We start from the raw sequence: 144,179 nt of genomic DNA on the forward strand, positions 1-144,179 counted from the left end.
TTTTTATTTAACTTTAAAAAATAGCATTAGAACCAATATAACTGGAAAAAAATTTATAACACATTGACAAAAAAATATGTAAGGATCCATTCATTTAACTTTAATAAATAATATTAAAACCAATATAACTGGAAAAAAATTATATTTATATTTAATAGATATAATAAATTAACTTACAAAATATTCCAACGAAAATAAATTATATAACGATAAAAAATATGTAAGGATCCATTCAAATTCCATTCATTTAACTTTAATAAATAGCATTAAAATCAATATAACTAAAAAAAATTATAACATATTTAATTTTTCGTTATAATAATCAGCACAATATTAAAACCTCCATAAACTAAATAAATTTAACAAAGAAAAACATACTTATTTCAAATTCATGGATTTATCAAAGATTTTAGATAGCACGAGAATTTTTTTTTTTAGAAAATTGCAAGATTATATAGAAAAATTATTATACAAGAACGGAAAGGAATGACCCTTGCAAACATATCAACATGGTCAATAGATTATAACTTCAACAATTTCCAAAAACTATTATCAAGTAATTATAATGGGTTGTTTGTTAATTAATTTACAATTTGTAAATTTAAATTATTTTAAAAGAAAATATTAGTATCACTATAGGTAAATGATATAAAATTTTAAAAATATTAAAATGTTAAATTTATGTACAAAAACTTTATCACCCGCGCAACGCGCGGGCATAATACTAGTCATTTATGAAAAACAAATATAAGATTTTAATGGGCAAGAATACTAATTAATTGTATTATAATAAATAAGAATATATAGAACTAAATAAAAAGATAACATATAAAGTTAATAGGGAAAGAATATAATATGATTAATTTAATTGTGACGTTTAGCTTAAATTCGATATATTTTATAAACGTTAAGCTTAAATTCGTATTATTTTGTTAACGCTAAGCCTATATTGGTGCTATTTTATACGCGATGCCTAAATTGATGCTATATTGTAAATGTTAAGCCTAAATTGATATTATGTTGTAAACTTTAAGCCTATATTGGTGCTATTTTGAACGTTGAGTCTAAAATTGGTACTTTCCCAAAAACCTTAGGCCTATTTTGGTACCTTATCCCATTTTAATTCAATTGGTTTCGTGACATGGTATCAAAGCTTCTTCGACCAAACGGTCGAGAGTTTGAGTCCTGACAACCTCATTAATTTGTGGAATTAAAAACACATGGTGAGATGGCCCCTGCTAGAGATTTAGTTTTGTTGCTATTTTAAGGATTTTAGGTTTATTAGTTGCATATTGATTGATTAAATGTTTTAAAGTAGCTTTAGAATAGGGTTTTGTTTGTCTATTATGCACTAGAGTAGGTGGAATTAGGATTTTTTCTTGCCATTTTTCTAGTTTTCATAAGTAACATTTCTACTACGTTGCATGGAAATTAAGACGGGAAGAAATACTGAAAAACGTTATTTCTAAAAAATTATATTAAGAAATGAAAACGGATATGAAACATGGAATCGCTAGTGGAGCAGAATTTCCATATAACACAATGTGTTTGATGTTACCGATTTTGATGCTTTGGTTAGTAGATGTGTGATGGATGAAGGCTTAAAGGAGAGATGGATAAGATACAAATTGTAAATGATGAGGATATAATGGTCAATGTGAAAGGTAGTATTAAAGCTCTTATAAGAGGTACGAGACGAAAATTGGTTACGAGAGTTGTTTTTTCAAAACCTCTAAACTTAAAATCTCTAATGCTTTCTCGTCTATCTGGAAAATGAATTGCGAATTTAGGGTTAATGAATATGGTAAAATAATCGATAGAATTTCAGTTTGTAATTGACATAAAAAAAAGGGTGGTGAAAGGATTCTCCGTGGCATTATGATCTATATGTCGTTGTTTTGACGAATGTGGAGTGATATAACTATCAAAACGTAATATGAATCTTTGCGATTTCTAGTTTGCGAATGAGATTTGTGTAGTTATTACCATTAATGAAGCAAGTTTAGGTAACTGGGCAACACATATTAAGGTGAGATTTGAGAATAAAATTGGCTTAAAACTCCATTTAAAGCTGTTGAAACTCAACTATAATTTTATGAAATTTGGAATAAAATGTTTTAGAATAAGTTTCGATCGGTTTTACATGAGATTGAATGAAATTCATGAAATACTGCATTTAAACGTGTGATGCTGGGTAAACCGCGACTGGCGCTTCTGGTGGAATTGCATCTTTTGCTCGGTGAATAGAATAAACCCCATTTGAATCCCGGTTCGGGACACCTTTTTTTCCTCAAAGGTTACTTTCTCTCACCCGAGCCGATTATAAACTCAGGTGTAATTTGTTGAAATCTTAGAGTTTATGTTGAAGCTCGAACTCAGAAAATAGGAACAGACCGAACAAAATTAAATGGGCAGAGTCGCGGACAATGTCGCTTTCTTTAAGACGTTCGCGGAACTGCCGGAATTTAGCAAACAATATGAACTCCGGTCGCCTCCAGGATAAAACAACCCTTTTAAATACGATTTTTGTATTGCACCGTACGAAAATCGTTCTGTATACACTCTCTGTTTACTTGCTCAGTTTCGAAAAAATACAGAATGAATGAAAGTAAATTGTATTTGAAGGCAGTCTCTCATCACCTATTTATACAAGAAAAAAGAGCTGTTTGAACTCTGATTTCATGGAGAAAGAGAAGGAGGAAAACCAGGAAGGTGGAGGAGACTGAAGACACGTTTAGAAAAATGGACGTTGTGAACAACGTTCACAAAGACTAAATCAGAGCATAAATAATTAAATAAGAAAGGATTTCCGAAATTAAAAATAATAATAAAAAATATTATTAATAAAAAATTAATCATTTTACACCACACCACACCGGTCCGGCCCGGTTCGGTTCAGTCGGATGGACGGCGCGCGCGCGCGTGTGTGGTGGTCAACCAAAGAGATAGGTCCTCACCATTTCACAAAAGTGGGTACCCCTTGGGGCACACCCCAAGCATGTGAGGACCTTCTTTATAAACATCTCCACTTAGTGCTTTGAAAGCAATGTGGGATGTTTTTCACTTGAAAAAACATAAAGACACTTGAAAGGGCTTTATTTCATAAATTTTACTTGGGCTAAGCCCAACAATCCCCCACTAAAATTTTTGAAAGCGTTTTACTGAGCAGTTACATAAGGTCAGACATAAGCAGAGGTATCTTTCGATTTGAACCTTTGCGTAGTGAGTATAGTTCAGATTTTACTAGAGTGACTCGTAGTCTTGAACTCTATCTCTGACGTATATCACGCCATAACCTTTTCAGAGTGTAGTTCTAGTAGCCCGTGCATTTATGGCCTTGCACGTCTATCCCGGTTTAATGAATGCTCTAGAGTTTTGTCCTAAACTCATAGGAAGCGGCCTCACTTCCACATTCATATAGGTGAGTCTATCAAAAGTACTCCTGTAACTAAGTACTTCACTCCAAATGGAGTATAGACTTCATTAAGAGTTTCTATTATCTCAACCTCAAATCGCTTCAGGATATTCATGCTTCTAATTGCATGATCTGACTCATATTACCACACAACTTGTTATTACCCTTTGAACCTATTTCTTGGGATCTCCAGTCTATAGGTTGGGTTACCATTGTGTGTAACTCATCACTGTAGGGGCATAAGTCCCATACTCCTTGCCGTATTATGGACTTTCTCTCTAGCTAATCCTTTCGTCAAAGGATCGGCTAAATTCTCTTCTGAGCGTATGTGATCCACTCTAACAGCTCCTTTAGTGAGTAGCCCTCTCACAGTGTTGTGCTTACGACGTATCTGTCGTTTCTTATCGTTGTAATAACGATTCTGAATCTTAGCAATAGCCGCGGTACTATCGCAGTGGATCAATACAGCTGGAATCGATTTTTCCCATAGGGGAATCTCAACTGACAGACTTCTCAACCAACCTGCTTCTTCACTAGCCACAGCTAGTGCAATCAGTTCTGATTCCATGGTTGATTGAGCTAGAATAGTCTGTTTCTTAGACTTCCATGAAATAGCACCACCAGCTATATTGAAAATATAGCCACTAGTAGCCTTAGAATCATCTGATAAGGTATTCCAGTCAGCATCACTATATCCTTCAAGGACTACTGGAAACCTTTGATAATGTAATCCAAGTTTCATGGTTCTTTTAAGGTATCTCATGACCCTTTCTATAGCATTCCAATGCTCCTCACTAGGTCTACTATAGCAGTCCTACGACATACGCGATGTCGGGTCTAGTACAATCAGTGGCATAACGAAGACTGCCAATTATGCTAGCATACTTTGATTGTCTTACACTGTCTCCAGTGTTCTTAAAAAGTTTATACTAGGGTCATAAGGTGTACATGCAGGTTTACAGTCAAAGTAGTTATATTTCTTTAGTATCTTCTCAACGTAGTGAGATTGATCTAAAGAAATTCCAGTTTCAGACCTAGTTATCTTTATGCCAAGAATGACGTTCGCTTCTCCTAGATCTTTCATGTCAAAGTTCTCACACAACATTGACTTAACAGCATTTACAACATGAATATTAGATCCAAAAATAAGCAAGTCATCAACATATAAGCAAATAATGGTGCAAAGACCATTTTCATATTTGTAGTAGATACACTTATCACTTTCATTCACCTTATAGCCATTTGAAATAATCAAGTTGTCAAATTTTGCATGCCATTGCTTAGGTGCTTGTTTTAGCCCATATAAAGACTTATCTAACTTACATACCTTATGGGTTTGACCAAAGACTACAAAGCCCTCAGGTTGATCCATATAAACCTCTTATTCTAGTTCACCATTCAAAAACGCAGTTTTAACATCCATTTGGTGCACTACTAGATTGTGCATAGAAGCAATAGCAATCAAAACACGTATAGACGTAATCCTAGTGACAGGTGAATAAGTATCAAAGAAATCAACATTTTCTCTTTGTCTAAAGCCTTTAGCTACAAGGCGAGCCTTAAACTTATCTACTGAACCATCAGGTTTCAGTTTCTTCTTAAGGATCCATTTACAACCTATTGGTTTACAACCTAGTGGTAAGTCTACTAAGTGCCAAGTTTGGTTTGACTCAAGTGAGTCCATTTCATCATTAATGGCTTCTTGCCATAAGTCAGCATCTAATGATGTTAAGGCTTCTTGTATGGTAAGTGGATCCTCTTCTACTGTGAAAGCATAAAAGTCAGAACCAAAGTCTTTAGATACTCTAGGTCTCTTACTTCTCCTAGGTTCAGATTCCTCAATCTCTTTTTGCACTATAGGTCTAGTAGCAGGTATGCTACTAGATGATGCACCCCCACTATTTCTCAACTTAAAAGGAAATCTATCTTCATAAAAGTCAGCACCGTTCGACTCCAATATGACTTTCGCATTCAAATCATAGAACCTATATGCTTTGCTATTCACAGCATATCCAATAAACACACATTCATAAGCCCTACTAGCAAGTTTGACTCTCTTAGGGTCAGGAATCCTAACATAAGCCAAACAACCCCAAGTTCTAAAATATGATAGACTAGGTGTTTTATTTTTCAAGATCTCATAAGGAGAGATTTTGCTTCTGGATTTAGGGACCCTATTTAGCACATAGCAAACAGTCAAAATGATTTCTCCCCACCAATGTGAGGCGGCACCTGAACTAAGCATAATAGCTACTACAGATTCGGTAAGTGTCCTATTTTTCCTTTCAGCCTTTCCGTTCATTTCTGGTGAATAAGGTGCTGTGGTTTCATGTATAATACCATGTGTTTTATAGAAATCAATAAACAGGCTAGAACCATATTCTGTGCCTCTATCGCTACGAAGTCTCTTGACTTTCCTATTGTATTGATTTTCTATTTCAACTATGAACAACTTAAACATGTCAAACGCTTCACTTTTATTTTTCATAAGATAAACAAAAGTAAAGTCAGAACAATCATCAATAAAGGTTATAAAGTACCGTTTGTCATTTCTAGTCAACTTTCCATCTAATTCACATATATCTGAATGAATTAAATCTAGAGGTTCAGAATCCCTAACAACAGATTTATGAGGTGTTTTTGTGATTTTTGCCTGACTACAATAATCACATTTAAGAAATTCATTCAAATTCAATTTTGGAATTAACCCTAAGTTACTCATATTTTTAATGATTCGCTTATTAACATGACAAAAACGAGCATGCCAAACATTAAAAGTACACAAGGAGTAAACAGAAGCATTCACTTTATTAATCTCAACATTCAACTTAAACATGCTTTCAGTAGCATAACCTTTTCCTACAAATACATTGTTCTTAGTCAAAGTAAATAAATCTGCTCCTATAGTCTGAGTAAAACCAGCCTTGTTGAGAAGATAGCCCGAAACCAAATTTTTCCTCATTTCTGGAGTATGCATCACATCCTTCAAAGTTAAGGTTTTTCCAGATGTGAAGTTCAATTCCACACTACCAATTCTAGCAACAATAGTGGTATGGGAATCACCCAATAACACTTTCTTATCTTCGGTCACAGCACTGTATGTTTTGAACATACTTCTATCATAGCAAACATGGCGAGAAGCACCAGTGTCTACCCACCACCCATCTGATCCACCTATGAGGTTGATCTCAGAAATCATAGCAACAAAGTTGTGTTGCTCTTCAGTCAGGTTAACACTAGGAGTAGTGTTTGGCCTGTTCCTTCACTTACGTGCCATATGACCTGGTTTTCCACAATTAAAGCATAGGAAAGCAGCATCATTTCTAGGTGGTTGTTGTTGTGGCCTATTTTGGTTCCTTTGAAGGTTCCAATTCAAATTAACTCGGGTGTTGCGGTTTTGGATTGGTTTGCGGTTCTGATTTTTAAAATTCTTTTGAGTGGGTTTCAGAACCGCAGTGGACCTTTTAGTGTTATTAGAAACAATAAGCACTTCCTCTTTTAAATCTTGTTTTCGAGCTTCCTCCTCAATTCGGAGGCGAGTAATCAAACTTTCCATCAAAAATTCTTTTGTTTTGTGCCTCAAAATATTTTTAAAATCTTTACACGAAGGAGGCAATTTGTCAATTATGACAGCAACTTGAAATTGATCGTTTAAAGGCATACCTTCTGAGATAATTTCATGTGCTATCTTCTGTAATTCATGAGATTGAATTTCCACTGACTTGTCATCAGTCATCTGGAATTTGAGGTAGCGACTTACAGCGTATTTTTTCGATCCGGCCTCCTCAGTGTCATACTTCCTCTGCAGAGCTTCCCAAATTTCTTTTGCTGTTTTTTCTTCAGCAGTGTAGTAATCATACAGATCGTCAGTCAGTCCATTGAGTATATAATTTTTGCACAGAAAATCATTTTCTGTCCATCTCTCAGTAGCACGAACAGCAGCACGAACATCTGCCTCGTCACCATCTTCAGGAACAATTGGTTTTTCCGAAGTCAGAACAGAAGCTACCTTCTTTGTTGTGAGGTAGAACAGCATCTTCTGTCTCCATCTTCGGAAATGAGCTCCTTCAAACCGGAATGGTTTGTTAATCTCAGCAATCCCATTTGATTGTTCGGTAGCCATCAGCAGTAATTGAAGCGTCTTAAAATTATTGAAGCTCGAACTCAGAAAATAGGAACAGACCGAACAAAATTAAATGGGCAGAGTCGCGGACAATGTCGCTTTCTTTAAGACGTTCGCGGAACTGCCAGAATTTAGCAAACAGTATGAACTTCGGTCACCTCCAGGATAAAACAGCCCTCTTAAATACGATTTTCGTACGAAAATCGTTCTGTATACACTCTCTGTTTACTTGCTCAGTTTCGAAAAAATACAGAATGAATGAAAGTAAATTGTATTTGAAGGCAGTCTCTCATCACCTATTTATACAAGAAAAAAGAGCTGTTTGAACTCTGATTTCATGGAGAAAAAGAAGGAGGAAAACCAGGAAGGTGGAGGAGACTGAAGACACGTTCAGAAAAATGGACGTTGTGAACAACGTTCACAAAGACTAAATCAGAGCATAAATAATTAAATAAGAAAGGATTTCCGAAATTAAAAATAATAATAAATAAAAATAATATTATTAATAATAATTTTTTTTTAATAAAAAATTAATCATTTTACACCACGCCCGGCCCGGACGGACGGACGGTGCGCGCGCGCGCGCGTGTGTGGTGGTCAACCAAAGAGATAGGTCCTCACCCTTTCACAAAAGTGGGTACCCCTTGGGGCACACCCCAAGCATGTGAGGACCTTCTTTATAAACATCTCCACTTAGTGCTTTGAAAGCAATGTGGGATGTTTTTCACTTGAAAAAACATAAAGACACTTGAAAGGGCTTTATTTCATAAATTTTACTTAGGCTAAGCCCAACAGTTTATATATTATATAATAATTTCAATCAATTTTATATGTATTTCAATCACGTCACATTAGGTGAAACACATATGAAACTGTATTGAAACTCATGAAACTAGGTGAAACACATATGAAACTACATTGAATCTTACATGAGGTGAAACTAGGCGAAACTGCGTTTAATTTGATGAAGATGTAATGTTTAAAGTTGCCTCTATCATTTTTGTAGAAATGCATATTTACTTGTAACATACAAAATATTAAAATTTTACCCTTGATGTTTCCAAACATGATCGATTTGCCCCCTGTCTAACAGAAAATTTAAAAAATTAGTTTATCATTATTTGACATGTTATTTAACTATCAAATTAGATCTTACAAATATTAATTATATCTAAAATGTTTACTGTATTACTATTAAAATTACAAATAACCAAATTACAACAATTAAGTTTGACACATATAAATCAATTACAAAAAATTGATTAAATTATTTATTATATTATTAACATAATTCTAACCTGTTAAAAAATATAAAATTATTATAAACTAATTTGAAATGTGTAATAATAAAATAATAGTTAGACTATTTCGTTCAAATTTTTCGTTAAATAGAATAAAATTGAATTGATCTTGTTTTCAAGAAGTTTGATAAAATTTTATCATTTTAGGAATAAATTTGGATCTTTAATCAAACAAGAATTAATAATTTCAAGGGTAAAGTCTTTAAAAAAAACCCTTGAACTTTCATTTTTTATCAAACTGATACCTGAAAAAAAAAATTATCCACATGGGAACTACACTTTTTCAATCTAAAAATAATTTCTTTTAGTTTGATACTATAAAAACGGTCATTAACGACCTTAAAATGGAAAATTTTAAGAATTAAAATTGTTTAGTACCACATTTACTATGGAACGAATTTTTTTATTTTTTATAAAATCATCATTTTCGGAGCTTTCGCTCTCTAAAACATTCGTTCTCTCTCATCACCTAACAACACCTAAATAACCTCAAAATAAAAAAGGTTGAAGAATTAAAATTACTTAAAAATAAATGTTTGAAGTTTTCAATTTTGAGGTCGTCAAGGTGAAAGAATTAAAATTACTTAAAATATTATCAAGTGTTTGAATTTTTCAATTTTAAGGCCATCAATGTTCATTTTAATTTTGAGATCCTTGTTTTTAGTAAAATGAAAAACCTCAGTCATCTCATTGTCACAAATAAAAACCTCAACGTTAAGGATAAAATTACACCATTTTAGACGTTAGGGGTAAAATTGCTCCAGACCCAAAACGTTAAGGGTATTTTTGCACCTTAACCCTTTTAAAAAAAAATAGATACCAATTTCACATAACATAAAGTAAATTTAACCTAATTTCAATTAGTTTTATTCGTTTTGGACAACCATGAGCTATATCAATTGAGTTAAGTTTCTTTTTCTTTTTATTTTTATTTTTTTGACAATTTAATTTAATTGGAACACGTATTAATTAATTAGATCAAATAGAATGGTCAGTGAAGGACACGTATTGGATCAAATTATTTGAGAAGTTGGTAAAAAAACAACAATAATTTATTTCTGGAATTATTGGTGACAAGATACAAATTCTCAATCATTTAGAGAGAGAGTTTGCATCATTGCATGAATGGATTAGTTTTAAATATAATAGTAATAATAATTATTATTATTATTAGGGGAAATTTCAAATAAAACTCCTGTGGTTTCACTAATTTTCAGATAAAGGACTGTGGTTTATTTTTTGTCAAAACGAGGACTGAGGTTTCGCACTTTTAATAATGCTATTAAAACTATCTTTAACGACCTGAAAATGAAAATTTTCAAGAATTAAAGTTGTTCAATGTCATATTTTCTATGTAACTACATTTTCGATTTTAGAAAATCATCTTTTTTGGAATTTTCTCTCTCTAAATATTAACTTTCTCTCTCTTTACCAAACATCATCTAAATAATCTCGAAATAAAAAAGTTGAAGAATTAAAGTTACTTAGAATATTAGTGGTTCTTAAAATATGTCATTTTTGAAGTTGTTCAGGGTGATTTTAATAGTATCAATCGAAAAAGTCCTTATTTTGCTAAAGTTGAAAACCTCAGTCCTCGTTTTGACAAAAAGTAAACCACAGTCCTTTATCTGAAAATTAGTGAAACCACAGAGGTTTTATTTGAACTTTCCCCTTATTATTATTATTATGTGATTAATTACTTTAGACATATATATTAGTACTTAAATCATCAAATCAAATAATTAAAATTATATTTTATAAAATAATTATGTAAAAATTAAATTTTTTAGGAGATGATCTCAAAAAAATTAATTCAACAAATTTGAGAAAAAGATGTTTAAATTAAATTTTAAACAAAAAAAAATCATAATTAGTTATAAATATCACAATTAAAACGTACTATAAAATTCTAATTATCAATATCTCAAGATAAATCTATTTTTTATGTGTAATAAATCAAATATATTTTTATACCATAATTTATAAATTCCGGACCCCAATTTAGATATCCTACACCTAAAAAAATATATTCTAAAACTCTAATTTATAAACACTAAACATAATTCAAATTATTACTTGACATAATTATAATAATTTTTAAAAATTGCATTTCCTTATAAATTTCTCTAAATTTTATCCTCAACATTTCCAATATGAAATAATTTTGGACTCATATAATGGCGAAATCAAGATTTAAATGCTTAAGGCGTGATAAAGAATATGCGTCTGAGACAGACATCCAACCCAACATAAAGATCCTGGCCTTTAGTCTAAAAAATGTAGGCACAATGTACTAAAAACTTATCAACAAAATGTTCACCCAACACATCAGGAAACCCATATAGGTACATGTCAATGATAATACCATCTCAAGCTCAATCTAGATAAATGCATTTTTGGCATCTGATCGGGTAAATTTTTGAGATACGTGGTCTTCGAGCGCGATATCGAGCCCAACCCTATCAAAGTCCATGTTATGCTAAATATGCAACCATCCTCCAACCTGCAAGGGATTTAAAAGCTTAACGATAAACTCGTCGTTTTAGGATGTTCATCTCATGCTCCGCACAACGATGTCTCCCCTTTAACAAACTGCTAAAAAACACCATCCCTTTAAATGGAACATAGATTGCCAAAGGGCATTCGAAGTCATAAAAGAATTCTTCACTTCCTTATCACTACTCACAACCCCTCATAACCGAGAAACCTTGCATCTATATTTCACAGTTGTCGAGGAGCCCGTCGCCATTGTCATCACTTAGACCGAAGACACTGAAACTCTACTAGTATACTACCTAAGTCGTGTACTCAAAGGTGTTGGGTTACACTACAATGAAGTGGAAAAAGCTCTATTCACCATCACACACATCATAGATCGACTCTTATCATACTTCTAGGCCCATTTAGTCGTTATTAATCAAGAAAGTTATACAACGCCTAGAGGTCTCTAGACGAATAACGAATTGGTCCATCTGTCTCTTCCAACTTGACATCTCCTTTGAGCCATGCCCCTCCGTTAAGACACAGGGATCGACAAACTTCCTTGTCAAATTTACCAGGTCGAGTCATATTGTATCCACCATCACAGACCTTCCTAATCCCAACATCCCGAAACGGAACATAAGCGTCACTTAATTATAAAATTATACTACTATATTCTATACGAATTGGACAACCAAATTTAAAAATCCAAATATTTTATCAAATTGGAAAATATATTAATTTCTAATTTTATTATTAAATTATAAACCATACAGAATACAAAATAAAATGTCTATATTATTTAAAAATGTCTGAAATTAACTCAATTTAAAAGTAAAAGTGTTATTAGCTACCAATATTAAAAGTAACATCATCTTAGATGTTAAGAATATAACTGTTCCTAACTCTAAATATTAAAAAATATATATATTTTTATAATTTCCTACATATTTAATCATTTCTTACGAGCAAATTTGGATATTATAAAAAAAAAATCCAAATATTACATAATTATAAATTAATCTCGGAAAATAAAATATCTAAAAAAGAAAAGTAGAAACAGTGAGCCGTACTCTCCCCTTCCCCACCACCACCAAAGAATGCTAGGTGGCTTAATTCAGTCAATCTCTCAGAAAATCCAAACTCCATAAAACTACAAAATCAAAATCAAAGCACAGCTGAGTCGACTCGACTCGAGCAACTCACTCGCTCCCTCCCTCCCTCCCTCTCTCTTAATGCCCAAAAACCCTCCGACTTTTCATCCACCATGAATCTATCTACTTCTCTAATCGGAACTACTCCTAATTCCTTCATCAGAACTCTCCCAAATTTCACTGGCTTTTATCCTCGTTATGGACTTAAATACCCTCTCACCATCACTAAGTGTTCTACGAGTACTAATTTTCCTTTACAGACTGAAACTATCAAATCGGCATCGTCTTCATCTTCACCTTCTTCTTCTTCTTCTGCTATTTCTGCTGCTGCTGTGATTGGATCTAAGATCGGTGTGTTGCAGAGTTTAGAGGAGGATATAGAGAAGGTGATTTGATGTTTACTTTTATAGATGAAGAGTAATGGATTTTTGTTTTGAAATTGATTATTGTAATTTGATTTTTTTTTCTTGTATTGAATGAGTGCAGGTTATATATCGATGTCGGTTCTTGGCTATTCTTGGAGTTTTTGGCTCTTTGATTGGATCAATTATTTGTTTCATCCAGGTAGGCTTCTCTGAATTTTGATACAATTTGCTTTTTTGGTATTATCTTTCTCAATGATGAATTTACATGATTAACACACAATTAAGTCTTATACGGAGTCCATATGGTCCTCTAAATTTCAAGTGTCTCGATATTCTCTGAATTTACTTAAATTGGGTGGCACAACAATAAGAGATTTGGACAACTTAAAACGTGTATCACTCAAGCAAATTAAAAGGGGCTGATAAATTATTGTAACAAATTCAGAGAACCAATATGCTAATTTAAGTAAGATTTGGGGCTGATATGTCATCCTATTTAGGACTAACGAACTAACGAGACACTCTTAAAAGTACATTAGGCCAATTAGGATCGGTTTTTCTAGTCGAGGAGGCAAATTAGGATCGGTTTTTCTAGTCAAATTCAGTGGACTTGAAAGCCTACAATTAATCATACCCAACCACAATATGAATACCTCTTAAATTGTCTCATGAGCCCCCCTAAAGTTCACATGGCAGAATAACGTGACATTTAGATTCAGATAAGTTAAAACGTGCATTACTTTAAATTGTCTTACGAGTCCCTAAGGCTCATGTGACAGAATAATGAGATTTGAATAAGTTAAAACGTGTATTATTTTAAGTAAGTTCACGGGCTAATAAATCACTGTAACAACTTTAGGGAGCCATTATATTATTTTAAATAAGTTTTGGAAGTCAATATGTCATTATATAAGCAAGTTTAGAAGCTAATAAGACACTTTTAAAAGTACAACAGACCATCGGGTTTTTTTGGTCAAATTCAGGCCCTGATATATTCACCCTACAATTAATCATACCCAAAAACAACATGAATACCTCTTGCAAAATTCCCAAGCATCAGTTTAAATTGTCTTACAAGCCCCTCCTGTCTCCGCCTCTGTGTATAGTAACACACCTTACTAATATAGTCCGATCAACTCTTTTTTAATATGGGATCTAGTTCATTCCTATCTCTATTGTAACCTTTTAGGGTCGCTTCGTCTTGCCCAAACCTTTCATCTCGGACCAGTAACACCCTCAGATTCGGATTATTACAACAAGTGTTTAGAAAAATATCAAAATCCTCGAGGATAAGTTGAATTGAAATCCAAAATGTGTAAAAGTGAAGAGGGGTTATTCATTTATGAGCATTCAATGATTATTCATATGCAGGGATGCAGTTTTGTGATGACTTCTTTCATGGAATACTTTGTGACTCGTGGCAAAGTCATTATACTGTTGGTAGAGGCTATAGGTGAGTCATGTTTTCTATTCTATCCTACTCTGCTCCGGAGATGAAGGTTCCGTTTTATTGGATTGTTTATATCTACTGTTTGTTGTTAGTTGTTCAACGTTTGTTATTGCTCGTATATGTTAGCTAAATAACTCTAAGAAGTTTCTCAATCTTAAAAAGTATACGAAAAGGAAAAGGTGAACCAAACGGGCATTTAATGATATAATTTTGTTGGACTTGCAGATGTATATCTTTTAGGGACAGTGATGTTGGTGTTTGGAATGGGTTTGTATGAGTTGTTTGTTAGCAATCTTGACACCAAAACTGGGGAAGGAGTCGATCATAGATCTAACTTATTGGGATTGTTCACCTTAAAGGTATGCTATGTCTCAATCTTTCTTTTCACTTGTATGCTTAGAATAATGTATTAGATGGTGCAATTTCGAGCGCCATTAACAGAAAATATGTTTTTTTTTTTGTGTATAATTCATGTTTTGACCCAATACGGTTTGAAATTACACCTCTTCTCTTAGTGAAAATAACTCATTTTGCCTTAATGAGGCTTGAAATTGCACCGTCGGGTAAACATTGGACTTAAAAGTGAGTACGTAGATGTTAAATCGGCTAAATTTGTACTTCATCCCTATTTAATAAAAGGAGAGAGAGAGGGTTAAATTAAAAGTAGGGTTGTAAATGAGTATGAGTCGAGCCGTTCATGAGCAGCTCGACGTTCAGTTCGATTTATAAACGAGTCAAGGTTGTACGATTTTGAGGTTCGATTCGTTTCAACATGCGGCTCAAAAGCTCGCAAGCAGGCTCGATTATTAGGTTTGTGAACAAGCTCATTAACAAGTTCAATTATAATGTTCATGAATAGGTTCGTGAGCAAGCTCGGTTCGGTTCGATTCGATTATTTTTTTAATAATAATATTTCTATAAAGGGGAAAATGTAAAACTACTTAGTTTTGTGGGAAATTTTAGTTTTATTGACGAGCTTGCTCGTGAGCTAATTTATGAACATAATTAATGAGTTGTTCGCGAGTAAAATTCATGAACGTAATAATAATTAACAAGAGCAGCTCGATAAAAACTCAATCGTGTTCGGCTCGATTCATAAATGAGCCGAGCTTAAGCACGATTTTGAGATTCGATTTGTAAAAGAGCCAAGGTTCAGCACACAGAACTCAACTCGAAAGCTTGCGAACAGGCTCGGTTGTAGGTTCGTGAACAGACTCGTGAGCAAACTCGTTTCGATTTTTTAATAATAGTATTTCTATAGAAGTGAACTATAAAACTGTGTAGTTTTGTGTGGAACTTTAATTTTCTTTGCAATGAGTTATTCGCGATCAAAGTTCATAAACATAATTAAGGCTTAATACATCACCAGCTCCCTTAACTTTGTTAATGTCTCACCAGCTCCCTAAACTTGCTTACTTCGTATCAACTAAATACAAAAACTTATTAAACCTAAATTCTAAATATACATCTTCATCTATGAGTAGATGAAGAGTTAATTTTTTTCTTTTCCCCTACCTTTCAACCTATTATAAGAGTTAGTGCTGCAGGTTTTAGAGATCGAATGGATGAGGATCGAGAGTTAATATTATGGTTTTTATATTTAGTTGTTACGGAATAAGCAAGTTCAGTGAGTTGATGAAACACTTTCAAAGTTCAGAGAGCTAATCTACTTTTATGGACAAGTTTAGGGAGCTGGTGAGACACTAACAAAGTTCAGGGAGCCAATCTACTCTTATAAACAAGTTCATGGAGCTGATGATGTATTAGGCCCATGACTAATGATTAACGAGTTGCTCATAAGAAGCTCACAAACAGATAACTTTCTTAATAAATCGAGCTCGACATGATATTGAGCTCGAACCGAGCTCATTTTCTATCGAGCATTGACCGACTAAAGCTCGGCTCGATTACGGTCCTAATTAAAAAGCAATGATATAACATATATGATTGAATCAAGTGCAGGAAAGGCCAAGATGGTTGGAAGTGAAAACAGTGAATCAGCTGAAAACAAAGCTAGGACATGTGATAGTAATGCTTCTTTTGATTGGTTTCTTTGAAAAAAGTAAGACAGCAGCTATACATACTGCCACTGATTTACTTTGCTTCGCTACTTCTGTTCTCCTCTGCTCTCTTTCCCTTTTCTTATTAGCTAAGCTCTCTGAATCTAAGTCATGAATAACTTCTCTATCTCCCACACTCTTACTCTTACTATGTAATTAGACATATTTTTAGTGAAATATATTGTTAATACTAATTTCTGCAATCTTTATGTTGTTAATATGTCCTGAAATTCAAAGATAAGAAAGTGGTATATGTATCAAGATTATTAGAGATGTTAATGAGTCAGGGTAGCTAGTCGTACACTATTCTAGCTAGGGATGTAAATGAGCTGAGCCGCCTGTTAGGGGGTGTTAATGAGTTAGAGCTAGGCGGTGTTAATGAGTCAGAGCTACTCGTACACTATTCTAGCTAGGGGTGTAACTGAGCCGAGCTGCCTATTAGGGGTGTTAATCAGTCAGGGCACTCGTACACTATTTTTAGCTAGGAGTGTAAATGAGCCGAGCTGCCTATAAGGGGCATTAATGAGTCACAGCTACTTGTACATTGTTCTAGCTAGGGTGTAAATGAGCCGAGACGCCTATTAGGGGTGTTAATGAATGAGAGCTACTCAGTACATTATTCTAGCTAGGGGTGTAATGAATCGAGCAGTCCATTAGAGGTGTTAATGAGTCAGAGCTACTCATGAGCGGCTCGTTGTTCGGCTCGATAAAAGCTCGTGAATAAGCTCGGTTACAGGTACATAAAAGCAAGCTAGGACATGTGATAATAGTAATGCTTCTTCTGATTGTTTTTTTCGAAAAAAGTAAGACAGCAGCTATACATACTGCCTCTGATTACTTTGCTTCGCTACTTCTGTTCTCCTCTGCTCTCTTTCCCTTTTCTTATTAGCTAAGCTCTCTGAATCTAAGTCATGAATAACTTCTCTATCTTCCACACTTACTCTTACTATGTAATTAGACATATTTTAGTGTAATATATTGTTAATACTAATTTCTGCAATCTTTATGTTGTTAATATGTCCTGAAAATTCAAATATAAGAAAGTGGTATATGTATTATCAAGACTATTTAGAGGTGTTAAGGTAGCTTGTACACTATTCTGGCTCGATAAAGCTTGATCGTGTTTGGCTTGATATATAAACGAATCGAGCTTGAGCACGGCGAAACTCAGTAAGCACGAGTAGGTTATATAAGCTCAATTATAATGTTTATGTACAAAGCTCTTGAGCAAACGTGGTTGATTATTTTCTTAGGGCAAAACGTATTATTAGGTCTGTGATCTTTCATTTTTTGGTTCATTAAACCCTTGGTTTTTTATTTAGATACCTTTTAGCCCCTGGTCGTTTAAGCCCTTGATGGCCAAATTAGTAAACTGTGAACATAAAATTCAGTTAACGGACTGTTATTCATTGCACTTGCATTCGAAATTTTGTATTTTTTCACGGTTTGAAAGCAGTTTTTGGATGTGTAATGTGGTTATAGAAAAACTGTAAAAACCTTAATTCAAACTGTAAAAAATAATTTTTTAATAATTTCAAATACAAATAAAGTTAATAATGTATTTTTAACAGAATTAGATGTTCACAACTTACTAATTTGGTCATCAATGTTTAATGAGATAAAAAAATAAATAATAAAGGGCATAATGTATCCAAATAAAAGATCAAAGGCTTATTAAAAATGGAAGATTACGGATCTAATGGTGTTTTTTGCCTTTTCTTAATAATGGTATTTCTATAAGAGATGTAAAATAATTGAGATTATGTAAACTTTAGTTTTGTAGGTTTAGAAACTATGTAATTTTATGTTAAAAAAAATTCAAATGAACCTAATTAATAAGTTGTTCGTGAGTAAAATTTATAATAGAATTAACAAACTGTTCGCGCTCGTGAACCGCTCACAAATAAAATGTTGAGATCGAACTTGTTAATTTTTTACAAGACGAGCAGGTTAAAGCTTGATTATAGCTCTAATTCTAGCTTAGGATCGACTTGTGACATTAACCTCGTTTATATAATAAATTCTTTCGGTCCCGATTTGGACCAATGAATTAAAATAATAACCTCGTTAAATGCATTAAGTAATAAAAATATTTAAATCCTTAAGAGCCCAATGAAAATATAAATTAATAATTATTAAATTACATACAATATATATATATATATATATATATATATATATATATAGTAAAATCTTTATATAGGAATCTCGATCCCAACTTGGTAATAACATCTATTACCAAACTCTATTTAGTATAACCTTCCAATTGTTATACAAATAGTCATAGACCAAAACCTTTCAATCAATCAACTAGAAGTCATTTCTTCGGAAAAAAATGCATCTATAGTTGATTGTTTTTTCTTTCCACCTAAACCAAAATGAACACTATCCTTAACTTTTTGTAGTGCAAACACAACTTCTGGTATATTTTGCTCATGTTGTAGCAAGTAGTTGTTTAAGATGGTCATTGCTTGAAAAACCTCTTTTGACGATACATTTACGACAACGCAACTATCATCTAGCTCGAGATCATTTCCATCATCATTGCTCATTATTGACTGGATAATTTCTTCGTCATCATCATCATTGTTCATTATTGACGATACAATGTATACATTTTACAATGAAAAATTATCTATAAAATAATAATTATTGATTTATCGATAAATTAATAATTTATTCATTTATCGATAAATAAATAATCTCGCTTAATGAATATTTTTTTTTCGGTTCCAAGGATATACATTTATCGAGGTTTTCCTGTAAGTGGTTTCAGAGTTCAAATTCTAGTAACTCCATATATTAATGAAATTTCAACATATTATAAGATAAGTCGGTATTATGTACGCTTTAAATCAAAAGATCATTTGTATGGAGAAGTGTACCAGATATAATAATAATAATAATAAAATGCTATTTTTAGAACTTATTTATCAATTTACCATTTCCATGCAAAGTGTATCAGATGTAAAGGGTTGTAATCGAGCCGAGCTTTGACCTGCTCAAACTCGGCTCGCTACAAAATTAACGAGCTCGAACACGAGACGAGCTTTGGCTTGTTCAACGAGCTCGAGCCGAGTTTCGAGCTTGTTTCGAGCCCAAAACCCTCTTTGGACTTAGTTCATTAAGAAAATTATCTAACCATGAAATGTTTGTTAGTAAATCGTTAATTATATTTGTGAAGTTTGCTCACAAATAACTCTTTAATTGTGTACATAAACAAGCTCACAAGCAAAGTTCGTAAATAAATAAACAAGATGCTTACAAATAGTTCGTCTATTACTCATTTATTATGTTTGTGAACGAACTCATCTAGCAGCAAATGAAATAATATTAAGTTTAAATATTTGTGAACCAACACAAAACTATATAGTTTTCTACGAAACTAATTTTTCTTTTATAAATGTTCTAATCGAGCCTGCTCGCGAGCTTCCGAGCCGAATTTTGGCGTGCTCAAGCTCGGCTCGTTTACGAACCGAGCCAGTAAATCGTACTCATGAGCGGCTCGTTTACAAATCGAGCCGAGCCGAGCTTTTATCGAGCCGACCACCGAGCCGCTCATGAGCGGCTCGGCTCATTTACAGCCCTAGATGTAATGATAATAAAAGTTATTTTTATACTCTGAAAGAAAGTTAAATAAATTCAATGATCAATGTTACAATTTTCCTATTCGTGGTTTTTAAGAATAAAAAAGGACAAGATTACAATTTAAGGGAATGAAATGAGGAAAATAGAGACGGAAAGTAATTACTGATTTTTGGATTACAGTTAACTAAAGATTAATAAATAAAACGTTTTAGCACTAATTTTAATTTGTTTGAGGAAAATGAAATTATTAATAGAAACAATAGTACCTTTTACTTTCAGATGACCCAAAAAACCTCGGATAAAGTCACTGTTGACACGCCACTTTCACCGGTTTTTATTGCAAGCACCCGGTACTTAGAGGACCACCCCATAGGTTGGGAAGAACACGTGTCGTGTTTCTAATGGCCGGGTTCTTGCAATAATTTCTCCATTTCACATCTCTTTAAAGAGAAAAAAATAACTATTTTGGCATGTGGATCACTGACCGTAAACATTTCCCGTCTCTCATGAGATCGAAAGCTTTGTTGATATCATCAAACGGTAGATTGTGTGTGATGAATTCATCAATTTGGATTTCCTGAATTAGAAACGAAAAATTTGATTCATTTAGATTTTAGAGTTACATAATTAATTACATCTTCACCAAAAAAAAAAAAACAATAGTTTATGTTGATGAAGCACATTCCTAACCAGTTCTGAAAAGGAGCATCCCCGCTTAGTAATCCATCCAGAAAATTTCTCCAGACCCGGACCTTTGATAATTGGGGACAATACTCCGGATATTATAAATGGTAAAAGATGGGGCTCCACCCATCTGGAATTGCCCGTAAGCAAATTGGCCCAAACATTGGCACAACTCCAAGGAGGTTTCAGCAAGGAGTGTTCAATGGAACATATCAATGGTGGTTCCTCCAGACCCCAAGTTGGTACAAGAACTACAAGACTGTTTGGTGTTGTTCCTCCCAGACCCCAAGTTGGTACAAGGACTACAAGACTGTTTGGTGTTGTTCCACCAATGAATAAGCACTTGGCTTAGGTGATTCACCCTAGTCCATCGGGGACTAGAAGGCGGGCATTCGGACTTGGGAAAGAGATGGATGTCTCTATAGAGAAGGAGCCCTATGAACACTATAGGGGCCGTTAGGCTCATTGTGCTGCTCCTACAAGGCTTGAGGTTTGATACACGGGGAATCTTGCAAGACGGTATTTGGAAGTGACTAATAAGTAGGGTTTAGATTCGGCTATACTCTCGGAAGTAGGACTGTGGAATGCCTAGAGAGGAAATCCCTCGGTATCGATTAGAGGACTGATGGTTTGGGGAAATCTCGGCATCACACGAAGACGACTAGAAGGCGGGCATTCGGACTTGGAAAGAGAGACGGATATCTCTATAGAGAAAGAGCCCTATGGACACTATAGGGCCGTCAGGCTCAGAGACGGTATTTGGAAGTGACTAACAAGTATTGGTTTAGATTCGGCTATACTCTCGGAAGTAGGACTTGGTGGCATGCCTATAGGGGAAATCCCCTCGGTATTGGTTAGATGACTGATGGTTTGGAGACACAGAGACTTTGGCGTAGCCCAGATCTATTACCGTGACACAATGGAGAATATGGCAGCCGAAATCAAGAATCGACTTCCACTTCAACTACAAATAGCTATATAGCTTACATGCTCCACTTCCAACTCAGTACAGGCTTATAAAAAAGAAAACAGTTTCACTTCCTATTCATTAGTTTATCTGTAAATTATGCAATTGCAAGTGGACCTTCTGGACTCTACCATGGTTATTTAAAACCTCCAGTATAGAAATTTATTGTAATGACAATTTACTCTCTGATAATTGCCATGAAACTGACATAGATTATATTGTAACACAATAGGCAAAATGCTCCTTTTTGGCCCCTGACTTTGTTAAGATTCGACCTTTGATCAACATTTGACTCCTGACCTTGGTAAATGTCTAGATTGGAACTCTATAGGACAGAACCTTGGCACACGATGTTCATGCGTCGTTTAAAAATCGCCATTTCATGATCTCGATACAACATTTTCAAACAGCGCTGAATATCTCGCACCGCACACCGCGCCTCCGTCCAACAAAGCCTAATGTAGTCATTTTACCAAGGCTACGGCTCAAAGTTATCAAATAAAAGGTATAGGGCCAATCCTTGCATTTTAGCCAAATGTAAATGCAGGGTAGTTTTCACTAATCATTATAGTCTAATCAAGGTTGGCTCAACCTAAGAATATAATGGCAGCACTCATAGCTCCTCTTCTACAACCTGCAAATCTTAATTCCTCTCTAGGCTACAACTACAAGTATATGTCATTCATAATTCATTGTCTAGCTACTCAAAGAAATGGGTAAATTACACCCATGGTCACTGAACTTGAAAACGGGGGATAAAAGTCCCTGAACTTTGCCTTTTACGAACATAAAAAATCTCTTAACCTTTGACCACTTCAATAGCAGATAACCCTCCATTGTAGAGTTGAAGGAAATGATAATCTAAGCAACTTTAGTTCTTGAAATCCTTGGGTTTGAAGTCATTTAGGCGTTGTTTGGTTAGGAGAGAGAAAGCTCCGAAGATGCTGATTTAGAAAATAAAAAACATGGTTCCATAAGAAATGTGGTTCTAAACAACTTTAATCTTGAACTTTTCCATTTTGAGTTTGTTTATTTTCCTAAGAGGCTTCTATATTAATACATTACAAATTTCAGGGACTTTTATGTCCGGCTTTGAAGCTCAGGGGCCATGGGTGAAATTTACCCCAAAGTCAGTTACGAAACAACAGAGTCAAGAATATAGCAAAATAATATAATGATGCGGTACTTACCTTCTTCATATACATGTCTACCAGTGAAGGAAGATCAGATTTAGGCTTCCATCCTCCAAACAAAGATCCTCTCAATGTTCTTCCACTAAGTAACAGTCCATAATGAGCAGATATTTCAGGTTTCACTTTTGGTACACCAAGAGTAACTGTTAAACCCCACCCCTAACAAAATAGCAGATTTCAAGTCAGCCAAAAATTGTTACCAAGTTCTTCAAATAAAAGTGCAAAAAGGTTGCATGAAAAAGCAATTACATCACAGCAAGATTGCAATGCTGTGGTTACTATTCCAGTTTCACCAACACATTCAAATGAGTAATCCGCCCCTCCACTAGTTAAACGCTTAATAACCTGAAACATGCAAGAAGGATTAAAAAAAATATATGTAGTTAACAAGATGAAGAAAGTATATATTAGCCTAGACCCCAATCTTGGCACAAGACTATCATAGGAAAACATCTATTAATTATTAATATAATTATTGTTTCAAACATCTATTAGGAGGAAATTCAATAAGCAAAATCGGTTGACATTTGTATAGCCTCTAAAATCATATTAGGTTTTAGCTATGTTGCACGGAAACTCCTCTTCAATAACGTTTCTGTGTTTCCTAGCTATGTTTTTTCAGAAATAACGTTTACTGGTGTCCACTTCATTCTGTTCCTGTTTCCACTAGGGTTTTAGTAAAGTATTTTGGGAGTGAGAATTTGGGGTTCTACATCACAGAAACATTTCTTCTGATGCTCTTCATGTATTGTGCCAAAGGTTATCATGTGTAATGGGTTCTCTAAAATAGATATCCCTAGTTACCTATGTCAAATCTCAAGTTTTGAAGTGTTTATTTTCATTCCCAAATGTCTAATCACTTTATTGTTGAACTCTGAGCTTGTTTTTCAAATTTGATAGCTATACAGTCTACGGTGTAATTGAATCATACCTGTTGAACAGGTTCATCGCAGTCATTTGGATTGATGAACTTTGTTATTCCAAAAGCCTTGGCTGGATAAGATAGAAACATTAGGAGGATCCAGAAGCATTACACACCTTGCAACACAGTTTAAAGGTGCAAATGCCAATTATACCTTTCTCAAGCTTTTCAGGGTTAGTGTCAACACCAATTATCTCGGATGCCCCTCTGAGTTTAGCACCTTGTGCAACCTGATCTCAAAATATCAAACATGGCAAAACTATAATAATATAGGTACTGGATTCGGAAACATAGTTTAGTAAAGTTATGTTAAATTTGATACTTACGGAGAGTCCCACAGTCCCAAGACCAAAAATAACAACTGTTGATCCTTTGGATATATCAGCGACATTCCAAGCTGCACCCAAGCCTAAAATTGAAAAGTAAATGTTGTCAATCTGATAAATTCTGCATTCAGTGTGACATAATGTACAGCTGATGCATACTCATAAATCATTGTAGTTTATGAAGAAACAATCATTAGGTGATAGTTACTACAGTGTCATGTAATGTGAAAATAATAATGGCCATTGGCCAGTGATTGCCTAATCCCAAGTATCTGTGCTCAGAATGGTGGGAATTCCAGGTAAACTTTATTACTGTGAAGATTAATAATATACCTGCAGCTACTCCACAACTAAGGAGGCATATTTTCTCCAAAGGAGCCGCTAAGCTAACTTTGACAGCACACCCTGAGTGCACTACTGTATATTCGCTGAAGCTTGAAACAGCACAATAATGATAAATGTGTTTCCCCTTGATTGAGAAGCGGGTCTTCTGATCACTATGCATTACACCTCTCCTTTCCAGACCCAGTACTTGGCACATGTTGCTTTTACCTGATGTACAGTGTCTGCAAGTACCGCATTCTCCTGTAAACACAGTAAGCACATGATCCCCATGTTCAAATTCAGTTACTTCTTTTCCAACACTCTCAACAATCCTGCAAATTTGATAATAAAAAGTTAACTCGAAGCATTACCCTCACGATACATCACAGTTTCATCTCCCTCCCCTCTATGAGCGCGTGTGTGTATATATTGCTCCCACGGCCAAATGTTGTCCATCTAAATGCTTAATAATTTGTTTATTTTAAATGATCAAACCTGAAGCAACTCAAATTGTGCTTCAAATATACCCATGGACTTGCATATTTAATAATATCAAATAAGGTTTTAGTTATTGTCTCTATGTTCTTACATATTTTCAGTCATACATGTGATAAAGACTCACGTTAAGATTAATCGAGAACTATAGCTGAACTGAAATTTTTGCCAACGAAAATTTAGAAGTTTGTTATGGTAATGAGATTAGAACAAGAAATGTCGATAATTTGGAACAGTTTCTAATCCCTGATTTGGCATGTGAAAAGTTCTAAGGGTACTGCATTGCTAATCTGAGTTTGTTTGTTACTCCGAATAGAAGTAAATCAGCATTTCAATAGACAGCTTTTAGACTTTCCTAGGTCGAAAACCCATGACAAATTTGTATGAAGTTAATTGGACATCAAAGAAAAGTACTAGACTCCAAGCTTCACATCTAGAACTTTTTGCATAAGACAAGATGGGTGCCATCTGCATTGGCTACAGCTAGTGACAAAATCACAAAGAAGCACAATATGTAGACCTATAAGGCTATGAAGAGGCTTTGATAGTAAGGTGGCTCCACTGTGACAGAGATTATAAATTTGAAACCATAATGAAGTCTCTCTAAGGACCCTCCCTAGAGTCTATAGCACCCGATGCCTTGAGCAATGGAACAACCTCAAACCTTTCTAACTATAACCACAAAATAAAAACTAAGCTCCATGAAGACAACTCCACCAAATAGTATAAAATTATAAATACGAAGACTGTAGGTTGCCTATGTCCTTAAAATTGGAATGTTGAAAATACACATGATTTGAACATCTATGAACTCTTCCATGTCAGTCCACTGTTATTTAATTCTAGCTCTGACTCATCAGGCTTTACTTGATGAAACTTAGAATCTACAAATACTGAGTTTCAAGTGGATTTCTAAGAAAACTGCTAATACATGGAGCATTTACAGATTGCATAAAACTTCTGAACAAGCATGTAGTGATCATTTGCATATATAGCAAAGTAAAACTGGAAACGTACCCTGATGCTTCATGGCCAAATATCCGAGGAAAAGGAGCCTGCACATAGAGGCGTGTTCTATTAGTTCAGTCTACTCATAAGATAACCTCATGAAGACAGAATCAGGGAATTAAAGAAGTAAGATGTAGATATCTCTATTGCATTTTGCTTATAAATTGTAATGAATGATGACTAGTAATTTAAGCTAATCTAATCAATTAATTTGATTGAGTTTAACATTTTCCTGTCGTTATAATTTGAATTATTTCATTTGATTTCTTTTTTGAAAAAAAAAAATCCCATATCCAGTCTAGAATTGACTTAGAATCAGTAGAATTATAACAACCAGTACAATGAAGATAAAAGAATGGAACGAACTAAGACCAATCAGATTCGTTGCTATATGCCCTGGAACCAAAATCGGCAGTTTCGCAGTCACAGTGAAATTGCAAACTAATTAGTTGAGAAGAACCAAACGAAGAAGAAGAAAGGAAAACCTGAGATTCCCAAGCAGTGAGATCGCTGCGGCAGAGAGAAGTGGAAACCACTTTGATCCTAATCTCGTGCGACTGCGGTGGACTGACTTCCACTTCCTCCATAACCAACGGCTGTCCAGGACCCCAAGCCACCGCAGCTGTCCAAGGAAATTGAAATGTAAATGCAAATGTCATGAAATCACGAACAAACTGAACAATTTTGAAAATGTATACAAATAATTAAATTAAATACATGCCTCTGCAGATTATGACATCATCGGGTCGTTTGATGGAAGAAGAAGAAGACATTGCGATTGTGAAAACTGGAAAGACGAAGAATGAATGGGTAGGTAGAAAGATGTCTGGAAGGTGATCATTTTTATGCTTTGGGGGTTGTTGAATTCCCAATCCCCCACCAACCTCAGCGTTATTTAATTATAATTGCAGCTAAGCATATTTATTTTTCCAGAAATGCTATCCATTTTATGATAAAATCAAATTTTACCCGGTATATATGTAGCTTTTTAATTAACAAATAATGTTATTTTTAGTAAAATTAATTTTAGCTATATCTCCCGGTGCATAGGTAGCTTTTTAAGGGTGTTGTTAAATCCAGCCCCAATTTTCCACCTCTAGCCCCGTGAAAGGACAAAAGTACCTTTTTAGGCTTTGAGGTGGGAAATTGGGGGAAAAAACCTCTCCCGACACGCGGGCGTGAGGTAATCACGCCTCATCCTGTGGTGAGGCGTGAGGTAATCACGCCTCACCACAAGGTGAGGCGTGGGACTATCACGTCCGCACCTACGGTGAGGTGTGATAGCCTCACGCCTAACCACAGGGTGAGGCGTGATTACCTCACGCCCGCGTGCCGAAATCACAAAAAAAATTGTTCATAATTGTGGTAACTTGAATTATCCGTTTAGAAATAAAATTACGGCATTTTAACTCGTATTACCCTTTAACAAATAAAATTTAAAAACATAAACATTAAAATAAAAATTAATAAACATAAAAGAGTAAATATAATATCAAAAGTGTTAAAATGTATGAAGTTCTACGAAAAATAATCTAGTTCGCCCGACGCCACGCATCCATAAACTCATCCATCTCCCTCTTAATGCGTGGAGCATTCTCGTCAGATCGGTGGGTAGCCGCTAGTTGGATGACACGCCACAACCAGCTAACCCACTGCAAAAAAAAAAATTAATAAATAAATATTAAAAAATAAACGCATATAAACTAATACTAAATAATAATATTAAATAATAATAAACTTACAAATTCGCTGTTGGCGCGAGCATTCTGTACCGGTCCAGCCTGTGGTGCATGAAGGAGATGAGGATGCGAATATTACATATACCAGTCCATATAAGTAGGATCACAAGCAGTGGGATCGTATCCAACTGGTCGGCATCTCCTCCGATCAATGCCCCGAGCCGATGGAAATCTCTGCCAGGTATCCTCAACTGTGACTAAGGAATGCGTGAGCTTATACGCTAAAGATCTCCATGGTCGTACTGCTTTATCAGGTCTAATACGCTCAACTGGGATGGGCTGAGTATATCCGACCTGTCGCAGCGCTCGATCGGGCATATACGGCTCGACGATGTCTCTATACCGTATCCAACCGGCGTAGGACACTCGAAGCCGATGATCATCGGGGACAGGACCATAAGGCAACCACGTCACCTGAAAAAAAAATACTCAATAAAAAATAATAATATACTATAAATAATACTTAAATTAAATCTAAAATTTTATAAAATACATCTGATGTCGTCATAGGTTCCAGCTGCCCGCGTATGGTATCTAGTCGGGCGGTCGTCTTGCCTGGTACCTGATAGGGGTCAAAAACCTCTATCTTTGGGTACAGTTTTAGGACGGTTTTTAGTGTTATTTCATGAATAAGCGAGCAATTCTCGCATTTATATGCTTTTGTGTGAGTTAGTTAGGAATCGGAAATGTTTTATTAACTTTTCGTTGTTTAGGCTTGTTTTCTGATCATTTTAGGCAAATAAGGCCAAAATGGCATGTATGTTATAATTCCGTTATCTTTTATAGCTAATTGATCCGCCAAAAGTCGCACCAAACGGAGCGTTTGCTCAAAATGAGCGATTGGCGGGTCAATTTAGCCTTGAGACTAATGCTATTTGGAGTTTTCGTGCATGCGCATGGATAAGTTCGGGCGAAAATTACATCATGGGACATCGAGCAATCGTGCGGAAGCGTGGAGGGCAAAACCGCTCGTCGGACTGGCCTTTTTAGGCCAGCTCGCCGAGCAGGCCTCCAGGGGCCTGCACAGGCGAGCTGGGGGCCTGCTCGCCGCGAGCTGGCCTGCAAGGGCTAGCTCGCCGAGCAGCGCGCCCTGCTCGGCGAGCTGACCTGCGGGAATTGGTCAAAATTAGCAGTTTTGACCCCACGAATCCACGACCAGTCCCACGACTTCCCACCTGCATAAGGACACGAAATAGGTCAAAAAGAGGGCCCGAGCTACAACTATAAATAGAACTTTTCCATTGTAAATTAGACATCTTTCATTATTGTAATTTACTTTAGCCTTTCCCCCTTGAGAAATCCTCTCCACCTCTTCCATCTTCTCCAACCTCCATTGAAGAAGCTCCGAAGCTCCGCATCTCCACCGAGGATTATTCAAGGTTCGTCCTTAAGACCTAGGAAGCCGGCTGCAGAGTAGACAGGTTCCCTGAAAGGGATTTTCGTATCTCCTTTTATCTTTCCTTGTTTGTACTCTTTGATACAGTCTATGAATCCTAGGCTAATTGTATCCTGTGACATTGTTCTTCGCCTTTAATAATATTTTAGCTCTTGTTTTGTTCTATGATTATTTGTCTAATCTTTGTCTTACGTTTTATTCAATTGGTTTAACTCATTCAAAAGCCCCAAAATCTAGTAGGCACATATTGTGAGTTGAATCTGACCTAGTCAGAGCCTAGGAGATTGACGACCTCTTAGTTGATTAAGCCCAAATTGCTGAGCCTTAGACCTAGTTTCGGCCTTACAAGGGAATCACGCACTAGGAACTTCAGGAGGGTAAGTAGGGTTAATCGCCTTGAATACAAGTGACTTAGATTAGGATTTTAATCAATAAACCTAATAATCTATCTTCATTATTATTGTTCATACCATGTTCCTTCGGGTAATTGCATTAGTGAAAGATCACCTAGGAGTAGTATAACGTAATTAGGAGTAGTTTAACTTAATTAGGCGTAGAATAACTTAGTTAGAATTAGTATAACTTAGCTAGGAGTAGCATAATTCAACCTAGGAGTAGATTAACTTAAACAAACAAACTCAAAACCCACAAAGCCTAGATAACACCTGAGACCAAGTAGCTCGATACTTGTGGTAAATAAGTTCTGTGGATTCGATACCTGGACTTTCCAGATTTTATTACTTGATAACGACGGGGTACACTTATCCCTTAGTGAGCCTTGCGGTACCGAACGCCGTGAGGCGCATCAAGTTTTTGGCGCCGTTGCCGGGGATTTATTTCTTCTGCAATATCGAACCAAAGGTCAATTTGTTAGTTTAGGCATTCCTTTGTGAATATCATCTATACTTGTTTATCTATACTTGTTTATAATCGTTTATACTTGTTTATATATAATCCTTTATACTTTTCTTTTTGTGAATATTTGTTTTTATTTTTTATTCTTATTTCTAATGATTCTTCTTTTTTGAGAAAATGGCTAGAAACAATGGAAATAAGGAGTTCGTTACGCATTTGCTTAACTTCCTATCTACTCACGAAGATCAAACTGACGATTTGTATGCCTCAATCAAAAATTTATGCATACAAAAAGGGATCCTAGTTGATTCAACCGCGGACGAATCAATTAAAGAACCCAATTTGGTAGGTCAGGTTGATCAGGTAATATCTTTTCCCATTAACAATGAAGAACTGATCCCTAATTATGAGAAACCAAAAGTTTTAATATTAATTAAAGAATCAGTTGAAATTGAGCCTCTAGAGAAGAATCCAAAAATAGAAGAGTTCGAATTTGCTCCATGTCCAGAAATTTTCATTCTCTTTGATCTACCTAGAGAATCAAAAAGGGAGCAAACTAAACTTTTTCATAATTTATTTAAATTTGATCCTTTGTTTTCATTAAAATTCTTTGAAACTGATAATCCGTTTTGCAGGTACGGATTATTTATTCAGGAATTTGAATTCCTAACGCGAATGTCAGCATACACCTAGGCGGGAATTCTATGTCGAGCTCACCGACTATAACATAACGTTTCTTGGGAGGCAACCCAAGTTTTAATAAAACTTTTCAGGTTTATTTTATTTAGATTATACATTGATCTTTTAGTTTAGTTGTTTAGTTTTCTTTTACATTTTTTTTAAGTGTTCGGGTTTAAAATAAAAAAATAATCGTAATTTCGCCCCAGGAAGCCCAGCTCACCGAGCTGGGCACCCCCTCTCGGGCGAGCTGGGCACTGTTGCCCAACAGCCCGCTGGGCAGTGCCGCGCAGCTCGCTGGGCACCCCAGCTCAGGCGAACTGGGCACTCGTCGAGCTGCTCGGCCGAGATAAGCAACATTTCGGGATTTTTTCCGAACGGAGCTAAATAAATAAATTAAAAAAAAAATGGCACCGCAAATCATCAAGTTTTTGGCGATTGCGATAAAATCAGTAAGTTGTCTTCTCCACCCTAACTTTTTTGCACATGCGCTTGATGGTTTTAGATGCAATGTTGGAACTTATTGCATGATTTAAGTGTGAGGAGGAGGGGTAGACAAACTTACAAAAATTTGTATAATTTTTTAATTTTTGTTGCGTCGTGTCTAGTTTAGTTTAGCGTTTTCAGGTTTTATTTATGTTTTTGCATGTTTAGGGCCTAAAACCGTGAACCTCCTTCGAATCTAAACTTCGTTATTTTTTCTTGAGGGCTAAGAACCGAATCTAAAATTGCATGACAACTAGTTTAGGTGTAGGACACAACCCTTGTATCTGTAAAAGCATGAGCTAAAGTTTGCATTTAGACCCTACTTTTGAAGAAATGCTAAAATCATTACTAATGTAGATAACTTAAGAATTGAAGGCATGTGATATTAAACTTGAGTTTGGAGAAAACTAGTAAGCACAAATTTGAAACCCAAGAACTATGAGTTGAATTTGAGCCCAAGAGCGAACATCAAAAAGCTCTTTTTCTTGACATTTTTGTGTGAATGCTTTGACTTGTGGAAAGATTACAGATTTTGCACCTAATACTGAGTTGAACCTACATGTAATGATTTGAGATGGTAAACGATGAATCAGCCTCATTAGAATTAACCCTTTTTCTTTACCTTATTTTATCTTTTTCATCTACTCTAGGAAGCCCCTTTGAGTCTATATTTTTGTAGTTTGTAGATTTTTCTTTCGTTCTAACCCAAATTTTTGCAAACCATCACTTGGTTTGTTGCTTAACCGGAGTTTTTGCAAAGCTCGCATTGAGTCTTTGTTTTCTTCTAGCGCTTTATCCTTGTTTATGGCACCATAGTAGCAAGCCAAAAGGCTAAGAAGTGAATGAGCATTACTATCCAAAAGAAAAAAGAAAAAAAAAGAAAAAGAAAAAAAACAGAAAAGAAAAAGAAAAGAGACGAACAAAAGAATGAGAACCATATCTCCCAAGTCTTAAAATTAGAACGTCTCAGAAAAATATGTAAATAAAAAGCTTAATCACTTCACAATTTGCTAAAGCCATTTTAAACTTTGTTTTCCTAGTGCTAGAACTCTTAACCCTTATTGTACCTTTAACCCTCTAACCACATTACAACCCCAATTCGAGGCTGTTTTTTGATATCATCGGAGTCATATAGCATAGTAGAGGAACTCAGATGAATGTGCAAAATCAACGTAATCCTAAGTAAGAACATAAGCCGAGAGTAAACACTTCAGCCACCAAAATTGTGTGAAATGAGTGAACTACCTATGGTGAGGTGTTTTACTTAGCTATCCCCTTAAGCTCGTTTAATTGAACATGTGTCCTTTTCTTAAAACATATGACCTATGATAATCGAAATGCGGCTTTTGGATATCGTGTCTCTACTTTGTATTTCCGAATGCATGTAATTACAGATGCTCGAAATTGTGTCAAGCATCTAGTCAAACCGGGAGGTTTTCTAGCTTACTTGTGATTGCGGGTTTAGTTTTTTAGTTTACTTGGGGACAAGTAAAGTTTTAAGTGCGAGGAGGTTTGATAGGGGTCAAAAAACCCTATCTTTGGGTACGGTTTTAGGACGGTTTTTAGTGTTATATCATGAATAAGCGAGCAATTCTCGCATTTATATGCTTTTGTGTGAGTTAGTTAGGAATCAGAAATGTTTTATTAACTTTTCGTTGTTTAGGCTCGTTTTCTGATCATTTTAGGCAAATAAGGCCAAAATGGCATATATGTTATAATTCCGTTATTTTTTATAGCTAATTGATCCGCCAAAAGTCACACCAAACAGAGCGTTTGCTCAAAATGAGCGATTGGCGGGTCAATTTAGCCTTGAGACTAATGCTATTTGGAGTTTTCGTGCATGCGCAGGGATAAGTTCGGGAGAAAATTACATCATGGGACATCGAGCAATCGTGCGGAAGCGTGCAGGGCAAAACCGCTCGTCGGACTGGCGTTTTTAGGCCAGCTCGCCGAGCAGGCCTCCAGGGGCCTGCTCGGACGAGCTGGGGGCCTGCTCGCCGCGAGCTGGCCTGCAAGGGCTAGCTCGCCGAGCAGCGCGCCCTGCTCGCCGAGCTGACCTGTGGGAATTGGTGAAAATTAGCAGTTTTGACCCCACGAATCCACAACCGGTCCCACGACTTCCCACCTGCATAAGGACACAAAATAGGTCAAAAAGAGGACCCGAGCTACAACTATAAATAGAACTTTTCCATTGTAAATTAGACATCTTTCATTATTGTAATTTACTTTAGCCTTTCCCCCTTGAGAAATCCTCTCCACCTCTTCCATCTTCTCCAACCTCCATTGAAGAAGCTCCGAAGCTCCGCATCTCCACCGAGGATTATTCAAGGTCCGTCCTTAAGACCTAGGAAGCCGGCTGCAGAGTAGACAGGTTCCCTGAAAGGGATTTTCGTATCTCCTTTTATCTTTCCTTGTTTGTACTCTTTGATACAACCTATGAATCCTAGGCTAATTGTATCATGTGACATTGTTCTTCGCCTTTAATAATATTTTAGCTCTTGTTTTGTTCTATGATTATTTGTCTAATCTTTGTCTTACGCTTTATTCAATTGGTTTAACTCATTCAAAAGCCCCAAAATCTAGTAGGCACATATTGTGAGCTGAATCTGACCTAGTCAGAGCCTAGGAGATTGACGACCTCTTAGTTGATTAAGCCCAAATTGCTGAGCCTTAGACCTAGTTTCGGCCTTACAAGGGAATCACGCACTAGGAACTTCAGGAGGGTAAGTAGGGTTAATCGCATTGAATACAAGTGACTTAGATTAGGGTTTTAATCAATAGACCTAATAATTTATCTTCATTATTATTGTTCATACCATGTTCCTTCAGGTAATTGCATTAGTGAAAGATCACCTAGGAGTAGTATAACGTAATTAGGAGTAGTTTAACTTAATTAGGCGTAGAATAACTTAGTTAGAATTAGTATAACTTAGCTAGGAGTAGCATAATTCAACCTAGGAGTAGATTAACTTAAACAAACAAACTCAAAACCCACAAAGCCTAGATAACACCTGAGACCAAGTAGCTCGATACTTGTGGTAAATAAGTCCTGTGGATTCGATACCTGGACTTTCCAGATTTTATTACTTGATAACGACGGGGTACACTTATCCCTTAGTGAGCCTTGCGGTACCGAACGCCGTGAGGTGCATCAGTACCCCGACCTCCTATCTCAGTGCACGGGCATGGTCAGTTGGGATCAAGTGAGCTCCTCTATGCGGCCGAAACACCGGAAAATACTCGTATATCTATGCCTGCAGTAGGGTCAAACATCCGCTTATACCTGAACAGTCTCCTCTGCTCGTTATCCCCAACTGCCGATACGACATGGCAAGTGTAGCAGACCCCCATGAAAGTCCAGCTGCCCCGCTGACACCACCGTAAACCTCAGCAAGATGGGCTGGCCTAATCCTATCTCCACTCTTGTCAACAAACAGAGTGGATCCAAGCATAAGCCACATCCACGCTGTGGCCCGAGTAGCGTTATCCCTACCCTGGATGATAATCCCGTGTACAGCCTGAACAAATACACCTCCACCACCCCATAAATGTCGGCCCGGCTACAAAAGCTGATCCCGATCCACCCCAAACATCATCATGCACATGGTATGAAGCCCATCAGTAGTGGGAGACTCGGACACCATCAGACCATCGACCGGGATCCGAAGAATCTGTCACACATCATGCAGCTGGATAGTCATCTCCCCGAATGGCATGTGGAAGGAGTTCGTATCGGGCTGCCACCGCTCCACGAACGCAGTCAACAACGGAGTGTCGAGGTTCTTAAATATGGCATGTGGAAGGTGAGACAAACTAGTCTTCTCGATCATCTCCTTTAGCTGTAAAATGACACATATACAATTTATACAATTACTGAATGTTTTTTATGTTTATAGTTAAAAATACAAATTACAATAAATGTTGACACACTATATTATTCTTACCTTGGGTGACGCACCAGAAAACCACTAACACAAATCTCAGCATGTTGATGATCTGTTGTAGCATGTCAAAAACGACCGAATCTCTCCTCCCAGAATCCGTGAGGCAACATGTCCTAGAAAACTAGGAATCACGGAACCATCAACGGGGCCACCATCCACCGGTCCACTAACGAGCCAGCTCTCGTCCTCACTAGCTTTGAGACGTTTGCTTGTCCCTGAAAGTTATAAAATTATACTAAAATACTAAAATTACACTAAAATTATACTAAAATTATAAAATTATACTAAAATACTAAAATTATACTAAAGTTATAAAATTATACAATTATACTAATGTTATACTAAATTATACTAAAATTATAAAATTATACTAAATTATACTAAAGTTATAAAATTATGCTAGAATTATACTAAAGTTATACTAAAATTATACTAAAGTTATACTAAAGTTATAAAATTATGCTAAAATTATACTAAAAGTATACTAAAATTATAAAATTATACTAAATTATACTAAAGTTATAAAATTATACTAAAATACTAAAATTATAAAATTATACTAAAAAATACCTGTACTCGCAAAGCGACCTCCTACGCGCTGGGTCGGCTGTCTCCCCGGGGTTGACTGCTATCGCTATCCTCAATCTCACGATCACGTGCAACTGCAGACTGTCGCACTGCCTGGGCTACCATATCCAGGTAGTCCTCCACAGTATCGCTATCAGGCTCTCTGTCATCAAAATCTGTGGCCCCCTCCGATCCATCAATATCGGGCTGCTCCACAATCGGTCCCCTCCTCAACTGGTCCGTCGCAGCCCCTCTCCGCCTACGACCGGATATATCAATACCACGCAATCTCGTATGGCGTGGTGTATCATCCTCGCCGTCCATATCTAGACGACGAGCAGATGACGGGATGGATTTTCCACCCCTAGTAGGCCACTCCGTCTACAAAAAAAATTACATCTAGTTAATAAAAAATGGTAACATATAAATTATAAATTACACTAAATTAATAAAATTATAAATAATGTAAATTATACTAAAGTTATAAAATTATGCTAAAATTATACTAAATTAATAAAATTATAAATAATTGTAATTATACTAAAATTATAAAATTATACTAAATTATACTAAAGTTATAAAATTATGCTAAAATTATACTAAAATTATACTAAAATTATACTAAAATTATAAAATTACACTAAATTAATAAAATTGTAAAAATTATGCTAAAATTATACTAAAATTATACAATTACACTAAATTAATAAAATTGTAAATAATGTAAATTTTTTTATAAAAAAAACACCTTGGGCGTAAGGGAATCACGCCCAGACCACTGGATAAGGGAATCACGCCCAGACCACTGGTCCGGCGTATGAACATCACGTCCGACCAGTGGTTCGGACGTAAGCGCATCACGCCCGACCTGTGGTTCGACGTTCGAGCATCACGCCCGACCAGTGGTGCGGGCATGTGGCTATCACGCCCGCACCACTGGTCGGGCGTGATTCCCTTACGCCGGAACCACAGGTCGGGCGTGATGTTCATACGCCCGACTACGATTCCGATGATTTTTTGAAATACCCCACAGATCACAAAACAGAGCGAAAATCAACGAAATAAAACCGTAAATCTTACCATTTTGTCTTTCTCTTTACGACCTCTTTCACGATCCATGATTTGGTTCACAAATGAGTCCGGATTTGATCGAAGAGTGTATAGGGTATTTGAGAGGTTTTGGTTTTTTTCAATTTTTGGGCAAAGGGTAGTTCGGTCAATTCCCGAGGCTAGAGGTAGGAATTTGTGGCTAGGTATAGTAAATCACCTTTTTAATTACTAACTAGTTTTTGGTCGGTGCGATGCACGGATTCATTTTTAACATATAAATATTAACAAAAATATATCTATTAATAATTACAATAAATGATATAAAGGTGTTATATAAATTAAATATTATTATTTATAGTACAGAGAATTAGAGAGATTTTAGGGATTAACTTAAATTCTGTAGGACTCTTAGATATAGTACGGATAAAATAATATTTTTATAGATAAATATAATAATTTAATTAAAATTAATATATTATATATTTTATCAGTAAAAAAGGAGGAAGTGACGCCTCAGCTCCATCGTTACTGTTTTATATTATATATATATATGGGGTTGTTTTCAATGGTGAGCACTAAATTATCTCCATATATGGTGAGTATTTAATAGCCATTGGATCAAGATCTAGTGGTCCATGATTTAAGTTGTGATTTAATATTAAAATTGGTTTTACCTGATGACATGTCAGTTGTAACTTGGAATATTGTGCTTTGAAAAACGTTTTCTCTTTCCTCGAGATATAACCAACTTCCAAGAAATAAATTTTTTTCCCGGATGTTTTTATTTTACATAAAAAGACGTCTTCTTCTAAGTAATTTTGTATCCGTCTAATCAATGTTATATGCATTAAATCTTAATAAATGATTGTTCATTGGGAACACGAAAAGCTTGACATTGAGAATGTACAGCATTTTTTATGATAACCAAATACAACATTAATGATGTTCTAATTAATAGTGTTGTCCCCCTATTTATTACCTTAGAATTGTAAGCTCAATTTATAAATTTCTAGGATTGTAAGTTCAATTTGTAAATCATTAGGATTCCAAGATCAATTTGTAAATCCTTAATTTTTTTTATTTCTTTAAACATTCATTTATTTATAAACAATCATTAAACTTACAATCTCTATAATTCATATATTCTAATGCCACACTAATGACAATAATAAATGTCTAATGCCATCCATTTAGATGTCGTATTAAATACTACTCCCTTCATGCAATTGATTTATATCCTCACACAAACGTCATGTAACGTAACGTAAATATCACTGAACAGACAACTTTACGAAACTCAAACATCACTGAAAATAAACATTACTGAACTGAAACATTATTGAACTGAAATATTACTGAACTGAAACATCACTGAACTAAAACATTACTGAACTGAAACATTACTGAACTAAAACATCACTGAACTGAAACATTACTGAACTGAAACATCACTAAACTGAAATATTACTGAACTCAAATATTACTGAACTGAAACATCACAAAACTGAAAACATCACTGAGCTGAAACATTACTGAACTAAAACATTACTGAACTGAAATGTTACTAAACTGAAACATTACTGAACTGAAACATCACTCAACTGAAACATTACTGAACTGAAATATCACTCAACTGAAACATTACTGAACTGAAATATTACTAAACTGAAACATTACTTAACTAAAACATCACTTAACTGAAATATTACTGAACTGAAACATTACTGAACTGAAACACCACAGAACTGAAATATTACTAAATTGAAACATTACTGAACTGAAATGTCACTAAAATGAAATATTACTAAATTGAATATCACCGAACGGAAACATCACTCAACTGAAATATTACTGAAATGAAACATTACTGAACTGAAACATTACTGAAATGAAACATTACTGAAATGAAACATCACTGAACTGAAATACTACTAAACTGAAACATTACTCATCTGAAACCTCACTAAACTGAAACATTATCGAATTGAAACATTACTAAACTGAAACATTACTGAACTGACATATTATTGAACTAAAACATCATTGAACTGAAATATTACTGAACTGAAACATCACTAAACTGAAACATCACTGAACTGAAATATTACTAAACTGGAACATTACTGAACTGAAACACCACTGAACTGAAATATTACTAAACTGAATATCACTGAACCAAAACATCACTGAACTAAAACATCACTAAACTTAAACATCACTTAACTTAAATATTATTAAACTGAAACCTTACTCAACTGAAACATTACTGAACCGAAACATCACTGAACTGAAATATCACTGAACTGAAACATCACTAAACTGAAACATTACTGAACTGAAATATTACTGAACTAAAATATTACTGAACTAAAACATCACTGAACTGAAATATTACTGAATTGAAACATCATTAAACTGAAACATCACTGAACTGAAATATCACTGAACTGAAATATTACTGAACTGAAGCATCACTTAATTGAAACATTACTGAATTAAAAGATTACTAAACTGAAACATTACTGAATTGAAACATCACTGAACTGAAACATTACTGAACTGAAATATTACTGAACTAAAACATCACTGAACTGAAATATTACTAAACTGAAATATCACTGAACTGAAACATCACTGAACTGAAATATTACTTAACTGAAACATCACAGAACCGAAACATTACTGAACTCAAAGATTACTAAACTGAAACATCACTAAACTGAAATATTACTGAATTGAAACATCACTAAACTAAAACATCTCAGAATCGAAACATCACTGAACCGAAACATCACTCAACTGAAACATTACTGAACTGAAACATTACTGAACTGAAATATCACTGAACTGAAATACTACTAAACTGAAACATTACTCAACTGAAACAATACCAAACTGAAACATTACTAAATTGAAACATTACTAAACTGGAACATCACTAAACTCAAACATCACTGACCTCAAACATTACAGAACTTAAACATTATCAAACTAATATATTACTAAACTGAAACATTAGTAAACTTAAACATTACTAACTTGAAATATTAATGAACCGAAACATTACTAAATTGGAACCTTATTTAACTGTAACATTACTGAACTGCAATATTACTGAACTGAAACATCACTGACTGAAACATTACTTAACTAAAACATCACTGAATGAAACATTACTGAACTGAGACATCACTGAACTGAAACATAACTCAACTGAAACATTACTGAACTGAAACATTACTGAATTGAGACATCACTAAACTGAAATATTACTGAACTCAAACATTATTGTACTGAAATATTACTAAACTAAATATCATTGAACCAAAACATCACTGAACCGAAACATCACTGAACAAAAATATCACTTAACTGAAACATCACTGAACTGAAATATTACTAAACTAAAACCTTACTCAACTGAAACATTACTGAATTGAAACATCACTGAACTGAAACATTACCGAATTGAAACATTACTAAACTGAAATATTACTGAACTAAAACATCACTGAACTGAAATATTACTGAACTGAAACATCACTAAACTGAAACATTAATTAACGGAAACATTATTGAACGGAAACATTTCTGAATTGAAACATTACTAAACTAAAACATTAGTGAACTGAAAAATTATTGAACTAAAACATCACTAAACTGAAATATTACTGAACTGAAGAACTGAAAAATTATTGAACTAAAACATCACTGAACTGAAATATCTATATATAATATAAAACAGTAACGATGGAGCTGAGGTGTCACTTCCTCCTTTTTTACTGATAAAAAATATAATATAATATATAATATATTAACTTTAGTTATATTATTATATTTATTTATAAAAAGAGTATTTTATCCGTATTATATCTAAGAGTTCTACAGAATTTAAATTAATCCCTAAAATCTCTCTAATTCTTTACATGTCTATATCTAAAAGTTCTACAGAATTTAAATTAATCCCTAAAATCTCTCTAATTCTCTGCATATCTATCTATATATAATATAAAACAGTAACGATAGAGCTGATGTGTCACTTCCTCCTTTTTTACTGATAAAAAATATAATATATTAACTTTGGTTATATTATTATATTTATTTATAAAAAAAAGTATTTTATCCGTATTATATCTAAGAGTTCTACAGAATTTAAATTAATCCCTAAAATCTCTCTAATTCTCTACATATCTATATATAATATAAAACAGTAACGATGGAGCTGGGGTGTCACTTCCTCCTTTTTTACTGATAAAAAATATAATAAAAAATATAATATATTAACTTTAGTTATATTATTATATTTATTTATAAAAAAAGATTATTTTATCTGTACTATATCTAAGAGTTCTACAGAATTTAAATTAATCCCTAAAATCTCTCTAATTCTCTGCATATCTATACATAATATAAAACAGTAACGATGGAGCTGATGTGTCACTTCCTCCTTTTTTACTGATAAAAAATATAATATAAAATATAATATATTAACTTTAGTTATATTATTATATTTATTTATAAAAAGAGTATTTTATCCGTATTGTATCTAAGAGTTCTACAGAATTTAAATTAATCCCTAAAATCTCTCTAATTCTCTACATATCTATATCTAAAAGTTCTACATAATTTAAATTAATCCCTAAAATCTCTCTAATTCTCTACATATCTATATATAATATAAAACAGTAACGATGGAGCTGAGTTGTCACTTCCTCCTTTTTTACTGATAAAAAATATAATATAAAATATAATATATTAACTTTAGTTATATTATTATATTTATTTATAAAAAAGATTATTTTATCCGTAATATATCTAAGACTTCTACAGAATTTAAATTAATCCATAAAATCTCTCTAATTCTCTGCATATCTATATCTAAAAGTTCTACAGAATTTAAATTAATCCTTAAAATCTCTGTAATTCTCTACATATCTATATATAATATAAAACAGTAACGATGGAGCTGAGCTGTCACTTCCTCCTTTTTTACTGATAAAAAATATAATATAAAATATAATATATTAACTTTAGTTATATTATTATATTTATTTATAAAAAGAGTATTTTATCCGTATTATATCTAAGAGTTCTATAGAATTTAAATTAATCCATAAAATCTCTCTAATTCTCTACATATCTATATCTAAAAGTTCTACAGAATTTAAATTAATCCCTAAAATCTCTCTAATTCTCTGCATATCTATCTATATATAATATAAAACAGTAACGATTGAGCTGATGTGTCACTTCCTCCTTTTTTACTGATAAAAAATATAATAAAAAATATAATATATTAACTTTAGTTATATTATTATATTTATTTATAAAAAGAGTATTTTATCCGTATTATATCTAAGAGTTCTACAGAACTTAAATTAATCCCTAAAATCTCTCTAATTCTCTACATATCTATATCTAAAAGTTCTACATAATTTAAATTAATCCCTAAAATCTCTCTAATTCTCTACATATCTATATATAATATAAAACAGTAACGATGGAGCTGAGGTGTCACTTCCTCCTTTTTTACTGATAAAAAATATAATAAAAAATATAATATATTAACTTTAGTTATATTATTATATTTATTTATAAAAAAAATTATTTTATCCGTACTATATCTAAGACTTCTACAGAATTTAAATTAATCCCTAAAATCTCTCTAATTCTTTGCATATCTATATCTATATATAATATAAAACAGTAACGATGGAGCTGATGTGTCACTTCCTCCTTTTTTACTGATAAAAAATATAATATAAAATATAATATATTAACTTTAGTTATATTATTATATTTATTTATAAAAAGTGTATTTTATCCGTATTATATCTAAGAGTTCTACAGAACTTAAATTAATCCCTAAAATCTCTCTAATTCTCTACATATCTATATCTAAAAGTTCTACATAATTTAAATTAATCCCTAAAATCTCTCTAATTCTCTACATATCTATATATAATATAAAACAGTAACGATGGAGCTGATGTGTCACTTCCTCCTTTTTTACTGATAAAAAATATAATAAAAAATATAATATATTAACTTTAGTTATATTATTATATTTATTTATAAAAAGATTATTTTATCCGTACTATATCTAAGACTTCTACAGAATTTAAATTAATCCCTAAAATCTCTCTAATTCTCTGCATATCTATATCTAAGAGTTCTACATAATTTAAATTAATCCCTAAAATCTCTCTAATTCTCTCCATATATATATATAATATAAAATAGTAACGATGGAGCTGATGTGTCACTTCCTTCTTTTTTACTCATAAAAAACATAATATAATATATAATATATTAATTTTAATTAAATTATTAGATTTATCTATTAAAAAACATTATTTAAGGTAAATGTGAAAATAAAATAATAATATTTAAGTTATATAGCACCTTTATATCATTAATTGTAATTATTAGATTATATTTTTGTTAATATTTATATGTTAAGATGAATCTGTGCATCGCACGGGTCAAAAACTAGTTACTGAACTGAAACATCACTCAATAGAAACATCAATGAACTGAAACATCACTGAACTGAAATATTACTGAACTGAAACATCACTGATCTAAAACATTACTGAACTTAAAGATTACTAAACTGAAACATTACTGGACTGAAACATTACTAAACTCAAACATTACACTAAACTCAAACATTATTAAACCGAAACATTACTGAACTGAAACATTACTGAACTAAAACATCACTCAACTGAAACATTACTGAACTGAAACATTACTAAACTGAAACATTATTTAACTGAAACATTACTCAACTGAAATATTACTGAACTGAGACATTACTTAACTAGAATAACATAATGTAACGTAACGTAATGTGAAGAAACATAACGTATCGTAATGTGACGTAAATGTAACTTAGAATAACATAATATAACATAACTTAGAATAACGTAACATAATGTAACTTAGAATAACGTAACATAATGTAACTTAGAATAACATAATGTAATGTAATGTAACATAATGTAACGTAACATAATACTTATAAGCTCAATTTGTCAATAGTCATTGAGCTTACAATCCCTAACGTAATGTAATGTAGCGTGGCGTAACGTAACGTAACATAATAAGTATAAGCTCAATTTATAAATGTTTAGGATTGTAAGCTCAATTTATAAATCCTTAGAATTGTAAGCTCAACTTATAAATCCTCAAGAATGTAAGCTCATGATGGGCTATTAGCTCAATGGTAGAGTGAGCCCCAATTTTTTTTATTTCTTTAAGCTTTCATTTATTTATAAACCGTCATTGGGCTTACCATCCCCAACCAAACATAACGTAACTTAGTGTAACATAACATAATGTAACGTGGTGTGATGCGACATAACATAATGTGACATAACGTAACTTATTATAACGTAACATAATGTAACGTGACGTGATGCGACGTAACGTAACGTAACGTAACGTAATGTAATGTAATACAAACTTAATGTAACGTAATAATTATAAGCTCAAGTTATAAACGGTCATTTAGCTTACAATCCCTAACATAATGTAACGTGATATGATGAAAGTTAACGTAACGTAATAATTATAAGTAGGGCTGTAATCGAGCCGAGCCGAGCTTTGGCCTGTTCAAGCTCGGCTCGCTATAAAATTAACGAGCTCGAGCTCGAGCCCGAGCCGAGCTTGCTATAAAATCAATGAGCCGAGCCCGAGCCGAGCTTTGGCCTGCTCAACGAGCTTGAGCCGAGCTTTGAGCTTGTTTCGAGCCCAAAATCCTCTTTTGGATTTGGTTCATTAAGAAAATTATCTAACCATGAATTGTTTGTGAGTAAATTGTTAGTTATATTTGTGAAGTTTGCTCGCAAATAACTCCTTAATTGTATACAAAACAAGCTCACAAGTAAAGTTCGTGAATAAATAAACAAGATGCTTACAAATAGTTCGTCTATTACTCATTTATTATGTTTGTGAACGAACTCATCTAATAGCAAATGAAATAATATTAAGTTTAGATATTTGTGAACTAACACAAAACTATATAGTTTTCTACAAAACTAAAATTTGTTCATAAATATTCTAATCGAGCCTGCTCGTGAGCTTTTAAGCCAAGCTTTGGCCTGCTCAAGCTTGGCTCGTTTACGAACCGAGCCAGTAAATCATCTTCACGAGCGGCTCGTTTACAAATCGAGCCGAGTCGAGCCGTGCTTTTATCGAGCCGATCACCGAGCCGCTCATGAGCGACTCTGTTTATTTACAGCCCTAATTATAAGTTCAATTTATAAATCCTTAGGATTGTAAGCTCAATCTATAAATCCTCATAATTATAAGCTCAATTTAAAATCTTTAGCTATTTTATTTTTTTAAGCTTTCATTTATTTATAAACAGTCATTGAGCTTACGATCTCCAACCGAATATAATGTAACTTAGTGTAACGTAACATAACATAACATAACTTAATATGATGTGACATGATCTGACGTAATGTAATGCGACGTAACATAATATAATGTAACGTAACATAACGTAATGTAATGTTACGTTACGTAACGTAATGTAATGTTACGTTATGTAATGTAATGTAATATTACGTAACGTAACATAAGGTAACATAACTTAGAATAACGTAACGTAACAATTATAAGCTCAATTTATAAATCCTTGAGATTGTAAGCTCAATTTATAAATCCTTAGAATTGGAAGCTCAATTTATAAATCCTCAGGATTGTAAGCTAACGACGGGCTATTAGCTCAATGGTAGAGCGCGCCCTAGTTTTTTTATTTCTTTAACCTTTTATTTATTTATAAACCGTCATTGAGCTTACCATTCCTAATCGAACATAATGTAACTTAGTGTAACGTAACATATTGTAACATAATGTGATGCGACGTAACGTAACGTGACATAATATAACGTGACGTAACGTAACGTGACGTGACGTAACGTAACGTAACGTAACGTAACGTAACTTGACATGACGTAACGTAACATAACTTGACATGATGTAACGTGACGTGACGTAGCGTAACGTAGTGTTATGTAACTTAACGTGATATAATGTAACATAACATAATAATATAAGTTCAATTTATGTAAAGTTATTATGTTACAAAATCAAAATCACTTAGTTTCGCGAAAAATGCTACTTTCATGTAAAAAATTTGAACTTTACGTCAATCTCACATCTTTAGAGACAATTTATGTAAGTTGGACTTAATTAATGTAAAGTTGTATTTTTACAAAAAAAATCATTAACATTACTAAAAATCGAGTTTTACGTAAAACATTTGAACTTTACGTAAATCTTATATGTTTAGGTAACATTACGCTACGTTATGTTACTTAACATAACTTAATGCAATGTAAGTATACTTAACATAATATGACGTGACGTAACGTAACATAAATTAACGTGATCACTCAACTTTACACTTTTTAACACATGTAGCCACTCAATTCCTCAACATGACCATTAACGGTCTAAAAATAAAAAATTCTACGAATTAATAATATTATAAGCAACTTTAAATTTAAAATTTAATGGCCACAAATATTAAAAGATGTAAAATTGAGTGGCTTTTATATTAAGTTTATGAAGTTCAGTAGTAAAATCTTAAAAATAATAAAGGTTAGTGGTCATTAGTGTAATTTACGCTGTAATAAAGTATCAACCAAAAATATATAAAAAAGCACAATAGAAAATTAAGTAGGAATTAATTAAATAATTGAGTTAAAAACTTATTTAGGTATGAACTGCGTTTATTTTATTATATAGTTTTTTTACTCTATAGACAAAACAAAAAATGTAATCCATGATTATGATTTTGATTTGATTCAATTGGAAGCATAATTTTTATATATTGGAAAGGACTTGGCTTTATATTTGTCAGATTGTTTCACAACAATAACGTGAAAATTAAAAAAAAAAAGATTTAATTTTAGTTTTAGTTTTTTTTATTATGTTTTAGAAAAACTTTGATAATTAATATGAGAGAGAAATATTATGATTTTGGTTTTATTATGGAAAGAGAATTATACTTTAGGTAACCTGATAACCTGTTAGTAACCTTCTATAGCAGGTCATTTATTCAGAATTTAATAGTCTCCATGGATGGAGACTCACCATTGAGAACTCTTCCATATATATATATATATATATATATATATATATATAAATTTTAGTAAAATTAATTTTAACTATATCTTCTGAACAACTAGCGATTTTATGATATATAGGATAAAAATCAAATTTTACCCAATACATATTTAGTTTTTTATTAATTTGTAAATTTTAGCAAAATTAATTTTATGATATACAAAATAAAAGAAATTAAATTTTACCTAGTACATATTTAGCTTTTTACTTACCAAATAATGTAAATTGTAGTAAAATTAATTTTAGTTATATCTTCTCGATATTTTATGATATAGAGGATAAAGATCAAATTTTACTCTTGAATATTTAGTTTTTTATTTACCAAATAATAAAAAATTTAGCAAAATTAATTTTAACTATATCATGTTGATATTTCAAAACAAATTGTTAATAAATTCAACAGTTTTATCTATTTTATTATTATTTATAATTATATTAATAAAAATCAAATTGTGGTCTAGGGCGTAGCCCCTCGTAGTTTACCAAAAAAAATAAAAATCAACTAGTTAATTCCATTAGCTTTCATATCTCCTTCTCACAGTCTAAGTTCTTCTATTCGGCCCTATATATCCTTCTTTTGAGTAACCACGGGGTTATGGTAGAGTGGTAAAGGCTCCTCCTCCCTTAACCAAAGGTCCAGGTTTCGATTCTCGCCTTTGGAAAAAATTAGCCGTAAAAGGACCAACTTAGAGCTCATTTTATGGTTAATTTTAAATCAAATGTTTAATAAATACTGTGGTTTTTTTTTGAAGAAATAAATACTACAATTTTAAATCTCATTAATAAAAAATACGAGGATAAATTGCATCTATGATTCTTATAGCATGTTTAACATTTTCATATCTAAAATTTTGATTTTATATTTAAAAATACCTAAAATTAATAATAAAAAAATTACAAATATGTTTATTATAATATATATATATATATATTATGTATTTTAATAAAATGTTAAATTATACATGTACATATATATACATTTTTATTTTAATATATAAAAAATTAATATAATAAAAATTATATTATCATTTCGATATATTTAGGCATTGTACCCATTTGAAACTAAAGTTTCAAAATTAATTAGGACCCTAAACTATCAAAATCATATTCCTAAACTAAGCAAAAAATAGTCAATTTGAGTCTCCATCTTATCCTAAAATAAAAAACTGTGACTATTTGGTATAGACTTTAATAATCAATGTGTTAGTTCAAAATGAATTTAGGAAACAGTGTCTGAAACTGTTCAACCGAATGCTTTTCGATGAGGTCTCAATTGATGATTTTTATTTAAAATGATGACTCAATTGATGATTTTTGTTTAGTTCAAGTGATTTTGATACTTTAAGGTCCTAATTGCATTTGAAACCTTAATTTAGGGAGGCAAATGAGTATTATGCCTTATATTTATAATATTAAAATAGATTTACTTTTATTTTACAATTTATTAAGTATATAATATAGCACGAAAACAAAGAGGATTTAATCCTTCCCATGAAAAAAAAGGCGAGCAATAAATACCATAAAACGTACAAATACAATAAACATAGAAATCATAAAGTAAAAAATTAAAAGTTTAGGTATCGGTTTCAGAAAAAGAAAAAGTTTAGGTATCAAAATTAAAGTGAAGTTAGTATCTTCATTTGAAACCCTAAACCCTCTTCTCCTTTGTTTCTTTTTCCCTCTTCTTTTCTTTCATTTTTTTATAATTCCCTTTCTTCTCTCAGCCGGTCGCCATTAATTCTTAATTTTGAAGCTTTTCAGATAACGACAACTTGATCTCTGCAACTCTTGTTCAGTAGCTTCTTCTGCCGGTTCACTCTTCAGGTACTCGATTTCCTGCTCATTTTTACTTGATTCACTTTTATACGACCATCCTAGGTTTAATATAGTGTGTAATATATTATAATTGTTGAAGAAACGAAATGATTATTGATTTGAAGAAAGTTGGGATTGATTCTGCAGAAGGATTGGGTTGATTTGCGAGGGAAGAAATGTTGTACATTATAGGCCTTGGATTGGGGGATGAGAAAGACATTACTTTAAGGGGCTTAGAAGCAGTCAGGAAATGTGAAAAGGTATACATGGAAGCTTATACTTCTCTCCTTTCCTTTGGGCTATCCACAGATGGAATTTCTACTCTGGTATGTGTTTTAACTTATTCTTATTTTCTTTCTTTCTATTTCTGGTAATTTGTTGATTTGTCAGTTGTGTAAATGTAGGGGTTGATTCTGTTTGCAGGAAGATTTGTATGGGAAACCAATTACTGTAGCTGATAGAGAGATGGTAGAAGAGAAGGCTGATGAGATATTATCAACAGCTCGTACATCGGATGTGGCTTTCCTTGTTGTTGGAGATCCTTTTGGGTATTCTTATCTGTGGAGTTAGTTTTGAATTTCTTTCCTTTTGTTTGGATGTAATTGGATTTCATTATTTATCGAGTTCGACTTGCTATAGTTGCTATAATGGTTTGTTGATGATTTGACTTGAAATGCAGAGCTACAACGCATACTGATCTTGTTGTTCGAGCAAAGGCATTGGGAATTGAAGTCAAAGTGGTGCATAATGCTTCTGTTATGAATGCTATAGGAATTTGCGGACTGCAACTATATCGTTATGGTGAGACAGTTTCGATCCCCTTTTTTACTGATACATGGAGACCTGATAGCTTTTATCAGAAGATACAAAAAAATGTTGAGCTTGGACTGCACACTCTTTGCTTGTTAGGTAATCCTGAACTTACACTTCTAAGCAATTACATCTTTGAATATGAAATTTAATGATTACTGCAGCCGCATTTCTGATTTCCCATGCTATATGTTTCAAGAATCATGCCTATAATTCTTTTGTTCGTGTATGTTACCTGACTTTGTTTTGGTAATGGCTTATCTAGCACACTTGCCATTTTACAGAGTGCTTTTGTTTGATATGACTTTTTTCCCTAACGCATAAGTTTTCCATTTTCAATATATTCACAAGTTTTGGTACGAGTAACTAGCCTGTAGACCAACAATGAATTTGGCGGATTTTGATGCAATACCATTCAGCTAAAACCTTGAAATTACACTTCATTTATGTTGTAAAGAGTTATTTAAAAACTCAAAGCCTTGGATATGGTTATGTATATATATGTGTGTGTAAGCAAGAATCAGCCCCCTTTTTCATGTATATACCTGTTTTCCCATTTATTTCCGATTACCTTTTTCTTCACTCTGCAGTCAAAGTATGGTAAAAAGTTGATTAGCTCTAGGATAGTGCTTGCTTTCGAGCTGGTAAGCTGTATTAGTTGAGGTCATAGAACTTTACATTACTTATTAAAATTTAAAGAGAGACTCTTTGCAATTCTCAAATTTGATAAGCTTCAGCTATTGTCACTTACAGATATACGAGTGAAGGAACCTTCATGGGAATCCTTGTCCAGGTATGCATTCAAGAAATTGGTTAGGCCTTGAGTTTGTTGCCATTTTGCTCTTGTTGTCCTTTCTGCAGCTTTGTGTGTGTAGTTATTGATTTTCTTTTTCAATAATCATCTAATTGAAAAATTGTTTCAGAGGTAAGAAGAAATATGAACCCCCGAGGTACATGACAGTAAATACTGCAATCGAACAACTCTTGGAAGTTGAAGAAAAGCTTGGGGGATCTGGTAAGACTGACATTTTTCTTTTCTTTTTGCAGTTCCAACCTTACAGAATTTCATGTTGCAGATATATATGCTTTCTTTTCTGTTTATATGGAAGAAAATTTGTCAAGTTTGCATGCTTTACTTACAAGTTATAAATTCATTTCAATTTGTCAGATATTAATATGATGTGGGCCTCTGACTATTAGCTTGAGCTTTTAGTTCAAACGGTTCCATGACATGGTATCGGAGCCAGTTTGACCAAGTGGTCTAGGGTTCGATTCCTGGCAGCCCCATTCGTTGATCTAATTGTTGGACATCGTAATATGGGTCTGTGTTGTGCACGTTGAAGGTGGTGTGTCAGATATTAATATGAAGTGGACCTTTAACTATCAGCTTAAGCTTTTAGTTCAAACGGTTCCATGACACAATTCAACCATTGATTTAGCTTAGCTGTTTAGTAGACTAGCAAACTTTGTCATAGGCAATAGGATTTTTTGAAGTAAATCCACCAATTCATTCTCTCACAATCTGACTGGACTTCTAGCGAAGTCCAAAAACCAATTAACTCTTTGATTGGAGATAGATTACACCCATGGCCCCTCAACTTGGGCCTTACTTTCTTCATGGTCCCTAAACATTAGAACCGGGACATAAAAGTCCCTTAACCATTGACCACTCTAATATCAAGTAACCCTCCATTGCAGAGTTGATAGTTTTGCTATTCTAAGAAACTTCAATTCTTGAACTTTTTGGCTTTGACAATGTTTGGTTTGGAGAGAAAAAGTGGCTGCTTAGAATGAAAAAGCTCCAAAAATGGTAATTTTGCAAAATAAAAAACGTGGTTCTATGGGAAACGTTTACCTAATCCTAAACTACTTTAATTCTTGGACTTTTTTATTTTGAGGTTGTTTACTTTCATAATGGATTTTTATGTTAGTAAAAGTCAAAGTTTAAGGATTATTATGTTCGGTTTTGAAATTCAAGGGTCATAAAGAAAGTAAGCAAAATTTGAAGGGTCATGAGTGTAATTTACCCTTTCGATTCATTATGGCTGACAAAAAAAAACTGATGGAGGCTGACTGTATATTGTAATGCCTAATCTTGTCTTAAGCTGTTAACTTTTGAACAAGACTTGACCTGCACTTTGCTCTATTGTCCACTTAAATCTCGTGATAGAATTTATCTTTGAATATCTCCCAAGTGTTCGGACTCTGAACTACAGGAGGTCACTTAGTCGGAGGTCCGTCAACCCTCCGACTACAACAACAACAACAACAACAAAGCCTTAGTCCCGAAATGATTCGGGGTCAGCTAACATGAACCATCATATAAAACCGTGAAATCAAGTCGTGTCAGCGACACAAATTCGCTCCCTCCACTCCGTCCTATCCACTACCATATTTTCCTCAATTCCCAGTAAACTCATATCACTCTCGATCACCCTCCTCCAAGTTTGCTTAGGTCTTCCCCTACCTCTCACCACTACATCCCTTTGCCACTCTTCGGTTCTCCTAACCGGCGCATCAAGCGCTCTACGTCTCACATGGCCAAACCACCTTAGTCGCTCTACGTCAACCCTCCGACTCCGGGAAAAAATATCGAAAATTATATTTACCGATGGAAAATGCCATCGCTATACATAACATCCCGTAGGTCATTTCGTTTTTTCTAGAATATGTGGCAAATTTGACCTCACTGATGGAATCGGTGACTAATTGTTTTACTGGTGATTCTTAATTCCTCCCAAAAATTCTGTGTTTCTTGCTAAATTTTCGTCCGTTGACCCCTAATATTTGGCTCTGGTTGCGCCACCTTCAACCTTGAACTTCAGAAAAGATTTATATTTCTCAAATTTTGGAAATTTTGCAAGGAAGAACCTGAACTGTCTAATACTGATCATAGCATGTTTATAATTTGATGAATTGTGATGCAGCATACAATGAAGAAAGTAGCTGTGTAGGATTTGCTAGGATTGGAAGTGAAGACCAAAAGATAGTTGCTGGTACTATGAAGGAATTGCTGGAAGTTGATTTTGGAGCACCCTTGCATTGTCTTGTAATTGTAGGCAATGTTCATCCTGTAGAAGAAGAAATGTTGGGATTTTACAAAATCAGAAGAGGGACCAAAGGCGAAAAAGATAACTGCAATGCGTGATCCCTGATGCTCAAAAAAACTTGTGATGAGGTTGGTTCTATTCATTGATGTTATAATATATTCAAGGCGGAAAGCATTTTGAGACCCTTGATAGGGACGATAACGGGTACGGGTTTCGTGGGTTCCCGGTACTATCCGACCCTAATAGGATTACTCGAATCCAGTATAAAAGGGTTAGAGAAAATGAGATTTAAAAAAGTACCGCGATGGGTATGAGACACGAATGGGATTATTATCCCTGTTACCTGCTACTCGTTACACCCTACGTATAGAAGTGTTTGTCTTGTAGTCTTTTGAAGATTGATGAATGCTGATAAAAAAAAAATGGAGTGAAAAATTAAGAATATCAAGATGAGATATTTATTTTAAGTGTTTTTTATTTATTATTTTCTTGCTAGTTTGAGCTATTTAGAACTTTAAGGGTTTTGATTTTGTATTTGTTTTGTTAATCTTTTGGAATATTTATTTTATTTATGCTTCGGTTAAATTTGTAATTTATTTGTTGATCCTTGACGGGCATGGGTTCTTGCAAATTAAATGAGATGAAAATGAGATTTAAAATGTAATATGTCAGGATAATGGGATGGGACGGGACGAGTAGTTTTAATAATAAAGAGATAAAAAGTATGGGAATGACATTACCCGTGAGTATCCTATGGGTTGTCGTTCCTAACCCTTAATTATTTTGATTTCGGTTAATTGAGCTCCTCTTTCATTTTACAACATTAAGCCTTGATCTTTTCTTTCGTCACATGACTAAAAAAGTTAGCTTTAAAAACTCAGTTAGTATAGAGTTATTAATTTACTAACTTAAACGCGTCATTGTGTTTATGATCCTAATTTATTTAAGTACTGTGGATTACGCTAGAGGGTGAGCCTTGACGCAATGGTAAATGTTGTTGTTGTGTGATTGAGAGATCACGGGTTCGAGTCGTAGGAGTGGCCTCTTACAAAAAAAAATGTTGGCAAGAGAAGACTTGTCCCTTATACACTATTGTGGCGGGACCCCTCCTCGGACCTTTGCTTAGCGGGGACGCGTAATGCACCGGGCCTCCTTTTATTGTGGATTACGCTAATTATATTGGTTTGATGGTGTCTTCTATGGTTACTTTGTTTTTGACAAAGTACCATTACTTGGTGTGTTTTCATCATTGGATGATGGAGTATAAAATTAATCTAATGGTGAAAACACACAAAGTAAGGGTTACTTTGTTAAAAACAAAGTAACCATAGCCTTTACCTGGTTTGAGTCCCTTTATCCAATAGTGGTGTTTGTGAAAAAATGTTTGAAAGAGTTTATTGGGTTTAAAACGCTAATTTTGAAAGAGTGGGTTTTAGGAACTTTTTCAATTAGTTTATTGTTTCAGTTCTTTTGAGTAACATTTTACTTTTTAATTATTACCATTTAACTCCAATTAAAGCGTTTATTATGTTATCAGTCAAGTTTTACCAAATAATAGTTAAGTTTTACCAAATAAGTTACACAGTTAACTAGTCAAATTAGCTAACTAAAAAGATAATCTATAGCTGTTAATGTAATCTGCTAACAACTATTGTGCCAATTGTATTGTGCGTATCATAACCCTAAAGAATGGGAGGGACAACAATGTTTTTTAATTAATTGAGCCAATTGTACTTGGTCTAATTAGTTTGGTTTTACCTTCCGCTTATATTTTAGGATTCCAATTCTAGTTTTTAATTGGCATTACATCTGTTTGTTATTCAAATTAAAACTTCAAAGTCAATTAAGGCTCTAAACTATTAAAATCGTCAATTAGGTCATTGAACTAAGTAAAAATCATCAATTAAGTTCTCATCATATCCTAAAAAAGAAAGTGACTATTTGATATAGATTGTAATAATCTTGGGAAAAGAGGGTCTGAAACTGTTCAACCGAATGATTTTCGATGAGTTCTCAATTGATAATTTTTGTTTAGAATGAGGACTCAATTGATGACTTTTTATTAGTTCAAGGATCTAATTGATGATTTTGATAGTCAAAGGTTCTAATTGATTTTGAAGCTTTAGTTTAAGGAGCCAAATGAATATTATGCCTTTTTAATTTAAGTGATTTAAAGCTTTTTTTTTTCACTTCTTGTAGGTTTTGTTTATTTATTTATTATAGGATAAATTTCAAAAGAAAATCGTGTTTATATTTTTTGTAAATTGCATACCCGTATTTTTTTTTGTTTAAACGAGTGTTAAAAATCAGGATCGTTTAGTTTGATACTATAAAAATACCGTTAACAATCTTAAAATGAAAAATTTCAAGAATTAAAGTTGTTTACTATCATATTTACTATGAAACTAAAGTTTTTATTTTATAAAATCATCATTTTCGGATTTTTCTCTCTCTAAACATTCGCTCTCTCTCCTCATCAAACATCTAAATGACCTCAAAAATAAAATTGTTTAGAATATCATCAATTCTTGGAATTTTTTAATTTTAAGCTCGTTAACGGTCATTTTTAAAAAAAGATCATTTTTTTAGCAAATCGAAAAATCACAGCCATCTTCTGGTTGTAAAAAAAACCCCAGTCCCCGTTTGGACAAAAAAAACCCATAGACATGCAATTGACAAAACGTATAATCACGATTGTTTTTTTTTTAATTTACCCTTTATTTTATTATTATAATAAAAAAATTCACAACTCAACATTCCTATATACTAAGAAAAATGAATTTTCCTACATTTTATGTTAAACAAATTTTTTAGGGTAAAATTAGAGGTTTGAACCACTTTAGAAGGTTTGATTAGTCAAAACTCTAATAATAGTGTTTGGTAGAAGAAGATCTGTTGTCCCCATTTCAGTGTCCCTTTCCATGTCCTTCTCATAAAAAATGGACCTCACTTAATTAAAATAATATATTTTATGAGCTAAGGGAATCTACATAATTAAAAGGGACCACTTTTTATGAGAGAGACATGGAAAGAGATATTAAAATGTGGACAACAGATTTTCTTCCGTGTTTGGTGAATAGATGTTTGAAAGAGTTTATTGGATTCAAAAAGCTAATTTTGAAAAAACTGGTTTTATGAGCTTTTTCAATTAGTTTATTGTTCCATATCTTTTGAATGACATTTTAACCCCTAATTACTATCATTTAATCCCAAATAAATACTTTATCATATCCTTATTTGTCATTTTACACAAACAGCTATTAGCAATCAGTTAAGTTTTACCAAACAACTTTACACAATCAGCTAATCAAATTAGCTAACTAAAAAACTAATTAGCTAACAACTAACAACTATTTGTCAAACATGGTTTTAATCACTCGAGTCTATAACCCAAGTCCGGGTATTAAAGTGATGTATTTAGCCTATCCTAGTCCTAGAAGCAAAATGAAATTCACTGGGCTGGAACCAAAATGGGGTTCATTGGGCTGTGGACTTGACTAATCAAATGAGGGTAACCAAATGTTGGTTGTACTCCGCTTCTGGCCGAGTCAGAAAGAAAAGCGCGGAGAGCTGGCTTAATAGAGTAGCGAACCTTTTCCCGCTCCAAGCCCAAAAACCTTATTGGCTTAACCATCAATTTTTATAACCGACACACAAAAATATCGTTACGATGGTATTCAAAAATATTTTTACACTTAATGTCATAGATGATATAATTTTACCCTTAAATTTGATAAGTGAACATCGTCATTAATTGGTTAAAAAAAACATTTCTTTTTAGTTTCATTAGAAATGGAATATTTGATGAGTGAACATCGTCATTAGTTGGTTAAAAAAAACATTTCTTTTTAGTTCCATAAAAGATTTAGAAATGGAATAGTTTTAACTCGATGAAATATTTAAATTTTTTTATTTTTTATTTCATAATTTATCCAGCAATTCGTATACGCATGAAAAAAATTTAATATATATATATTAATTGGAACACTACACACAATAAAAAAAAATTGAAGTTTTTGATTTTTGTTACGTATGCTCATGTTATTTAGATATATTATTGATGAGTGATAATATGACACAAATAAAAGGAGATAATAAGAATCATAACTACATAGAATAATTTATTGATCGTTAATTGCAAAAATTCGTTAATTGCAAAAATACAACTAATGTTGACAATGATAATTTTATCCCTAAGATCTAAAATGCTACAATTTTACCTCCTAATATTGGTAAATTGAATCAATTTCAAGCATCATTATAAAACACCGAATTTTGTTCCACTGACATATTATATTATTTGGTTCTAAAAAATGATTCGATATTTTTTTTATTTAATAATAGAATTAAATATTAATATTTTTAAATTCAAAGAAATATATAATTTTTTCTTGTCCAACTCGTACAAAATACAGTATAATTTTATTTTATTATTATTTTTCACATTAATTTATATGTTTGTGATAGGTTATTAATGAACGATACCATGACTGAAAAGTCAATTTAATAAATTATTGCTATTTGCCAATGTTAGGAATAAATTTTCTCTTTGCTATCAATTTTATAAGTACAATTGCACTATTTTAGACGTTAAAGGTAAAATTGCTAGTAGTTGTCAACGTTAACATTTTTACACTTCATCCCTAAATAAAACTAAAAAAATTGGAAATTAAATTGATACAAAGAAGTTCTTCTACTCTTGTATGTGAAATGGACACGAGAAAATATAGAAAAACTACCCCAAAAAAGTAGATTGCTATATACCGCCTCCAAATTACTTATCGCCGCCACTTTTGGACACTTTTACCCTTTTCATTTTTTAAACTCAAAAACTGAAATTCTTTCAAATTTTTTCGAAATTAAAAAACCCGAACAACATTCATGGAATTTAAACACGGTAAAGGAAAAAGATTGATAATTCCCTGGATAAGTATTTTTATTTGAAAATCGAATCGAAAACACAAGTTCCATTTCCGGATTCGAAAAAAAAATCATCCAAAATGTACTAAACGGGTGATTCACACCATTCCGCCTAGGCAGAAACGGGTAGTCCATCCGTTTCTACCATGGCAGAAACGGGTGGATCACCCATTTCCGCCTAGGCAGAAATGGGTGGATCATCCGTTTCTGCCTAGGCAGAATGGTATGAATCACCCGTTTAGTACATTTTGGATGAATTTTTTTATATATATTGATTGGATCGGTTAATTTTTGGAGACGAATTTCAATTAGTGTAAATAGGAACGGTAGTTATTCGATTTCCTCGACGTTCTCGGATTCATTTTTCATAAATCCAATTTTTGACTCGGGAGAGAGAGGATATTAAGTTTTTGAATGGAAAAATGAAAAGAGCAACAATGTCTAAAAGAAGGCGGTGGTAAGTAATTTGAGAGCGGTATATAACAAAACCCAAAAAAAATCTGAATAAATTACATCACTGAATTTCTATTTTAATATTATAACTACTGAACTTTAATTCTTAATAGTATGATCACTGAATTTTATACTTTTTAACATCGGTAGCTATGTCCTATATAAGATTTTCTCTAAAATGTTGGCAAACAGGCTCAAAAAGCTTCTCCCTTCCTTGATTTTTGAATCTCAGTCGGCCTTTGTTAAAGGAAGAAATATTACAGATAATGTTCTAATTGCTTTTGAGGTCATTCATTGTATGCGGAGAAATGTTAACAAAAAGCAGGGTGATGTCGCTTTGAAGATTGACATTAGCAAAGCATATGATCGGGTTGACTGGAATTATTTGAAGGCAATCATGTTAAAGTTAGGTTTTTCGAATCAATGGGTTAAATTGATAATGCTTTGTGTTTCAACGGTTTGTTACTCAGTTAGAGTTAATGATCAGTTGGTGGGACCCATTTCCCCAAAGTGGGGTCTTCGTCAGGGGGATCCTTTATCTCCGTTTCTATTTCTTTTTTGTGTTGAGGGGCTGACGGCTTTAATTTCTGAGGAAGAAAGGAAGGGAACAATTCATGGATGTAGAGTGGGGAGGGGGGCTCCGGCAATTACTCATTTTCTTTTCGCAGATGATGCCCTCTTATTTTTTCGAGCATCAATTGGGGAGTGTAGGGTTGTGAAGAGAATTTTGGAAGATTATGCTGAGGCGTCGGGTCAGGAGGTGAATTATTCAAAATCGGGCTTTCTGTGTAGTAACAATGTTGCCTCTGAACTTCATATGGCTGTTTCGGCTTTACTTGGGGTGGATAAGCCTATTGATACGAGGCGTTATTTGGGACTTCCTTCTTTGGTGGGTAGGAAAAAAAGGGTTATTTTTGCTCATCTTCGGGATAAACTGTGGAACAAATTACAACTTTGGAGGGGTAAAACAATGTCAAAGGCGGGGAAGGTTGTGCTCATTAAGGCGGCTGCTCAAGCTATTCCGTTATTATATGAATGTTTCCCTTTTTCCTATTTCTACTGCTGATGAGTTACAAAGGATGCTCAACTCTTTTTGGTGGGGTTCGAAGAAGGAGGGTGGACGTAGTCTAAATTGGTTGAGATGGGAGAAGCTATGTATTCCAAAGACTAATGGAGGACTTGGTTTTCGTGATTTCACGGCTTTCAATTTGGCAATGTTGGGGAAGCATGGATGGCATATGTTGTCAAACCCAAATTCTTTTGTAAGTAGAATTTTCAAAGCAAAAAATTTCCCTGGTGGGGATTTTCTTCAAGCTCGTTTGGGTAATTCCCCGAGTTTTGTATGGAGGAGTCTTTGGAGCTCTCAATTGTTGCTAAATGAAGGTTTTAGGTGGAAGATTGGAGATGGAAAATCCATTAATGTTTGGAATGATCCTTGGCTCCGTGATAAAGGAAAGTTGAAGGTGGAAACGCCAATCATTAATGCCCTTGAAGAGTTGAAGGTTAGTGATTTGTTTATTCATGGAACTTCTGACTGGGATGTTGAGTTGTTAAGGGAGCTATTTTTAGAGAGAGACGTTAAGGAAATTCTGAAACTCCCTCCTCGAGTTGGAATTGCATTGGATAGTCTAATTTGGAATGGAAGCAAGTCGGGTTTGTATACGGTAAAGAGTGCTTACGCATTGGCAACGGAGGTGGTGGCTCCGAATAATCATTTGATTGTTATGGGTGATTGGGATAAAATTTGGATGGCAAATATTTCGTACAAAGTTAGATTTTTTGTTTGGCGTCTTGGTAGAAATTGCTTGCCATTGCGTTTTAATTTGTGTAGAAAATGATTATTGATCCCGGAGAATAGGTGTGTTGTATGTGGTAATGATCTTGAAGATGCTTCGCACCTACTCATTTTATGTCCCTTTGCTGTTAGTGTTTGGCGAGATGCGGGTTTATTGTTGCTTTTGCAACCTTTGGCGAAAGCGGCTGATAGTCTTTTGGATTTTATTTTTGCTGCTATGACTGTTTTATCCAGGATTAATGGGGAGAAATTCCTAATGATATTGTGGAGTTTATGGAGAAGCAGAAATAAAAAGTTGTGGCAGAATGTAGTGGAAAGCTCATTCGAGGCTATTACTGTGGCTGCCAAGGTTTTGAGGGATTGAAGAAAGGCGAGAGCTGCTGTAAGGTGTGGTGTTTTGGGGCAGCTGTGGGTCTGTCTGAAGTTCAGTGGCGGAAGCCGTCCTCGGGTCTAAAATGTAATGTGGATGCAGCCTGTTTTGGGGATACCATGCAGGTTGGATTGAACATTGTTTTAAGAGACAAGGATGGAAGGTTTGTTGCAGCAAGAACCGCAACTGTGATTGGATTACCGTCGATGCAAGAGTGTGAGGCGTTGGCACTTTTTTCGACATTGAAATGGGTGACGGAAGAAGGATTTAGCCAGGTGGTTTTTGAGTCGGATGCGAAATCTGTGGTCGATGCTATTAACTCCAAAGCTGACGATGTATCGAAGTTTGGTTCGTTGGTGTCATGTTGTCGTTCTCTTCTTCTTAACAACAATTATTCTGTTTGTTTTGTAAGGCGACAAGCGGACGGGGTGGCTCACTCTTTAGCGAAGTCCCCTCGTTCTTATTCTTGTCCCATGTTTTTTGATGTTGTTCCGTCTTTTTTGCAATTTGTACTTAACTTTGATTGCTCGATAGAGGCTTATTAAATGTATTCTTTTCGGAAAAAAAAACATCAGTAGCCACTTAACTTTAACTAACTCCTCAAAATGACTGTTAACAATCTCAAAATGAAAATATTCAAGAATTAAAGTTTTTCAGAACGACATTTATCATGAAACCACATTTTTTATTTTCCAAAATCACATTTTTGGAGCTTTCTCTCTCTAAAAATTCACTCTCTCCCAACCAAACAATGTCTAAATGACCTCAAAATTAAAATTTTCAAGAATTAAAGTTCCTTAAAATATCTTTACTCTTCGAGTTTTTTTATTTTGAGACCGTCAATGGTCGTTTTGAGGCGTTGAGTGACCACCGGTGTTGAAAAGTGTAAAGTTCAGTAGCCATAGGTGTAATTTACCCCTAAATATTGCTCCAAAAAAAACTAAAACAAACACCCCAAAACTAAAAAATTGTAAACAAAGAAGTTCATTTACTCTTGTATGTGAAACGGACACAGGAAAATATAGATGAACTACCCAAAAGAAAAAAAAAAAAACTTTTCTTGCTGAACTACCTCCCAATAAATATTATTCTGCATAAATATAGGTGAGCAAAGTAAGACCTAAAAAATAAAATGTTGTTACTTATATATAACATCAAAATCACATTCCCAAAACTCTAATTTGAAGAAGAAAAAAACCATAAAAACATGACAGAGAGCCAGAAAATTCACCCAATGAGAGTAGATATAGAAGCACCACAAACATCACCATTAGTTCCCCGAGGTTCATCGGTTTCCGAAAAACGTAGCTCTCATCATCATCATCGCGCACTGCAATCATTTTTACATACTAACAACAACAGTATTAATCGAGTAATCCGAGCCGAACCACCTCAGATAGATAGAAGAGCAACAAGAACAAGCTGCTGCTGCAAGTGCATCTGCAGAATAATCTGCATCCTTTTCATACTACTAGTTCTTCTCGGTGCGATTATCGGTATTCTCTACCTCATTTTCCAACCGAAAATCCCCAAATACTCCGTCAACACCTTGAAAATAAGCGACCTCCGGCTCAATTTCGACACGACACTTTACGCGAAATTCGACGTGAAGATCACAGCAAACAATCCAAACAAGAAGATAGGAATCTACTATGAGAAAGGAGGGAGATTGAGTGTGTGGTATACGAAAACCGAACTATGTTCGGGTTCGATACCGAAATTCTATCAAGGTCATGAGAATATAACAAAGCTAGATGTGAGTTTAAGTGGTGAATCACAATATGGAAACACATTGATGAAAGCATTGCAAGAACAACAACAAACAGGAAGAATACCTTTGGATCTTAAAATTGATGCACCTGTTGCTGTTAAACTTGGAAAATTGAAGCTAAGAAAGATTAGGATTTTGGGAGATTGTTTGTTAGTGGTGGATAGTTTAAGTACTAATAATCTAATTAGTATAAAAGCTAGTAATTGCAAGTTTAGAATTAAGTTATGAATTCTTTTTTTCTTTCGAGTAAACAATTTATTATTAGTCCCTGTATTTTTTACCTAACATAATGTTTAGTCCTCGTATTTTAATAATACATTGTTTAGTCTATTTAGTTCTATTTAACAGTTTAGTTCCTTGTAGAGGGCTAAACTGTTTAATAATTTAAATAATTAAGGGACTAAACTGTTGAATACAACAAAAGTTATGGACTAAATAATGCATTATTGAAATATGAGGACTAAACAGTGTATTAGGTAATTGTAACCAAAAAAAAAACAAACAAACAAACAGTGTATTAGGTAAATTATAGGGACCAATAAATTGAGGGCGAGCCTTGGCGCAACGGTAAACATTGTTGTCGTGTGACTGAGAGGTCACGGGTTCGAGTCTTAGGAGCGGCCTCTTGCCAAAAAAATTTGCTCCCAGTACACCCTTGTGGTGAGACCCCTCCCCGGGCCCTCGCTTAGCGGGGACGCGTAGTGCACCGGGCCGCCCTTTTATAGGGACTAATAAATTATTTACCATTTTCATTTGTATTAGTTTCTACATCTTATACTTCACATTTAAGAACACGGCTGCCTAGATCGCATAGGCACTCAAAATCGAGAATCAGTTCTGGTTTTTCCCTAGGCCTCCTGGCCGGCTTGAGGCCTCTTGGAAGCCGCCTAAGGGCCACCTGGGCAGCGATAAAAAAAAAATGTGTTCTTTTCATTATTATTCTGATTTTTTTTATTTATTATAATTCACTTTTGAACATTGTCGTATCGGTTTATTATTTTCGGTTTGGTTTAATTGCGTTCTCTACTTGTTTGAAGACTTTAAGGACATTGTTTCATTGTTTTCGGTTAATTATATTATTTATGGACATTATTTTTTACTTGTTTCAATGATTTTGTTGTTGAAATATATACACGTTTTTAAGGATATATATTACAAATATACATATTTTCTATATTAAAACATTTGCAGAACAGTCTGCTACTGCTGCAAGTGCATCTGCAGAATAATCTGCATCTTTTTCATATTACTAGTTCTTCTCGGTGCGATTATCGGAATTCTCTACCTCATTTTCCGACCGAAAATCCCCAAATACTCCGTCAACACCTTGAAATAAGCGACCTGCGGCTCAATTTCGACACGACACTTTACGCGAAATTCGACATGAAGATAACAGCAAACAATCCAAACAAGAAAATAGGAATCTACTATGAGAAAGGAGGGAGATTGAGTGTGTGGTATACGAAAACCGAACTATGTGCGGGTTCGATACCGAAATTCTATCAAGGTCACCAGAATATAACAAAGCTAGATGTGAGTTTAAGTGGTGAATCACAATATGGAAACATTTTGATGAAAGCATTGCAAGAACAACAACAAACAGGGAGAATACCTTTAGATCTTAAGATTGATGCACCTGTTGCTGTTAAACTTGGAAAATTGAAGCTAAGAAAGATTAGGATTTTGGGAGATTGTTTGTTAGTGGTGGATAGTTTAAGTACTAATAATCTTATTAGTATAAAAGCTAGTAATTGCAAGTTTAGAATTAAGTTATGAATTCTTTTTTTCTTTCGAGTAAATAATTTATTAGTCTCTATATTTTTACCGAACACATTGTTCAGTCGTATTTTAATAATATATTGTTTAGTCCTTAATTTTTGTTCTATTTTTAGTCCTCTACAAGGGACTAAACTGTTTAATAAAACGAAAGTTAAGAACTAATTAAGGTATTATTAAAATACGACTAAACAGTGTATTAGATAAACATAGAGGGACTAATAAATTATTTACCATTTTCTTTTTATCAATATATATTGCATTGTATTAGTTTCTATCTACTATACTTCTCGGTCTTTCTGTTTAATCATAGTGTTCAAGGACAAGGCTGCCTAGACCGCATAGGCGCTCAAAATCGAGTCCGGTTTTTCCCTAGGCCTCCTGGCCGCCTCGAGCCCGCTTGGAATCCGCCTTGAGGCCTTGTCCTAATGCCTTGAATCAATATAACACACTACGACAGGAAGCAACGGGGACATCGTGGGTTCCAAGTCGGATTAGGTCATGGGTTCCAAGTCGGATTAGGTTAGATTGAGTATTATAAATACTATTCTCCTTCTGCCCGTCGACTAGCCAACACAACGTTGGTGAACCATGTAAATTTGTGTTTCGATTGTTTGTTTATTTATCTTTCGTTAATTCCGCACAACAGGCCTTTTGGAAGCCGCCTAAGGGCCACCTGGGAAGCGATAAAAAAAAAGTGTTCTTTCATTATTATTTTGATTTTTTGTTTTATTATAAATTATAATTAACTTTTGAACATTGTCGTATGGTTTTTGATGAATTATGTTTATTATTTTCGGTTACTTTTGTTTAATTGCGTTCTCTACTTGTTTGAAGACTTTAAGGACATTGTTTCATAGTTTTCGGTTAATTATATTATTTATGGACATTATCTTTTACTTGTTTCAATGATATTGTTGTTGAAATATATACACGTTTTTAAGGATATATATTACAAATATACATATTTTCTATATTAAATCATTTGCAGAATAGTCTGCTACTGCTGCAAGTGCATTTGCAGAATAATCTGCATCCTTTTCATATTACTACTTATTCTCGCTGCTATTATCGGTATTCTCTATCTCATTTTCCAACCGAAAATCCCCAAATACTCCGTCGACAGCTTGAAAATAAGCGACCTGCGGCTCAATTTCGACACAACACTTTACGCGAAATTCGACGTGAAGATCACAGCAAACAATCCAAACAAGAAAATAGGAATCTACTATGAGAAAGGAGGGAGATTGAGTGTGTGGTATACGAAAACCGAACTATGTGCGGGTTCGATACCGAAATTCTATCAAGGTCACGAGAATATAACAAAGCTAGATGTGAGTTTAAGTGGTGAATCACAATATGGAAACATATTGATGAAAGCATTGCAAGAACAACAACAAACAGGGAGAATACCTTTGGATCTTAAGATTGATGCACCTGTTGCTGTTAAACTTGGAAAATTGAAGCTAAGAAAGATTAGGATTTTGGGAGATTGTTTGTTAGTTGTGGATAGTTTAAGTACTAATAATCTTATTAGTATAAAAGCTAGTAATTGCAAGTTTAGACTTAAGTTATGAATTCTTTTTTTTTTTCTTTCTATCAATATATATTGCATTATTTGTATTATTTTTTAAAACAACTTTTATTACATTTTTTAAAGGATGATTTATTTATTACTGGAGAGAAGGTACAAATTTAAGCCCTATGGTTATTGAAAAAGAGCGGATTTAGCCACAACAATGCAATCTTAAGTCTAACGTTTATCACGGTGCAATCAAGCCTCATTAACGAAAAATGGATTTTTTTCCCATGTGAAATTTCATTTTCTGACTACCTATACCTTCAGAGTCTTGCTATCCAACCACGCTTGAATTGCACCGTCTGGTAAACATTAGACTTAATATTGCACTTTTTTGTACATAGAGGATAAATTCGTGCTTCCCAATAACCATAGGACTAAATTTGTAACTTATACATTTATTACTCTAAGAGATTATAATAAAAATCTATTTTTTGGTCTTGTCTACCAGCTTACGCTTTTAGGTAAAATGGTTACTTGATATAGTATCAGAATTTTCTTAGAACAAGTGGTCAAGAGTTCAAACTCCGACCACTCCATTTATTAATGTTGTTTCAACACATGCTAAGATAGACCTATGTTGTATATGCTTCTAGCTCAAGAAGCATTTCGTGCGAGAATGTGCCCTGTTCAATTGTCAAACTATGTCCTCAAATTGTGTACCGTGTATTCAGTACGTGTCCTTTCGAATTGTCAATCAGGGGGGGCTAAGTTTTATAAAAATTAAAATATAGGGCAAATGTAAAGTGCAGGGGTGCAAATGTGCCATAATTGAAGTAAACGGACTAAAATGACAAATTGTGCAAAGTAAAAGTACCAAACATGCCAAAATTGAAGCAAATGGACTAAAATAACAAATTGTGCAAAGTACAATAGTTAAAGATCTCAAAAACTAGAGCACTCTGATATAAAACTGTTTTTGCAATATAATATGCACATCTACTTGTCATTTGTTAGTCAGGTTAAATGCACTGTTAGTCACTAAACTTCTATAGTTGTCTCAAAATGATCACTCAACTTCAATTTGTCTCAATAAAATCGTTCAAGCATAAAAGTGCACCACTGACCCTTTGTTAGTCCATTAGTTTTTAGCAATTACCTCAAAAATCAGAATTGCTAATCTCCAGTTAAAGCTCTTGGTCTGTGCTCGATTGTAAAGAGGGACATTCCAGTCTGTGAAACTGCTCTAACAAATGCCATGTTTGCTGTTAAAGTCGGAGCACGCCAACGATCACCTGTGCCAAAAGCCACTTTGCTCTTCATTGCTAGTTTTCTTGTTGTCGGGATACACATCATGCGTTCTGAAGGATTATCGGGCACAATCCTGTTCCAGTTTCTCAGTATTTAGTGAACTAAATTGCAGAGATGATTCAATCATAGAGACAAAAATGAAAGACCAAATTTCAGTCAACAAAATTAACTAGCACACTCCGCCCGTCCATCCATTCCCATTGGCCACCGACACGGGTAATCGGGTAATCGTACAGGATGCCGCAAAAGGCATTTTAAAAAAATGAGACACGGGACCCATAGTGATAAGAATCAATTTTTAACCTAAAGTTTTTGAAGAAAGACAGTATGAAATATTGCAAATTTAACCCTAACGTTTTCAAGCAAGATCAATTTTAGCCATACGTTACCGAAAATTTGAAAAAGATGGCTTGACTTATCCCATCTTTTAGATATCAACCCCTCTTTTTTGTGAACTTATTAAAAAAAATCCTATATTCTACTTAATTAACTCAGAAGCCTTGTCCCTGAAGTGTCCCCATATAAAAAATGAAAAAGAAGAGCGGATATTCTGGAGTGTCAAGTGTGTATCCCCAAGTGTCCCCGGACTGTCAAGGGTGTCCAGAGTATAAGAGTGTCGGTGCTTCCTAGGTAATTAACAAAGAAGCTCCATACAAGCTCAATATTTTAACTTTTTGTAAAATCTGTACCAAGCTTCCTTTTATCTGCACCAGATTTGCAAGTATATGAAAAAAGAAAAACCAAATAACTTACATGAGGTGTTTCAGTATCTTATCAGCTCTTAAGTTCTCGTTAGGTCCTCCACACAAGGAGGCCAACTCTTTGAACTCTGCAACAACACTTTCACAAACTATCCCCCTTTTTCCGGCTATGGCACCGCTCAGTTCCTTATGCATTGGATTCTCAATTTCAGATAACACCTAGCAAATACATTGATAAAAGGATTTATTAATGTGTGTATAGCAGCAAGGTTGTAAAAACACTAGGCACTAGTAGGGCGGACAGAGCCCTTGGGAATTAATCGGATTTGCATTTTCTTATATAAATGCAATTAAAATATGTATTATACTATCTAAAAATAATAATATAAAATGATTTAATATAGAAAAACAAGTATATTTGTAACATATATCCTTCAAAACGTGTCAAGAAAAAAACATTTCAACAACAATATCATTGAAAGAACTAAACAAGTGAAAAATAATATCCACAAGTAATATAATTAACCAAAAACTATGAAATAGTGTCCTTAAAGTCTTCAACCATATCATGAAAATAAGTAGAGAATGCAATTAAACAAAAATATCCGAAAATAATAAACACAATTGACCAAAAACCATGCGACAATGTTCAAAAATGAATTATAATAAATCAAAATAATAATGAAAAAAATATATTTTTTGTTTTGATCGCCACCCCAGCAACCCCTGGGCAGCTTCCAGGCAACCTAGAGGCAGCAAAAGAAAGCCTAGGGGCCTAGGCGGCGAAAATCGAAATGGATTCTCAATTTTGAGCACCTAGGCGGTCCAAGCGGCCTTATTCTTGAACAATGTATAACAGTATTATGCACACCACCACTAGTTTACAACATTATCTGTGTCATCATTGCTGGAAATGTTTGGTGCACTAGAGTCGCACTTTAGAAGTGAACACACTGAGTCTCGTATCGTAACTTATTAAGATGGAAATTGGTCACAACTATACAAGTTATAACTGGGAGCATGTAAGGATTGACCACAACTCAAAATGTTTATAGAGTTCTGAACTCATTTTTCAGAACTTTCAAAAGGACTAGCAATGATAAGCAAATTAGGAGTAATCATTACTGAATAGAACAAGCACTGCTTTGACACCACTATGGAGGGAACTTTGCACTCAATGATGAGGTAACATAGTCAATGTCTGACTCCATTTAGTATTCCCTTGCGTTCTCAATTGCTCAGCTTTAAGAGAGTCCATAGAACAATATAGAGATAATTTTGGCTTCTTAACTCGTATATCTCTGTACTGAACCGGGCCCGAGTGAGTGGTGCTATGGTAGAAAACCTGAGAGAAGTGGCCCTAATGGATGGCAATGAGACAGGAACAAACTTAATCCCACATCAGAAATAGAGAGGGAATGACCGTGCTTTATTAGTAAATGTGTTTCTAATACATGTAGACACGTTTAAAAGTTGTGCGATCCAATAGCTTGGATTTGAGGCAAAGCTATTAATATCTATATGCTATTGGACCAGAGCCAACTCTCCATGAATGGTATGTTCGTTCGGGACGAAGAACCAGGCAGAAGCTAGTAGGCCTGTAAGGATAGGGAATGAAATGAATCTCATGTCAGAAATGGAAACGTAGACGACTTTTAAAGTCATGCGGTCCAATAGGTAAGACGTGCGGCCAATTGATTGGATTTGAATCAAAACGGACAATATCTACATGCTATTCCTATTGAGCAACAAGGGAACCACATTTTAGAGTTTTGGAGTTTTTGCTAAATTATGAATAAAGCTTCTCAAAATCCTTGTGTGAATTAGAAAACAACAAAAAAAAAAGTAACTTGCATAAACTCACCTGTGCAATTACAAAATCAAAGTTGCCCTTAAACCGCTTCCTCAATTCAATCTCAGGGGCAGCCAGAAGTTTATTTGCACAACCATTGCTTATACCAGATACTAGAGCAACCAGAGCTGTGGTGTCAAAATTTATAAGATGGCAATCACTTTCAACTGTAACTGGCACTGAATTTAGTTTTGATACAAAAGAACTAAAAGCATCATCTGAATTCACTTCTTCATGTTCATTTTTCAGCTCCAGCTCAAAAGAATCAATAAATGATTCTTTCCTAGACGCATAATCCCAATTCAGTACAGCATTATTTGTACATTCAACCTTAATCTCAAGGAGAACTGATTCCGAATATGGTTTTTCAACAACATTAATCCACTCATTTTCCAATTCAACACAGAGATCAAACTCCAATTCGACCTGAAAAGCCCCAAATTCATCTCGAAGATTCTCAACGAGAGAATCTTGAAGTCCGCGAGAAAAGAAAAGAATAATGGAGGAAGGTTTCAATACTTGGGAAGAACGAGCTGCAGCTAAAACACTTTCAACTCTCAATTTTAAGCAATTATCCCAAGAAAGATACTTAGGATTCCTATCAGATACAATAATCCAAACAGGGCTTTTATTAAGAATGCAGACTATATCAACATGAACCCTAATTGCTTGCGGCAAAGGAATTGGCTTGCATACCCGCGAAACTCCAGTCACAAATGTCTGCTCGAGAAAGCAAATTACAGCTTCCAAGTGTCCGATGTTGCTACTGAAAAAGAAAAAATCGATAAATAGATCAGAATCGCAAATGTGTCGAAGAAATTTTTGGGGGAAAAAAAACAGTACCTGAGCGGTAGTTGTGGAACGGAGGAAAAGCGAGAGAGAAATTGAAGTTCGGAATGCGATAATTTGAGGAGAGTGCGAGCGCAAGAAGTGGTGAGTCTGGTATGTTCAGATAATCTCTGTATTCTATCAATCACTCGTACGCATCTCTTTCTTGCTTCTTGTATTTCCTCCATTGCTGATCTTCGGTAACTGCATTGGACTTGGAACATCATCAATGGATTTTGGGATATTTACTTTATTCAATAAATTATTATATAAATTCATAATATATGTATTATACTTTTTTTTTTTTTTTTTTGGGTAAGATATATGTATTATACTAATTTAAAAAGTGAGCTAGAAGTTGCACCATCGGAAAGATTAGTTAGAATCTATTGCGGTTTAAAAGCGATATCGGAACACCGAGTGTTTTGGTTAGAAGAATGGTGGCCAACGGATATCAGCTGGCGTATTGTACTTGACGACACTAGGGACGGGAAAGCATTCTCGTCTATGTGTAAGCGCACTGGGCCACTTGGAGCTGCTTCTGCGTTTTCTGCAAATCTAGGAACAGATCCGGTGGGTTTGGGAGGGACCGATGTTGGAAGAGCAACCATGAGGCGTTCTACTACTGCTGCGGCGCTGGACAAATCGAGAAATGGGGCGGATCGTGAGAGGCTTGCTGGTATTGCGCTGTCTGATCGTGAGGGAGCTGCGAGGCCTGCAGCGGCCACTACGCATCGCCTGCGGACCGTGATTGCCACGCTTTCGACTTGGAGTCCGCCACCGGTTGGTTCAGTAAAATGCAACACAAATGGGGCGAGCTTTGCGGGAGTCAGAAGTTGTGGATTGGGAGCGGTTGTAAGAGACGAGACGGGTCGTTTTTTGTTTGGGAGCAGTTGCTTAATTAAAGCTGTAAAGGAACCAAAGATCATCGAAGTACTTGCGGTTCGTACGACTTTGAGTTGGCTTGCAAGCCAACATTTCATAAATGTTGTCTTTGAATCAGATGCCAAATTAGTTGTTGATGAAATTAATTCTGACAGACAAGATAATTCGGAGTTCGATTTGATTGTTCAAGATTGTAGGGATATCATCAACTCGCATTCTCGTTTTAATTTGTGTTTTATTAATCGTTTAGCGAATAGGGTCGCTCATGTTATAGCTAGGCGAGTTTATTCCAATGCTAACGATAGTCTTTTCAGTGTATTGCCTATATGGCTAGCAGATGTTATTTGTAAGGACGCTCGTCCTACTATCTAATAAAGTTGCAATTCTGGTTAAAAAAAGAAGTGAGTAAATATAATAATAATAATAATAATAATAATTAGAAGTGAGTAAATAATAATAATAATAATAATAATAATAACATCATCATTGAAACAACTCCAAAAGAAAATATAATATAATTCACCAAAAATTATAAAATAGTCTCATATCAAGCAATCCGAATCCCCTCCATTCCTGAACCTCATAATACACCTGATCTCCCTAACATCTCGATCCTCAAAATAGTGTTCTATCAGCTCCATATCTTATTTGGTGGTATACGAAATGAATAAATAGCACACTTTCATATTCTCCAATCCCTCGATACAAGGCATTTGAAGTCGTTTCTGATCAACATCTCTGGGCCACGGCTCACGACAAGCATTAACACTCAATCCATTCCCGATTTTCCACTGATACCTGTTGGTCCCGTGTAACGTGATAGAATTAGTTCCAAGGGGGGGGATTAGGAACTATTATAACTTTTTAAATAATAATGCTGACTTATTTTAAGGTTTAAGATTCTAACACAGTTTTTAGGTCAGCACCGCTAAGTATGGTATGCGACAGCTTTAGAGGACCGCTGACTAGAGCTGTTTCAACCGTGAGTTAGGAAGCAACACTTAAGTCAGTTTCCAACTCAGAACTCAGATTACTCAGCTCAGCGTATACAAGTTGTTTTACTGAGTAATATTTAGAAAGCAATACATATATATATATATATATATATATATATATATATATATCAAAGGATAAAAGGGTTAGAAGTTACTCAGTAGACTTATCCTGGTTCGGCCTCACCGCCTACGTCCAGTCCCCGGAATCCTTCCGAGCTTTTTGAATCTTCTACTGAGCTCTTTAAAGATAGAGCATAAACCGTTTACAATAGCAACTGAGTATGCAAGAGTACCTTCCTCTATTCCTCTACTCAATCCTATCTCTAACACTGAGTACTATAACCGAGTAACTCAGCCTCTCTCTACCACTGAGTACTATAACCGAGTAACTCAACCTCAATTTCCTAACCTTTTACAAATGATACAAAGATTTTTCTTGATAAAACAAAGAACACTTTAGATGACTCAGTCACTCTAGACTTTTACACAAGAATAGGAGTTGGGTGTAAGAGCTTGCTTTTTCTTCTTAAGGCAGAGCTTCTATTTTGTACTTTCTCAATGAATTGACTTTGAAGATTTTCTTTCTGTCTCCTGTGTGTAGAATCAAGTTTGAAGTGGCCTTTTTATAGTGATGTCTGAGGCATCAATTATTTGCATCCCGACATAGCCGTTGTGGGGAAACGACCACCTTTTGTCATCACTTGGTCAGCACTCAGTGCTGCAGGCCAATCCTGTCTTCTGTCTTCGTTAGACGCCAGGTTTGTCTTCTTGTAGATGTCAGATGGTCCATACTCTTTCTCGAAAAAAAGTCTTCTAGACAAATTTCTATGACTTCTGAACATTTCAGAAAAATGGACAGACTTTGTCTTCCAAGTTGACGGATCATTGATGCTATCCTGATGACTACTCAGCTTGACTCAGCGGCTTCGCCTTCAAGCTTTTCTGAAGAAGACATTTTCTTTCTCAAAGCTGAGTTGCATTTAAACTCAGCTTTGGCTGTGTGACTTGCACCAGCTGACTTTGGCTTTCTCTTATAGATATTTAGTTCCTGTTCTTATTAATCAACTTACTCAACATTGAACAAACTCGTTAGTACAATTAAATCAAAGCAATTGAACTTAATTGTGTTGGAATATTTTTATCATGGAGATTTATTTAAATAATTTTGTCAAATCAAAATCATGTGGAAAGGTGTTTCAACAACACCCCTCCTTCAGTAATAGTTGGGAACTCCAGATACTCCGTCATAAGTAAATAGGTTAATGACCCAATGTGGCATTCAGAAAATCCCTTTTAGGGTAATATTTGGCTTTGCTAATGTGACTGGCCAGATAATTTGGTATGGTCATGAGATACCAACCTTGTTTACCCAACATTACTAAATTGAAAGTAGTGAAATTCCGAAAATTCAAACCTCCATACTATTTAGCAATCCCAATATGATCCCAACTCATCCAATTCAGGCTATGTTCTCTTGATTTTTTTATTCCCCAACTAGAATTCATCATCTGTTTCAATTCATCCTCCGTGGATACTGGTAGCAGAAAGATGCTCATAAAATAAGACAGGATAACCTGTAATGCAGCTCAAATCAGAGTCTCCTTCCCAGCCATTGACAGGCTCTTACTGCGCCAGCTGTGTAGTTTGGTCCATAGCCGATCCTTAAAGTGAGGAAAGATAGCCCACTTATTCCGGCCAATCAGCGACGGGAGACCTAGATACCTGACCGTATTAAGAGGAAGGGATACACCAACAATAAAAGATATTCCAGAGAAAAAATCCTTATCTACATTGCTACTACACATTATACTTGGTTTGGAAAAACTGATAGCTTGTCCTGAGGATGATTCAGACAGTCTAAGTAGTTGCTTCATAATTCTTGCCTCTGCAATAGTGGTCCTAAAAAATAAAAAAAACATCATCTGCAAAAAGTAAATGGGAGACCGATGGAGCTCCTTTTCGAACTCTACAGTCGTTAATCAGTCATTGATGCGCCACATCCTGTAATAATACAGACAAGCCTTCTACACAGAAGAGGAATAAATAAGGGGACAATGGGTCGCCTTATCTCAATCCCCTCTACGGTTCTAAGGGGGCCACCAAGTGATTATTAACCTTTACCGAGTATCTGATCGTAGTGACGCATGACATGAGAAGCTTTACCCAGCGGTTGTTGAACCCTAGCCGAAGCAGAACAACCCTAAGATAATTCCAGTCGACTCTATCATATGCTTTACTGATATCTATTTCCAGTGCCACCTCCCTATATTTCTTTGCAACGTTCCATTTCACGATGTGTATAACTTCAAAGGCAACATGAACATTGATGACTTGTGGAGAATTTCCGATCAGCTTCTGTCCCTATGGGGGCGTCGTTGGGTTCGATGGGGGGAAGCTCCGATGCCAAAGTCAGTAAGGGGAAGGAGAGAATAAACTGAATTGACAAAGTAGGGTTGCTAGGGTTGTGTGTATGTGTACCTGGATAGCTTGAGATGCAAGCTATATATAGTCATGAAGTTGTAACCTTTAGTAACTAGAAAGTCTCCATTAATGCCTCATTAATGGCGGTTACTAGTTTCCTTTAAGCATGCCCGTTAGCTTATTAATAGCCAATTAATGGTCTTTATTGTGGGATCGGCTCAACTGTTTAGTGGGCGAATCGAGGAGTTATGGCGGATCACCTCATAGGTTTGACTATGGATCTCATGTGGCGGAGTATTGGTGATCCGCCTATCCGATCTCCTTTGCTTGATACGCCATAGCACTCCGGTATCAAGTGATTAATACACGGCCGTTTTGGGCGAATATCTCCTTTGGTCCTTTGGATAATATCTCAATGTTATCAGAAGCCCCCCTAAAGTTCTTTTAAAGTCCTTTAGGGCTTTTGAGTTTCTTCGCGCACCGTCATGATGACTTGCATTGATGATCACTCTGTTCGATGCCAATTGGTAGGTGACACGTGTCATAGGCGCGCCGCTCGAGGGAAGGGAAAACGCCTTCTTCTTTCTTTTCTTTCTCTTTCTTCGTCATTTGCATTTCCCTTCCAATTTTCTTCAAGTTTCCTGCCCAGAGCTTGTTCAGAGTTCGGAGTCTTTTAAAGCTTTCGATTTTCATGTAAGTGAATCTTTTGTTTTGCTTTTTGAATGTTTAGGAGTCCCTCTTCATCTTCTGTGTCTACTTTCGAACTTTTTAATTTAACCACTTCCTCCGAAACCACGATTAGCTGGACTTCTTCTTCATCGGAAAATTCCGATTCTTCCGAAGGCACTGTTAGTGGTGACATAGCTGAGTTGCGTAACCCGGCGTGTAATAGCAATCGAACTCGTTTAGGTAGGATTCAGAACCTTCCCGTCTCCGTTACTTGTTTTGCTCCGACAATAGACTCTAGGCGGTTTTCCGGGATGGAGGCTTCTTCTTCAGCCCCACATAAGAAAAAGATGCCACGTACGGAGTCCACTTCGTCTCGTATGAACGCCGCGGATCTGGCAAATCGCTTCCAATGGATTAAAAATTATGAAACACAGTTGGCGGACGCTCATCAGTGACCCACCTGTCCACCGATTGGATATTTGTCCGTATATAGTTGTCATGTAGAGAGAGGATTCCGGCTTCCTCTTCCCAAGATGATGGCGGATATCTTAGCCTATTTTGACATCACTGTTAGCCAATTGCACCCAAATGGCTGGTTAGATCTGGCGCTGGATTGCTACTTGGCCTCGAACTTGGGGATAGTATGTAATCCTCGCTTCTTTCGGTCTCTCCATAAACCAACGAAGCGAAAGGTCGAATCCTTCCTCACCTTCGCCAAATTCAAAGCTTATTCGTCCTTCAGCGGTAAAATGTCCAATGTTCATTGTAGACACCGAGTCGGACGACCTGTGACGAAAACCTGGAAACAAGACGGTTGAAGCGATTGATTCCGGAATTTTGAAAAAACAAAAAATAATAAATACATAATAAGGGAGGAAGAGTTACGACGGGTCGCTGTTGTCGATCGGATGGCTTGCGAGTGCTCAGCGGCGTGGTGCAAGCGCCTAGCGGCAGCCAACGCACGTTCGACGACAGTCGGACGCCCGCTCGACAGCACGAGGTGCACGCTCGGCGTTCGTCGGACGCACGAGTCCAACCGCGAACGGCACGCGCTCGGCGCCCGAACAACACACGGGCCCGGATGCGCTGGGCGCGCTCTCGTCGGCCACTGGGCGTGTACGCCCGGCAGCGCGGAACGCGCGTCCGGCAGCCACGGCGCGGGGGCGCTCGGCGGCGCGGGACGCGCGCTCGACGGTCACGGGACGTGCACGTTCGACGGCCCTAGACGCGTCCCGGCGGCCGTTGGGCGAGCGCCCAACGATCGTTGGGCGAACGCCCAACGGCGGTTGGGCTCGCGCCCAACTGTTGTTGGGCGATCGCCCAACTATGTTGGGCGATAGCCCAACGAAGGTTGGGCGGCCGCCCAACCCTCTTGGGCGACGCCCGATTTTACTCGGGCGTCGCCCATTCCGCCGGGGATCTGTTTGCCTATAAAAGGCACGGATCCCCATGCATTTGGAGGAGGAGGATTTTTGGAGCCTTTCTCACTCTAGACATTTTTAGAGAGAGAAAGTGATGTTTTTTTAGAAAAAATATTTTTTTTCTCAAAAATTCCGAATTTCTCAAAGTTAAATTTTTACTAAAAAAAATACAAAAAACGGAAAATCACGACTCGTGGAATCAATCGGCTTCGACTGTCAGATACCGAATTTAAGGTATTATCCGAGGACTAGACTCTTTTATTTTATTTAATTTATATTCTTCTTCTATTTATTTTTATGTTATAGTTTTATTTATTTAGTTATTCATTTATTTTATCACGTTTTATTTAATTAGCGCATTTATTTAATTCCCGTCTCTTGTTAGATAAACGTTCGGTTTTGTTTTGAAGTAAAAAACCTCGTTTTGATATCCCAATACGAACCATGATCCGATTAAAAGGTAGTTCGGGTATTGAAAACGTTGTAATTATAAGCTTTTAAAAAAAAGGAATTTCCGAATAACGTTTTAAAATAAAAACGTCGTTTTAGGAACTTCCGTTATAGACTATGATCCATTTTTGGTAGTTCGGAAATCCAAAACGATTGAATTAGACTTAATTCAAAGCTTTTGAATAAATCTGGAAATAATTGGAGTGCTGCTGTAATTTTCCGTTTCTGTCACGAATTGCTGTTTACCGACGGATTTTCCGTCGGTAAATCTGCCGGAATGTAAAAAATGCTGTTTTTGTCCCTCTTTCCCAACTTTTAAGCTTTTAATCCTTGGTACATATATGTATTATTATGTAATATATGTTTTTAAGTTATTTTTAGATACTTTGTACATATATTTATTTAATGTGTTTATATATTATTTTCAATTAATTAGACTTAATAAAGTATATACATATATATATATATATAGATTTTTCTTCTCATTTCATTTAAGTTATATTGGGTTTTATTTTAAAATGTTATTTACTTGGGTATTTTGAGGTAATTAATTAGTAGATATTTAGAGGGTAATTAGGAGTCATTTTAATGTTTAATGTATATTTGGGAAAGTTATTTTCTATATATTACAATAGTCATTTTGGAATATAGCGTTTATTTTCTCATTAACAATGAATTTTGTTTATTATTTTACATGTTTTTTTTAGTAAGGTAAAAGTATATTTAGTATCTTTCATTTTCATTATTATTGATATATTTAGCTATTGAGTAGCATCCTTTACTTGGTTTTCTAAAGTTATATGTATATCATTATTTTTAAATGAATGTACATATATATGCCTATATTATTTTCTTTATTCTTTGGACATTTATGGGTCCATATTTTAAATGGGTTTTATTTGGAGTGGATTTTGATTTAATATGTTCATTGTTGTAATTATGACAAGTAATGAGTCTATTGAGTAAAAATGGGAAAATAAATCACAAAAAGAGTTTTCAATTTAATTATTTAAACTAAAGGTTTTTTTTAGAGGTTCCTAATGTAAATAAATAGTGTTTTCTTGACATTTCAAATAGTTTCTCAAAACACCGCGTTTTAAAACCTTAGTCCGTTCCAACGACGGATTAAGCGAACCTTGTAATTAAAAATCGTTTTCATTGTAAATAATGAAGTTTTGAATCGTTTTCTTAAAGGATTTGTACAAAAATAAAATTGATTTGTATGTTTAACCACGTTTTCTTATTAAAGGTTTTTATCTCAACGTTTTCAAGCACTCGAGTCGTTCCAATGGCGATTCGGGTGAATTTCATCAAACGGGGTTTTAAAACGCACCTAAATCGTTCCAACGGCGATTAAGGTGCGAACCATGTAAATAAATTCGTTTTGGGGAAATAAGTTAGTGTAGAATTAACTCGCAACACGATATATAAATCACATTGTAAATAAACCACTTCTTCCTTCCTCCCCTCTCTTTTATATTGAACTGATGTAAATGGGTGATTCTTTATTAAACGTGGTTTTTCAATAATATATGCTCAAAACGGTTTTCGAAATGAGAAAGAAAAGGTTTCAAATGAATTTTAAACTTAAAGAAATATGCGATTAGTCCATTATTGCCTAACATGCTGAGTAGGAGGCCGGTGGTTCATAACCGGGCGATGTCGGGGTGCCTAGTAGCCTTTCTCCGGAAAGGAGCTAGCCTTCTCGGCTCGTACCCAAGTTTCCCGAACCCACACCGGTCTCCCGCAAGGGATCGGTGTTCATTTTCCCATTCGTGGGTGGCGACTCTTCCATATCTCCGAGCTCCGGTCCTACCGAGCAGCTTGATTCCACGATTGGTTGCTTTCGGCGCCAATCACCGCTTACATCGCCATGAGGTTGTCCACCCCCCGGTCTGCCCGGGAGATTAGGCCGCGGCACCTCGTCTAACAAGTGGCGACTCTGTTGGGGAAGCGAGAAATTTGATTCCGAAAGGCGTGTATTAAGCTCTTAACGGGGACGGATCGTATTATTTCTTTTCGTATGCATTCAAGTGCATTATTGCAAACCTTTTGGGTAATTTCCGCGAAACCTCTAGCGAGAGTCCATTCGTCGCTCGAAAGAGGCTAGTGTAAGTTCCCCCTTACAGTAAGTCGCCAAAGGGTCCCCATCCATTCGTTAGGGGCGAATTTGTGCGGTCCTGTGAGGTCCCGCGCTCAGCCGTGTCAGCATATAGTAGCCTTAGAAGTTTCCATAGGATTACCCGTTACTATTTTTGATGTGATAAATGAATCAATTCATGTTTTCAAATCGCCATGATACGTGTCCAATCCTAACATATGTAAAGAAAATGAAACGATACGTTAATATATACTCTCAAACCGATATATGAACTACCCCAAAGTATTGAAACGATTCGAACTAAAGACGACTTAGTCATCTCGTATGAATGAACTTGTGCGACCCGTCTGGTCCCTTTCCGTGTCCCGAAGAAGGCACATGTTCATAGAAATACGTTATGACGTAAGCACGTATTAATACAGATCGGTTTGATATTAAGGATAGTTATATCTCGATTCAAAAGACTATATTAACGAGTAGCCGTTATTCACATTCTTTAAATAGGTTGGGATAAAACGAAATTATGACGAAACGAAGAACATTTCTGTTTCGAATGACCCTGTTGTAACGTAAAGAGTTTCGCAAATGTGACACGTCCCTTCCGAATAAAAGACGAGCTCTTACGTTATGCCGTGTGTCGTTCTTAAGAGAAATGGACGTGTCCGCAAAGGTGACTAAGAAAATAAAAGAAAAGGCAAAAATAAACAAATGACCAAAACCATTCTTTATCTACGATATATGTCAATCTCGAGAGTAGTTAAAGAAAATAAACCAATGTCGTTGGATACGTGTCTCGAACAAGTATATGCGTTGTTTAAAATCACGAAGCCGAATCAAACCAAACCGCATAATTGCGCCATATGGACGAGACTGCGGGTTTTGACTAACGACTCGATCATTTCGACCGTTACCAAAACTGCAAGAAATATGGCCCGATGTACGTGTTTGCTTAATTCGTGCCCAAATGAAAAAGAACGGTGAAATCCTTGCTTCGAATAAACATGCGATTCAACGAAACGTTGATTTTCTATAGCCACGCTAAGGTGATATATCCCGGAGATTGGAAAGAATAAAGAGTTGTAATTAGCCGAAAGATTACCGTGCGCTCAAATAAGACTCGCCGTCTTTTCACGTAGCTAAAACGAGCAAACGGAGTCTTAACGCTAAAAACAAACGCGTTACGCGATGAATCCGTTCCCTAAATTCAAAAGTGATTTCATCACTAAATAAACGCATGGTTACGTCTCTCGATAGATCCAAAAGATCCCGTTGTAATCCTAAAATCGAGACACGAATCCGCGTGAATAAAAGGGAACGAGTCATGGACGATAACGAACGATTGGACTAAAAGAATAACTTGTACCACATCTAAAAACCGAGATGCGCTCAAAGGGAGTCAAAACCCGAATTAATGCGTCTCGCGAAAGGACAAAAGACGAGTTATACCGAAAGGACAATCTGACCTGGTCGATTTCTTAGTCACTGAACGTTGACACGTTAAAACGAACGGTATTGTCTGATGGATGATTTACTTTTTTCCGCAATAATCGACGGCATCACGCGTCCCCTGGACCGCAATGTGAGCCCAAAACCAAAATCCTAGGAAAGAGACCTGGACCAACGAGTGTGTGGAGGAATAAGGGTGGAAGAGAGATGTTGTGATACGTGTAATTAGACTAACGTTTGTTCTTCTTATCTTATATATCCATAAATAATAAACGCACACACCACGAATCATGCATATAAAATCATGCATACATACTAATGGATACCGTTCGCGCAGACGTCATCATTAAGCGATTGTGGTACCGAGAGAGCAGTCGGCTAGTTAGACAGTTTGATCAGCTACAGATTGACAGTCCCGAATCAACAATTGTGGCTTCTGATTCATCTTCATCCGGGTATACTCCTTCTTCTGTCAGTATGTCTGCGACCGATGAAAAAGTGGCCGGATTGGAAAACTCTGTGAACAACATTAATGAGCAGTTAGCAATAATAGCAGCCCAGATAGCTAAGTTGGCCATGAAGGATGACAAGAGTGGCAGCAAGCACGCTGAGAATGAGGTGAACGATGGCCCTCGCTTTGGGAACGAGGATGATTATCAGGATTATATCCGAAAGCAGCTTGAGAAGGAGAAAGCTAAGGAAGAGGAGTGGAAACAACACATCACACAGGAAGTGCAGGACTTACGCGGGGGAAGTTCCGGGAGTCAGGACTTTTATAACTTGAAGAATTGTTTATCGGCAACAGCTTTGCCTTTGAAATTCCGGCTCCCTGACATGAAGAAGTTCGATGGAACTGGAGATCCCACCGCTCACATGAATCAGTATGTTGCTGTGATGAAGCACACGATCCTGACTGAGGATCAAGTCCTAGGACTGTTCAACACTTACTTAGAGGGGGCTGCCCTCACATGGTTTCATGCATTGCCGATGGTAACAAAGAGGGATTGGAAGGAATTAGCGAAGTCATTCATCGCTCAGTATAGCTTCAACACCATGCTTTAGGTCACTTTGAAGGAGTTAGAGAGCACTAAGCAACAGGCTGGAGAATCTTTTTCCGATTTTGTGAAAAGTGGAGGGCTAAGGCCGTGGTTATGAAGCAGAAGCCGCTTGAGCAAGATCAGATTCGAATGGTGGTTGGCAACACATTGCCGTATATTAAGAATGAATTGCGGTATATGCCTTTTACCGACTTTAATCAGATGTACAGTTGTGCTTTGAAAGTTGAGGGGGATGGAGAACCAAAGAAAGCTTATACCAAGTGGACAAAGTCTGGATATAGTGCCGGAGGGCCAAATGCGAATGCAGAATCTGCAGCAGTGAAAGTGCTTGATCTTAATGCTATCGAAAAGAGGCAATTCGCCAAATTCGATTAGACCTACGCAAAAGTTTTCGAACGATTGTAGAAAAAGGGGTTGTTGAAAGCTCTTACTCCTTATAACAAAGCTCCTCCTCCTCCGCAGATACAAGCTAGGGGATACTGCGAATTCCACAGCAGTTATGGGCATACTATTGAGAACTGTGAGAGGTTGAAGCACGAGATCCAAGATTTAATTGAGGAGAAGAAGATATCTGATCCTTCGTCAGCGAACCCTTCCACTAGGCGTAATCCCTTGCCTGATCATAGGGTGAGCATGATCGGAGTCGGTCTGAAAGAAGGGGTAATGATGGAATCCTTCGAGGAAAATGAAGAGGAGTTGTTGGACTCCGACGAAGAGAGAAATGTAGGAAATGGTCTATATGTGTCCTTCCTGGGCAAGGAACAGGAGGATGAACCGAGGGATGAAGGTTTGGACGGTGGAGCACCGTATGATGAAGATAGTGCCGAAGAAATCGGGGAAGGGTCGTCTCGGACTATTGTGCCAGAATTGGGTCTGTTTAGTGGCGGAGAGAATCCCGAGGTGCACTTGCGTGAATATATGCACGACATGTTTGTTGAATCTTTTGGGGTAGACGAGATTACTCAGTGGTTCCATCATTCGCTGGTAGGCGAGCCTTTGGTGTGGTTCCACTCATTACCTGACTCTTGCAAGCACGATTGGGATCAATTATCAGATTTATTCTTAGAAAAGTACCAAAGAGCCGAGGACAGGACCGCAGAGCGCTTCGCAATGCAGATCGGACCTATCAAGCGTCCGTTACCGAGGGTTAGCAAGTATAATGGCAACAAAGATCCTATGGAACACCTTCACTTCTACTTATCGGCCATGGCGCCTTTGGGTTTTAAGGAAGAAGAGATCACCGGCTTGTTCTGTAATTCGCTGATGGGTGAACCGTTAATGTGGTATATGTCACTTCCAATGTATGTTAAGACCGATTGGGCGGCAATGACGAAGAGATTTATTAAAGAGTATACGGTATGGATGCTGGCGGAGCAAACCCCGGATTCCCCTTCTTACCAAACACCTGATGCAGTGTTAGCAATGCCTAGGTATGGTGGATACCAGGATCCTGTTGAGCATGTGAGGTTGTTCCGCAACCATATGTACGACGCCGGATTTTCGCAATGTGAATTACATGAACATTTTCCAGAAACCCTAAGGGGAGAAGCCTTGTTGTGGCATCAAAGCCTATCAGAAGAGGAAATGGGTCATTGGGTACCGCTTAGGAGCGCCTTTGTGGCAAGATATGAGATGTATGTCCCGTGGACGGGATCCCTGGAGGATCTGGATAGGATCAGACAATTCCCCGAGGAACCATTTGTGGATTATGCTAGAAGGTGGAGGCACCGTTATGAGCAGTGTCACGAAACAATGAGCGATAAGGTGCATCTCATGTGCATACAGAGAGGAGCTATTCCGTTAGCAGCTAGAAGGATGAGTAGAGTGTCCCTCCGGGATTATGATGATCTGATAGGCTGGGCATTGTATAGATCGGCGGATCCTTTTTATTTGAATCCGAACGTTCCTCATGTTATGGATTTAATGATTGTAGACATTTGGGAGAGCTCTTCGGACGAGGAAGATGCTAATCAGAGGATTCCTATTAACATTTGGGACGAATCGGATGATGAGCCGGAAATTGCCGTCATGACAAGATCAGGTCGAGTGGCCGAAGGAAAGGCACCTATGGTAGAGACTGAGATAGGGGAAGGGTTGGCTCCTAAGCCCGACGACCAAGTTCTCGAGCAGTTGAAGAAGACACAAGCTAAATCCACGGTGTGGGAAGTTTTATGCCATTCTAAGTATCATCGTGAGAACCTAATGAAAGAGCTGCAGAGTTTGGTCATTTCTACCGATACTGAGCCGGCAGCGCTAGTAGGGGCAATTATGGCTCGAAAGAAAACCGAGATCACGTTTACTGACGAGGATCTCCCAGAGGAGGGAAAAGCTCACAACAAGCCTTTGTACATCCGAGCTGAGATTAACGGGAAGAAGACTAGCTGTGTGATGGTCGATGATGGATCGGTTATTAATGTTTACCCGTTGAAACTCTTGTCTAAACTGGGAGTGGAAAGAGGAGACTTGACGGCCTCAGAAACTGTGATTAGGGCTTATGATGATAGTCGTAGGCATATTGAAGGAGTCTTTAAGGCCAAGTTGAAAGTGGGGCCACACGAAGAAGAAACTGAGTTCACAGTGCTGGATATCCCGGTAACCTTTGCTGTATTGTTGGGACGCCCATGGTTCCACAAGTTGGGAGGTGTGCCCTCCACGCTCCATCAAATGATCAAGTTTCCCTTCGGGGAAGAGATAGTGACAATCAGAGCAGAAAAATTGAGCTCAGTGGCGGTATTGGGGATCGAGCCTCAGCTTTTCTCCGGATTCCAAGTTTTTAGGATCTACGAGTCTAGCATGACCACCGATGTGGTGAAGATGATGAAGGGAGGTTTCATCCCAGGAATGGGCTTAGGAGCACACCATAAGGGGTTGCCAGAATTTCCGGACTTTAAGAGTCAGAAAACCCGGAGGGGTTTGGGATATGAGCAAGGAGGTCCGTCCAATGCAAGTAGCGAAGGAAAAGTGGGCCTAAAGAAGTATTTCGTGAATGAGGGGCATGGAAAGGTTTATTCAGGGACCCCTGAGTCGTGGACTAGCACCGAAGGGAAGATTCTGCCAGGGTTTGAAATATTCAATGATGTGACCGACTGGGGCAAAGGAAAGGCGAGCTGCTTTGTCGAGGAGATTATGATGTTAGACTTGAATGCCGAGGAGCAAGTCATCACCATTGAAGCAACTGCAGGAGCGGCGAATGAACCCAGTACCTCCAAAGCATATGAGAAGCCCGAGAACCTTGATGATGAAAATTGTATTACTGCTTTGTTTGAATCAGATGATGTAATCGCCAATACTATCAATGAAATGAATCCTGATTTTGCTTACTTGCTTGATGTTGATCGTGATCATACCATGCATTCTCATTCATATAACATGCCTACATTTGAAATCAATGCAATAGAAATGTTAACTTTCAATCTTGGTACGGATGAAAATCCTAAACTTATACAAATTGCTCAAGAATTAACTATTGAAGAGAGGAAAGAATTCGAGAGAATAATTAAAAAATACGAAATAGTGTTTGCTTGGACATACGGAGACATGCCTGGAATTGATCAATCAATCGTAACTCACCGTATTCCAACATATCCCGAGGCGAGGCCCGTAAAGCAGAAGCTCCGACGCATGAGACCGGAATGGGCAGATAAGATCAGAGAAGAAGTGAAGAAGCAGTTAGAAGCAGGGTTCATCGAAGTAATCGACTATCCCCCTTGGGTCGCAAATGTGGTGCCCATCGCAAAGAAAGACGGCAAAGTGAGAATGTGCGTCGATTATCGAGACCTTAACAAGGCATGCCCCAAGGATGAATTCGCATTACCTCATATTGACGTGTTGATCGACAGTGCAGCTTTAAGCGTCTTACACACGAATGTGGACGGTTTCATGGGCTACATGCAAGTTCAGATGGCCGAAAAACACAAAGCAAAAACCTCGTTCACAACTGAGTGGGGGACATACTGTTACAGAGTGATGCCGTTTGGTTTGAAAAATGCCGGGGCAACTTACCAGCGAATGGCCACAGCATTGTTCCATGATATGATACACAGGGAGGTAGAAGTTTATGTGGATGACATGATGGTCAAGTCAGATACAAGAGAGAGGCATTTTGTTGCACTTGAGATGTTTTTGGCCCGAATTGCGGAATTCAAACTAAGGTTAAATCCGAAGAAGTGCTTTTTCGGCGTTTCGTCAGGGAAAATCTTAGGCTATGTAATCGGAAATAAGGGAATCGAAGTAGATCCTGATAAGGTGAAGGCTATACAGGAAATGCCGGCACCAAAGAATGAGAAAGAAGTGAGAGGGTTTCTGGGGCAGGTTCAGTATATCAGTCGGTTCATAGCAAGACTCACCGCAATCTGCGAGCCAATCTTTAAGTTGTTAAGGAAAGACCAACCCACAATCTGGAATGATAAGTGTCAGCAAGCTTTGGAGAGCGTCCGGAACTATTTGTCTAATCCGCCAGTGCTGAGACCGCCTAAACTAGGAAAACCGCTTCTCCTCTACGTAGCGATTGAGGAGCGATCTATTGGGGCAATGCTGGCCCAAGAGGGAGACACCGGTGTGGAGCACGCGATGTATTATCTGAGTAAGAAGTTCCTAGAGTACGAGCTCAAGTACAACATGATCGAAAAGACGTGTGTGGCGGTAGTATGGCTAACGAAGAAACTACGGCATTATTTTCAATCATATAAAGTGATCATTATTTCTCGGATGGACCCCGTGAAGTATCTGTACCGAACTCCGTCTTTGACAGGGAAGTTAGCCCGATGGTTACTACTTTTATCTGAGTTTGACATTGAATATGTAACGAAGAAGGTTGTCAAAGGGAGGGTCGTGGCAGAGTTTCTGGCCAACCAACCCCTGAATGCAGAAGAGGAAGAGATAAGCTATGATTTCCCCGATGAACACTTGAACGCAATAGAAGTCATACCCTGGAAAATGTTCTTCGACGGAGCAGTTAATTCGAATGGAGCCGGAGTTGGAGTACTACTTATTTCACCGGAAGGAGAAAGGATCCCGATGGCCAAAAAGTTATCCTTCCCTCTCACCAATAATATGGCCGAATATGAAGCGTGCATTTATGGTTTAGAGTCATTAGCAGCACTGGGAGCATCGTATGTCGAAATTTGGGGTGATTCAAAGCTGATCATCGAACAGGCACAAGGAAACTGGGAAGTAAGGGAAGAAAGGCTACGTCCATACCTAGACCAACTAGATGGGTTGGCACAAAAATTCAAGGAATGCCGTTTTCATCATACCCCTCGAGCACAGAACCAGGCAGCGGATGCTTTGGCCACTTTGGTGTCAGTTTGGGACAATCCCCGGAACCTCGCCTCGAAACCGTTGGTATTGAGGAGATCTCACAAACCATGCTACGAAGACGTAATGTTGTTAGGGGCAGATGAAAAGCCATGGTATTTCGACATCGTGAACTTCATGAAGAGTGGAACATATCCGGCAGAGACAGAACCTAGGGATCAAGCTGTGATTAGAAGATTGGCTCAGCAGTTCGTCATCCACAACGATTTGCTTTACAAAAGGCACATCGATGGGTTACAGCTAAGGTGTTTGGATGCGGGAGAAGCCCGCGAAGCGATGGAATCTGTACACTCGGGAATTTGTGGGGCCCATATAGGAGGAGCAGTGTTAGCTAAGAAAATCATCAGACAAGGCTTCTATTGGCTCACTATGGAAAGAGATTGTAACGAGTATGCGAAGAAATGCCACGATTGTCAAATCCACGGCGATTGTAGTCATCTGCCAGCCATGGAATTACATGTGTTAGCACCTATTTGGCCATTCGCTGCTTGGGGCATTGACATCATTGGTGAGGTAAGGCCTAATGCTTCGAATGGGCACAAGTTTATTGCAGTCGCCATCGATTACTTCACCAAGTGGGTAGAGGTAGAGTCGTTCAGCAAATTAGGATCCAAGCAGATGAGAAAGTTCGTTGAGAAGCACTTGATCACCAGGTTCGGAGTGCCTCATCATGTGATTACGGATAATGGGGTCCAGTTTCAGGGGGAAGTAAGAAATCTCTTCCGAGAATATGGCATTGAACATCACAGGTCTTCTCCGTACCGTCCACAAGCTAATGGGGCAGTAGAAGCAGCTAATAAGAACCTTAAGAGAATTCTCGTAAAAACGGTGGAATCACATCGGAATTGGCATGAGCAGCTCCCACTCGCATTATGGGCTTATCGCATGACAGTTAGAACCTCGACTGGGGCAGCACCGTTCTCCTTAGTATACGGTGCAAAAGCCGTTCTCCCGATTGAGATTGAAAAGCGATCGTTGAGAATCGCAGTGGAAGCAGAGGTTCCCGAGACGGAATGGGTGAAGAAGCGATATGAACAGTTGACACTAGTAGACGAGAAAAGGATGGAAGCCCTTTACCATGTGCAGCTATATCAGAGAAGGATGGCCCGAGCCTTCAACAAAAAGGTCAAGGCCAGCCCTATCAAAGAAGGGGACATGGTGCTAAAACAGATCCGTGTGACGCACACCGACCCTAGGGGCAAGTTTAAGCCTAACTGGGAAGGGCCATTCATCATAAAGAAGATACTAAGTAAAGGAGCGGTGAAGTTAACCACTATGGACGGCATGGAATTCTCCGAACCTACCAACCTGGATAGGCTTAAGAAATACTTTTCGTGAAAAAAAAAAAAAAATTCCGATAGGTTGAAAACCCGCAAAGGGCGACCTATGCAACAGTCAGGGACATCCCAATGGGTGAAAACCCGAAAGGGCACTCATTTGAAAATTCCGGGATAGTAAAAGGAGAGGAGAAAAATCGCCGGGATCCGAAAACCGAAAGGCGGGTCCTGGTAACAATAGTTATAACTTGAGCAATTGCAAAAACAATGTATAAGCGGCTAAGTATTTCTGTTGTTTGTAAATAAATAAAGGCATGAATATATTTGAAGAGAATGATTAGAATCATCATAATCTACTGATTGCATGGTAATACGAATCATGAGTTATACATTTCCTACTTTACTCTTCACAATAAAAAGCCTACATACCACCTATCCCACTCCCTATACATCAGCTATACATTGGAGTAATCCTAATAAAAAAACTACTACAAAACCATACATAACAAGCCTAATAAGGAGGGATATCCCAGTAGTCCTCAAAATCCCTCAGGTGCGACGCCCGCTCCGTAGATAAGGCCTCCTCGGCGACTCGAAGTCTCTCCTCGGCGACTCGTGCTCTCTCCTCAACAACAAGGCGGCCCGCAGTCTCCCTCCGCATCACCTCCGACCAGTGGTCGTTCCTCTCCCGGTAAACCTGACCAACCCTGGCATCAGACTCCTGCACCGACTCAATCCGTCTCCGCTCATGTGCGCGAAGGTCGCTCTAAAGAAAAAGAAAGGAAAAACAGATGATAAAAAAATAATAAGTAAGAAGCAGCATAGGCAAGAACAGAAATCATACATACATGCATACATTCCACTACACTAAAATAAAGTAAAGATACATACCAGGTGATCGGAGCAACGCAAGCTGAGGCGGTCTCGGAGGTAACCGGACAGTCCCACATAATCTGTACAAGTCTCTCTCGTAGTCAGAGAAGCGTCTGAAGGGTCAAATGGTACCCTCGATGTGAAGACAGAAGGAGCCATCTCGACACCCGCATAGGCTGCCCCGGATCCATCATAACAAACGGTGGCAAAATCTCTCCCGTAGTCCGGTATGGGCACACCTAAGGAGGACCTCTCCTGTCGGGCGGCGCTGGAGGACTCGCCAACATAGTAGGGTGGCTCGTCTGCAGATGTCTGAGCTCGAGTGCCGTCAAAGAAGTCCGATAGATGCGCGCTCCTCCAGGACCCCTCCTGCAAATGAAAACACAATAAATACCGCTAACCATCTCATGGATAAAGTTAAATAGGTTGAACCACTCACCGGAACCTCCTCCTGACCAAAAACTGCCGCGACCGCCTCCCGCAAAAATACGTCTGCCACGGGATCCACCTCCATCGCCACCGCTGGGGCATCCCTCGCGCTCAACAGAGTCGATAGGTAGAGATCACGGCCCCCAGCATGAACCCACACCTCTCTACCGACGAACCGACGGGTCAAGTCCTAATGAATGATCGACAAGGGCATGGTCCGCACCGCGAACATGGAAACGGGAATCTCTCCCGGTGACCAATGTGCGTCACTAACCCGGGTGATGCCTCGGTCCCCCAAATACCATGCCTGCACGCAGGGGCCGGTGAGCATGCACTGCTGCTCCTGGATCACAAATACATACATGTAATCGGGACCGAATTCGAGGTCGTCCCACCTGAACTTAATCTAAAAAAACACACAAAGAGAAAGTCAGAACGGTTCAAACAAGAATCTAGCATGACTAGACGACATCTACCTGTCCCAGGGTCCGCGAGTCAATCCAATCTAGGAGCCGCGCCACAGTCCGTCTCCTCTCGGTGCCTAGGTCAAAATCTCTCCATCGGGTCATGAGAGGGAGCCTCGGTACTCGTGGCCGAGGCCGAGACTGGCTGGGAAGAATCCGCCTCTCATACGCCCAAACCTGCGGTAAAAACAAGGATTATAAGTGTGAAAAGCGCGAAGAAGATAAAATGGACGAGTCAAGGGTGCGTCACGTACCAGCAGGGCAAAGGTGTAACCACCGAAGTCCTTACGCTTCCGGCAAGTCAGATCCAAAAATTTATATAGAAAGGCTAGGCCTGCCCCCGCCCAATCATAGGAAGCCGCCGCATCCAAATCACTGAGTGCCTGAATAAGACCCGCGTGAACCTTTCCGCCCTTGGTGCGGAAGATCGTCTCGCTCAGAGTATACACTAAGAAACTACGAACTGCCAAGTCAGTATCGTCCGTCTCGTAAAAATCTCGGCGACTCAAAAGGCTCGCAGTAGAAACAAACTTCGCCGGAGTAGATCTGGCGCCTGGACAAACTCCCGGTCCAATCAAAGCAGCAAGCCTAGCGAGGTCAACCCGCGGTCGCATCATGTCAAAATGAAAGGGAACTGGAGTGCTGCTCCCCCGCAGCCCCATCAATAAAGAGAAGTCTCTAGGCGAGATGGTCATCTCCCCAAAGGAAAGGTGGAAAGTGTGGGTCGAGTCAACCCACCGCTCGCATAAGGCACGTAGGCCAAAACGATCGCACACCCCGTTGGTGCAGGGCAACGCTGAAATAAAGGGCTCAAAGCCCAACTCGCGCACACGGGCTCTCGCTGCGGCGCCCAGCCTAGCATACCACGAATGAATCTCGGCCGTAGTCCCGGAAATCTCGATGAACTAGAAAGAACAAGACAGGAAAATTTAAGTACGATTCCTAAAGCATGCGATTGATGAGAACGCGTTAAGACTAAGTATTCTTTCATGATCTAACCTAGAGACATCTGGTCAGTTAGGACCAATTTCTGGTAAAAATCTCTCCTTTAGGGTCGTTCATGTAAGGTTTAGTTAATTCTTTAATCCACTCTCATCCGCATTGACAAGGAGCATAGGTTAAGTTATACTGTTCACGTGCATTAATTAAGTTTTCACTATTCATGTTTTCACTATTCACATTTTTAATATTCACGTGCACTATTCACGTTTTTACTATTCACGTTATTTTTACTGTTAGCATGCATAAATTCGTAGTGTCACTATTCACATGCATATAGCGCGCATTCTCACACAGAAATAAACAAGTGTTACTTGTAAGTGAAGAAATTCATGTTTTCTAACTAAAGTCCTCTAAGGCAATCTAAAGGTTAGCATGCAAATCATGTTCGGATAGGGATACTAAAGCCTAGAATTTAAATCAAACAAAAGTGAGAAATTACTTACCTCGTTGCAGCGTGTCCGGCTCAGATGCGTCGTAGGGTCGTGGAAAGGGTCCACTCTATCTAGGTTCACGTAAACCTCGTCCATGCCTCTCGTGCCATCCCATTCATCTAAATCCATCCCGAGAATAATCCAAATCAAAGTCTAGAGAGAGAAAGAAGAGAGAGAAGGTGTGGGGTTGAAATGAAACCCCACCACCTTATATAGGAAGAGGGAATGGCATTCCCGTAAATAGTGAAAAAGGTACGATTTGACATAAAGGTAAAAAGTAAATAATTAATTACCGGGTGCACAGACCTCCGATTTGCAGTCTGTTTCAGCCTGTATTTCTCCCAGACAGCAACCAATATTGTCAAGATATGAACTCTAGACAACAGCCAATTTTTACAGAACAGTGACACCAGTCAAAGTACAGACAACAGTCAACAGAAAAATTATCATTAGTCTATATCTTTTCAGACTAAAACACGTTCCCATTAAACCTCCGAGACGCTAGCTCCAGTGAGAAAATACAGACAACAGTGTTGTAAGAGAATCCAGAGACAATCCTCACTTTTGAGCCATCTTACTCACGGTCGCAGACCGGAATTGCTTTTGAGCCATCTGACTCACGGTCGCAGACCGGAGTTGCTTTTGAGCCATCTGACTCACGGTCGCAGACCGGAGTTGCTTTTGAGCCATCTGACTCAAGGTCGCAGACCTGAGTTGCTTTTGAGCCATTTTACCCGCGGTTGTGGACCAGGGTCGCTTTTGAGCCATCTTGCTCTCGGTCGTAGACCAAAGTTGCTTTTGAGCCATCTTACTCAAGGTCGTAGACCTGAGTTGCTTTTGAGCCATCTTGCCCGCGGTCGTGGACCAGGGTCGCTTTTGAGCCATCTTACTCACGGTCGCAGACCGGAGTTGCTTTTGAGCCATTTTACCCGCATTCGTAGGCCGAAATCGCTTTCGAGCCCTCTTACTCACGGTCGTGCACCGAAATTGCTTTTGAGCCATTCTTACCCATAGTCAACGTACGCCAGATTCTGAGAAAAGAACATCCATCGACGGCCGCTTTAGAGGCGAGGATGGAAAGAATCGGAGAACGACACCGGAACGCGCAGCGTGAAGGTCAGGTATGCTCCCTCCTACTCTTTACGTGTCTTTTACTTTTATATGTTTTACATTGCATGTGTTACGTTAGCAAAAAAACGTTTTCAAAACACACACATCACTGTCAAAATAGAAAAGTAGGGGCAACTGTAGACACCGAGTCGGAGGACCTGTGACGAAAACCTGGAAACAAGACGGTTGAAGCGATTGATTCCGGAATTTTGAAAAAACAAAAAATAATAAATACATAATAAGGGAGGAAGAGTTACGACGGGTCGTTGTTGTCGATCGGATGGCTTGCGAGTGCTCAGCGGCGTGGTGCAAGCGCCTAGCGGCAGCCAACGCGCGTTCGACGACAGTCGGACGCCCGCTCGACAGCACGAGGCGCACGCTCGGCGTTCGTCGGACGCACGAGTCCAACCGCGAACGGCACGCGCTCGGCGCCCGAACAACACACGGGCCCGGAGGCGCGGGGCGCGCTCTCGTCGGCCACTGGGCGTGTACGCCCGGCAGCGCGGAACGCACATCCGGCAGCCACGGCGCGGGGGTGCTCGGCGGCGCGGGACGCGCGCTCGACGGTCATGGGACGTGCACGCCCGACGACCCAAGACGCGTCCCGGCGGCCGTTGGGCGAGCGCCCAACGATCGTTGGGCGAATGCCCAACGGCGGTTGGGCGCGCGCCCAACGCTGTTGGGCGATCGCCCAACAATGTTGGGCGGCCGCCCAACTGTGGTTGGGCGATCGCCCAACTATGTTGGGCGATAGCCCAACGAAGGTTGGGCGGCCGCCCAACTTGCCTTGGGCGGCCGCCCAACCCTCTTGGACGACGCCCGATTTTACTCGGGCGTCACCCATTCCGCCGGGGATCCGTTTGCCTATAAAAGGCACGGATCCCCATGCATTTGGAGGAGGAGGATTTTTGGAGCCTTTCTCACTCTAGACATTTTTAGAGAGAGAAAGTGATGTTTTTTTAGAAAAAATATTTTTTTTCTCAAAAATTCCGAATTTCTCAAAGTTAAATTTTTACTAAAAAAAATACAAAAAACGGAAAATCACGACTCGTGGAATCAATTGGCTTCGACTGTCAGATACCGAATTTAAGGTATTATCCGAGGACTAGACTCTTTTATTTTATTTAATTTATTTTCTTCTTCTATTTATTTTTATGTTATAGTTTTATTTATTTAGTTATTCATTTATTTTATCACGTTTTATTTAATTAGCGCATTTATTTAATTCCCGTCTCTTGTTAGATAAACGTTCGGTTTTATTTTGAAGTAAAAAACCTCGTTTTGATATCCCAATACGAACCGTGATCCGATTAAAAGGTAGTTCGGGTATTGAAAACGTTGTAATTATAAGCTTTTAAAAAAAAAAAGAATTTCCGAATAACGTTTTAAAATAAAAACGTCGTTTTAGGAACTTCCGTTATAGACTATGATCCATTTTTGGTAGTTCGGAAATCCAAAACGATTGAATTAGACTTAATTCAAAGCTTTTGAATAAATCTGGAAATAATTGGAGTGCTGCTGTAATTTTCCGTTTCTATCACTAATTGCTGTTTACCGACGGATTTTCCGTCGGTAAATCTGCCAGAATGTAAAAAATGCTGTTTTTGTCCCTCTTTCCCAACTTTTAAGCTTTTAATCCTTGGTACATATATGTATTATTATGTAATATATGCTTTTAAGTTATTTTTAGATACTTTGTACATATATTTATTTAATGTGTTTATATATTATTTTCAATTAATTAGACTTAATAAAGTATATACATATATATATATATATATAGATTTTTCTTCTCATTTCATTTAAGTTATATTGGGTTTTATTTTAAAATGTTATTTATTTGGGTATTTTGAGGTAATTAATCAGTAGATATTTAGAGGGTAATTAGGAGTCATTTTAATGTTTAATGTATATTTGGGAAAGTTATTTTCTATATATTACAATAGTCATTTTGGAATATAGCGTTTATTTTCTTATTAACAATGAATTTTGTTTATTATTTTACATGTTTTTTTTAGTAAGGTAAAAGTATATTTAGTATCTTTCATTTTCATTATTATTGATATATTTAGCTATTGAGTAGCATCCTTTACTTGGTTTTCTAAAGTTATATGTATATCATTATTTTTAAATGAATGTATATATATATGCCTATATTATTTTCTTTATTCTTTGGACATTTATGGGTCCATATTTTAAATGGGTTTTATTTGGAGTGGATTTTGATTTAATATGTTCATTGTTGTAATTATGACAAGTAATGAGTCTATTGAGTAAAAAGGGGAAAATAAATCACAAAAAGAGTTTTCAATTTAATTATTTAAACTAAAGGTTTTTTTTAGAGGTTCCTAATGTAAATAAATAGTGTTTTCTTGACATTTCAAATAGTTTCTCAAAACACCGCGTTTTAAAACCTTAGTCCGTTCCAACGACGGATTAAGCGAACCTTGAAATTAAAAATCGTTTTCATTGTAAATAATGAAGTTTTGAATCGTTTTCTTAAAGGATTTGTACAAAAATAAAATTGACTTGTATGTTTAACCACGTTTTCTTATTAAAGGTTTTTATAACGTTTTCAAGCACTCGAGTCGTTCCAATGGCGATTTGGGTGAATTTCATCAAACGGGGTTTTAAAACGAACCTAAATCGTTCCAACGGCGATTAAGGTGCGAACCATGTAAATAAATTCGTTTTGGAGAAATAAGTTAGTGTAGAATTAACTCGCAACACGATATGTAAATCACATTGTAAATAAACCACTTCTTCCTTCCTCCCCTCTCTTTTATATTGAACTGATGTAAATGGGTGATTCTTTATTAAACGTGGCTTTTCAATAATATATGCTCAAAACGGTTTCCGAAATGAGAAAGAAAAGGTTTCAAATGAATTTTAAACTTAAAGAAATATGCGATTAGTCCGTTATCGCCTAACATGCTGAGTAGGAGGCCGGTGGTTCATAACCGGGCGATGTCGGGGTGCCTAGTAGCCTTTCTCCGGAAAGGAGCTAGCCTTCTCGGCTCGTACCCAAGTTTCCCGAACCCACACCGGTCTCCCGCAAGGGATCGGTGTTCATTTTCCCATTCGTGGGTGGCGACTCTTCCATATCTCCGAGCTCCGGTCCTACCGAGCAGCTTGATTCCACGATTGGTTGCTTTCGGCGCCAATCACCGCTTACGTCGCCATGAGGTTGTCCACCCCCCGGTCCGCCCGGGAGATTAGGCCGCGGCACCTCGTCTAACATTCATCTTTGGGATGAAAGGTTTTTCTTCGTAAAGATAAAGGAGGGCGAATCTCTAGGATTTCCGTCAGTTTGGAACGCTAGACCTTTGCACATGGCGGGAGACATGCGCATTTTGACGAAGAGTGATGAGGAAGTGGCGGACCTTTTGAAAAGTATTAAGGCGGATGCCTGGACATACGCTGACGCCTTGGACTTTATGATGAATGATATTCCATTGATCCGCCGGGAAGGGGACAAGATTTCTTATGCGCAGTTTACGCAACTTGATGGAGGTAATTTTTGTTTTCCTTGAACCTTGATTATTTTATGGTTCTCTTGTCAGGGGTTTGTCTAAGGCCAGTCACGCTCTTGTAGAGATACGCAAGAAAATGAAGGAGGAAGAAGCTCGAAAGAAGAGTCAGGCCGCGGATCCTGCTAAGAGCTCGGAGAAGCGCCCTGCTAGTGATATGATTGATTCTCCTCTTCTGAAGAAGAAGAAAACGGTGTTCACTAGTGGGGGAAAGCTAATGGCGGATGCCATGCGAGCCGCAAAACCAACAGCGAGACTTGAAGAGGTACGTTGATCTTTATTATTTCCTCTTCATTTACTTGAATCTTACTTTTTGCGTTTTAATGTTTGCTTAGTTGGTGAAGCCGGACTTGGGGGGTTATTGGTCCGCCAACTATGGTGACAAAGGATCCCTGAAGAATGAATCTGTCATTAATGACTTGGATGAGGCTCTTAGCCAGCTAGGAGAAGTTCGGGAGAGCCAAAATAAGATCTCTGAATCCGCCCATATCCAGATGGGAAAAATGGAGCTTCTTACGGTAAGTTCCTTCTATCCTTTTTACACTTTTGGACGGAAGAGTGATCTCCTTTAGGGAGAGTTTTGCTGTTGTTTTTTTCCTTTGAATTGGTTTTTGCTTTGCTAGGTATACACCCGTATGCGTGCTCTAGAAGCAGGTGTTCTTCAGGAAGTGGCGGACAAGGCAACTATAGAAAGGTTGGAGAAGGAAGTTGTTGTCGCTAATGCGAACGCTGCGTCTGCCATTGCCCTAAATGAGAGTAAGGACGCCGAGATCCGTGAATTGAAGGAGAAAATTGAGGCGGATGCTAAAGAACATGAGGCTGCTCTAGTGGACACGGAGATCCTGGCGGGGGAGCGAGCTTACTATTATGGCTTGTGGATCATGGCATATGTTCAACTGGCACATCCTGAGATTGATTTTACAGATTCGGAGTTCGTGGTTCCCGACGTGGATGTGGTCCTTAAGTATCGCAAAATCCCGGGAGTCAAGGACTACATTCACGATCACATTCGCAAGGTGATGGATGGATCCGCCGAAGAAAGCAAACCCCGTGTCAACCCCGAGCCAGAGGTCCTTGATAAAGTGCCTCCAAAGGCGGGTGACCAGAATGAGGAGCTGATAACCGATGATACCACTCCTCAAGGAGAAATTATTTCTGTAGAGAAGGAAGCCCCACTGGAGGGCGCATCTAATGTAAAAGATGCTAAAGAGGATGCTCCTGTTTTAGTTTTGTAAAACTAAGTATTTTTTAATCCTTGCTATAACTATTTTATGTTTACTTTATGCTTTGTGTAAGTAAATTTATAGGCTTTAGGATTGGTTTGAAGTAGGTGGCCAGCCATACTTCATGGTGTGAACCTTTGTGAAGGCTTGAAGCTTTTATTCCTTTAGAGGAAGTTAGACTACCTTAGGTGATCGATTTTCTTCCTATCTTTGAGGTGAATTGATCTGCCCTTAGGACTTTGAACCATTCCTTGGGAAGGGAGTAAGAGAGTGTAAAGATCTCGCGTCCGAGAAATGTTTTAACTCTATCTCTAATGGTGATCGTTTAATGATTGATCCGCCCATGAGATTGTTCTCCTATCTTTGAGGAGAAAAAGTAGCTATGTTGTGATAGCATCACTCTTTTGTGTGGGAACGGTTTCTGCGAAACCTCACTAAGGGATAAGTGTACCCCGTCGTTATCAAGTAATAAATTTATGGTTTAAGTCCAGGTTATCGTCCACAGGATTTATTTCTGCAAGTATCGAGCTACTCGGTCTCGGATGTTATCTAGGCTTAGGGGGTTTTGAGTTTGTTTGATTAAATTAATCTACTCCTATGTTGAATTACGCTATTCCTAGCTAAGTTATCTGATTCTAACTAAGTTATTCTACGCCTAATTAAGTTACTCTACCCCTAATTAAGTTAAACTACTCCTAAGTGATCTTTTACCAATGCAATTAACCGAAGGAACACGAAGGGATACGATGATAATGAAAATAGAATGTTTAAACAATTGAATTGAAACCTAAGTCACTTGTGTCCAAGGCGATTAACCCGACCTATCCTCCCAAAGTCCCTAGTTCGTGATTCCCTCGCAATATGTGCCAACCTAATTTTGGGATTATCGAATGAGTTAAACCAATCAGACAAAGCGTAAGACAAAGATTAAAACATCAAAACAATTGAATAAACAAGAACTATAATATATATCAAAGATGGAAACATTGTCACGAAGTTACAATAAACCTAGAATTCATAGCATGTATCAGAGGCTAGACAGAATGTAAAAGAAGAAAAATCCCTTTCAAGGAACCTGTCTACCAATGCAGGCGTCTTTCTAGGATTTAAGGATGAAGCTTGAGCAATCCTCGGTGAATGGAGCTTCGGAGGTGTCTTCAATGGAGGTTTGAAGGATATGGAGGAGGTGGAGAGGATTTCTCAAGGTGAAAAGCTAAGAAAATTACAAAGGAAAAAGATATCTAATTTACATTGGAAAAACCCTATTTATAGACACGGCTCGGCCCTCTTTTTGACCTATTTTCGTGTCCTCATTGATGTAGGAAGTCGTGGGGTCCATCGTGGCTTTGTGGGGGCGGAATTGGTCTTTTTGACCAATTCCCACAGGTCTGCTCGTCGAGCAGGGCGAGCTGCTCGGCGAGCAGGGCTACTCGCGACGAGCAGCGCCCTGCTCGCCGAGCAGGCCTCTGGTGGCCTGCTCGGCGAGCAGGCACAGTGCCTGGGCAGTGCCTGGGCAGTGCCTGGGCGGTGCCTGAGCAGTGCTTGGGCGGTGCCTGGGCAGTGCCTGGGCGGTGCCTGGGCTGCTCGCCGAGCAGCGCCCGGGCTGCGCGCCGATGCTCAATTCGCCGAGCGACTACCGGGGGTCCCCGAGACTCGATTTTTGCCTGAAATTGATCATGTTTTAACCTGCACATGCACATAAACTCCAAACAACATTAGTCCAAGGGCTAAATTGACCCGCCAATCGCTTATTTGAGCAAACGCTTCGTTTGGTGCGACTTTTGACGGATCAATTAGCTTCAAAAGATAACGGAATTATAATATGCATGCCATTTTGGCCGTATTTGCCTAAATTGATCATAAAACGAGCCTAAACAACGAAAAGTAAATAAAACGTTTCCAATTTCTAACTAACTCACACAAAAGCATTTAAATGCGAGAATTGCTCGCTTATTAACTAAATAACGCTAAAACCCGTCCTAAAACCGTACCCAAAGATAGGGGTTTTTGACCCCTATCAAACCTCCTCACACTTAAAACTTTACTTGTCCCCAAGTAAACTAAAAAAACTAAACCCGCAATCACAAGCAAGCTAGAAAACCTCCCGGTTTGACTAGGTGCTTGACACAATTTCGAGCATCTGTAATTACATGCATTCGGAAATACAAAGTAGAGACACGATATCCAAAAGCCGCATTTCAATTATCATAGGTCATAGTTTTAAGCAAAAGGACACATGTTCAATTAAACCAGCTTGAGGGGATCGCTAAGTAAAACACCTCACCATAGGTAGTTCACTCATTTCACACAATTTTGGTGGCTAAAGTGTTTACTCTCGGCTTATGTTCTTGCTTAGGATTACGTTGATTTTGCACGTTCATCCGCGTTCCTCTACTATGCTATATGATTCCGATGATATCAAAAACAGCCTCTAATCGGGGTTGTAATGTGGTTAGAGGGTTAAAGGTACAACAAGGGTTAATAGTTCTAGCGCTACAAAAACTAAGTTTAAATGGCTTTAGCAAATATGAAGTGACTGAGCTTTTTATTCATCCCTTATTATTTTCTTTTTGGGATGTTTTCTTGAGACGTTTTTTTTTATTTTTAAGAACTGGGGAATGAAGTTCTTCCCTTTTGTTCGTCTCTTTTCTTTTCTTTTTCTTTCTTTTTTTCTGTTTTTCTCTTTTTTTTTTTGGGATAGTGATGCTCATTCACTTCTTAGCCTTTTAGCTTGCTACTGTAATGCCATAAACAAAGATAAAGCGCTAGAAGAAAACAAAGGCTCTATTTGAGCTTTGCACAAGAAATTGGGTTAAGTAGCAAACCAAGTTGTGGTTTGCAAAAACAGGTTAGAACGAAAGAAAAATCTATAAACTACAAAAATATAGGATCAAAGGGGCTTCCTAGAGTGGATGAAAAAGAAAAAATAAGGTAAAGAAAATGGTTAATTCTAATGAGGCTGATTCATCGTTTATCATCTCAAACCATCGCATGTAGGTTCAACACAGTATTAGGTGCAAAATCTGTAATCTTCCACAAGTCAAAGCTTTCACACAAAAATGTCAAGAAAAAGAGCTTTTTGATGTTCGCTCTTAGGCTCAAATTCAACTCACAATTCTTTGGGTTTCAATTTTGTGTTTACTAGTTTTCCCCAAACTCAAGTTTAATGTCACATGCCTTCGATTCTTAAGTTATCTACCTAAGTAATGATTTTAGCATTTCTTCAAAAGTAGGGTCTAAATGCAAACCTTAGCTCATGCTTTTACAGATACAAGAGTTGTGTCCCACACCTAAACTAGTTGTCATGCAATTTTAGATTCGGTTCTCAGCCCTCAAAGACAAATAACGAAGTTTAGATTCAAAGGAGGTTCACGGTTTTAAGTCCTAAACATGCAAAACCTAAATAAAACCCGGAAAACGCAAAACTAAACTAGACACGACGCAACAAAAATTTAAAAATTATACAATTTTTGTAAGTTTGTCTACCCCTCCTCCTCACACTAAAAATATGCAATAAGTTCCAACATTGCATCACAAACCATAGAGTACAAGTGCAAAAAGTTAGGGTGGAGAAGACAAATTACTGATTTTAGCGCAATCGCCAAAAGCTTGACGATTTGCGGTGGCAATTTTTTTTTAATTATTATTATTTATTTATTTATTTCAGCTTCGTTCGGAAAAAATCCCGAACCGTTGCTTATCTCGGCCGAGCAGCGGGCTGGGCGCAGTGCCCAGCGGCGGGCTGCGCGCAGGGCCCAGCAGCGGGCTGGGCACAATGCCCAGCGGCGTGCTGGGCGTCATCGCCCAGCGGCGGGCTGGGCGCCAGCGCCCAGCTCGCAGCGAGCAGGGCCCTGCTCACCGAGCTGGGCGGCAGTGCCCAGCTCGGCGAGCTGGGCCTCCTGGGGCCAATTTTTTTTTTTTTTTTAAAATTTTATTTTAAACCTGAAAACTTAAAAATAAAAAAAATAAAAATAAAATAAAATAAAATAAAAGAAAACTAAACAACTAAAATAAAAATATTTATTTATTTATTATTATTTTTTTTAAACGAACACTTAAAAAAAAACGTAAAAGAAAACTAAAAAGACTAAACTAAAAGATCAATGTATAATCTAAATAAAACAAACCTGAAAATTTTTATTAAAACTTGGGTTGCCTCCCAAGAAGCGCTACGTTATAGTCGGTGAGCTCGACATAGAATTCCCGCCTAGGTGTATGCTTCTACTCGCGTTAGGAATTCAAATTCTTGAATAAATAATCCGTACCTACAAAACGGATTAAGAGCCTCAAATAAGTTTAATGAAAGTAGGAGGCCGAATTTAAACATATTATGAAAAAGTTTGGTTTGCTCCCTTTTGGATTCTCTTGGTAGGTCGAAGAGAATGAAAACTTCTGAACAAGGAGTAAATCCAAACTTTTCTGACTTTTGAGGAAAAGGTAGTTGATATACACAAGCTTCGATTTGATCATTTATTTCTATCACATGATTTAGAATTTCAGATTTTGAATCGGGGTTGCTTACCGCTTCCGGTTCTTCACTTACCTCGAGTGATGCATGTGATAGTGAACTTGGTTCTACCTTTTTGTCATTCCTCAAGGAGATGGCTTGAGCTGATTCCCTTTGTGGGATTTCTATGTTTTCCTTTATGCCTGGGAGAGCATCTCGGGATTGCTCTTGCATCTCATGGTTTATTTGAGCCAATTGGTTGCTCAAGTCCTTGCAAACCTCCTCGTTGATTGTAAGTCGGGCTGATATTCCTTTCAAAAGGGACAGCACCTCATCTCGTGAGCTAGAGGGTTGTGGAGGAACTTGGCTTGCTTGTTCGTAAGGGAACATTCCCAATTCGTTTTCCCTGTGCTCATTAACAAACCTATTTGGAGGCCTCAACATATTAGGGTTCCCGTAGGACAGATTTGAGTGTTGAGGTCTCCTCCAATCATTACCATAAAAGCTGTAAGAATTGGGGTTAGCATTATACCTTTGGTGATTACCCACAAAACTTACACTTTCATTGGTGTTGAGGCTCAGTTTCGCCATCAAGATATCCATTTTCTCATTTAAGTCGGCCATGGAGGGATTGGGAGCCTCATTCTCCAGGGCATGAATGTATTGTCTTGATGGGATAGTAAACTTTTGAGCTTGCCACTCGACTTTTTCTTGCCAATTCATTGATCAGAGAATGCTGAGAAAAAGTGAAGTTCTAGCACAAAAGTTGATAAGTAACAGTATACAGATATGAACAAGTATAGAAAAGTATAAAGAAATTATATATCAACAAGTATAGACGATATAAACAAAGATATTTACAATGAATGCCTAAACTAACAAATCGACCTTTGGTTCGATATTGCAGAAGAAATAAATCCCCGGCAACGACGCCAAAAACTTGATGCGGTTTCTGCGAAACCTCACTAAGGGATAAGTGTACCCCATCGTTATCAAGTAATAAATTTCTGGTTTAAGTCCAGGTTATCGTCCACAGGATTTATTTCTGCAAGTATCGAGCTACTCGGTCTCGGATGTTATCTAGGCTTAGGGGGTTTTGAGTTTGTTTGATTAAATTAATCTACTCCTAGGTTGAATTACGCTATTCCTAGCTAAGTTATCTGATTCTAACTAAGTTATTCTATGCCTAATTAAGTTACTCTACCCCTAATTAAGTTAAACTACTCCTAAGTGATCTTTTACCAATGCAATTAACCGAAGGAACACGAAGGGATACGATGATAATGAAAATAGAATGTTTAAACAATTGAATTGAAACCTAAGTCACTTGTGTCCAAGGCGATTAACCCGACCTATCCTCCTAAAGTCCCTAGTTCGTGATTCCTTTGTAAGGCCGAAACTAGCTCTAAGGCTCAGTAATTTGGGCTTAATCTTCTATAGGGTCATCAATCCTATAGGCACTGACTAGGTCAGATTCAGCTCGCAATATGTGCCAACCTAATTTTGGGATTATCGAATGAGTTAAACCAATCAGACAAAGCGTAAGACAAAGATTAAAACATCAAAACAATTGAATAAACAAGAACTATAATATATATCAAAGATGGAAACATTGTCACGAAGTTACAATAAACCTAGAATTCATAGCATGTATCAGAGGCTAGACAGAATGTATAAGAAGAAAAATCCCTTTCAGGGAACCTATCTACCAATGCATGCGTCTTTCTAGGATTTAAGGATGAAGCTTGAGCAATCCTCGGTGAATGGAGCTTTGGAGGTGTCTTCAATGGAGGTTTGAAGGATATGGAGGAGGTGGAGAGGATTTCTCAAGGTGAAAAGCTAAGAAAATTACAAAGGAAAAAGATATCTAATTTACATTGGAAAAACCCTATTTATAGACGCGGCTCGGCCCTCTTTTTGACCTATTTTCGTGTCCTCATTGATGTAGGAAGTCGTGGGGTCCATCGTGGCTTTGCGGGGGCGGAATTGGTCTTTTTGACCAATTCCCGCAGGTCTGCTCGCCGAGCAGGGCGAGCTGCTCGACGAGCAGGGCTACTCGCGACGAGCAGCGCCCTGCTCGGCGAGCAGGCCTCTAGCGGCCTGCTCGGCGAGCAGGCACAGTGCCTGGGCGGTGCCTGGGCTGCTCGCCGAGCAGCGCCCGGGCTGCGCGCCGATGCTCAATTCGCCGAGCGACTACCGGGGGTCCCCGAGACTCGATTTTTGCCTGAAATTGATCATGTTTTAACCTGCACACGCACATAAACTCCAAACAACATTAGTCCAAGGGCTAAATTGACCCGCCAATCGCTTATTTGAGCAAACACTTCGTTTGGTGCGACTTTTGACGGATCAATTAGCTTCAAAAGATAACGGAATTATAATATGCATGCCATTTTGGCCGTATTTGCCTAAATTGATCATAAAACGAGCCTAAACAACGAAAAGTAAATAAAACGTTTCCAATTTCTAACTAACTCACACAAAAGCATTTAAATGCGAGAATTGCTCGCTTATTAACTAAATAATGCTAAAACCCGTCCTAAAACCGTACCCAAATATAGGGGTTTTTGACCCCTATCAGAAGCGTTGGGTGCCCCCCTTCTTTTTTAGGCTGGAATATTTATATTGCTACAAGAAAATACTTAAAAAAGAATTTGATAAGAGAAGAGTTACTTTTATTGAATGGCGATACGCCTTATTACAGCAAGCGGGTCTTATATGTGAGCCTCATTAAAACCTTTAATAAGAAAAACCTCATGGGAAAAAAGCTTACTAAAGGAAAAAGAATACTCAAGACCTTGATTACATTCTAGTTTCTGGCGAAATACTTGCGGAGGTTTTGGAGATTCCATGTGCGTGGCAGCGTATGCCCTTCCATGTCTTGGATTTTAAATGTGGCGAGTCCGATCTTGTTGACTATTTTGTAAGGACATGTCCAGGTGAGACCCAGCTTTCCTTTTCCTTCCTTAGATTGGATTTTTTCCGCTTTTCGGAGCACCAGATCTCCCACATTCAGATTCACAAGTTTTGCATTTTTATCATAGTAAGCTGCGATCCGCTGCTTGTAAGCTGCCATGCGTATATATGCCTTTTCCCTCTTTTCCTCCACTTGATCAAGTCTTTCTTTCAATCTTTGGCTGTTTTCATCCTCGCAATAGAATGCAACTCTGTCACTTGGGACCTGTATTTCAACTGGGATTACAACTTCCACACCGTGAGAGAGGGCGAACGGCGTCTCGCCTGTGGCCATTCTAGGAGTAGTGCGATACGCCCATAGGACGCTCATTAATTGATCAGCCCACTTCTTGTCGTGCTCCCCCAATCTCTTTTTTATTCCTTTAACGATTGTCCAATTTGTAACTTCGGTCATACCGTTGGATTGAGGATAATAAACAGAGGCGAATCTGTTCCGAATGCCCAATTGCTCACAAAAAGTTTTGAACTCATCATAGTTGAATTGCGTTCCATTGTCAGTTATAATCGTGTGGGGAACTCCATACCTTCCTACGATGTTATCCTTGACGAACTCCACCATTCGTTCAGCATTGATAGAGGAGACAGTCTCAGCCTCTACCCATTTGGTAAAATGATCCACAACTACTACCACATACTTCCTCTATCTTCGGGTAGGAGGAAATGGTCCAACGATATCAATTCCCCAGACTGCAAAGGGTCGACCTTCCATGATGGGCCTTTGAAGGTGTTTAGCTGTGTGGGATTCATTTGCGTGAATCTGACAATTATGGCAAGATTCCACCAACTTTTGAGCATCAAGTTCCGCTGTAGGCCAATAAAATCCTGCTAACCTGGCACTACAACAAATGATCACTTGCGCCATGAATCATGCTACGTGAATTCTAAATTCGTAGCATACTTCTATTTAGCCACGGGAAATGAAATTTCTACTACAAACTTATGATTTCCTATTATTTTTATGCCACGGGTATTTTTGTTCTGTGGCTAATACATATGTTCTCTGTAGTATTAAATGTATATACTTTTATAATTATAATGGAAAAATAAAATCTATAACTAAACTCCCAACTTTAAATATTTGATTATATAAGCTCCAAAAAAAATGTTGGCGCTATACATTCCCACCAAAACATACTAAAAATTGAAAAAAAAGGAAAGAAAAGACCATATTTCGCTGATTGTTAAGATTCTTCTCTTCACCAGGATTGAGCTCGCCTTTGACCTCATGCCTTACTCGGTGCGATTTTGGCGATTTTCCTGGGTACAGTTTTAGCGATTTTGGATTATTTAATTCGATTTTGACTTCATATCCACTGCCTGTCACCATCTTCATCTTCTATTTCCTCTAATCGGAAGGTATTTGTTCTATTTTTTTCTCTGCGACTGTCCGTTTATGTTGTACGTTCGCTTGATTGGATTGTCTAATTTCTTTTGCTTAGTGCGATTTTGTTGGATTTGACAGGTAGGGGTTCGTTTATTTAGTAGAATTACTATAGCCTGAATTGTGTTTTGCTGAGAATTTTATTTTATTGATTGATATGACTTGTGAATTAAACTAGGGATTTTTGTTATGAGACAGAATTGGCGTCTGTCAATGTCGAATTGAGTACTTTTAACTTAAGGCTAGCTAATGAAGCATCAAGTGTGTTAAATAGTGCTGGTTGGAGGATTTTGTCTATGTTATGATTGTGCTTATTACTAGAACCACTGACTTATCAGTGCAATTTATAAGCCTTAATTCATGGATTCAGAATTGTAAATTTCAGTAAATTTTGGAATTAACTTGAACTACGTTGTGGTGTGTGGGACAATTATGCAGATGTGTTTGTTTCCGTGCTCGTGTTAAATTATATGATAGAGAACAACTTTTGCACATTTTATTTCTGAATGAAAAGGTTTATACATGTATATTAAGGTCTTGGTGATGATGAAAACACTGAGGAGTCCGATTAGAAGAAAAAAAGAGAAAAAATACATGTATATTAAGGAAAAAAACTGCCAATAGACTTAGCAGCAATATTTAGGCATCAATTTTTTTTAACTTCAAACTTTGATCTGGATTGATTATTATATTCCATAAAGTAAAATCTCCAAATACTATGCTTAATAATCGTTAATTTTTTGTCCTTGATCTTCAATTATAGTCATACTTTGGTCATATTAGGAACTTATTGTTGTCACCATATTTAAAGCTTAGGATTAGGAAAGAACTATAGGAAGAATATAAAACAAACTTCAGTTATGAGCTTGAGATTGGCCTGAGTGATAAATTCTGAAAATCAAGATTTTCAATGAAGATTTCATGTTTGCCTAAGATGAATCTTCACATTTTCCATAGTTTAGATGTTAAGTTTTTTAGGATCTATATATCATTATTTTTGAGTGGTTTAGATGTTAATAAAATAGTTTATGGTCACCAATTGGACTCGATTGCAACAGGTTTCATAGTGTTTCCATGTGTTGGTATAAACTTGCCTTATATTGCTTCATTATTTGATATTTTGTTAATGTTTTCATTTTTTATATTTAAATGTTTGCTCTATTTTTTGTGCTATCTTATTATACTTTTTAAACATCATTAGGAACTTACTTTTGATTGAAATGGAGAGAACACAAAGTATAGAAAGGGAATTGATGAGGTGAAAAATTCCTTTTCTATATTTTGTGTTCTCTCCATCCCTAGACTCTTAGTATTTTTAGTTTGGGGATGGGGATTCCTCGTAACCTGTGGTTACCTGTGCGGAGCGCGAATATAGGTGAAAAATTTCCGGAAACATGTTAAATTTTACTTGATAGATAGCAATGTACTTTGCTGTTGAGGGGTCAAGTGCATTCTGACTCTGATTGGGATCTATCATCTGTGTCTTTGTGAAAGTTGGCTCACTTTTCCAAGATCTGTTTCAATTGGAAAAATCGTGGATTCAATCCCCTAAAAGCTTATTTTTCTTTTTGATAAAAAAGAGGAGAAATGTGTCTAACGATTGGATAAATAAAATGATACATTCACGTTTTCCTTTTTTTTCAGGAGACCAGGATGCTCAATTGCAATGCGGTTACCTTCTTTACTATATTGAAGAAACTGATAAAATATATGCTTGTAAACGCATGTCCTTATTACGGTGCTTCAAAATTGTGTAAAAGGTCATAAAATGTTCATTTAGATTTTCAAACAAGATCCTTCCTCTTTTCTACTGTTCAATTATATATATTTTTATATAGATGATGTTATTATTCATTTATGGATATGTATAACTCTTTCAAATGCTCAATTTTTTTGTTATTTGATAGGATGATGTACAAAGGGAAGCTCAAACCATGAGTTTGATAAATCGTCCAAATTTTATTAGGTTCATTTTTTGTTGACCCAAATCTAGGGGTAGTGATGTTGTTTATGGATGACGGCTCAAGTTTGCACCTCATGAAGAATGCATATTCCAAATGGGTTTGAAGAGGCTGTTATTGGTTCAATTCTTAAAGAAAATCTAAAGGCTTTAGTGTACCTACATCAGAAAAGTCATATACATCGAGACGTTAAGGTCTATTGGGCATTATCTTTGTGATTTATGTTGCTTAAATGCTTAGTTCATTTGTCTCTTTTAAACCTTATATAGCTTGGTGGCTATTAACTTTATTTGTTCTAATTATTGTTTTAGGCAGGAAATATACTACTGAACAATAAATGGATTGTAAAGCTGACTGACTTTGGTGTTTCAGGTGACAGCCAATGTTCTAGAAATACTTTTATGGGGACTCCATGTTGGTATGTTTTGATAGTCATCTAACCATATTTTCTTACTACGAACTTGTAATATTTGGTAGAATTTTCTCATTCTATCAAAAATGAAAATAAAAACAAAGTTCTAATCCATGCATATTATGTTCTGGTTTTCTTTTAGGGGGAAGTTACTTCTTAATAAACAATGAGCTGGTTATATATGGTGGAAAGCTTGGCATGAATTCACAGATTATGGTCTCACTATTTGTAGGTATAGATACATTATCATCCAAAATGACTCCTTCCAATTATAAAGTCTTTATCATTTTCGTTGCATATGAGTATGGAGCTATTAGCCTATTCCTCTAAAAGTTATATATTATGATGATCACATGATCTTTACTCTCATATAAAGTGATTGGATTTAATGAAATCCAGGAGTTAATTTGTTCCTTAGAAACGGTGAGTAACCTTCACTCTGTTGCAAATTGATTAAAGCAAACAACTTATTTCTATGCCCCTGTCTACACAACAAACGATTATTACTATGTTTCTGCGAAAGAAAAATTTAGTCATTTGATATCTCAAATTAGCATACTAATTCATAATACCTGATAAGGTCTCTTCATTAGTGTTTTATCAAGGTAACATTGCATGTCGTCAAATTCTTTTTCATTGTCTGGCGAATTGGTGAAGTCCCTCATATTCTTGACCGTTACAATATTACAACTGGAATGCTGAAGGTTGTTACCCTTGTTGTTGAAGAGAGAATTGGTGTAGACTTTGTTGCTTCATATGCAGAATTTGAACCATACATGTAATCCAAGTGGTGCATTTTTAAACTGCTCGCAAGTGATTGTTCAATCCTTTCTTGTTTATTCACATAGTAACCTTATTTAAATGAGATTGCCTGACAACCATTAAAGTTTGATTCCACCTATTCACAAGGTCCTCTGTCTCAATTTTAGATTTCCTTATGTTAGATTCGCTTTGTTAATTATAGTTCTTATATAAATTATTATAATGTATAACATTTTTTTTCTTTGCAGGTCTAAAGAGGTTCAGACGCTTGCATGTGGAGTGAAAGAATACTGCTAGTGTTGTCTATCTCTATAGAAATTGTAATTGCGAGATTAGATACTGTATTTTATTTGATAAATATATTTGTGTAAATATTTTTATTACAGAGATATTAAAGTATTTATTCCACACATTAGTTTTGAGTTTGATTGACGCAATAGCTAACAGGTACACAAGTAGCTCTGACGGTGATGATAAATTCTACATATGACTCATTGCATGTTTGATTATCTTAGCCATGTGTCTAAATGTGGCTAATGTAAATTACCAAAATTTGATCAATTTTTCCATGAATATAACCGTGGCTAGCTACATTTTCTTGCCACAAATATTCTATTTTTGCCATGGTTATATTCGTGGCTAAAAAGGGTTAATTCCTAAGAGTTATTATGTCTTGCCACGAGTATTTTATTTTTGCCACGAGTTTAACCATGGCAAATTAATATGATTAGCCACGGATTTTTCCGTGGCGTAAAAATCAATTTATGCCACAACCATCATTTTTCCGTGGCAATTGTCTAGCCATGTTCACTTGCGCCACGAGAGTATCTATCTTGAATTTTCGTGGCTAAATGGTATAGCCACGGAAATATTATACTTGTGCTACGATTCTAACCGTGGCGCAAGTGATGATTTGTTGTAGTGTGGATTTCTCCAGAATGGAGGCAGATGCTTCATGGGCTCCACATGTGCCTTCATGCAACTCTTTGAGGATCTGTTGTCCCTCTTCCGGCACAATGCACTTCAGTCAGGGTTGGCTAAAAGACTTTCTATATAGGCAATCATTTATCATAGAGAAATAGGCCGCCTTTCGTACGATCCGTCGAGCTTCTTCCTTGTCCAAAGGCAAAGTTCCATCCGTTAGATACTGGCGGATCGGTGATCTCCAATCATTCTCTACAGACGTGAGTAAGGATACCATCTCCGAGGCGAATGCCGGCGTTGGCTTGACTTCGAACGGGCATTGCAGATCCGCCCAATGTTCCTTGCTTGAAGCCATTTTGGCTAAGTGATCAGCCTCTGTGTTGGATCCTCGAGGTACATGGATCAATTCCCACTTGGTGTCTTTGGCTTCGAGGTGATTTAGCAATTTCTTAACTTCTTCAACATATTTGGCAAGAATGTCATCTTTTACTTCGAAATTTTTGATCACCTGGTTGACCATTAATTTGGAATCACCATAGATTATGATCCGCTCAGGAGTGATTTCCTTCAGTAGGCATAGTCCTAGTATCAAGGCCTCGTATTCCGCGGCATTATTGGTTGCGAGGAAATCCAACTTTGCTGCGTAGTGTAGCTTTATATATTGGGGACCTTTGATCACGATGCCTATTCCTGCGCCTTCTGCCGAAGAAGCCCCATCTGTATACATTGTCCATTCCTCGATTTTAGATTTGGGGAGATTCATTCCTTCTTCAGTGAATTCATTTACAAAGTCTGCCAAGACTTGACTTTTCAGGGCTGATCGGCTTTCATAACGAACATCGAATTCTCCAAGGCGGATTGCCCATTCCATCAATCTTCCTGAAGTCTCAGGCTTTTGCAACACTTTCCTCAATGGTATGCTTGTGCGAACTATGATAGCATGTGCCTGAAAGTAGGGCCTGAGGCGAATTGCTGTGGTGACAACGACCAGCGCCATTTTGTCCAGCTTGGAATATCGGGTTTCAGCATCCTTTAATACTTTGCTCACGTAATAAATTGGGTACTGCTGACCATCTTCTTCCCTTATCATGACTGTGCAAACGGCTTTATCTGTAACTGAGACAAACATGTAGAGATCCTCACCTTTCAAGGGTCGACTCATCAAGGGTGGCTCCATGAGGAACCGTTTGATTCCTTCAAAGGCTTTTTCACAATCCTCGTTCCATTCAAACGCCTTTTGCTTCTTGATCACGTCATAAAAGGGTTGGCACCGTCGAGCTGAACATGAGATAAACCTGCCCAAGGCTACGATACGCCCATTAAGACGTTGCACTTCCCTAATATTCTGTGGCGCTTTCATTTCCAGGACTGCTTTGATCTTGTCGGGGTTTGGGCTCACTCCCTTCTGGCTGATCATGAACCCTAAGAATTTTCCATATGTCGCTCCAAAGGTACATTTCTCCGGATTCAATTTAATATTGTGATGTCGGAGTACGCCCAGCACCTCCTTTATATCATTTGGATGCTTTTCTACAGTGGTACTTTTAATGATAATATCATCTACATAAACAGAAAAGTTGTCACCTTTGCTTCCTTCGAATATTTTATTCATCATCCGTTGATAGGTTGCACCCGCATTCTTAAGCCCAAAGGGCATGACTTTGAAACAGTAGGTGGCTTGGTGTGTCACGAATGAAGTTTTGATTCTATCCGAAGGCTCCATCGGGATCTGGTGATAACTCGACTTCACATCCATGAAGGAGTACATGGCGTGTCCTGCGGTTCCATCTACAAGGATATCAATACATGGCAGGGGGTAGTTGTCTTTGGGGCAAGCTTTGTTGAGATCTGTGAAGTCAATACACATGTGGTATGATCCGCCTGCCTTTTTGACGAGGACTACGTTCGCCAGCCACTGTGTATAAATCACCTCCTCGATGGCGTCCGCCCGTTTGAGCTTGGTGATCTCCTCTTCTATCACCTTTTGCCTTTCAGGGCCATGGTTTCTTCATTTTTGTACCACCAGGACCGCGTCCTTGTCAATGTTGAGTTTGTGAGTGATCACATCTGGATTAATCCCTGGAAGAATCCCACCTTTCCATGCAAAGACATCTTCTGATTCATGGAGAACCTTGGTGATAGCTTCCTTAATCTCTCCCTTTAGCCCTTTAGCCATCCGTACCTGTTTTTCATCCGCCATAAGGTACATCTCTGTTTCACCCAAGGCCATTGTGACAAGTTCTTCCTCATCTTCATTTTTAGACTGCGGGCGAATCATTAAAGATGCCGAGTAAGTCTCCTGAGCCACTTTTTGGTTTCCTCGGATCATTACACCTCCCTTGACCGTGGGGATGTAAATAGTTAAGTGGCGTATGGAGATGAGGGCTGCATCTTCGGAGATAAAGGGTCGCCCAAGGATGATATTGTAAGCTAACTGGCCATCCAGGATGGAGAATTCCAGATCTCCTTTCCATATTTGATCTTCATCTGCTAACTCACAATCTAATGTTACATAGCCCTTTGTTTGGATGGTGTGCCCTGTTACTCTCAGGATGTCCACTATGGTGGTTTCCACTTGGATTGGGTCAACCATAAGTTTGGCGAATGCTCCTCTCGTGATGACATTGCAAGAACTTCCGGTGTCAATCATCACTCTTTTAATCTCCCAGCCTTCCACCATCATAGTAATGACCAGGGCGTCCGTATGAGGAGAGATCTCCAAGCTGGCGTCTGCAAAAGGGCGATTAAGTGATGCCCTATCCGGACCAGTGGTTTTGGCCTTTTTCAACATAGGCTGGTATCCAGGTCTGCCTGCTATGACATTGATGGTCCCTTTTACCTTCTTTTTCTGATCGTCTCTTGATCTGTCACCATCACCCTTCTTACTATCATTTTGGACGAACCTGTCCAACTTTCCTCTTTCGATAAGCCTTTCTATCTCCCTGGCCAACTCCCAGCATGCGTCCGTGTCATGGCCATTCTTCCTATGGTATTTGCAATAATTTTTGGGATTTTTCCCTGTGTTGGTGTACTCCCCCCCTTTTGGTTCGGGGTATGAAATGCTCCGCTTGTGCTGGCTGTTCTTAATCCACATTAGCACTTCGCTTTTAGAGGCATTGAGCGGCGTAAATGACGACACCAATGCCGATTTGTTCTTAGAGCTCATCCGCCGACCTCTAGAGGACGAATCCTGGTGCTTATCTTTCTCCTTATCCTGATGGCGAGATTCGCCTTTGTTCTTCTTGGGCGGAGACAATGATTCTCTGCGGATATCATCCACCTCCATGAAGTCCTTGCATCGTTCAATTAACTCCGCCATATCTCTGGGCTTCTTCCGAATTAAATCTTCCTGCAAGCTTTTACACGTGGTGTTTTTCACTAGAGCTTCCACTGCCATGGAGACATCCACATCGACAATTCGTATACACAATTTGTTAAAATTGTCTATATATTCTCGAAGGGTTTCATTCGTCTTCTGCTTCAATTCAAAAAGCTTCCGTGACTTGACCACTGGAGGGATACATCCGCCGAATTTAGCACAAAACTCCCTACTCAACTGATCCCAACTATCTATCGATCCGGGAGGTAAAGATTGGAACCAATCATAAGCGGGACCTCCTAATATGGTGATAAACATCCTGCATAATACCGCCTCGGTTGCGCGGTTAAGGCTGAGCAATATTCGATACTTTCTGGCGTGGGCCTCGGGGTTGTCTACACCCATGTAAACCGGGATATTAGGTATTTTAAAATGCCTGTCTGTTTCCTCAGCTTCAATCCATGCCGTAAAGGGCGAATCACGATTGGCGAATGGATTATGCCTAGCATTCTCCTTGTTTATACGGAGCACCGCAGCTATAACTCGATCATTAAAATTTACCGGACCCGCCCTGGGGCGTCCCTCATGTGGCGATCTATTCGGAGGTCTCCTATGGGGAGATCTACTTGGAGAAGATGAGGAGCTTGAGCCGGACGACGGGTCTGATGGAGAACGCCCACCTCCGCTGCCATGACCCCCAGGGGGAGCTTGTCCATCACCTCCATGATCTCCCGGAGGAGCGTGTCTATCTTCACCTCCATGTCTTCCAGAAGGAGCTTGTCTATCATCCCCTTGGTTCGTCGGTAGTGCTGACCTATCCGGACGAGGTGTCTCCACTGGCCTCTTACTTTGTCTCTGACCGGAGGATGGGGGTGATCTACCCCGACGGGAGGATCTCTGTCTTGGAGGTGAAGATGACTTTGATCGCCTGCTTTTCCCCTTTCTCCGCTTTTTGTGTCTTCGACCCTCCGATCCGCCCTCTGGGAGGTTTGGCCGCGGGTGATTGGATCCGCCGAGAGTATTTCTAGGGTTTGTGGTTCCACCAGGGAAAGCTGGATCATTTCTTCGGTTCCCCTCCGCTCCCTCAGGAAATAATTGCCTATTGATTGGCCGTTCACCGGGAGCTAGTGTTGAAATTACCGTGGAGTCCGTAGGTTGAATTTGAAGAAACACAGAGTCATGGGCATTTGATCCTATAGCCGCATTTGGCCATTGAGATACTGTAGAAGTTGGTGCCATGCTCCAAAGCGGGGGAACGATCATGAATGACCGTAGGCGGTTTCCCATTTCTGGTCCAAACTCTCGTCCGATTGATCCTGCACACAGCTCGATGAATGCGTCTGGCGTCATACTCCCCTCAGCTTGCGTCATAGGAGCATTTGTATCAACGCGACCAGAGCTGGTGACCGGTTGGCTTGATGGTGTTACCAATGGTGTTTCAATCCCTGAAGTGGGATCCAACCCTCCACTCGTCATATCTAAAAATGTGAATGAAAACCCTTATTTGGTTAGGGCTCCACGTTCACCGCACCAATTGATGACTTGTGGAGAATTTCCGATCAGCTTCCGTCCCTATGGGGGCGTCGTTGGGTTCGACGGGGGGAAGCTCCGATGCCAAAGTCAGTAAGGGGAAGGAGAGAATAAACTGAATTGACAAAGTAGGGTTGCTAGGGTTGTGTGCATGTGTACCTGGATAGCTTGAGATGCAAGCTATATATAGTCATGAAGTTGTAACCTTTAGTAACTAGAAAGTCTCCATTAATGCCTCATTAATGGCGGTTACTGGTTTCCTTTAAGCATGCCCGTTAGCTTATTAATAGCCAATTAATGGTCTTTATTGTGGGATCGGCTCAACTATTTAATGGGCGAATCGAGGAGTTATGGCCGATCACCTCATAGGTTTGACTATGGATCTCATGTGGCGGAGTATTGGTGATCCGCCTATCCGATCTCCTTTGCTTGATAAGCCATAGCACTCCGGTATCAAGTGATTAATATACGGCCGTTTTGGGCGAATATCTCCTTTGGTCCTTTGGATAATATCTCAATGTTATCAAACATTTTTCAAGATAGACCGACCTTTAATAAAAGCAGATTGGGGCTCAGAGATAACATTAGGTAATATACCTTTCATTCGGTTTGTCAGTACTTTTGATAGGATTTTGTATGTGACATTGCATAGAGCAATAGGTCGCAGGTCCTTAATCGTCGCCAAATCATCATACTTCAGAATGAGAGTAATCACCGTATCGTTTGAATTTGGGGTCTTTTTTTCTTAATAAATCCATTTAGGGATACTTTTTAGTACCAATATATATTAAATTATAAGTCATAATTAAATTTATAGAAAATATAATAATTTTTTTTTATCAATGTGCCATGCTTTGAGGGATTGCCCTAAAAGTAAAAAGATTTGGGAGGGGATTCTCCTTCACCACACTCTTCCTTCTTTCATGGCTCATTCTGAGGTTGACTGGTTCTCTGATGGTGCCAGTGGGAGATTATTGGCCAATATGGAGCACGGTGACATTTTCTTCGCTATTATCTGTCACCAAATTTGGAAGTGGAGGAATGAGGAGTTATTTGCTGAGAAGACTGTCCTTATTCCTGACTTACTTGATTACTTCTCGAAAAAGCTCTCTATTATTACGAAAAGCTTTGAAGGAGACCCCCTTGTCAGACCTTCCCAGGAAAAAGAGGTCCATTTAGTTGGTTGGAGTAAGCCTAGAGAAGGGGTAGTGAAGTTGAATACGGATGGCTCCTGCCTTAGCAATGGCAGAATTGCTGCTGGAGGAGTTCTTCGGGATGCAGGTGGCGCTTGGCTGGCTGGGTTTACCCATAACCTGGGGATGGACTCATCCTTTTCTGCGGAGCTTTGGGGTATTCTCTCGGGTTTAAAGCTTGCCATTCGCCTGGGTGTTAAGAAACTTTCTGTGGAATCTGATAATTTGGAGGCAATCAACAGGATTTCTGATAGCCAGGCTTTTTGTCTTAACAGCCAGAATCTTATCAAAGCTATTTTGAGGCTTCGTCCTGCCTTTGAGGTTTTAAGTTTCTGCCATATATACAAGGAACAAAACCGGGTGGCGGATCGCTTGACAGCTGCTGGGCATGTGGGGATGTTAGGTGTTTCTACCCTTTCTGTTCCTCCTACTTTTCTTTTGTCTACTCTCCTAGAGGATAGGATTGGGGTCAGCCTTCCCAGACTGATCCCGGGTTAGTTTTTGTCTGTTTTGTTTTCCTTTCCTGTTTCTACCAAAAAAAAAAAAACAATTTGTTAATTATAAAAATATCATTGTATTTAGACATTATATCGGTATAAAGTCCATTTGGACTCCTAAACTATAAGACCAAAATCAATTAGACCCTCATTCTATACAAATCAACAACCAGGTTCCCAAACTGTGTAAAACTCAACAATTAAGTACAAATTAACAGATATGGATTAACGTCAGCTCTCTTTCTCTTAATATTATGGAGAAGCGATCATGGTTAACCTGTTTCTCTCGAAGCTTAAGTGAAAAGATTATCGAGGCGCAGATACTGATATTGCCAAGCAATAGATATCACTTTTGCGCCGATTGGAATCAGTTATCTGGTCATTAATCGCTTCTGGCGACCCAATCAAAATCTCAACTATGACTCTACAGTGTGGTCTATTATGGTTTTATTCTATTTTGCGTTCTTAATGACTTTACAATAATGACAATAATTTGATTGTGTATTTGGACTTGGGTATTTCCTACAAGAATGCAACTTCAATTTTAAGTGAAAGTAGTTTGTATACTATCCCATCATCACGAGGAAGAAGTAAATATTGTTAATTTTCTTCAATCAACTACAATTATTATGTGAGCAATGATCTCTTGTTCTACTATGTTCTTTATTGATGCAGGAAATCACTCATTTGTCATGATTGGTTTTAGTTTGTATAATGATTTTTAAATATGTTAATTTGTACTTGATTGATGAGTTTTCCAAAGTTTGGAGATCTTATTGCTGATTTGTATAAAATGGGTGTCTAATTAATTTTAGACTTATAGTTCATGGACCCAAATGAGCTTTATGCCAATTATATCGTTATACTATATGAAAAATTAGGTAAAAGGCTATGCTTACTTTGTTTCACCATTGGATTAATTTTATACTCCATCATCCAATGGTGAAAACACACCAAGTAATGGTACTTTGTAAAAAACAAAGTAACCATAGAAGACACTTGAAAAATTATATCCCAAAACTATAAATATTAATTTCACAAGTAAAATCATGAATAATACAAAAAAAAAAAAATCTTAATTGATTAATTAATTGTATCGGTAATTAAAAAAACATTACACCCATTTGGCTTTCAAAACTAATGCTTCAAAGTCAATTAGAATCCTAAATTATCAAAATCATCAATCAGGTTTCTGAACTAAACAAAAATTATCAATTGAGTCTCAATTATATCCTAAAATAAAAAACTATGACTATTTGATATAGACTATAATAATCTCTGTGTTGGTTCAAAATGAATTTGAGGAAGAAGGTTTGAAACTGTTCAACCGAATGAATTTCGATGAGACCTCAATTAATTATTTTTGTTTAGAATAGAGACTCAATCGATGATTTTTGTTAAATTCAGGAACCTGGTTGATGATTTTGACAGTTTAAGGTCTTAATTGACTTTAAAATTTAGTTTGGGGAGCCAAATGATATATGCCTTTAAAAAATATCAATAGATAATTTTATTTTGTTTTTTTATGAAAGATAATTTTATTTTGTTTATTTTGTGCTTGATTGATGGATTTTGTATAGTTTAGGGACCTATTTGTTGATTTGTGTAAATTGAGGGGTTAATTGATTTTGATTTTATAGTTTAAGGGTCAAATCAACTTTATGCCTTTATGTTAATATCCAAATCAAAGCTTAAAATTACAACTACTTTTCTCTTTTGCACTACACCCCTTCACAGACAAGTCGCCTGGACGATTAGCCGCTTCTTTGCTGTGATTCTCGAGCTTCTCTCTCCACTGCTCTCGCGGTATTTTCTTTATCTTTTTTTTTTTTGATAATAACTTTATCTTTTTTTTTTTTGCAAATATTCTTTGATGCTCTCGTTATTTTGTGGTTTAAGAGACTTTTCGTATTAGAATTAGAGAAGTAGATAGAAATTAGTAGCAATCGTTGGTTATGCATTAAGGATTTAGTGGGGATTGGTTAAGGACAACGATGGTGATAGAGGCAGAAGCTAGTTATCGAGGAAAAGAAATTGAGAGTTTATTGTGTAATGTTGGTTTGGTACAGATTAGGGTTTATATTTTGAAGAAAATTTGGGGGAATTAATTGTTCTTTTGAATTTTAATTAGGGTTTCAATTTGGCACAGAGCAAGGCAATGGGTACTGAAGAAGATTCCGTTGAACAAGCTGCAATTGCTCGACGAGAGAGACTCAGGGCTCTCAAAACTGCCCAGGAACTCTTGAACACTCCCGATGAGGGTTCTGCTCAAGTTGATGATAAGACAAACGATGAGGACGAAGATGGAAAAGAAAAGTAAGGATTTTCTTGTTATTTTTGTGTTTCTTTGATTTTGCACAAAATTACTGATTTTATAACATCATATTCTTGGGGACTTATTCAGCAACAGCTTGCCACACATATCTAGTTGCATATGAGAATTCTTGACTTAAGCATAAGCAAGCATTAGAGAGGCTCAATCTTTATTCGTTGGAGGATATGAAATGCTAATTAAATCATCACTATTTAATCTTTTACAACCAACATTAGTTCTAATCATTCTTGGCAATTGGCTTTCAAACTTACTTGTTATCTATGTTGCACGAAAACTGAAACTGAAACTGAAACGGACACTGGAAACGTTATTTGTAACAAATTATAGCTAGGAAATGGTATGGATAGCTAGGAAATGGTAATGGAAGCGGAAAAGAAACTGAAACGGGGAAACACTAATGAAGAAGAGTTCCCGTGTAATATAGCTTGTTATTGCTATTGAATATCCCACATTGTTTAATTAGCAAGCCATATCGCTCCTTGTACATGCGAGGCAATCCTCTCCCTTTGAGGCACTTTTGAAGTAAATTAGACCCGTATTTCAGTCATGGTAATTAACAGGTGTCGCCTCCCAAACTTTAACAGTCATTGCTGACACGTGTAACTGTCAATTGTCATTGTAGCGATTTTAATTTTCTGAATTAGGTCCTTGCTGATACTTGTCATTGTCATGAATTTGTCCAAAGTGGCAGAGTAGCACAAAATCAATCTTATTTGCAGTTATTCATGGAAATATGATGTAAATAATAATGCATAATATAATTGAGACTTGGATCTAGTTATTTTATAACAATTCATTAAACTCGGGAGAGGATTGAATTACTGGAATGTTAGTATTATTTAGTTGCTTTCTTTTATTTAAACGCATAACAAGCTTAACATGTTGGAAATATCTATGTTCAATCATACTTTTAGTCTATTTTTTAGTAGAAATATAGAGCATTTATAATATGCTTGGGTTAGTCTTATGTATCCGTACATTATACCATTGTACTGATACATTGCGACTCTCTTTTTTTTCCCCATTTCTCCAGTAACCTCAACATGAAGTTTCGAAATTATGTTCCACAAGCCAAGGAGCTTCTTGAGGGAAAGCTTGCTCCACCTGTGCTACCAAAGTTTGAAGATCCTGTTGCAGCAGCACCACCTCCATCAGAGAAGGAGGTATTTGATTTTTTTGAAATTACCGGATATATTTACATCTTTGCTTTTTTTTCAATCATTGAATTTGTGTATTTGATGCTTCAATTGTACTTTTTAGGATCCATTTCTCAACATTGCTCCGAAGAAACCAAATTGGGATCTGCGGAGGGATGTACAAAAGAAGCTTGATAAACTTGAAAGGCGCACGCAGAAGGCAATTTATAAACTTATGGGTAAGTGGCTATGAAGTCTGAGTCTATTCATGTATATTTTAGCAATTGTTTTTTTCTCTACTGTTTGTTTTCATTTTCTACCGAGTAAAGTTGCTGGCCGTTTCACATTGTGAATTAATATTGCTTGAGATACCATTGTAGTTATAAGTAGAAACTCTCTGGATGTGCTTTTGTTTCCTTGCTGTACCAAGTGGAATTGCTGGTCACTTGAAACTGGCTCTACATGATTTTGGGTTTAAAAGTTCGGGTTCAGGGAATAGAACATGACACTGATTAATTTATTCTCTCTTTCTCTCTTTAACTGCGGCTTATCTATTTGAATTTGGTCACTTGTACTGCCTTATTTGAATTTTTTTATTTTCTTCATTTATTGCGGTTGTGGGTAGAGTAGGAAACCAGCATTTTGGAGACCTGAGTTGTGTTGTGATCCTTTGAACTTTTTCCTGATAGATAAAGTAGAGCGGTGAAAAATCCGTCCCTTTTCTAACTCCCCGGTTCAGCCTTCTGAATAAGGAACTTATTTTTTTTCAACTAATTTCTGAAAGCACCTCAAGCAAAAGTTACTCAGTGATGTGGGGAAAATCGGGGAGGAACTCCTGGTACATGAATTGTGACGGTAATCTCCTGTAATAAGACAGAATGAAGTCAAAGTAGGGGGCAGGGATTCGGGATCCAGCGACCTCAATGTCTAAGTTACCTAAATTTAAGAGAATGAAGATGAGGAATAAGGGAATTCTAGGGTTTTGTTATTCTTTCTATTTATAAGGTGTCGAGGGCATTTTCGGCCATTTCCGGCAATTTGTTAGTTTCTGCGCCCTAATCGCTACTCAAGACACGTGTAGGGATGACAATGAGAGTATTTCCTCTAGTGGGTTCAACCAGATTTGGCGTGCGCTAACTGCAAGCCGTAATTATAGGGATTTACAGCTTTTAGGGTTAGCGTGTGCCTTCTTTATTGGCCCACGTGTCCGCGGCGGTTATGCATCACGATTGCTATCAAACGGGACGTGGTCATTGGTCCACGTGGCATGCTGGTTTATTTACTTGTTATCATTTAGCAATCCTGTAAGTAGGGCTATAAACGAGCCGAGCCGAGCTTTGGCCTGTTCAAGCTCAGTTCGCTATAAAATTAACGAGCTCGAGCCCGAGCCGAGCTTGCTATAAAATTAACGAGCCGAGCCCGAGCCGAGCTTTGGCTTGCTCAACGAGCTTCGAGCCGAGCTTTGAGCTTGTTTCGAGCCCAAAATCCTCTTTGGACCTTGTTCATTAAGAAAATTATCTAACCATGAATTGTTTGTGAGTAAATCGTTAATTATATTTATGAAGTTTGCTCACAAATAACTCTTTAATTGTGTACATAAACAAGCTAACAAGCAAAGTTCGTGAAAAAATAAATAAGATGCTTACAAATAGTTCGTCTATTACTCATTTATTATGTTTGTGAACGAACTCATCTAATAGCAAATAAAATAATATTAAGTTTAGATATTTGTGAACTAACACAAAACTATATAGTTTTCTACAAAACTAAAATTTGTTCATAAATATTATAATCGAGCCTGCTCGCGAGCTTTCGAGCCGAGCTTTGGCCTGTTCAAGCTCGGCTCGTTTACAATCGAGCCAGTAAATCGTGTTCACGAGCGGCTCGTTTACAAATCGAGCCGAGTCGAGCCGATCGCCGAGCTGCTCATGAGCGGCTCTGTTCATTTACAGCCCTACCTGTAAGGCCGTAACTTATGTGTCCAAAGTTCAAAGTCTCCCCTAAATTATTTCAGTTAGAAAATAAGTATATCAAATTTCAACTTTTTTATCTTGTTAAACCTGTTCAAGATTTTCTTAAACTTTTATCTTCAGTTTTGTGCTTCATTCTGAATTGCGAATAACTCGCTCGCTCCTGTTTACGCAGCAGATAAACTTTGAGACAAGTCGTAAATTTGATCTGTTAATTATTTTTGCAGAAGAACAAGAAAAAGAGAAGCTGCTTGCTGATGAGGGCGGAAGTTCCGTAGAGGATTAGCATAGAAATTTCCTGTTTCCCTCTGAATCACCAGTCGAGGACAGAACGTTGCAGTTCGTCGGACTGGACAACCAATTTTCAGGCCAGTTGTAAACTCAGAATTCTAATTTCTGCAAGTCATACGAATGAGCGAGCTTAAATATAACTTGATTAGACCATTCACTAATTTCAGCATTTATATAGTATTCAGTATACATATATGAATGTAACAACCATGCTTGAGCAGCACAAGCTGTGTTTCTTATTTGTGTCATTTTTTTTCTTGGGATAAATATAGACACAAATTTTGTGGTTTTGTGTATTTGCAACGGAATGGCGTTTCTGTAATTTAAAACTTTTCAAACACGAGTTTGAGGTTTTCTTTATTTGCAAAGTATATTTTTTCATTAAAATCACTGGTTGACAAGATGAATTTAGGGATAAGTTGGAGCCTTAGCCGAGGCGTGCCTTTAATAACTACGGTCTGTCTGTCGCGTGAATTTGAATTTGGAGGGTTAATGAAGCATTTTAACTAACGTATCATTTTTAAAATTTAAAATTTAAGGAGCTAATCGATTTTTGTAATGAAGTCCATGGACCTGATGTAACAAGTCTTTTACTTAGTTATTTATGTTTTGTTACTGAGATGAACAAAGCTTGTAATAAAGTCTAGACGAATTTGTCAAGCGGTGAATTTTGAATCTAAAGCATTCTTTAACTTGAAATTAAATGGCTTAATGATTCTTCAGCTCCTTTAACTTGTCTAAATTGGTCATTTTACTCCTCCAACTCATCGAATGTCCTATTTACCCCCTTAACTTAATAAAAATGGTATTTCTCACCCTCTTAACTTGTCTAAATTGGCTATTTTACCCCTTCTCAACTCATCGAATGTCCTAATTACCCATTTAACTCTATAAAAGTGGTATTTCTCACCCCTTATGATCCTATTTACCCTCTTATAAAAATGGTATTTCTTACCCCTTTATAGTACAAAATTAATAGGATTTATTCAAACGAATAAAAAATACAAATAAGAACATTAATATAAACAAGTTAAATACATTATATGCAGAGATAATGTACCAAAATAGGCCTATGATTTTTGGGGAAATATCAATTTAGGTTCCACGTACAAAATAGCATAAATCTAGGTTTAGCGTTTAAAAAAAAGTTATCAATTTAGGCTTCGATAACGGATTGTAAGGGGTGAAAAATACCACTTTTATGGAGTTAATGGGGTAAATAGGACATTCTATGAGTTGGAGGAGTAAATGGACAAGTTGAGGTGGTGAGAAATACCACTTTTATAGAATTAAGGAGGTAAATAGGATCTTCAGTGAGTTGAGGGTGTAAAATGACCAATTTGAATAAGTTAAGGGGGTTAGAGGAGCATTAAGCCAAATTAAATTAATCACAATTTGTAAAGTAAGATAAATTTTGCAATTTTACTTAATTTAAGTCACAACTGCTATAATAATTGAAGATCAAATGCTACAAGCAGAGCTGACATTATGCACAAGTTACATCTTGATTCAAAAAAGTAAAAGTTTTGTATTTTTTAAGTTTCATAATAGGATTTAAGGAAAATACTTATTATGGACAAAAAGGCTAATGTGGTTGGTCCAAGTGGTAAAGAGTTGAATCTTGCTTAAGCAAGTTTGAAGTTCGATTTGCCACTTCGTATACGAGACTAGAAATGTATTAAGTCTTCTTTCTCACTTCTCTGTTTATTTATTTATTACCTCCTTCCAATATAAATAAAATAAAGAGAAAAAATGTTTTTTTGGAAAGTATTAATTTAGGCTCCACGTACAAAATAATAGGAACTTAACATAATAATATAAATGACGTGTCACATTCCGTTATAGAGGTTTAAACTGGTACCTTTTTCTAAATGGTAAACCTATATTAGCGTTATTTTGTACATAGAGCTTAAATTGATAGTTCTCTAAAAAAAACTCAGACCTATTTCAGTACTTTATGCGAAAATAAAATAAAAAACCGAATTAATACATGTTTGGAGTAGGAGTTCTTATATTAAGGATCATGTCTTCCATGCCATTTGGAAGATCTCAATTCATATTTGGACACGTATATTGTGACTCCACTTAATAAGTAAAATAATAGATATTGGTAAGTAAAATAGGTACATTTTGTATGCAGTTAATTAGAGTAAACACCGTTAATAGATACATTTACAGAAATTAGAAAATTCAATCACTCAACATTTTTTTTTAAAAGAAAGAATAACTTTATTCGTTGTAATCAACACCAAGAATGGAAGATAAAAAAGGAGCACATGTCCACTTCTCACGAACAGACACAGAACTGACCGCTCTTACTAAGTTATGAGTCGCACAGTTCGCTCAACGTTTAACAAAAGAGATAGAAACATTATCTAACTCAAAAATCACATAAATACACTTAGTAATAATATCAGACAAATAAGATAGAGATTGGTTGTGACAATTAATCGTCTGAACTACAGAAAGACAGTCTGATCGAAGCTCTACATTCTTATCCCCATTGGTCTTCAGCCATGATAATGCTTCCTGGACTGCCATTGCTTTAGTAATAATTGGCTCAAAATACCCAGGCAAAGCAGCATGCTGGGCAAACAGACATTGCCCGTGCTGGTTCAGTTATGTATCAGGAAGCCGAAAGTGCAGTACCCCTCTTCATGAAAAACCCATGCATCTGCATCTACTAGCATCCACACGTCCAATCTGTTGGGCTTATGGAGACTAATATATATAGGCCCAACTGAAGCGATGGGCCCAACTGCAACGATCCAACTGTGTGAAATATGTTAAAAAAAATTTGGGCGATTAGGGTTTCAGGCGGTTAGGGTTTCGGGAGTATAAATGTAACTTCTTTCTCTGTAATCCGTATCTCATTCATTATAGTGAAATATCTTGGCTTGGTAGTGCCCCCAGACTTAGTCATTCTTATCGAGTGGCGAACTGGGTAAACAATTCTTGTGTGCTTGTTTGTTTTTCGTTTTCGTAATTGCATTTATTCTTAACACAACCCAATTCACTAAACATAAGGAAGTCTCCTATGGGCATGTTGCACAGCTAAAATTTATATTTCCTGAAGCCATACAGTTAGATAAAATTCTTGTGCACGACAAAGAAACTATATGTATGAAGCCTCATATAAATATTATATTGGTGTTTGACCGTCACCATGAACAATCTAGTTTTATTACTCTGCACCAACTATTTGTTCCTCAGCAGCAGAATCAAGACCCTTTTCTACCTATAAAAGTTAATCAAGTCAACTAGAATTTTTTTAGGGACAATAACGTTTTTCAGGAAAGTGATTTGACCTTAACATACAAAATGTTACATATTTGCCCCTAACATTTTCAAACAATATTAATTTTACCCTATACTACCAAACATTTAAAAAGGCTGGTTTGATCATCATTTAACCGCCACATCAGGTCTTTCAAACATCAATTATGTCTTAAGTTTTTTTAGTGTGTTGCTAACCCAATTTTTTTAGAAAAAAAAATGTTAAAATACTAATAACTAAATCTACTACATATACATTAATCATAATTTTTTTCTCAAAGTGTCTGAAATGTTCAACGTGTTACTAATATAGTTGCAAATAACCAACCAAGAATGTGCTTGAGTTTATCGACAAATTTGTTTGGAAGGTCCAATATGACGGTGAAATAACTGTCAAACCAATTCATTCAAATTTTCTATTAGATAGTATAAAATCATTAGGCCTAAATTTATATTATTTCGTATCTTATGATTAAATTTGCACATTCTCGATCTCATACGACATATAGTTTAGTTATAAGATAAGCTGATAAGCCTGATATATGAAATTATGGGAGATTCAAACACAAAAGATTTACTGAATAACAGAGCAATCACACACATGGCTCAGTTGATATATGAGGCAAACTTAGATCGTACACCATTCAAATCTGACATTTTCTTGATACTGCAAGCAACCAATAAACAGTCAAAAATCATTGAAAAGAAAAGAAAACCCTTTCATTATATATATATATATATATATATATATATATATATATATATATATATAGCTTAGTTAATACATCGGGCCTGTATTTAGACAAACAATCTGATCGATTGCTCCCCTGAACTTTGGAAATATCCCGTTACTCTTTAAACTTGCTTAAAGTGATCTATCGATTGAGTTGTAAATTTGGTAAGCCGCTATACTTGACATTCGACTCGATTTATAAACGAGCCGACACTGAGCATGATTTTGAGGCTCGAGTCGAGCTTGAGCACATTGAAACTCGGCTCGAAAACTTGCAAGTATGCTCGGTTATAGGTTCGTAAACAAAACCATAAACAAGCTCGATTATAATGTTCATGAACAGACTCTTCTATTACTTTTTTATTAATAATATTTTTATTATTCTGTAAAGAGGGAAATGTAAAACTATGTAGTTTTTTGTTCACAAGCTTTGATCAGGAGCTTGCTTATGAACATAATTAATAAACTGTTCACGAGTAAAGTTCATGAAAATAATGAACGAGCTACTCGAGGACAAAACTCATGAACAAAATAAAAGAGTTGCTCGCGAGAAGCTCAACAACAGTTCATTTCCTTAATGAGCCGAGCTCAAACCTAGCTCAAACTTGTTAAGCCAAATTTCCTTAATTAGGGACTTAAGCTGACCAAAAATAAAAAATCCTCAAAACGGTTAAATTCTAATAACAACAGAAACACAATCAAATTCAGTGATGTAAATGGGGTAGGCTGGGGATTACATTCCCCATCCCATTCCACGACCCACTGAGATTCTCCGCTCCCGAAACCTAAACGGGGAAATTCTTTTGTCCCCTTCCCCATCTCATTATTTTTTTTTAATATATATAAAACTTTTCTTATATTAAATCTCAATTTCTTGGCATTTGGCATAGGATAAAGACAACTAATAATATTAAATTTGAGTTGAGTGGAGGAGAGAAAGAATAAAATACCTTACCTATTAATTCTATAAAGAATCACAATATATATATATATATAACAAAAAAAATAAATCTTAAACGAGGGAATCCCCGTGGGGACATATCGGGGATGGATCCAGGAATATCCACAGGGTGGGGATACCTATCCCCGTCCCCACTTACAGGAGACAAAACAATCCTCATCCCCGCCCACAGGGATTGTAATCTGGGATCAGTGGCGGATGCAGGGGGGCCAAAGGGGGCATTTGCCCCCCCCCCCTTCATCCCTTAAAAAAAAAAAAAAATTAGTCCAAAAAGAAGGGTTAAAGTGCAAAAATACCCCTAACGTTTTGGGTCAGGAGCAATTTTACCTCTAACGTCTAAAATTGTGCAATTTTTACCTAATGTTGGAAGCCAAAAGCAGTTTTACCCATAACGTTGATAAATTGGGTCAATTCGAGAAATAATTCATCAAACTATCTTCTCGGTCATGAATCTTGTCATCTACACTTCACACATGCGTTATTTTATCAGTAACAAATCACAAACATATGTTGGGATGTGAAAAAAATATTAAAAATATACTGTCATTTGTACGAATTAGACAAAAAAATTCAAAAAATTCACCGAATTTATAAATACTAATCTCCAATTTTATTATTAAATTACAAAAAACATTATATCATTTTTTTTAGAACAAATTGATATGCAATTGGTGCAAAATAAAGGAAAAAATGACTATATGTTATAATAGTGTCTGAAATTGATCCAATTTATCGACGTTAGGGGTAAAATTGCTCTTGGCTACAAACATTAGGGGTAAAATTGCACTATTTTAGACGTTAGGGGTAAAATTGCTTCTGACCCAAAACGTTAAGGGTGTTTTTGCTCTTGGGTACAAACATTAGTCTAAAAAAATTTTACGTAGAGTTTTGCCCCCCCTCCCTCAAATCCTGGATCCGCCACTATCTGGGATTCACGTCCCTGTCAGGGAATCCCCGCCCTGTTTATATCGTTAAGCAAATTCATCTTTCTACTTCAAGTCTATATATGAAACAGTAATATGATACACTCACCTGTATTATAGTATGGGTAAATTTCAAATAAAACCCTTGTGGTTTCACTAAATTTCAGATAAATGACTGTGATTTGCTTTTTTTCAAAGTAAGGACCTAGATTTTCAACTTTAGCAAAATAAGGACTTTTTCGATTGATACTATTAAAATCACCCTTGACGACTTCAAAAATGACATATTTTAAGAACTGCTAATATTCCAAGCAATTTTAATTCTTCAACTTTTTTATTTTGAGATTATTTAGATGATGTTTGGTAAAGAGATAGAAAGTTAATGTTTAGAGAGAGAAAGTTCTGAAAAAGATGATTTTCGAAAATCGAAAATGTAGTTCCATAGAAAGTATGACATCGAACAACTTTAGTTCTTGAAAATTCTAATTTTCAGGTCGTTAAAGATGGTTTTAATAGCATTAATCTAAAAAATCCTTGTTTTATTAAAAGTCCGAAACCTCAATCCTGGTTTTGACAAAAAGTAAACCACAGTCCTTTATCTGAAAATTAGTAAAACCACAGGGGTTTTGGCCCTGTTTGGTAAAGAGCGTTTTGGGATAAAAAGAGCGGTTTTGACCAACTTTAGAGGTTTGACCACTGAAATCGCTAATTGGAGTGTTTGGTGGAGAGAGGTTTGGGAGAGAGTTTTGGGATGAAAACGCTAATTTAGAAAAAGCTCTTAAAATGAGCTTAATGAGCTTTTTCAATTAGCGTTTTGCAATATTAAAATTAATGGACTTCTTTAACCCTAATAGATAGACTCCCTCTTCTCCTGCGCCAAAATTAATGCTCTTATTCGTCTTTTTGCACAAACCGCTATTATCAATCAGCTAATTTTTACCAAACAGCTCTACACAAACAGCTAATCAAATCAGCTAGTCAAATCAGCTAATGTAATCAGCTAACAGCTAACAGCTAATTCCCAAACAGGGCCTTTATTTAAAATTCACCCTTAATAGTATTGTTAAAACAAAATAGAAACCTGCTCAATTCTAGAGTTTTACCTGCCATAACAAAGAAAAACCTTTCAAAGATAAAACTAAAACCTTGCAATTATTAACTAAGTATCTTTTCCTTCAATTATCAACTGCTATAATCATAAAGATTCATGATAATTAAGAAAATTAACTAAAAATGGGAGTGATGAGTCAAGAACATGAAATCAAATAACATGATGATGAAACCCGAGTCTGAAATATTTAAAGATGAATCTTATATCATGGAATCATATATTTAAAGCTGGAGTTATCGAATCAGAGTCGAAAAAGGTGAAAGAAATGTTATAACAACACATTATTATCTGAATTAGATCTGATGTGAAGAAAATAGACGAAGAACATGGAAAATGCTTAAGCAGAATTTCAAAAAATTTAAGATGAACTTCAATCAAAATTTGTCATCAACGAGTCTAATTAAATAATAACACAACGATCAAATTGCATAACAGAGGAAGTGAATAACAGGGGCGGAGCTAGGGGGTAGGGGAGGGTCTCCCGACCCTCCGAAACACCCTTGACGAATAGTGGTTCAGTCTCGAGCAGGCCCTCCAAAATAGTTAAAATTAGTACTTATAATGTAGAATGTGATTATATGACATAAAACTAAGTTTGCATAGTTGGTTGTAGTGATAATTAAAGGAATCTCTACATCCAATTGGTCCTATGTTTGAATCTCCCTCTCTGCACTTTTTATCTCATTTTAATTTTTTCCCCTAAAACATCATTCTCCTTTAAAAATATCATTTTTAATCATTATTAACCTCAACGTTAGGGATAAAATTGCTCTTGGCTGCCAACGTTAAGGGTAAAATTGCATCATTTTAGACGTTATGGGTAAAATTGATCTTAGGTGTAAACATTAGATTATTTTTGCATCTTATCCTTACTTTATATTGAATCTCACTTGTTTTGCACCTTGTCAACGTTAGGGATAAAATTGCTCTTGGCTGCCAACGTTAAGGGTAAATTGCACCATTTTAGACGTTAGGGGTAAAATTGATCTTAGGTGTAAACATTAGAGTATTTTTGCACCTTATCCTTACTTTATATTGAATTTCACTTGTTTTGCACCTTAATGTTTCCAATTATGATCAAATTTACCCTTATATTATCAAAAATTTAAAAATTTTGATTTGACTACTATGAATCAAAGCCTTAAATTGTTATTAAGAAAAAAAAAATCTTCATACAATGGAGCCCCTCCGGACTTTGAACTCTGACTCCGCCACTGGTTAATAAGAAAGCTTACCAAAGAATCCTATATCCATGGGGAAGATCTTCGCCCCTCTCCATTTCTTGAGAATCCCTTTGTATTGCAGCCAAACAGAAAGTTTAGCAGAATATATAGTAGTTGGATACCCATAACCTTCCCTTAAACCCCAAAGGTAATACCCAAAATACCCTCCCAAACCATTGACTGAAAAACTAACTTCTGCTCTTGCCAGCTCAGACTAAGTATTTTTTGTTGCTTCCTAATGTAGACCTTCCACTCTTTACTCTAGATTCCAAAACATTGTTGTTCTTGATTTGCACACTGTTTTATTTTTATGAGGGTTAAGGTGTAAAAATACTTAAACGTTTTGTGTCAAGAGTAATTTTACCCCTAACGTTGATAAATCGGGTCAATTTGAGAAATAATTCATCAAACTGTATTCTAGGTCATGAATCTTGTCATCTACACTTCACACGTGCGTCATTTTATCAGTAACAAATCACAAACTTATGTTGGAATGTGAAAATATATATATATATATATATATTGTATTTTTGTACGAATTAGACAAAAAATCAAAAAATTCACCAAATTTGTAAATATTAATCTCAAATTCTAATATTAAATTATAAAAAACATGAAATCCTTTTTTTAGAACGAATTGTTATTCAATTGGTGCAGAATAAGGAACAAAAATATTTGTGTTTTATAATAGTGTCTGAAATTGACCAAATTTATCAATATTAAGGATAAAATTGCTCTTGACTTCCAACGTTAAGGGTAAAATTGCATCATTTTAGATATTAGGAATAAAATTGTACCATTCTATTTTTTTTTTTTAAGAAAAAGGACTTGTATTAAGATTCAGAACTCATAACATTACAAAGGAATGGGAAAGGGTTAAGATCACAAACCCCTTGATTGGGGCATAGAAGCAACCGCCCTGGCTAGAGTATGAGCCGGTTGATTCACTAATCGTCTGACAAAACTGAAGTTGTAATTTTTAATTCTATAATTATCTTGTAGAAAAGTTCCTTCTTTGTGATGGAAGAGTAACCATGAAGGAAAATAGATAAAGGTAGGCATAGCGAAAATATAAATTTGTTATCTATTTCCTTTTTTCCAAGATTCGTTAATCGTTATTTCATATTAGAAGGGATTAAACGTATATACCTTTTCTGAAGAACTACCTACCGTCGCAAACGAAGTGCCCACTAACTTCTCAACCGTGTTTCACGAACAATGAAAATAATAGAAAAGAAAACGGTTAGTAATCAACCAATGAATAGCAATCTAAATTGATTGTCTCTAAAGAAATCAACACGAGATCAAAGAGAGAGTTATTCGAGTGGAACTCTGAAGAATATTTTCTCCATATCTCTTCAGTCCTTTCGAATTTTGGTTCACAACATTACATGTAGTATATGATGTATTTATATTCTTTTTTGCAAGTTGTTAACTCCTACCAATTAATAGAGTTTAAGGGAGCGTTTGGTTTGGGGTCTTTAGGAATGAGAATGGGAATGAGAGGGTTTCATTCCCTTTGTTCTTGTTTGTTTACAAAAAAAAACTCATTCTCTTTACCCACTTTAGGTTAAGCCATTACCCCACTTTAGGTTAAGCCATTATCCCATGCCCTCTAGGGAATTGGATTCCCTTTACCTTATTCCCCTTCCTAAACATATTCAAACACATAGGAGAATTAATGGTTATTCCTTTCCTTTCTTTTAGTTTCCCTTTCTTGATTCCGTTTCCCTTACCCTTATGAACCAAACGCCCCCTAAGTATTTATCAATACTCCATTAATTTGTCATTTAACTTTGCATAAATCCTTCATTTGATTTGTCATCTATTCTTCAATTCTTAAGGATAATGTTTTGTCATAATTTCTATTAATAACATTATTTATTCAAGAAGGGATAACGGTTGATGACAATGTAAATCGGGATGTTATCAGATTTTAATTAGTGTTATAATCACATTATATTTACTAATTAATTTAGGAATATTACTATTAATTATATCTTTATATATATAAGGGGTTAAATGCATCATTGGTCACTGAATTTACATGGTTGTCTCAAAATGGTCACTCAACTTCAATTTGTCTCAATAAAATCATTCAACTTTGAGTTTTGTATCAATTAGGTCACTCTAATGATTTCAGTGAATAAAAAACATCGGAATGATGACATAAGTGACACGTCAATATGAGACAACTCATATTTCTAACCGAAATAACACATGACATCCATATATGCGCCACTTGGCTATCACGTGTCAATTATTTTTATGAAAAAACAAATAAAATTTAGTTTTTTCATAAAAAATACCCGATATGTGGCTATCAGATTTCATTTCTGTCAGAGATTTGAGTTAACTCATGTTGATGTGTCACTCAAATCATTATTTCGATGCGTTTTAACCACTCAAATTGTCGGAGTGACCTAATTGAGATAAAACTCAAAGTTGAGTGATTTTATTGAGACAAATTAAAGTTGAGTGACCATTTTGAGACAACCATATAAGTTCAGTGACCAATGATGCATTTAACCCTATATATAAGAGATCAAAAATCTTATGGTGCGACAATGACCAATTTTGTAATTAAGTAGGGGAAGTTGGCAAATTTTATAATTAAGGAAGATGATGTCATTGTTGATGTCATTACAGGAGATAGAAAATTGTTTTATTTCTTTTCTTTAAAATACATTTTTTCGACTTTCCCAACCTCGTTTTTCAAAAAAATTTATACCGTTGGACTCGTCTTAATTAGACGGTCATTTTAAGATCCCTGAAACTCAAGTAAAAAAAATTCTGGTGAACGGAATCCGGCGATTAGGTGGGCGTTTTTCGGCGAGAAAAAAAAGTGTCCAAAAGATTCTAGAAAATGTAAAACATTATTCTGAGAAACTTTAATTCTTGGGTCGAAGCAGGATTTCTTATGGTTTAGTCCCAATAAAACTTTTTTCTTAATTTTATTCATTTTACATGCTTCAACAATATAAGTATTTTATTGGAACAATATAACTATTCAGTTGAAAAAATTGGTACACTGATTTAAAACAATTGCTACATAGATTTATTCTGTTGGAAGAATATAAGAATTAATCCTGTTGGAACAATTGGTATACTAAGTTGGAGCAATTGGTACACTGATTTGGAACGATTGGTACACCGATTTATTCTATTGGAACAATATAAGTATTATATTGGAACAAATAGTACACTGATTTTGAACAATTTCGTATATTGTCGGAACAATATAAGTATTCTGTTGGAATAATTTAAGAATTCTATTGGAACAATATAATTATTTTGTTGGAACAATTGGTACACTAATTAGAACAATTTGTATACTGATTTAGAACAACGTACTAGCGTCCAACAGTATGCGCTGGTTTTTCTCTTTCCTGTGATGACATCAACGCTGACATCATCCTCTTTCTTCTCCTCAAAACTACGTAGTTTTATTCTGTCACACTATAAGCTACTTGACACACCGTAAACCTTTATCACACCATCTCACCCCTCTATATATATATATATATATATATATAATGATCAACAATTATATATATATATATATATAATTCCTACTTCGTTATGGAATTATAATCCTTTAATTAATTTATCTATAACTATAATCAAATTACAATTATCAATAAAACAATTAACCAAATAATACCATAATACACTACACATTTCGGCTGCTCCCTATCTCATTCTAAAATTACCATTCCGTCATTTGATTCCAAGTCTCACATGTGGTTCTTACCGCTACTAGCCGTACACCGTTATTAAAAACTAATTCCATCAAATTAAATTCAATTAAGTGTATAACGAAATGAGTTGGAAGACTGTTACTAGCAAAACCGTAAATATTCCCCCAATGCGATAAGGAGTCAGGTTGATACTGGCGTTTACCTTTCCATATTAGGTCCAGTATAATTCGATCCTTCATCAGCTATATCCTTAGACGAATCTTATAACTATGAAATATGTCAAGTTACATATAGCGAGACGTCTGTTTTACTTGTTTAGGTAGAATTAACTTTGAAAAAATAGGTTAAGTGAAATCTTTATTTCTACTCTTAACTCTCTCACCTTGCAATGATTTTAGTTAATTCTCCACAAGAGGCCCTTAAATATATGTCATATCTATCAGGAGTGACGAATGCTCAATCTAACATTAACTACCCTACAATTACTTTATGTGATACCCAACGCCTGCTCGCACACACTCCAGAGTCATCCTTGTTATGGATCGTGTTTAAATAGAGTCAAAGCATCACACTCCATAATCCGAAATCACTAATTAATGTTTGTTTGAGTTTGATGATTACTTATACATACTAATACCAATGAGACGAACAAGTGACACTAGATAAATCCATCTATCCTATTATCTCAAGTCGGGTCCTCAATCCTAATGAACTCTTTCACCGGATCCATGCAATTGCTTAGATATCTCTATATCTAAAACTTATGAGATCATCTCTCTGTTCACACCAGAATACACTATTACATGCAAGTCTCAACAGTGGTATGTTAATCCCATGAACATATTACTTGACTTGGGGTTGTTTTAAGTTTAACTTATTATAAAATATAGTCTCACTTCATGCTTGTATGAACACTTTATAATTGCTTAAATAAACTTGGAATTTGTTGTATTTAACTTAATTAGTTATGATAAAAGATTAATGTCTTTATATAGTTAAACATACTATATCTCATAAAACAAATGATAAAAGAATAATTCATTTATAAATAGTTTATATCATAAAACCATTGTCTATGAGGCATAAAACCCTAACAAACTGATAGACTCGAAAATGCGATGAATCAGAGAAACAAGACCAGGCAAGTCAACGAAAATATGCTCATGCATCTGATTTTAGGTCAACTCTATTTGATGATTTTATTTAGGACGAAATATATCACGATCTTTGAATATGGTTAGAAAATTCGATTGCTTTCCTAAATTATAAAGATGTTTTGTTAGTCCTTTAAACTTATCTACAATGATCTGTTAGTTTCTAAATTTGCTTAAAATAACATATTGTCATCTTAAAGTGGTTAAAATGATCTATTAACCGTTTAAATTTGTTTAAAATAATACACGTTTTGACTATTGTTCAAATCTCTCATTGTTTACTACGTGGATTTGGAGTGGTTACCGAAACATTTTAACTAATGAGATATTTTTAAAGTTTAAGGAGCTAATCAATTTTTCTGGATTTAATGTAATAAGCTTTTGGGCAAAGTACGAAAAAAATGTTCGTGGTTTGCCTTATTTGTAAATAGAGGTCTGTGGTTTAAAAGTTTACAAATAGAGGTATGTGATATATTTTTTTTACAAAATAAAGTATTTAAAATTAAATTTTTAAATAATTAATGACAATTAAGGGCATTTTTTATTTTTTTTCAATTATATTTATATCTTGACAAAACATAGATACCATGATCAAATTGCAATTGTGTAAATGAATTTAAATATCAATTTAGTTTAGAAATTGTCAAATTAGTAAAAAACGTAAAATTCACCATATTATTTATTGTTTCGATTTAGAAAGTTGTTTTTTCGGGGGGTTGTGTTTTACTGATATGTAAGAATAAATTTTTTTTTTTAAGATAAAAATGTCTTTGATTGTAATTAAAACGTAATTGTGTAATTGTAATACTTTGTTTTTGTAAATAAAACATACCTCATACCTTCATTTGTAAACTTTTAAACCACGGATTTCTGTTTGCAAATTGAGCAAACCACGGACATTTTTTTCGTAGTTGGACCTAAGCTTTTTATTTAACTATGGAAGAATCAAATTTGATCCTAACGTTTTTAAAAAGGAACAAAATTAACTCTAACGTATAAAATAGTGCAAATAAATTTTACAAGTGCACTAATATTTTGCACAAGTTGCATCTTGGTTGAGTTTCATAATAGGTGTTAGGATAAAATACTTGTAAACTTCGAGCAAAATATTTTTTTCCAACACGTATAGAACATTTTTTCTTTGAAAAAATAAATATCACATGTATAAATGATCTTTAATAATCATTTATTAATAATTGGCTTGATACATCATTTGTTCCCTGACCAAAAAGTTTGATTGGTCCCTTGAACTTTCAAAGTGTTCTGATAGCTCTCTGAACTTGCGTAAAATGTAATCAATTAATTACTCAGTCGCAAAAAAAAGTAAATTAAATGTGGAAGATATATTCCAAGCATCTTAGAATGTTATTACATAATTCAAAAATAGATTAAAAATGAAATTATTATTTGCTCAACATAAAACTTGTCTTCTCTAATATTAAAACTGGATACCCCGATTTTGGTCGTTTTACTTTTTTAAGACTTGTGCAATACATCTTTTGCATTTAACTTACTTTTTTGTAACTGAGTAATCAATTGATTACATTTTGCGCAAGTTTGGGGGGCTAGCTAAACATTTTATGCAAGTTCAGAGGCTATCGGGACATTTTGAAAGTTCAGAAGGTAATCAAATTTTTTGGACAAGTTCAGTGGATAAATGATATATTAAGCCTTAATAATTGGTAACATCGCACATGAGTAAAATGGATATTTCATTTGCCGGGGTTTTTAAAATTAGCCCGTATCTTAGCAACGTTTTAAATGATCTCAATGTTTGGCCCTTTAAACTTTCAAAAATTCCAAATAACCTTCTACTCTCGTTTAGTTGTAATCAATAAACCTCTATTTTTCAGTAAAATTTGTTGAATACAAAAAATCAGAAGCACGTTTTGCCACAAGTTAAAGTGCTCGTCAGATGTAGCAAATGTCAAAAAACAAATAAGTAGACACTTTTAAAAATTTACGTGGCAGTTGTAGTTTTGAAGTTATTGAATGCAATTGGATAAAAATATAAAGTTACTGAGTACAATTGAACAATAATAGCAGATTATTGGATGCAATTGGAAAAAAAAAAGTTATCAAATGTATTTGAATAAAAATAAAAAGTGATTTACAACTTTTAAAAGTTTAGAGTGACAATTAAAATTTTGGGTCAAATACAAGTATATAGCCAACTAACGGGTATACTTTTTGCATTACCCTTATCTGTTTATTTTTCAATTATCCATACCCGATCCATTACCCTAACGGGTATACTTTTTGCATCTCATACCCGTCCCGTTTAATTCGTGGGTACCCTTACCCATTAAGAATCAATAAATAAAACAAAAAATATTACAAATTTAACAAAGTATAATTTAATAAATAAAAATTGAACAAATTACACATTAATCAATAAGAATAAAGTAACTTAATGGTATAGCTCAATATTCGAAGAACAAAATGTTGGGGTTTGAATCTCATATCTCACATTAAAAAACAATATTTTTTCATATATAAAAAATTTATGACGGGTACCTTTGGGGGTATTCTCATATCCATCACGGGTAATGGTTTTGATCTCATACTCATATCATACCCTTTTATATAGAATACGGGTAGTCCCATTATGATCAAGTAGTGTCGGGGTACCCGTGGGTACAATACCTATTGTAATTCCTAGTTTGGACTAGAAGTAAGTAAAATTGATACATTTTGTATGCAGTTGATTAGAGTAAACTAAGGCTGAACGTGGATTTTGGAGATTTTTGAATCAGAACGAATATCTGAATATAAAAATTCAGAATTGGATTGAACTGTGTACTTTTTCTTTAAAATCTAACTGTATTCTAGCTTTGATTTAATTAGGTACAATTCTAGAAATTTTCAAATTTATAATATTAGTGGAGTTTGGAACCGAACCGAATATCTAAAAAAATATTCCGAACCGGATTGAACCATTAACTTAGTTAGATACAATTCTGAAGATTTTTAAATTTGTAAATATTAGTATGTTGGAGATTCTGGAACCGAACCGAATATCTAAAAAAAATCTAGAACCGAATTGAACCATTGACTTTTTCTTTAGGACCAACCTAAATTGTACCATTGACTTGAAGATTCTGGAATCGAATCGAATATGCGAATAAAAAAAATTTCAAAATTGGATTGCTCCGTTGACTCTTTCTTTATGATCGATCCGAATTATACTGTCGACTTAATTAGGTACAATTTTGAAGATTTTCAAATTTTTAATATTGAGTAAATATGTTGGAGATTCTGGAACCAAACTAAATATGTAAAAAAAAAAAGATCTAAACCCGATTAATCCCTGCATGTCCGTCCGACTAGCGCCTATCGTTTTTTACAACCTTAATAACAATTACAGAGTCACTTTATATCCATTTTCGATGTAGGATTTAGTTCAATTCTACTTTCATCAGCATCTCGTAGCTCCTTATTTCGACCACGCCCACTCTAAACCGGTGGTTACAATTTCTATTTCTTTCTCAGAATTAAATTTTAATAGATGTTTGGACTAGAGGTAAGTAAATGGTTTCATTTAGTTTGCAGTTGATTAGAGTAAACATCGTTAAATTTTAATCACTCGCCATTTACCTATCAAATGACAAATCAATCATTGCGCCATGTAAATATGATCCGTTTTGGAACAAATACAACCTTAAAACACAAAATGTATGAGAAATCACCTCTTACTAATAAGACACGCAGTCACTTTCTATCCGTTTTCGATGTAGGAATTAGTTCATTTCTACCAAGGCCGTTTTAAACATTTTTGGGGCCCCTATGCTAAATGAAAAAAAAATAAAGTCCTATTCATTAAAAAAAATTTATACTTTCGTATAATGTTTTTACAAAATAAAATATCAAAATACTTTTAACTTAATTTTTATCTTTCTAAAAAAACTTAATTTTTAACATAATAAATATAATAAAAATAATTAAATTAGATACTACTACCTCCGTCACATAATATAAATCATTTTAGAGATTTTCACACAAATTAAGAAATACAATTAATATAGATCCTAATTAATGAATTTTACATTGGTTAACTTAAAAAAATATTCTCACTCGTGTAATGAACAATTCTTGGAAGACCAAATCGACTTATATTTTGGAAAAAAAATCACTTTCTAAAACGACTTATATAATGGGACGGATGGAGTATATAATAATAATAAAAATAGACCCCTTAAGACTTTTAGAGCATTAATTTTCTGAATAAATTAACATTCACTTAATTTTTCACATATTAATTAATAACAATAATTTATTTAGATTTATATAATAATAAAAATTAGGCCCTTTTAAATTTGAAACCATATGCAGAAGAGCTCCTTATACTAGGGGTGTTTAAAAACCGAACTGAACCGAAATAACCGACTGAACCGATAAATTTCGGGTTTTTCGGTCTATTAGGTTCGGTTTCGGTTTAAAATATTTAAAAATATCGGTAATATCGGTCGGTTCGGTTTTTATGATAAAATAACCGAATTAACCGAACCGACCGAAATAGAGATTAATTATATTTATAATTTAGATAGAAACTTTATATGACCTAGACTTTGCATTTTCCTCCGACCATCCAAAGAACGCAACTATTTATATTTTTTTTTATCAATGTTAAATCTAATACATGAATATTATTCTACTAAGAAAAATACATTAACAATGTTTAAACTTTGCACTAATACTGATCAAATCAATAATATTAGTGCAAATTATGGTTGTAATGCGAATTATGGTCATAGAAGAATAGAATTCAACTATTTATATCTTTAAAATTTGAATCACTTTGATTTGACATCTTTTTTATAATTACATTTTAATAAAGTTTAATTTTTAATTTTCAAACTTTGCCTAAATTTTATGTTGTATGCTACTCAACTTGCATAACTATTTCTAAAATTTTATATTAAACTAAATTAATTAAAACTTATAAAATTATAAATATTAATTTATTTTTTTATTTTAACTAGTTAGTATATGTTAAAACCAAAAACCACTGACCGAAATAATCAGTTCGGTTCGATTCGGTTTACTAATATTATTCAATTAGGTTCGGTTCTCATTTTAAGTGTTATTCGGTTTCCGATTATTTCGGTTCAGTTCAGTTTTCAGACCGAACCGACCGATGAACACCCACCATTCTGCTACTCTTCCGATTTCTACTCTCATTACCATCATCTCTTACCTTCTATTCTATCCCCGACCGGTCATTGCTATTTCTATTTCTTTCTGAAATTAAATTTTAATACACGTTTGGACTAGAGGTAAGTAAAATAGGTACATTTTGTATGCAGTTGATTAGAGTAAACACCATTGCTAAAAAGAAATTGTTACAGAAATTAGAAAATTCAATCACTCATCATTTACTGATCTAATAGCAATCATCAAATCAATCATTGCATTTAGAGATGGCAACGGGTACTATACCCACAGATACCAGACACTACCCGATCCTAATGGAACTATCCGTACCCTGTATAAAAGGATATGGGATCAAAACCATTACCCGTTAGGGTAATGAAACGGGTATTGAAATACCCCCAAGGTACCCGATACCCGTCATAAATTTTTTACATATTAATAAATATCAGTGTTTTTTAGATGTAAGACGTGAAGTTTAAACTTAACCTTTGAGTGATACCACTAAACTAATTTATTCTTATTAACTAAGATTCAATTTGTTCAATTTTTAAATAAATGATTTATTAAATTTATACTTTGTTAAATTTGTAATATTTTTTGATTTGTTTATTGATTCTTAACGGGTAAAGGTACCTTCGGGTACCCGCGAATTAAAAGGTATGGGATGCAAAAAGTATACTCGTTAGGATAATAGGACGGATACAAGTAATTAAAAAATAAAAAGGTAAGGGTTTGGGATCGGGATTGGCATTACCCGTGGATACCCCACCTTTCGCAATCCCTAATTGCACCATGTAAACATCGGCCACTTTGGACCAAATACAACATTTTGAGCATTACATTACAACTTTAAAACACGTCTACATGTATTAAAAATTAATCTTACTAATAAGCTCAATCACTTTCTATACAGTGTGAATTCTTTCTTGCCCTCATCATCATCTGTTAAAGCCGCTCATTGCTCAAACATTATACTCCGACGGTCACTCACTCTGAACCGATCATTACAATTTCTATTTCTTTCTCCTAATTAAATTTTCATACTCTAAACCTTCTACATTTTGTATGCAGTTGATCAGTGAAAACAACATTACTGAAAAAAATTGTTACAGAAATCAGAAAATTCAATCTCTACAATAATTTGATTGCACCCTTCGAATATCGTCATATACAGGCAACCTTAGATCGTACACAGTTCAAATCTGACATTTTCTTTATGCTGCACACAACCGATCAACAGTCAAAATTCATTGAAACGAAAGGAAAACCGTTTCATTATATATATATATATATATATATAGCTTAGTTAATAGATCAGACCCGTGTTTAGTCAAACAACCCGATCGATTGCTCCCCTGAACTTTAGGAATATCTCATTATTCTTTAAATTTGGTTAAAGTGGTCTATCGATTGGGTTGTAAATAAGCTGAGCCGCTCTGCTCGATGTTCTACTCAATTATAAATGAGCCGAGCCTGAGCATGATTTTGAGGCTCGATTTGTAAATGAGTCGAGCTTGAGCACATCGAAACTCAGCTCAAAAACTTGCGAGTATGCTCGGCTATAGGTTTGTAAATAAAGCCATGAACAAGCTAGATTATAATGTTCATGAACAGACTCGTAAGCAAGCTCAGTTCGACTTTTTTTTATTAATAGTATTTTTATCATTCTATGAAGAGGAAAATGTATTACTATGTAGTGCTGTTCACAAGCTTTGATCAGGACCTTGCTTATGAACATAATTAAAAAATTGATCACGAGTGAAGTTCATGAAAATAATGAACGAGCTGCTCGAGGCCAAAACTCGTGAACAAAATAAAAGAGCTGCTCTCAAGAACAGTTCATTTCCTTAATGAGCCGAGCTCGAACTTGTTAAAACGGATTTTTTTAATTAGGGACTTAAGGTGACCAAAAATAAAAAATCCTCAAAACCGTTAAATTCCAATAACAACAGAAACAAAATAAAATTAAGGGATGTAAACGGGGCGGGGTGGGGATTACATTCCCCATCCCATTCCCCGACCCACCGGGATTCCCCGCCCAAAACCTAAACGGGAAAATTCTTTTGTTCCCTTCCTCATTTCATTATGTTTTTTTAATATATAACTTTTCTTATATTAAATCTCAATTTCTTGGCATTTAGCATAGTATAACGACAACTAATAATATTAAATTTTAGTTGAGTGGTGGAAAGAAAGAATAAAATACCTAACCTATTAACTCTATAAAGAATCACAAAATTTTCATATATATATAACAAAAAATAAATCTTAATCGGGGAATTCTTCCGCGGGGGGACGGGTACGGGAATCTCCACAGGACGGATACCTATCCCCATCCCCGCTCTGTTCCCCGCTTGCAGGAGACAAAACAATCCTCATCCCCACCCCGCAGGGATTGTAATCTGGGATTCACATCCCTGTCAGGGCGGATCCCCCGTCAAGGAATCCCTGCCCCGTTTACATCTCTAAGCAAATTGATCTTTCTAACCTGTATAAAGTATCTCCACTAGATGCAAGCTTCTTGTAAATCCATTCTGGCACGAGCTTTTCAAGTATCTCAATCTGCTCCTCTACTTCACCTGCAGAAGTTAACAAATTCAACAATGATCTAATCAAATATTACTACTGGATCGAAGTCATCAAGGATTTACAGGTACCTCTGTCAACAACATCAAGATCATTTATAATTATCTTGAACACAAGTTCCTCCTTTGTGATTGAAGAGTAACTGATAGACTGGAAAATGCGATGAATCAGAGAAACAAGACCAGGCAAGCGATGAACTAGATTTGTTTGGCTCGTTCTGTGTTCCTCAGCAGCAGAATCAATGCCTTTTTCTACCTACAAAAGTTAATCAATTCAACTAGAAATATTCAATAACCTTTTTTGTAAGAACAAGTCATCACTAGGATAGTCACTAAAATTTAAATACTAACATAAGAGTCTCTCAATCTTAACCACTCTAATAACAGGTAAATCTCCATTGTAAAACCGATGGAAATGATATTGTAAACAATTTTGATTCTTCAACTCTTTTGTTTTGAGGTCATTTAGGTGGTGTTTGGTTAGGAGAGAGAAAGCTCCAAAAATTGTGATTTTGTAAAATAAAGACGTGGTTCAAATGTAAATACGTTCTAAACAACTTTAATTCTTGAATTTTTCCATTTTGAGGTCGTTTACTTTTATCAGGTGCCATAATGTTAGTAAAGATAAAATCGAGTGACTTTTATATTAAGTTTTGAAGTTTAGTGACTATAATATTAGCATGGCAAAATTCGGTGACTATGGGTGTAATTTACTTCTAGGATTGCTCAGTAGTCTAAATGAAAAAGAATGATAGTCCACATAGATTATATTGAGTTTCCTATGTGATTGCAAACAAAAACTCGGTTTGGAGTAATATTCAATTCAAAAGGAGCAAATCAACTTTCACTATTCACTAGAGGACACCTTTTATAAATTGAATTGCTAAATACCGTCTCCTTTTTACTAGTTAACGCCTCCATTTGGACATTTTTGCCGTTCTCATGATTTTGAGTAAAAACCAAAAATTTTCTCTCTAAAATCACAAACTCAAACAATAATAATTGAAATTGTGAAAATAATTAATGTGTGACAACCTAAACCCCCGAAATGGATGATTACGAATTGTAAACATTAAAATTTACGTTTTTTAGTAAAAAAAATCATGAAAATAATGCATATTTTTTGTGACGATTTTGTATTTTTCGTCATAAAAAATAGAACAATTTTTTGCATTTTCGTCACAAAAAATGGAACAAAAAATTGAAATATTACATAGGCCAAAGTTTGGCCTAAAATGGTGTTGGGACCGCCCAACCAATGGGCTGGGTGGGTGCTGGTTCCGCCCAGCATATGGGTGGGTGCTGGTTCCGCCCAGCCCATATGCTGGATCCCCCCAGCCCATTGGCTGGGCGGATCCGGCATCCGCCTAGGCCAAATTTCGTGTTTTTTTTTAAATTCAAAATTTTCAGTTTCAAATTTTTTATGATAAGGGTA

The 144,179-nt window shown here is 36.3% G+C and overlaps 8 protein-coding genes and 1 pseudogene across 11 annotated transcripts in view; 6 read left to right on the forward strand and 3 right to left on the reverse strand.

Annotated features, from left to right (window-relative positions):
- The first annotated feature begins 12,391 nt into the window (after positions 1–12,391).
- LOC136235968 (uncharacterized) lies at positions 12,392–16,552 on the forward strand. The gene is made up of 5 exons (XM_066026100.1): positions 12,392–12,860; positions 12,961–13,038; positions 14,211–14,292; positions 14,515–14,648; positions 16,252–16,552. Exons 1-5 carry the CDS (start codon positions 12,588–12,590, stop codon positions 16,462–16,464), a joined length of 780 nt encoding a protein of 259 aa, XP_065882172.1. The 5' UTR covers positions 12,392–12,587; the 3' UTR covers positions 16,465–16,552.
- A 3,536-nt stretch (positions 16,553–20,088) lies between these two features.
- On the reverse strand, positions 20,089–26,738 carry LOC136235715 (alcohol dehydrogenase-like 6). The gene is made up of 10 exons (XM_066025608.1): positions 26,578–26,738; positions 26,342–26,478; positions 25,866–25,903; positions 24,363–24,685; positions 24,030–24,112; positions 23,858–23,933; positions 23,713–23,774; positions 23,031–23,126; positions 22,779–22,940; positions 20,089–20,514 (listed from the first exon to the last, which is right to left on the reverse strand). The coding sequence occupies exons 1-10, from the start codon at positions 26,627–26,629 to the stop codon at positions 20,398–20,400; spliced, it is 1,146 nt and encodes a 381-aa protein (XP_065881680.1). The 5' UTR covers positions 26,630–26,738; the 3' UTR covers positions 20,089–20,397.
- Positions 26,739–48,359: 21,621 nt separating this feature from the next.
- Positions 48,360–52,876, forward strand: LOC136201527 (probable diphthine methyl ester synthase). Its single transcript, XM_065992213.1, has 7 exons — positions 48,360–48,541; positions 48,680–48,858; positions 48,956–49,080; positions 49,212–49,441; positions 50,096–50,135; positions 50,266–50,357; positions 52,270–52,876. The coding sequence occupies exons 2-7, from the start codon at positions 48,709–48,711 to the stop codon at positions 52,488–52,490; spliced, it is 858 nt and encodes a 285-aa protein (XP_065848285.1). The 5' UTR covers positions 48,360–48,541; positions 48,680–48,708; the 3' UTR covers positions 52,491–52,876.
- An 8,259-nt stretch (positions 52,877–61,135) lies between these two features.
- LOC136235952 (NDR1/HIN1-like protein 6) lies at positions 61,136–61,929 on the forward strand. Its single transcript, XM_066026062.1, has one exon. The coding sequence runs from the start codon at positions 61,138–61,140 to the stop codon at positions 61,927–61,929; it is 792 nt and encodes a 263-aa protein (XP_065882134.1). The 5' UTR covers positions 61,136–61,137.
- Positions 61,288–69,922, reverse strand: LOC136235951 (uncharacterized). Of its 3 annotated transcripts, none has more exons than XM_066026061.1 (5): positions 69,704–69,922; positions 68,873–69,626; positions 67,061–67,227; positions 66,156–66,380; positions 61,288–61,478 (listed from the first exon to the last, which is right to left on the reverse strand). In XM_066026061.1, the coding sequence occupies exons 1-4, from the start codon at positions 69,913–69,915 to the stop codon at positions 66,173–66,175; spliced, it is 1,341 nt and encodes a 446-aa protein (XP_065882133.1). In that variant the 5' UTR covers positions 69,916–69,922; the 3' UTR covers positions 61,288–61,478; positions 66,156–66,172. The 3 variants fall into 3 exon arrangements, with proteins under 3 accessions (XP_065882133.1, XP_065882132.1, XP_065882131.1); XM_066026060.1 differs by lacking the exon at positions 61,288–61,478 and adding an exon at positions 62,900–63,027; XM_066026059.1 differs by lacking the exon at positions 61,288–61,478 and having other exon boundaries at positions 65,888–66,380.
- LOC136235972 (NDR1/HIN1-like protein 6) lies at positions 62,155–63,477 on the forward strand (annotated as a pseudogene).
- LOC136235973 (NDR1/HIN1-like protein 6) lies at positions 63,979–65,054 on the forward strand. The gene is made up of 2 exons (XM_066026104.1): positions 63,979–63,989; positions 64,469–65,054. Exons 1-2 carry the CDS (start codon positions 63,979–63,981, stop codon positions 65,052–65,054), a joined length of 597 nt encoding a protein of 198 aa, XP_065882176.1.
- Positions 69,923–117,869: 47,947 nt separating the features above from the next.
- Positions 117,870–122,263, forward strand: LOC136201545 (uncharacterized). Of its 2 annotated transcripts, none has more exons than XM_065992235.1 (5): positions 117,870–117,997; positions 118,323–118,507; positions 119,560–119,689; positions 119,787–119,901; positions 121,860–122,263. In XM_065992235.1, exons 2-5 carry the CDS (start codon positions 118,350–118,352, stop codon positions 121,916–121,918), a joined length of 462 nt encoding a protein of 153 aa, XP_065848307.1. In that variant the 5' UTR covers positions 117,870–117,997; positions 118,323–118,349; the 3' UTR covers positions 121,919–122,263. The 2 variants fall into 2 exon arrangements, with proteins under 2 accessions (XP_065848307.1, XP_065848308.1); XM_065992236.1 differs by having other exon boundaries at positions 117,883–117,997; positions 118,341–118,507.
- An 18,693-nt stretch (positions 122,264–140,956) lies between these two features.
- Positions 140,957–144,179, reverse strand: part of LOC136235733 (CDT1-like protein b) — a 10,080-nt gene continuing 6,857 nt past the window's right edge. The window contains exons 6-8 of the mRNA XM_066025639.1: positions 142,817–143,000; positions 142,648–142,738; positions 140,957–141,378 (exon numbers count right to left, since the gene is read on the reverse strand). Of these exons, the coding sequence (XP_065881711.1) occupies positions 141,324–141,378; positions 142,648–142,738; positions 142,817–143,000 (330 nt within the window). The 3' untranslated portion in view covers positions 140,957–141,323. The remainder of the gene's footprint in view (positions 141,379–142,647; positions 142,739–142,816; positions 143,001–144,179) is intronic.

Source organism: Euphorbia lathyris, chromosome 7 (assembly GCF_963576675.1).
Source record: "Euphorbia lathyris chromosome 7, ddEupLath1.1, whole genome shotgun sequence".
Taxonomy (NCBI): Eukaryota; Viridiplantae; Streptophyta; class Magnoliopsida; order Malpighiales; family Euphorbiaceae; genus Euphorbia; species Euphorbia lathyris.

Bases quoted from the DNA above. Each gene is read 5' to 3' on its own strand.
- LOC136235968 (XM_066026100.1), top strand. From the start codon at position 12,588: ATGAATCTATCTACTTCTCTAATCGGAACTACTCCTAATTCCTTCATC. The intron at 12,861-12,960 runs GTGATTTGATGT...GAATGAGTGCAG, and splicing joins TAGAGGAGGATATAGAGAAG to GTTATATATCGATGTCGGTT. The intron at 14,649-16,251 runs GTATGCTATGTC...AATCAAGTGCAG, and splicing joins TGGGATTGTTCACCTTAAAG to GAAAGGCCAAGATGGTTGGA.
- LOC136235715 (XM_066025608.1), bottom strand. From the start codon at position 26,629: ATGTCTTCTTCTTCTTCCATCAAACGACCCGATGATGTCATAATCTGC. The intron at 24,686-25,865 runs GTACGTTTCCAG...TCAAATTTGCAG, and splicing joins TTTGGCCATGAAGCATCAGG to GATTGTTGAGAGTGTTGGAA. The intron at 20,515-22,778 runs GTAAGTACCGCA...TTTCTAATTCAG, and splicing joins TAGACATGTATATGAAGAAG to GAAATCCAAATTGATGAATT.
- LOC136201527 (XM_065992213.1), top strand. From the start codon at position 48,709: ATGTTGTACATTATAGGCCTTGGATTGGGGGATGAGAAAGACATTACT. The intron at 48,859-48,955 runs GTATGTGTTTTA...TTCTGTTTGCAG, and splicing joins CAGATGGAATTTCTACTCTG to GAAGATTTGTATGGGAAACC. The intron at 49,442-50,095 runs GTAATCCTGAAC...TGTCACTTACAG, and splicing joins GCACACTCTTTGCTTGTTAG to ATATACGAGTGAAGGAACCT.
- LOC136235952 (XM_066026062.1), top strand. From the start codon at position 61,138: ATGACAGAGAGCCAGAAAATTCACCCAATGAGAGTAGATATAGAAGCA.
- LOC136235951 (XM_066026061.1), bottom strand. From the start codon at position 69,915: ATGATGTTCCAAGTCCAATGCAGTTACCGAAGATCAGCAATGGAGGAA. The intron at 69,627-69,703 runs GTACTGTTTTTT...TTTCTTTTTCAG, and splicing joins GTTCCACAACTACCGCTCAG to TAGCAACATCGGACACTTGG. The intron at 66,381-67,060 runs GTAAGTTATTTG...AAACTGGAACAG, and splicing joins AAGATACTGAAACACCTCAT to GATTGTGCCCGATAATCCTT.
- LOC136201545 (XM_065992235.1), top strand. From the start codon at position 118,350: ATGGGTACTGAAGAAGATTCCGTTGAACAAGCTGCAATTGCTCGACGA. The intron at 118,508-119,559 runs GTAAGGATTTTC...CCATTTCTCCAG, and splicing joins GACGAAGATGGAAAAGAAAA to TAACCTCAACATGAAGTTTC. The intron at 119,690-119,786 runs GTATTTGATTTT...TGTACTTTTTAG, and splicing joins CACCTCCATCAGAGAAGGAG to GATCCATTTCTCAACATTGC.